The sequence below is a fragment of the Scomber scombrus genome, chromosome 15 (assembly GCF_963691925.1).
Source record: "Scomber scombrus chromosome 15, fScoSco1.1, whole genome shotgun sequence".
NCBI lineage: Eukaryota > Metazoa > Chordata > Actinopteri > Scombriformes > Scombridae > Scomber > Scomber scombrus.
This window is the reverse complement of record NC_084984.1, coordinates 27,725,843-27,847,405: the sequence shown is the minus strand read 5'-3', so window position 1 is coordinate 27,847,405 and position 121,563 is coordinate 27,725,843. Positions and strand designations below refer to the sequence as shown.

At 40.6% G+C, this 121,563-nt stretch overlaps 5 protein-coding genes and 2 pseudogenes across 6 annotated transcripts; 3 read left to right on the top strand and 4 right to left on the bottom strand.

The window, feature by feature from the left end:
• The first annotated feature begins 2,699 nt into the window (after positions 1-2,699).
• nek6 (NIMA-related kinase 6) lies at positions 2,700-26,674 on the top strand. Of its 2 annotated transcripts, XR_009927133.1 has the most exons (11): positions 2,700-2,908; positions 14,919-15,019; positions 16,711-16,851; positions 17,883-17,945; positions 18,073-18,183; positions 18,311-18,419; positions 18,679-18,786; positions 19,077-19,171; positions 23,693-23,806; positions 24,140-25,282; positions 25,456-26,674. XR_009927133.1 is itself a non-coding variant. In XM_062434021.1 (10 exons), exons 2-10 carry the CDS (start codon positions 14,942-14,944, stop codon positions 24,248-24,250), a joined length of 930 nt encoding a protein of 309 aa, XP_062290005.1. In that variant the 5' UTR covers positions 2,700-2,908; positions 14,919-14,941; the 3' UTR covers positions 24,251-26,674. The 2 variants fall into 2 exon arrangements, 1 of the variants encoding a protein (XP_062290005.1); XM_062434021.1 differs by having other exon boundaries at positions 24,140-26,674.
• A 5,889-nt stretch (positions 26,675-32,563) lies between these two features.
• psmb7 (proteasome 20S subunit beta 7) lies at positions 32,564-39,312 on the bottom strand. Its single transcript, XM_062434392.1, has 8 exons — positions 39,237-39,312; positions 37,707-37,800; positions 36,810-36,907; positions 36,481-36,621; positions 36,010-36,125; positions 34,648-34,706; positions 34,407-34,558; positions 32,564-32,786 (listed from the first exon to the last, which is right to left on the bottom strand). The coding sequence occupies exons 1-8, from the start codon at positions 39,296-39,298 to the stop codon at positions 32,675-32,677; spliced, it is 834 nt and encodes a 277-aa protein (XP_062290376.1). The 5' UTR covers positions 39,299-39,312; the 3' UTR covers positions 32,564-32,674.
• Positions 39,313-46,163: 6,851 nt separating this feature from the next.
• LOC133995100 (nuclear receptor subfamily 5 group A member 2-like) lies at positions 46,164-53,015 on the bottom strand. The gene is made up of 6 exons (XM_062434391.1): positions 52,914-53,015; positions 52,592-52,733; positions 50,509-51,149; positions 47,789-47,908; positions 47,041-47,188; positions 46,164-46,502 (listed from the first exon to the last, which is right to left on the bottom strand). The coding sequence occupies exons 1-6, from the start codon at positions 53,013-53,015 to the stop codon at positions 46,249-46,251; spliced, it is 1,407 nt and encodes a 468-aa protein (XP_062290375.1). The 3' UTR covers positions 46,164-46,248.
• A 5,208-nt stretch (positions 53,016-58,223) lies between these two features.
• On the top strand, positions 58,224-71,663 carry LOC133994977 (carnitine O-acetyltransferase-like). The gene is made up of 15 exons (XM_062434216.1): positions 58,224-58,250; positions 58,664-58,960; positions 60,400-60,404; positions 61,132-61,185; positions 61,297-61,456; positions 62,597-62,771; positions 64,095-64,273; positions 67,228-67,328; positions 67,497-67,547; positions 67,885-67,983; positions 68,299-68,421; positions 68,802-68,937; positions 70,498-70,560; positions 71,092-71,229; positions 71,454-71,663. The coding sequence occupies exons 1-15, from the start codon at positions 58,224-58,226 to the stop codon at positions 71,661-71,663; spliced, it is 1,818 nt and encodes a 605-aa protein (XP_062290200.1).
• A 2,793-nt stretch (positions 71,664-74,456) lies between these two features.
• Positions 74,457-78,246, bottom strand: LOC133994975 (uncharacterized; annotated as a pseudogene).
• Positions 78,247-89,849: 11,603 nt separating this feature from the next.
• On the top strand, positions 89,850-113,538 carry LOC133994974 (carnitine O-acetyltransferase-like). The gene is made up of 15 exons (XM_062434215.1): positions 89,850-89,876; positions 91,316-91,612; positions 93,962-93,966; positions 94,694-94,747; positions 95,299-95,458; positions 95,859-96,033; positions 97,877-98,055; positions 105,839-105,936; positions 106,398-106,448; positions 109,736-109,834; positions 110,173-110,295; positions 110,677-110,812; positions 112,373-112,435; positions 112,967-113,104; positions 113,329-113,538. The coding sequence occupies exons 1-15, from the start codon at positions 89,850-89,852 to the stop codon at positions 113,536-113,538; spliced, it is 1,815 nt and encodes a 604-aa protein (XP_062290199.1).
• Positions 113,539-116,991: 3,453 nt separating this feature from the next.
• On the bottom strand, positions 116,992-120,772 carry LOC133994973 (uncharacterized; annotated as a pseudogene).
• Between the last annotated feature and the right edge of the window lie 791 nt (positions 120,773-121,563).

The following is a 121,563-nucleotide window of genomic DNA, read 5'->3' as shown; positions in this document are numbered from 1 at the left end:
TAATGACACCAGCGTTTTATTATTTATTTCTGTTGGTATCTTATTTTTTACGTTGATGCTATAAAAAATGCTCACATGACAGAACTGTATCAGGCCCCTGAAAAACTACTGAAAATGATGGAGAAGATGAAGAATACTTTATTTTCAAACACATGCACAGGTCCATATCAATAAAATAAACATAAGACATAAGAGAAAAAAATGAAATGACAATAAAAGGACAAACAACAGTACAGATATATATATGGCAGTGTTGGTTAACACACATACAGGCATGTGTTCTAGTGCTTCCAAAACCTAGAGGAGTACCTTGTTTCACTTAGTGTAGGTTCAGTTAATGCCATTATGACTTCATTTAACTGAGCCATACATTTGTACATTAAACACCTTAACACATGCATGAAAGGTGTGGATACACAGAAGTGTACGCAAAATGTATTTTTATTAAATGTTGGCATCTGTGTTTGTATTTTTCTGAATCAACAAAAAATGATTCCTGTTGTTTTGATTTCCGTTGGTGATGGAACACAGAACAAGAGATGTTTCAAAATGTAAATCGGTGTAGTCACTGATCAGTGAAAGTTAAACATAATGATGGGGGGGGTGAAAGTAGAAAGAAGTGAGGTCAGCTGCTCCTCATCTCTGCTGGAGGCTCACAGCTCCAGGCTTCATAACACACCCCAATCCAGTTTTATGGATATTAGGTTCGAAGTGCTAAACATGCACACACACAAGAGGCAGATATAAACTTTTTAGATTCAGTGTTCTTAAAGAGTCATTTAACAGGAGCTGAATATGTTGTTTTTGCTGACCTCCAGTGGTGTGGTCTTAACTTGCTGCAGGGTGTGTCAGCACATTGTGACGTCACTTTTGCACATTTTCTGACTAGGCTATACACATCCAAACCACAGTTAGTAGCATGGCTGGATCTAACATAAAGGGGCCCGTAAGCAGAAAGGGGCCCTAAATCATGATGCCTCATCATTTAAAAAAAATTGTCTGCTTTACTGAAATAGGACACAAGGCTTGACCCGTTGTCTTGATGTTGATAGTTATGGCCACTGTCAGAAACCTAGTATGTCCAAAACAAAATATGGAGTAACAAGGTTTCCACCTGACATCAGTGTTATCCAATCAGAATAAAATAAAAGTTGTTTGATGGACATGAGCTTCAGTGTCCAGAGGTCCCTGGAGGTACTTATGCAGCCTTAGTCAGCAGGGTAACTCTCGAACAGAGATGGCCATTTTTCAGCTTGGTTTATGTTACTCTGTAAATAAGTACTAATTATGCGACGAAAAACAAAGAAAGAAATACATAAATGGATGTCTTACTATTAGAAAACACACTTTTAGACTATCAATAAAAAAATGAGATCACGTGTGTAATTTCTCATATCATAGGGTGGATTAGGCTAACGTGGGACACTTTTTGCAATTCTGACTTGTTTACCTTATTTACATATAAATCCAGTACATTATATCAACACCATATATCGTTATGAAATCCCTGAGATGTTTCATTGTTAAATTAAAAGACAATTTTTGGATATTGTACATATTCTTGTGCCAAATTGTTTCAGAATTTGTAGATTTTGTAACGTGGGACATTAGTTTTTACGCTTAGAAATACCAAAACTTTGTGAAATGTGCGTACTCATAGTTTTTAGGTTAAAAAACTAGTAATTTTAAACGATATGACTTACACAGGATGCATATACTAGTTAGCTTTAAAATAACTGAATAGAAAAAGAGATAAATGCACTGGAGCTTAATTGTCCCACAGTAGTCAATGTCCCATATTACCCTAATCCACCCTATATCATCAAACACTGTCACCACCTCACCACCACTGCTTACCTGCTGGAGGCTGGAGGCTGGAGGCTGTCACAACCTGACCACTGCTTACCTGCTGGAGGCTGGAGGCTGTCACCACCTCACCACCACTGCTTACCTGCTGGAGGCTGTCACAACCTGACCACTGCTTACCTGCTGGAGGCTGGAGGCTGTCACCACCTCACCACCACTGCTTACCTGCTGGAGGCTGTCACAACCTGACCACTGCTTACCTGCTGGAGGCTGTCCCCACCTCACCACCACTGCTTACCTGCTGGAGGCTGGAGGCTGGAGGCTGGAGGCTGTCACAACCTGACCACTGCTTACCTGCTGGAGGCTGTCACCACCTCACCACCACTGCTTACCTGCTGGAGGCTGTCACCACCTCACCACCACTGCTTACCTGCTGGAGGCTGGAGGCTGTCACCACCTCACCACCACTGCTTACCTGCTGGAGGCTGGAGGCTGTCACAACCTCACCACTGCTTACCTGCTGGAGGCTGTCACCACCTCACCACCACTGCTTACCTGCTGGAGGCTGTCACCACCTCACCACCACTGCTTACCTGCTGGAGGCTGTCACCACCTCACCACCACTGCTTACCTGCTGGAGGCTGGAGGCTGTCACAACCTCACCACTGCTTACCTGCTGGAGGCTGGAGGCTGTCACCACCTCACCACCACTGCTTACCTGCTGGAGGCTGGAGGCTGTCACAACCTCACCACTGCTTACCTGCTGGAGGCTGTCACCACCTCACCACCACTGCTTACCTGCTGGAGGCAGGGAGGCTGTCCGCTATCCGCTATCAACTCTCCCTCCTCTCAGTCTTGCTGTCAGTTCACTTCGAGCAGCCTGCGTGGCAGCAGCGGCACCAACCGCAGAGACGCAGAGAGGAAGACTCCGGGGACGGAGGAGGGGTCCGTCTGTCTGCCTGCCTGCCTGCCTGCCTGCCTGCCTGTCTGTCTGTCTGCCTGTCTGTCGATACGAGGAGTTGCACAATAACACGGACCAATGTAACTTGTGGAAACCGTTCAAAGCTTTCGAGTAAGCGGGACGTTATTGGCTCCTCTTCAGGTAAGACTCATAATAAACAACGTTCACCGAGCTATCCGCGAACAGCTTGAAAAAAAACATGAAGCATGAAGAGTTTCTACATGTACTTGTGTGTTTGCATGGCACTGAACGCCTCAGCTACCAGGCTACAGTGTGTTTACTCCTGTTAGAAAGCTGCTAAACATACTTTAGTTAGCATAAAGCATACCTTTGCTAGCAGCAGCGTTAGCCGTCTACAGAGAGAGACCATATGGAAATGATATTTACCCGCTGCTGCTTCGGACGGAAACGAAGGCTGCATTGATTCTCTCATTCTGCTTTTTAACATGTTGTTTTCAGTGTTTTAACAAAGAGCTGTACGGTATGATGCCTGAGCTGTTAGGCCAGCACAGAAAAAAAAGTACAATAATAAAACTTCACAAACAACATATTTTCAGATAGAATTAAGATTACAGTTGACTTGGCCACATTTTGCTTTTACAGTACATGTGGCCAAACGCTCGTTTGCCTGTCAGTCAAACTACATGAAGTTATGCTGGTGTTTATCTCAACATAGTAGAACCATTAAGATATTTATTTCTTCTGTTTTGGTTGTTATTTCCATTAAAAAAAAAGCACTGCACCAAAATTACACTTTAATATATATTTGTAAAAGAAACAAATTTAAAGAGAGATAGATTACTAACATTTAATTATAAAGCAATCTTTCCCTGATTAGTTTATCAGCTGTTACAATGTGATCATACACAATATATAGAGAGCAGATTGATTTTGCACTCATGTACACAGACACACTTTTAGTAAGTAAAGCCACATGTTAACATGGTAGCTAGATTTGTACACGCAGCATGAAAGCAGAGCCTTTTGTTTGTGTTTGCGGTTATAAATGAACATTACATGCATTACATGAAATAGTATCGGCAAGGAAGGTGGAGTGGGGTTGGGTGGAGGGGTGGGCGGTGTCGAAGGGGGTGCCTGCTGGTGGTTATGAGGATGCCTGGGCATCCAAGGTCAAATAACTGGCTAAAATTAGTCACGTGCCAGCTGTGACGGGGGAGCCAGTGTCCTGTGTGACTGGGAGGGCTGGTTAGTATCTACCAGGCAGGAAGCCATGTCTTCACACGTCCTTCGCTGAGGATCTGCCAGGGCTGAGCCATTATTCTCTGCTGGGTTTTTTTTTTGACTTGATTGAGATATGGAAGAAGTTGGATAAAAGCTAAATGGAGTTGTGTTTGGGCGGGAAGTTGTAAACCTTAGATTTCAGTTCCCAATTTCTGTGAGAGACTGACACAGGAGGTGAAGCTCAGGAGAACGGTGACAGGACGGTGGCAACTAGGGGTGTGAATCTATGGGAATCTCTGTCCTCATCCACTGATAATATAATATGAAAAATAACTGACAAATAAGATAAATATTCTGCAGCCTTTTTATTGTAAACAGTTAACTGCATTAATTAATGAGTTAATTCATTTGAAGGCACTTTGCAGTCTCCTGCCTGTATGAGAATAACAGTGAGGATAAGGAGGAGGAGTGTCTTCTGCTGTAGAGTTTTTGAGGTGAACCAGTTCTTTTCTTCACCTCAGAGTTGGTTGAAGTAGTTTAATGCTGCAGTGTGTATTGATCAGCTGGTCCTGATTGTTACTGATGGAGTTCACTAAATATCTCAATGATGCACTTATTAAATGTTTTATGTGATTTGTGTAAATCCTGTTTGATTTAAACTGATTATTGATGGATTTATGTTTCATTTGTAATCTCATTTTATAATTTTATTGCCAATTAAAGGACAATATTTGGTCTTTAACTAACAGTCAGGAGTCCAAATGAACATTGAATCATGTTTTTCTTGCTGTAATCATTCCTCCTGTTCATACTGACCATTAGAAGATCTCTTCATAATGTACTTACAATGGAAGTGATGGAGGACTAAATCCACAGTCCTCCTTTAGTTGTCCAAATGAGTCAAATCTTCATCTATGTTTCAACATTACAGTGTTTTTAGTACCAAAGTTCCTCTTTTTGTTACTATACTTCCACCACAGCTCAACAGGGAAACACTAAGAGGGAATTTGATGCTAAAAAGACTGTAAATGTGTCAGATATCACTTGATATGACTAACTCACACTGATGAAGCTCAATAGAAGCTGATCATCTACTTTTAAATGACTGTGTGGACACACTGTGGATTTAGTCCTCCATCACTTCCATTGAAAGCACATTTGAAGGAGATCTTTTAATAGTCAGTATGAACAGGAGGAATGATTACAGAGAGGAAAACCTCTTTTACTGACTGCTGTTTTAAGACTGAAATAAAAAAAAAATGGCGAACTTGTCCTTTAAGTGTTTTAAGGGTTTTTAGCATATGGCAAGCACATAGTACTCTGATCAGTATTTGCCATAGTGCCCCTTAGCTTTATTATGGAAGAGGAGAGTGGTCTTCCACCTCCACACTCAGATCCTCCAAGCCAACACTATCTTCACTTCCACTATCAGAGAACTGTGTGCATGTGTGTGTATGGAGTGTTTCCATTTGAACAACCCAGAAAATAATGCATACTGTATCTACCATTAAGAAAGACTTAGAAAAATTGTACTAATATATCAATTAGTAACATGCATAGTTTAGCTTATTTATGGTTTAATTTATAACATTTAAAAATGCTCATTAATTCAGTTAAATCAGTTCATTCAAGTCTTTTTAACTATTTCTGTGACACTTTTGGTCATCTATAGTTGTTAAAGTCGTGTTGTTTAAAGATCAAACTGATCTGAAAGGAAGTTGACGGAGCGAGAGATGACTAACAAAAGAGATATTTTGGTGCAGAGAACAAGGAACTTAGCTGTGTTTGAATATGATCCGCTTGGCTCTACTATGTAGGAGGACTGAGAGGGTTTGTGAAGCAGAAGGTTCATATGATATGATCAAATCAATCAGCAACTGTTTTGATAATTAAATAATTGTTTGCAGGTAGCTCTGAAATGTGATGATGTCATGTCTTTCTTTTTCACACATGACCGAAATATCAAAATATTTTTTTGTTGCACAAATAGTTATTAAATGTAATTTCTAAGTGTATTATGTTTATTTAATGTTTGCCAAACAACTGGTAAAGTTTTTGCATTGTTTTTCACCATTGTCCGGCAATGTAGAGACCAAACTACTAATCCACCATTTGAGGAAGTAATTCAGATTCATTGATAATGAAAATAATGTTTAGTTGTAGCCCTAGATACATCTGCCAATATTCATTTCCTTTACACAAACCATGACATGAAGAAATACTGTTCCCTCAAATGTGTTTTTCTTTCTTTTTTCTGGCATTTATGCTGTTATCAATATATCTACAATAAACTGATACTGGCCAAATGATCAGCCTGAATGATTGACTAGTCAGACTCTAATGGCTACAACTGAAGACAGGTCAAAAAACCTGGATCATTGTCTACTTCTGAAGTCTCATTCATGGTGGTGTGTGTGTTCTAAACATAAAAAGGGACAGCAGTAGTTGGGTAAGGAATGAAAAGAGCTTTAGAGGGAAGTTACTGACTTTTTTACAGAAGCGCATTGCATTCACTTGAAAAACATGTTTTTTTTTAAAAGCTCTGCTTTTCTGAAGTAATGAGAAATGTTTCCTTTTTGTCAATCTTCTTAATTTTTCATTCATGTTTTACTGAATATTCTTTCCTGTTTTTCTTTCCCTTGTTGAGAGCTTGATTTAATGGAAGCAAACATGGCCCGCTTGTTTAGTTGAATCCAGTTTGACTTTGTTTTGGGTTTGATACACTGGGAGATTCTGCTGTCTTTAAGTCATATAGATGCTATTGACATTAGTTAGTAGACGTTGTGCAGGATGGAAAGCACAGTCAGATCTGCTGGACATTGTGAAAAATGATTCAGAAAAACAGGAAATAATCTTGTTTTAAATGTTTTCAAGTGAATACAATACACAGCGCTCAGAACCCAACACACAATCACTATAGCTATGTGTGTAAAATGGAAAAATAGAGCTGAGGTGTATTTTAATCTTTTTGCAGGTACACAGCCTGTGTAGACAGCTGTACTATGTATATATACATTGATTAAAGCAGAAGTGTGACTATTCCAGCACATATGTGAAGAACACAGCTGTAATGCTCTGAGCAGACAAACCTGAGATGTAGATATGCAGGGAGAACTGTGATCTCTGTGCACAGTGCTGCAGTGATCTGTAAGCTCTGACCTTGTTTGGCCTCCACAATACTGTAACCATGTGACTTGATTTGCTTTGTATCTCCTTTCTGCACACTGGAAGGCACAAACATATTATATGTGAGTCATAGACTCAAGCTGTCAATGCAGTGTTGTTTATGATGTCTTTTCAGTCTCAGCATCTAATTGTTGTCCAGTGTGCAGAGAGTCCAGTCACTGTGTCTGTCATCTGTTTAATGACTTTACTTCCATGTTGTGTTAGTGGAAGTCAGAATGGGAGCATTTCTAAGCTCACTTAACTTTCCTTGTCTAAACAAACTAAGTGCCAAATAACATACATGATGACTGACAACATCCGCTCCACACAGGCAATTTGAATAACAGGATGTATGATCGTTACAGAGCAAAATAAACCAAACTTTATTCACTCTTGATGCCAGTTTTTATGTCTAGGAAGATGTCAGAATAATACCTTTGCAGAGAAAGAGCAGATTGAGGAGTTTTAAACTTGTTGATCATTGTCAGTGCTGCAGCTGGCATCATGAGACAAGCTTAAGAAATGTCAAGTATTCAATGGAAGAGAAGTGGAAACAATTGCCCAAATTGCCCATCAGGTTGTTGAAATAGCTGAAATGAGAAAATGAGAAGTGAGCAACATTCTTAACTCCCTCCTGTAACTTTGAATTGATCTGTCATGATGACTAAGATACATTTATTCTTCTCTTATTTCTAACTTGACTCTCTTGTTTTAAAAGCAGAGGCAGGAGAGAATGACATTTAGTAGTTATGATTATTCAATCTCACAATCTGATTGGCCAAAAGCTGTGAAATGATGTTTAATGTCCTTTAACAGTTCTATGTGTGATTATCACTCCTCAGCTGCTACATTCTAACTTAACATGGAACAACAATCAGTCATAATATTTTATTTAACATGAATCATTTAACATGATTAAAGTGGGTGTGGCTACATAAATATACATTTGTAGATATTGACATTCTAACATTAAAAAAACATCTAAATAAATTCCCTGTACATCCTACAGAGTTCAAATTATTTCAGCACATCCACTAAATTGTGACAGTTTCCTCACTGCAACCTGTGGTCCATCCAAAAAATATGTGAAATAAATGAACATTTATCAATCGATCAATCTTTATTTATATAGAGCCCAGTCACAACTAAAGTCATCTCAAGGCACTTTACACATAGAGCAAGTCTAGACTGTACTTTTTAATCTTTAATTTATATCTCCACAAGTCCTTGGTATGCTACCAAAACTGACACAGACTTCCTGTAGATGGCAGATATAAAGTGTTTCAGATGGTTCTCGGATCAGTCAAATGCTGAGTCAGCAGTGATGTTCAATATTTAGCTGTAATCTGTACTGTTTGTGTAATCAGTCAATCAATCTATTAAACTTATTTGTATAGCAGCTTTCATTCAGGTTCATGTAGTTCAAAGTGCTTCACAGTTGATTGACAGGCTGATAATAAGACAGAACATGTGTAGACAGAGGACAACATAAAGAAAAGGAATGTAATAAAAACAAGATTTAGGATCTATAATAAAATCTAAAATGAAATAAGAAAAAATAAAAAATTACAGTAAATAAGAGAAGAAGTTTATTAAAAGTTAGAGTAAAATGATAATGCCAAGGTCTAGGGTTTAAATATCCTGGTAGCCAGTGTAGCATTTGATGCATGTGTTATGTTTTCAGATGCTGTGTGAGGTGTGATATTAAGATGTTATATTAATGTGTGATGTTGAGGTCATCCAAATGCTCGCCATCTACTCTTGTATTGTACACACAATGAAGAAGAGGAAAAGAATGATGGCTTATAATTGTGAACTGAAGTGTTTGTAAAGTAGCTAGAAGGAGGTTATTGCTCTGGTTTGTCTGTTGATTTGATTGAACAGTGAAACACAAAGAGTCCCGACGTAGCAGAGCAGACAGATTTGAGAGGGCAGGAAACTGAAGTCAAACACCCACTCTGTGTTGTCTGGTGGGTGTGTGGATATGGAAAAAGTGTGTGTAATGAGGTTAACTGGATGACACAGGCTAACCTCGAATATTATGCTTATATATATATTTGATTTGTTTTACTTCTAAACTGACTGTTTTGGTGGTGCTGCTCTCTGTGTGATACAAAGTGTTTCACCTGGGAGCTCTTTGCAGTTCAAATGTGTAGACTACCTACAGTTAATGTGACTTGCTGGAATGCCGTCTGACCCTTTGTAATGTTAAGAATCTCGCTCATTCCTAATCGGCTGGATATGTTTCGAGCATTTTCGAGATGCTCAGGGCTGTTTTTCATAGTGCCAGAGGAAGAGGAAACAGCTGTGTGAGTTCAGGTCGATGTTATGTCTCAAACGAAGGTTATTAAAAAAAGAGCCAGAAGAAATGAAAAGAGGAAAGCACCTCTCTGGTTCCTCAGTCACTGTATTTTCCTGCTATTATTCTGTATGTGGACAGAGGTGGTCAAGATAGGCGTGGAGCATTTGAAGATAGGGCACATATAAAATCCTTAATCAAAACTGTATATAAAACATCTAAAAAGTTAAAAGCTATCAAATAATAAAATAAAGGTACTCTGTGGAGTTTTTGACCACAGTGTTGAGCAGTGTTTTCATGAGGTCATTTTTTGACCTCAGTATTGTCACACTTCACATTAGCAGCTAAGATGCTATTCATGTCACATTAGCTAAACAAGTAGTGTCCTCCATTCCTCACTGTGTACGTCCTGAGTGGAGACTGTAGAAGAATTAAAATGGTCCTCAACCATAATGACAGTCTGTGTAGCACCCACTCTCCAATCATTATTATGTTATTATATGATCATTATATCAGTGGTATAAAATGATCTTCAAATGACAATAATATCGTTTATCACGATTATTTCTGAGACAATATATCGTCCAACAAAAGTAGTTATCGTGACAGGTCTAGATATGAGAGTTTGGTCATATACAGGTGGCAGTAATGCACCAAGAATCTGGGAAGCGGAGGTAACGATGGTTGTAAACAATGCACCATTCAAAATGAAAAAGAAAAATAAGAATTTGGCTTTTCAAATGTTTTCTGAGGAAGGAAATACACACATAGAAAGTTATTAGACCTCAAGGATACACTCAGTATGTTTATATTGAGTCCTCAGCTCACCATTAAAGAAGGCATTCATCATTCCAGACTTTTAACATGACATAATACAGAGGCAGATAAACCCATCACTTAGAGATATCCCGGGATATCAATAAACATCCAACACCACAGCAAACTTTGAATAAGGACTTGAGTGATTTTTCTTCAACAACCCCCACCCTGTAAATTCTCTGGATGACTCAGCAGTTTGTCATTTGACTGTACACATGAAAAGTGACAGCAGCACTGTAGCTGTATTGAGGATGTAAAGTTTCACACCTACACAAATGACAAAACCCTCCAGTCTGCCGTCAGAAAGAGGGTTTCAGATGCGGTTCAGATGATGTGATGGGTACTTTCAATAATACTGAGGCCTTAATTGCAACTTTAGCTTGTTTTCTAAGCAGGATCCTTTCCAGTAGCAACAGAACCATTTTAGGAAGTCAGGAGTTTGTGTTTGGACCAGAAGATCAGGATGTAAAACTGTGATGCTTCATTCCTACAAAAAGAAAGTTCTGACTGCCAGTAGTATATACATTCAGGTTGGGGCACTTGCATTCAGAGGAGCAGGAGTGGTAGCTTAGTCATAACAGTAAGCTAAGGCTTGTTTCTAAAACATGCTTCATTGACTTGAATGACAGAGAAAGAAACACACTCAGTCTTTTCACTAAGTCATTCTAATCCTTTAAACATAGTTTAGTAGCCGTGCATGGTATAAGAACAGAGAAGTGCATGAACCATGGAATCACTGGATTAAAAATGGAGCATTTGTCACAGCAGAGTTCTTTTTAGTGTGTGAGTTAGTTTCTCAGCAGGAGTCATCCCACTGTAGACCTGCTGTAAAGTCAGGTAGGTAGCACACTACAGTACAGTCTCCATTAGCATGCTCAATGTCAGCCTGGTGTGTATGTAGCACAGATGTGTTCCTGTGGTGTAACCTAAGTCATGGCTTGAGGCCCAGTTGGCATTTCTAACATTTTAATGGTTAGTGGAGCTAAGGTGAGCGCAAGTTAGCACATGTATGCTCAGCTAAATACTTAAAGCTGACTCATCAGACATGAAGAATACATCTTATAATGTTTTAAGACAAGGAGCAAGTTTAAACATGAGCCTGCTTAGATACTTTAGCAGCTATTTGTGGTCGCAGCAAGTAATTAATAGTTGAGTACTTGGTAATGGTGATTTCAGGGAATCCAATGAGGTTGTTTCTTCTCTTCAGTGAAGGGATTTTTACTTTGCTTTTATTTGAACAAGGTCGGAGAGAGGAGGCACAATACCATGCTCAGATGAATCAGCTAGCCACAAGAAAAGCTAACAGGACACACTGATTTAACTACTCACCAGCTCACTCATGCAGCCAGCTGAAACTCTTATCAGACGTCCTGCATGGCTGAACACCACAGTACCTTCCTCCCGATACCATTCATCATCTGAAAATGTAACCCTCGGGTGTTTTTCATTACCGACTTTAAAGTGGCGCATTTTATAGACATATTTATCAAGCAAAGATAATATTTTCATGACCAAGTCTAAATATATACAGTAGCTTAAATCTCCAAAAGGACAAGGTTCACTCCAAACGTACACTGTGATAAAGGGAGTTTCCAGTACTGATGTTTGACTATGAGTTAGCAGATAAATTAGGTAGCATAAAACTACTATCATTTTGTTTTCCATTTGTTCTGATAGCAGTCATTTATTGATATATAATTTATATGTATGATTTGCTTTCTGTTTATTATATGTATTTTGGGTATGGCAAACAGGCAAGGGGCCACAGCACATGAATAGATCAGCAAGGCTATTAGCATTGGCCAATTTTAGCAGTAGTTGATATATGTGCTTACCTAGTTTCTCCACCATGTTTATTTATAATCTGTAAAATGTCTTACTCATAGCTTGTATATCAAGATGGGCGTATGTAGATGTGAGATCACCCGTTGGTTTGCATTGGAGCTGGTTTGAAGCTCAGAGTTGCAGCTTGCAGTCGCCGCCATATTTTCCATTTGGAGCCAGAACCTTCCAGGATAGAGTATGTAGTGCAGGGTATTGTGTTTCACGCTCTAGAAACATGCCAACATGCCCCGATACCTCGGACTCAAGCTAATGCTAGTGAAGAAGAAATACACATTTGGGCAGAGATGTGATATTCAAGTGACTTCTGGGAACACTGTCACTGTTGCCCCTGATGATCTCACCGGTAATTGAGTAACATCTGAGAACAGCCCTTTGATCATTCTTACACAACATTGACATCTGACTGTCTAAGAACCACCCTCCCTCTTACTGTAGGGCCATTTCCACTGCAGGGACTGCAGGTAATTTTATGGGGCCGTGACTGCCCCTGAAGGACAATCTTCCTTAACTTGTACAGGGGCAAAATGAGTCCCTGCCTCGGGGTATGTACTTCATGTGTCCCTGAAAAATTATTGAGTGGAGCTTGAGGTTGACTCGGTGCTGATTGGGTACACTCAAAGCAGGATGTGACATAAACAGAAAGCACTTACCATTAAGTGGCGATCGAAACTGTTGCAGAATGATTATGTCACCTCCAGAGTGAAGACACAACGGCTGAGAGGACCGAGTGAGAGGATGTTCCTGTAAAGTAAACTTAGGATGCCCCTGGTTCCTATCTGAATGGAAATGCCCTCCATTCCTGCCCAATTGTTTCTTTTCACTTGATGATTACTGTGTTGACCTTATTGTATAAAATGCTTCCATTTCACTTGCTCTGGGTCAGTCTACTGTCTCAGACCTGCTCTGTGAGAGTCCACTCACTGATAACCGGGGATATCATTAAACACCACCATCACAGCAATGCAGTGATTTTCTTCAACACTAGCTTATTCGGAACACACTTCAGGCTAAAGTGATATGGGGTCCATCTTTCCAAAGACTGGAAGCTCACTACGCTTTCTCTGCTAAGCAATAACTCTGTTGTTAGTGACACAAAGCTTGCATTTGTTGGAGCATTTTACTCTTCAGGGCTTCTCGTAGAACACTTCAGTGGCCCTTTGATATTGGAAGTCCTTGAGAGGAAGCACATTAATCAGCAGCCGCATGCAGGCTGCTAGGTGTTCTCCTTGCAGTCTGTTCCTCAGATCTGTCTTCACCTGCGAGCAGAGAAAGATAATGTGAGAAGGTGGGTGTTATGAATGACTTATTTAGTTGCTTACTCTATTCATGGAGGAAGGCACCCTCGCAGTTCACAGAGAAAAACAGGGGCTGTGAGCACAGTGGCTGCTAGTAACTGAGGTTTGGGTAGAGCTGGCCCCACTCATCATTTTGGGCTGCCAGCTTGCCTATGATTCTTCACTGCTGATTCACGTCGTAAAACACAAGCATGAACAGGAATTGCGGCGCAAGATAAATCCAAATGCTTCCCAACCTTCTTCCTAGACTGACTGAATGTGTTTATAATGTATGTTATGAGTCAGTCAGACTTTGGATGCTTCAATCAGCACATGATGCCTGAAAGTGTCCCATTACTGGCCCATTGCTGTGGTGGGCCGCTAATGTTAGCAGCCTTGTCAGTGGACCTACAGACACACTGTTCCTCATTAACCTCCTCTCTTAATAATCTCTGTCCTCTTAACAACCAAATCTCCTTGTAACCTTCGCCCTAGTCCATGTCTCTCTCAGGTTATCAGAGACAAACAGGGCTGCACTCCTCTCATTCTTCCTTCTGATTGAGGAGGAAGACTTTCGTCCCACTACCAGTTTGTTGGACTCAATACCATCCAACCTCCTACAGACTATTTCCCCCACACTTAATGCGACATTCCCCCAGAGTCAGTTCCAAATGAAAATACGTTAGACATCTCAATAGTTGGTGATCCTTTCCTAGACTAGCCTGTGACTAAATAAAAAAGATACCAAAGCTGTCATGGCACATTATTTTATGTGTTCATGCATAACATGCCAGACAATTGGCATGTTGTTGAGATGTTGAAGTGTCACGTTGTTATGTAATGTTGCATTAATTAGTTTATAGTTTAAGTTTATGCTTTTGATAATAAAATACAATAGAAATACTCACACAGTTATAACTGTTAGATTCAGTGTTTTTGATACTATAAGTTTGGCTTCTCTCTTCCCTTCTTTAATAAGAGTAATTGAGTATAGGACTATCATGCAACATAGAACTAAGGTATTTCCCATTATTTGAATAACTTTCCCTGGAAATGATCCAAAATGCCACAGAAACATATTTCATGTGAGCAAAAGAAAGACAAAAAGTGAATTTCCTCTCCTGGTAGACAGTTCTGCAACCTTAGTGGATGTTAGTGTTCACATCTGTCTGAGAGGATTCTGGTTTGATAGCAAGTCTCATGCTGGATTTCTGAGCAGCTCTGACTGGAATATTATGATCATTGCTGAACAGCCATTTAGCTTTCACTGTTACTAATTTCAGAATTTAATACAAGGATTTGGGGAGATTTTACCGTTAAGCTTATTCCTTAGTTTACACTAATACTTAAAACACACCCAGTTTCCACAATCAGTCATCATGTCAGTTGAAGTTTAAGCATGAAAGCCACATAGCTGTAATCCAGGCACTACAAGCAGCCTGTTGTCACCTTGCTTTCATACATTATCTTTCACCTGCCTTCTTATCACTTCAGCTGTAGATTGTGTTTTTTATACCCTGCAAAGTCAAATGTTCAGATTTTTAACTGTGATCTTATTTTGTTCCAGTTGTGTTCGGGTGTGATGCCACCATGGAGGCGCAGAACAACAACCAGCCCACCTTAGACAACCACAACAATATCTACAAGATACCTGGTCAGGAGGATCAGGTAGGACGTACTGTAGAACATTATCAGACAGCTTGAGAATAGATACCATATATGGAAACACAGCTGCTACTGAAGCTTGCCTCCCACCTCCTCTCTCTTCTGAACTCCGATAGGCTTAAACATGCTTCCCTTATGTGTGATAAAAGCTGAAAAAATGAGCTAAGTTAGCATATAGTGAGATCAGTGCACCATACACTATATAGAAATGCACTTTGCCTTTCGAGATCTTTTACAGCATTGAATCAGAGTCGATGTTATCACAGGTTTTTTTTTTTCCACTGAACAGCAGTAATGACACAAAGACTGGAAACAGCTGGGACTAAACATGTTGTGGCTTTATGTGGGATTATGTGTCACCAGATAGCACCCTGTATAACCACTATGAAATATGAAGTGTTAATTAGTGAGCTTTAGAGGTGCTGACTGGTGGATTTTATTACTTTTAGATGGAATCAGGACAGCTGTTTCCCCGTTTTCCAGTCTGTATGTTAGTATTTCCCATCTGTATTAGGGATGCACAGATACCAATCCGAATAATTTAAGTGAATAGATGGATCAGCCCCATTATCCGATACCCGATCTAGCTATTCAATATCGGCCCCGATATCCAATATTAAAATCGGATTGGTGCATCCCTAATTTTTATCAGACAATGTAATGTCTCTTTTATTCAAAATTCTTTAAAAAATGAATTATTGTTCCTCTAAGTTGTATAATTCCAGCCATATTAATTATGTTAATCACGTTAATTTTACAGATGTCTGGGTAAGCCAAGGTTAGTGTAGCACATTTCAACAACAAGGCAAATGCTTTAAGTAAAATATAAAATGCATCAGGACAGAATATAAAAGCAACACACAGCAAAATAAAAAGACATTTAAACATGATTAAAAGTGTTACATTTGAAATAAACAGACAGATGACAGATGGACAGATAAACAGATGGTGAATAAAAAGGTCAAGGATCACTCAATGTTGAAGTAATTGCTGTTAGAATATATGAACTGGCAGTGTACAAACCTGTCACCACTGTTCGTGTTCCATCCCAGCAGCTGGTCCTGCATATAAGCATCTGTCACCATTTGGATGTGTTCATATTCCTAAATATAAGCTAGTAAGACATTGCTCTGAACACACTCTAGTGCAAACCATTTGATAGCTACGTTCATCAAAAAGTAGCACTAGATTCCACCAAATGTTACGATTGTCAGCAAAAGAAAATGCAAATACAAGTGTGTTGGGTCATGCTGTTGAGGTAAACAGCTGGTGGCGCTAATCCTCCAATCAGTATCATTAAGCTGTTGCAGTAGAAGATCATTAAAGAGAAACAGTCTCAGATCAAACCACGTGGAGAACATGATGGAAATGTGACATTTCTGTTTGTTGCATGTATTAATCTGAGGAGCGTTACAGTCACCTCATCAGTGTTTAAGTCACATGATCAATGTATGTCATCATTCATTTACTGAGTCTGTATTTCCTTTGTCACATATTGCTTTTATCGATGCAACTTATTTTTTGTGAAATGTTGAGATTTTTTCCAAACTTTCAGTGTTTCCACTGAAAATATAAATCAAACAGGAAACACACCTACTAACCACTGTCAGTGTTTTACTGATTTAAAAGCCACAGCTGAGCTCTGTAATGCTGTACAATGTTCAAACTTATTAATACAATGTTTTCTCGTGCAGAAAAACATGCCGAGCTGTAAGTACTGCTGCACTCTGTCGAACTTTCGGATCGAGAAGAAGATCGGTCGGGGGCAGTTCAGCGAGGTCTACAAAGCCACGTACCTGCTGGAGGGACAGCTGGTCGCACTCAAGAAAGTCCAGGTCCATCTTCAAATATTCATACACATCACAGGGCGTAATCAGTTTAATGTCTCACTTGGCCTTTTTAATATTGTATGCATCAGTGACAAATCAGGGTTGGCAAGATGAGCAATTTAGTATTTGTGTTGCTTTTATATCATTTGAAATGACATTTGCACCATTTTTTTTACCAAAAGTAAGACTGAATGCTCCTGAAAATATCAAATATTAAATATTTATCCATCTACAGTGTATTTAAGTGGACTTATACTAATAATTACTTGTAAAATGTAAATGTTTCCTGATCTCCATGATTCCCCAGATTAAATGTAATATTTAGAACAATTGTATTCCATTACATTTATTTAATATAAAATAATTTAGTGTTTTATAAGCAAGTTGAATGATTTGGTACAAAGTTTTTATGGTTACACCACTTAGACATTTTTGCCATCATCCTCTAATATATTCTCTCAAAATGGATTAAAAGCAGAAATTTGATGCTGGGTCCACATAAAAAAGATTGTGTGGAAGTTATTAATACGTTTATTTTCATATTTTAACCTCTTTAAATCACATGGACACAAAAAAACAATTGACCCATATGTATTTTATGCATCAAGTACATTTGACTACTGGTGATAAAACCTAGAAGCTGAATGATTTATTGTTGTGGTTGACAGTATTGATCAATTTTAGCTTGACAAGTTGATTTTTACTTTGTACAGTATTACTATATGTCATTGTTACGGTTTTATTTAACATTTTTTTGAACGTCAAAATTCCAGAGATTCCATAGAAATTCAGTGTCAGAGTACAATTGATGTAGTTCAGATTCCTGATAACAGTAGTAGTAGTAATCATTTTAAAAATGTGTTTTAGCTTAATAGTTCTTTTACATAAACAAAACATAAAACATTTTTATCAACATCCCTTAAATTAGCTTTTTTAAATAATTTTAACTGAGATTTATTGAATGAGACTATATAATGGCAACATTGTTTCTAAATGACCTAAAATACATTGATATTTACTTCCATTTGTCACTGCAGATCTTTGAGATGATGGATGCCAAGGCTCGTCAGGACTGCATCAAAGAGATCGATCTGTTAAAGGTAAAGCTGATCAACCACAGATCCTGGTTTCATTGGCTCAGTGAGGAAATTCAGTCATTTTCCAGAATAGTTTTAGAGGAAAGTCTGAAGAACTGAACGTGTTTCTCCTTTTTTTTGTCCACTGCAGCAGCTGAATCACCCCAACATAATCAAATACCTAGACTCATTTATTGAAGACAATGAGCTCAACATTGTTCTGGAGCTGGCAGATGCTGGAGATCTGTCCCAGATGATAAAGGTGAGGAATGACCACAAAGTCATACTGTATGCAGGAAAGTGGCCAAAACCCACTAGACATTACTTACAGGATGTGACTTAAAAGATGTGTTGACTACTGGTGTGTAAGCATGTTATCTTCTGTTCAGTACTTCAAGAAGAAGAGGCGGCTCATCCCTGAAAGGACTATATGGAAATATTTTGTGCAGCTGTGCAGCGCTCTGGAGCACATGCATTCACGTAGAGTGATGCACCGCGGTAAACAACTCCTCTCATTCATTCATTATTCTCTCAGTCGTCACTGACACACACACATGCACATAGGCCTGTCACAATAATTACATTATCATCTTATCGTACAATAATGTAATTATCAGCATCATCATGTCTATATATGGACTTATCATATGATACATATATATGTCATATATGATGTGTGTGTGTGTGTGTGTGTGTGTGTGTGTGTGTGTGTGTGTGTGTGTGTGTGCGTGTGCGTGTGCGTGTGTGTGTGAACCAGATATCAAGCCAGCCAACATGTTCATAACAGCCACAGGGGAAGTAAAGCTGGGTGACCTGGGATTAGGCCGCTTCTTCAGCTCTAAAACCACTGCAGCGCACTCCTTAGGTAAAGCACACACACAGCATACATACATATACTGTCCATACTGTACATGTTTTTTTTATATTAGCTCTTAATGCAGGTGTGTAGTTACTGTAAAATGCATAGATTATAGCTCAGCTGTGTCATATTTTACTTTGAGTAACTGCTCATTCAACAAATGAAGAAATGTAAAAGTGTATCAATAATATTTCAGAGAAAGTTGATTCAGGGAGGGTATTTATGCACTGACTTACTACACTAAGCCACAATCAGTGTAGTTTAGTTTAACTTTGTATCATCTCTCTGTGTCTCAGTGGGGACACCGTACTACATGTCACCAGAGAGGATCCATGAGAATGGATACAATTTTAAGTCAGATATCTGGTCCCTGGGATGTCTTCTGTATGAGGTGAGTTCAGATCAAATATGAGCTTTAATAGACTGACAGAGAACTATTCACATCATAACTAACTTAACCTAAAAGCTAAAAAAAGATCATTAAAGAAAAGTGTTTTGTGGGAAAACAAACAACAGATGGGAGCATGAATATGTTGGTGGTGTTAGATTAAGGTCAGAGTTTCCACCAGTTGTCACATGTCTAAACTATTAGATATACAGACAGAATATTTTCCTTACTGTACTTGAGTCTTAGATACTTGACTTTTATTCCCTATGGGTCCAGAAACACAGCATCCTGCATTTCCCATAATCCTGATTCTGTGAGAGAATCCTATAAAACTGTAGTATAACCACTATGTATCCTCACAGGTCTCTATGCTCTTGGTGTGTCCGCCCACAAACAAAACAACAGGAGAGTTTAAATACGTTGAGAAGAGTTCATCATTTAATTCCCTTCTTTCAACTTCTAGTTTGAAACTTTGGAATAGTAAAGGCTTTACACAACCTGAAGCAGACATGGCAGCAACAAAAACAACTCACAGAAGCTGGTCGGAGTTAAAGTTTTGAAGAACACTGTGTTATCTTGATTTGATTGTTGGTGGTTGGACAGAAGTCAGTTCCAAAAGTCCAGCCTTATATGTATGTGTCAGATGATAATGATTCTCCTTCTCATAGGTATGAAAATATATAAAATAGAAATAATCCAAACAAACTTGTACATGATGAAGTCCACACCAAAATCAAATCAATCAAATAAAACAACCATATTAACCATGAATGGACTCAAATAGTTTGTTAGTTCATGAATGGACTTCAAGCTCAATAGTTCAGTCAATCAATCAATCTTTATTTATATAGCGCCAAATCACAACAAAAGTCATCTTAAGGCACTTTACACATAGAGCAGGTCTAGACTGAACTCTTTAAGTTTAAATTAAAGAGACCCAACATTCCCACATGAGCAGCACAAAACTCCCCTTTAACAGGTGTTATGCCCCAGTCTAGGGGTGCCTAGGGCATAACGTGAATAAGCCCCATCTTCCCCAAATCCCAAGTAGCCACGAGCAAAATTGGGTTGTGTATAAGGAAGATTTATTTACACAAATAAGTTAATGAACCTATAGATATACATAAAATATATGACATGAGTTATTAATCTTCAGGGTGGACCAAGGCCAAAATAACACATAAAACAATCCTATCTAGTAAAAGTAAGAAAATGCCCACAGAAAAACAAATGACAAAGCTTACCTCCCTACCTAATTAAACAAGAGAAAACAAGATTAACAAAACTGGCAGTCCACCCTTACTTCTCAAAATAAACTATCAAAACTATATCTACTATCCAAACAAGACAGAACAGAAATGTGGCCGGTTGGGAGAGGAGGAGGACGAGGAAATGCCTGCTGCCACCAGACGGCCGCCATCTTGGCTCTTTTTATATCAGGTGGTTCCCAGCTGCAGCCAACCACAGGCCAGGGCACGAACCTCTTCCACCAATCGTAGCCGCGTCATGGCGATTGATATCACACCAATGGAGCAACAAAACATTCTAATGAGTGTGTGATTTAAACAAATGTATCTGTTCATTCTGAGCTGGAGCAAATTTGTAAACTAATTGAACTGTTCAGTTCTACATTAGCAAGAACCTTAACACATTCAGTCCTCATCAGTACAAGAATAAATAATGTGGAAACAGTGGACTGACATAATAGCATTAACAGTACAGGAGAACACATCTCGTCCCCCTAGTGCAGGGGTCAGCAATTACATTAAAACATGGGTCAGTTTTTTCTGGATTTTTCATTGTGGGGCTGTTAACTGTTTACAGTGGAAATGCAGACATATGTTTTATGTCTTTTAAATCATTTAAGAATATAATATCATTTATAACACTGTCAGTGACTGTATCTGAAGGGGAACATGGCATCCACACACCATTTGTATTCAACTGCCAACCAGTGAAGAACAAATCTGTTAAGGTCACATAGGCCAAAGTGTGGAATTACCACATTAATGTAATCTGGTAGATTTATTAGACTTCATTTCAGCACCATTCACTGTTCAGATACTATGCTGCATCCATCCTCCTGGGGTGGCAGTGTGTAACAAGGTTATATTACAATCACTGGGATTTACAGGAATCATGTGTTTATTTTAATCTACAGTGGAGAAAAATAATGTGAACGTTTTGATGTAAACTATGAAAGTCCAAACTTTCAAATATTTTTGCTGCAGTTTCACTTTTTGTGCCCTAGTGCATGCTGGGAGACAGTTTATGTAAGAGTCTGAATAGTGTAAATGTATCCACCATATAAATCCCTCCAAACTGCCACAATGGAGTGAAAAAACGCAGTGTCACATGATTTCTAATAAAAGGGACTGTACAGCTGACAGTGATGATATGAAATGATGATGAGTAAACGAGGGAGTGATTTCAGACACATACCTTTTTAACAAGAACTGTCCATCATGAGTGTGACACTGTTACAGGAATACAAGCTCAATCACTATGTAATGTTATTACTTTCACCAGTCATATATGTCAGTACACCCAGAGAGCAGTAGTTATAATACATCAGCTATGTAATAAACACTACCATACGTGCCTACACTGTAGTAACTCCTGCTCTACAGTCCCATGTGAAAGCTCCACATTACAACACAGTCTAGAAGCTGATTCAGCAGCTATCAGGTGGCTTTTATGGTTTTATTTGCTAAAGTAATCTTCCTGCTATTATAAGTGAAATGTTCAGGATACATACAGGCTGTTATCAAGACTTATCAGCAGGTCTGTTCCTTGTTTTTGGTCTTTAAAACTAACTGAAAAGGGAAATGTGGAGTAGAAACAACATCCTCTGTGTCAGGAAGTAGTCTGCTTTTAATAAAAAAATGTTTTTATGAAAAACATAAGCCCTGTATCACTGTTAAAGTTTAATAGCACTAGTTTTAATACTAATGCGGAGTTGAACAAAAAGTCTCTTTCCCAACATCCCTCCATAATAACTCCATTCTTCCACAAATTTCCATGTATTTCATTGGAATGCTGAGCCATTTTTCTCTTCAAAGACAAAGCTTGCACAGTGCTCTGTGTTGGGGAGATCCTCTGACACATAAAGCTGCTCATTGAGTCTCTGCTGGCCTCTTAAAAACCTCTCACATGCACACACTCACTGATTCTGCGACTGCATCACATCTACCACATGACATAGCAGATACTATTCATACCTTCCTCTCTTCTTTCCTGCCATCTATTTTCTCTCAGCATAGTTTCCCTTCTTTACCTACTGGCTTTTCACAGCTTATTGACCCTCAGTGACCCTGCACAAGTTCATTTAATCATCACACTTTTTTTTCCATTTTGACTTGTCAGTAGGAAAATCACAGGTGTTACTAACAACATCAACGACAGCTCTGTGCTATTCAAGTGTCCCTGTAATGCGTGACATTGTGATAGTGAGCCAGCACAGACAATACCAGCACACCTCAGCCATCACTCATTTTATTATTTACACCTGTGCTTTTCCTGCTGTCACATGTCACAATGTCTGCTGTGAAAATGCCCATTGACACAAATATTCAGAGAACCACTGAGGAGCATTAAAGGACAGGTTCACAATTGTTCATGTCTGTGTTAAAGTAGCAGTCAGGTGTCCATATGAACAGTAAAGAGGTTTTCCTCTCTGTAATCATTCCTCCTGTTCATACTGACTATTAAAAGATCTCCTTCAAATGTGCTTTCAATGGAAGTGATGGAGGACTAAATCCACAGTGTGTCCACACAGTCATTTAAAAGTAGATGTGAAGCTTATATGAGGCTTCAGCAGTTCACCTGACCATATTATTTTCCTTGATTTAGAGACCTGCACCCAATCACACATTACTACTCATTCTCAGTGTATTCTCAGTATGTATGCATAATATCACAGTACCATTGTAGCAGAGTTGCTGCCACAGAGGGTTTTTCCCAGCAGAGACCACAGACAGGCAGGTGTTGTTTAGACCTTTTTATATTAAAACTGTGGTGGAGCTCCTGTGTGCAGCTGTCCGTTGCCCAGTCACAAAAGTTACAAATTTAAAACACACAAACCAAACTTAAACTTTAAGTCCTTGTCTTCAGCTGAACTCTCCATGTGCAGCTCTTCCAAGTCCAGCCACCACTGCAGAGACAGAGAGACTGATTAGTCAACTCACCCCAGCTGAGCTAACCAACTCACCTGGTGCTGCTCCTTCTGAGCCAGCTCTGCATCTCTCTCCTATAGCTGACTGCCCAAACCACGCCCATCTCCACAAACATATTACACTAACCCATAGCACATCTGTCCTTTAAGTCCACTATGCTATTTAACAATTCATCCGCCAAAGTCAACATTCACTCAAAAACAATATTATTTGGGCCCTTGGTGAATAGCAGTCATGGTGTGAGGTTTGAATAAAATACAGTAGCTGAATAGTTTTTGTTTCCAGCGTTCACATTCTGCACCAGTTACACATCCGTTTTCTCGTCCACACGATTTCTCTATTCCTCCAGATGGCGGCGCTGCAGAGTCCATTCTATGGCGACAAGATGAACCTACTCTCCCTCTGTCAGAAGATAGAGCAGTGTGATTACCCTCCCCTCCCACCTGACCACTACTCTGAAAAGGTAAAGCAACAGTCATATCAAGTGGTATCTGACACATTTACAGTCTTTTTAGCATCAAATTCCCTCTTAGTGTTTCCCTGTTGAGCTGTGGTGGAAGTATAGTAACAAAAAGAGGAACTTTGGTACTAAAAACTGTAACGTTGAAACATAGAAGACTTCGATAGACTTCAGATAGACTGTAGTTCATTTTTGCTTTGAGAAATATTCACTAGAGCGTCAAATGTGGATTCATCCACCGCTGAAAATAGTCCCCAACAAATGCACTACTTCCTTCTGTTTCAAATAGTTAGTTTTGGTCCTTTCCTTTTAAATAATGAAGCCCACTTTTCACAGCTGCGGGACCTGGTCAGCATGTGCATCAACCCGGTCCCAGACCAGAGGCCGGACATCGTGTTCGTGCTGCAGATCGCCAAACAGATGCACATGTGGACTTCCAGCACTTGAGCACCAGCCCCTCTGTGCTCAGTCTGAGGACCTTAAACCACTAGATGTGAGCTCCAGCTGGTCTTATTTTGCCTTACTGTCATCTCATCAGGAGGAAAGACTTTACACAAGTGGGCTGTGATGTTTAAACACCCACACATCCATTTTTTTTTTCTTTTTTTCTTTTTAAATCTTTATTTATTCAGGGAAGTTTCACTGAGAGGAAGTTTAACCTTTCAAGGAAGTCCCTGATCACATTCACAAAGTTACACACAGTTACACATCTGGAAGCTGCTCAGTAGAACCACAGTGTGATCTGCAGGCCACTGAGCAGCTCCACTGGAGCACTTTTGGGTTAAGGGCCTTTTCCTCAAGGGCACCTCAGTGGTAGCAATGAGGGGGGGGCAACCCAGATTCATCCTGCCGGTCTGGTGATTGAACCGATGACCTCCTGGTCACAAGTTCACGTCTTTACATTTCCTCTAATGGAGGATGGGAAGAGTTGCGTTAGTGGTGGGGCGCTCATGGGAAGTGGAGTTTATTAAAGCACACTTGTTCATATGAGAGGTGACTGCATTTATTGAGATTTGTGTCTTGGTGACATCACAGGTTTCTTTAAGTTTTTTTTTTTCTTTTTTCTTGTCTATCTCCACAGGGGTTGCATTCCAAGTTCATACCCTGTGTGTTTCAGACAGTGTGTGCAGTCTGAGCTGGGCAATAGAATATTTATCATCTATCATCTATCATAGTAATCATATCATACATTTTCTTTAATATCGCCAGTTAAAGTACAACGTTAAGGGGTGTAAATGGACATGTACTAAATACTTACTCACCATAACTGAGTCATATTTCTCAAAAAGAAAGAATGCAGCTTTGCTTGTCAGCTTGCAGTCATTTATTTCTATCAGAAGAAGCCAGAGAGAGTGTGGTGAAAGCTCCTTATCTCAACATGATCACTTCATATGTCATAGTTCACATTTAGGTTTTTAAGACTTGTTTGCCCCCAAAAATAATGTATTCTATGACAAAATAATCAGCTTTTTCCAGAGCGTTCAACCACATCTCACAGCTTTCAGTAGCAGATGGAGTTTTAGTTGTCAGTTCCAGCTTTGACTAATGACTGTGGGATGTGGTTGAAATGTCTGGAAAAAAGCTAGAAAGGAGACCTTTATCAAATTATCAACAACACAATGTTGTAATGATCTTTAAAGATGATTTTTGAGAGTTTTTTTACCCTGTATCAGAGCCATACTGTTTACAATGGGCAGCCTCTGGCCAATCAGAAACAAGTATTCTGCAGGAGTCTGGAAAAATAACCCTGATGATGTCACAGTGATGTCATCAGGGTTGGAGCAGGCGTGGAGTTTGAAACACAGAGATGTTTACCAGCAAAATAAAGTCTGATAGAAGATACAATTCAGTTGCATTTTGGGAAATGTAGTGTTTCTGGAGCTTGATTCATAAAAACGAAACATCAGCTTATCTCAGCCTCTGCTGCCATTTTTATTTTAATTTCACAATTCAACATTATAGACTTAAAGTGAGAGAAAAGCAGAGATCTTCATCATCTTCATCATCAGGTTTCTGTTTTTCAGGATATTTTAAAAAGACTGGACTCGTGTTTTTTCTTACTGCCCAGTCTCAGCGTGTGAACTCATGACTCACAAACTGTGTCGACCTCTGACGCCTCTGAGTGACTTCTGTTTTAATACGTTTGTGTTATGTTAGATTTTTGCATATCATGTTCAGTGTTGATTGTGGAATTAAGAAGGAAAGAAGAACTTCTATAAAAAGGAATTTAGAGCTGAAATCATCATCATCATCATCATCATCATCATCATCATCATCTCTCCTCGTTGGAAACTGAAGAAATTCCACATTATCCAGCGCTGCAGTGTCTGTTTATTATCAATCTAAATACACAAAGTAACAAAAAAAGAATGGTGGTCATAGTCGTGGTGGAGGGTGTTGTGTTTTTTTTTTTTAATTTTAATTATTTTTTAGTGTTCCAAAGATGTTGGATAAGATTTTAAGTTTTATGGGATGTACAATCCCACAATGGCGTTTGTTCAAAGTGTTTCTATGTGCAAATATAGACCATTGTTACTGTGAACACCATAGAAATGAGATGCTGTGAAAGTCATGTTGATAGATAGTAGTAAACAAGAATATTTTTATAAATGAATATCAAACAGTGCCTTACCACACAATAGTTGAATCCATGTGTTAACGACAGCTTGTATTCTATGCTGTAAGGTAGGAAAGGGGGAGGTTTAGAGTTTGCATCATGTTTCGATGACTTACTGTATATCTTGTACTCATATCTTCTTGTTCCATCTACTGTACTTATTGAATTGTGACTTTTCACTCCAAAGTATTGTGCCATGTTTTTACCAACTGTACTTTTCTGTGCAACGTGATATTAAATTTGCTCTGTGTGGACTCACTTTGAAGTGCTTCCGTCTTTGTGGTGAAAAAAAGAGTTTTTACAATTAAAGATGATAAAATGGTGCATGCACATGATCTTATTTTAATAAGAGTTTTTCAAATGAAGCATCACGCTGCTGCTGCTGCTGTTGCTGCTGCTGCTGCCATGTTTTCTAAAGACAAATAATCATGAAAGGAACAGAGACAAAGATACGAACCTGCTATCTCCATCTTTATCAGGTGCTAACTGGTTTATTATAAGCAGTTTTCTTATTGACCCCATTGTTTCTTGTTAATATGATGATGTCATACTGAAGCAATCTATATCACCAACAATGCATACAACCATCACATCATTAGGATATACACACCTACTGGCCTTTTAATTTTCTTAATAAAGATTATTTATAATAAAATATTAACATTAAGTTGTATCCACTCTATAAAATAGGATGGACCAAAAGTGAAGCGGTTACATTAAATCATTGCATGTACGTCACTGAACTTGGAGCAGCTCCTTATTATGTGGAAAGTAGAGCAGATTAACTATTAGGGTGTAATGATTAGGATCATTATTTGAATGCAGTCTCTACATTCTATCAAGAAAGACATTGATTTTTGTTTTTAATTATTTTCTTTTTTTTCATCAAATGACATTAAATTACATTCTAATAACATAAATCACCTGATTTACAACCAGGAAAGTTACTGCACATGAAGAGGTAGTGTATGGGATGACAAAAGTGCAACTATGCCATCAAAATCCACGCTGTCCACTATAGTCACCACTATGCATGAAAGGGTTTAAAAAAAAAAAAAAAAACAAACTAAAATCAGCATTTAAACATGTTGCATTCTTCGTATTCTATAAAATGTTCACCTGGACAATAAAATAGTGATTATTAATGTATTTTTTGCATAAGATGAATCAAACATTTATTAATAACTGATGGTAAATCTATGAATCTGAATTGATGTAGAAACTAATTATGAGTGAGTGTATGAACAGTATGTAAAGGGTTAAATGTGGGCTCATTGACTGTCCTCCTTCAAACTTTAATAAGGTCTCAATATTAATCAGCATAGAAATCTACTTTGGTGCCAAACAAGAAGCTCATCTATCCTTCCACCCTGACATGGAAATAACGCTTGTCATTAAAACATGGTGCAGGCATGAAATGTACTCATAACCATATATATATATATATACGTATATATACACACAACTGTAATAGGCTACATGGAAGTTTACTGTCACAAATAAATTGGTGACCGTGAATATTTGTGACCATGTGAATCAATGCATTATACTGTGACTGTTTCACTGACTGAGAATGTTTTTTCACATTATTTTGGACAATTACAGTTTTAAAATTGGACTGTGACATGAAAAATATATTTTTTTTAAATAAGACACAGTTAAAACAGGCTTTAAGTGAACAGTGATTTTCTCATCCTGCTACCTTCAGGCTGTCTGCACCGTGAGGACGCTATAGTTCAAATGTTCTCTTTATTTCATCCATACAGGCCTGGTCTTATTATTCAATCAATCTCAATCAATCAATCAATCTTTATTTGTATAGCGCCAAATCACAACAAAGTCATCTCAAGGCACTTTACACATAGAGCAGGATCTAAACCGTACTCTTCAGGTTTTAATTTTAAAGAGACCCAACATTCCCACATGAGCAGCACTTAGCGACAATGGCAAGAAAAAACTCCCTTTTAACAGGAAGAAACCTCAAAGAACCAGGCTCAAAGTGGGAGAACATCTGCCTCGACCGGTTGGGGTAGAGAGGAGAGAGAGGAAGAATAGGAGAGAGAGAAGAACATTGAAAATCAACATTGAAGCTAGAAGGTCCGGGACTGGAATCTGTCATCCGGACGTCTACAGGCCCAGATTACCTGTGAGACGAGAAAGCACAGACAACTCCGGGGAAGAAGTTTAGGTTATTGAAGCATTAATAGTACATGAATGTTATTGGATATAGATGGATGAATAGAGAGAGACAGAGAAAGAGAGAGAGAGAGAGAGAGAGAGAGAGAGAGAGAGAGAGAGAGAGAGAGAGAGAGAGAGAGAGAGAGAGAGAGAGAGAGAGAGAGAGAGAGAGGAGGAGAGAGAAGCTCAGTGCATCATGGGAGTCCCCCAGCAGTCTAAGCCTATAGCAGCATAAACTAGGAGCTGGTCCAGGACAAGCCTGGCCGGCCCTAACTATAAGCTTTATCAAAAAGGAAAGTTTTAAGCATACTTTTAAACGTAGAGAGGGAGTCTGCCCTCCGGGCCGAATCTGGAATGTGTTTCCACAGGAGAGGAGCCTGATAACTGAAGGCTCTGCCTCCCATTCTACTTTTAGAGATACTAGGAACCACAAGTAGGCTCCGATGGTGGGGGAGGATGCCGGTCAGACCTGGCAGACCTAAACGCATTGTGAGGGTCTGCTGGGAACGTCTGGCAGAGTCTCCTGTCAGAGAGAGCTTCAACTCCCACCTCCGGGAGAACTTTGACCATGTACCGGGGGGAGGCGAGGGACATTGAGTCCGAGTAGGCCATGTTCCGTGCCTCCATTGTCAAGGCGGCCGACCGGTCTTGTGGCCGCAAGGTGGTCGGTGCCTGTCGTGGCGGCAATACACGAACCCGCTGGTGGACACCAGCGGCGAAGGATGCCGTCAAGCTGAAGAAGGGGCCTTTTTGGCCTGTGGGACTCTGGAGGCAGCAAGTCCGACGACAGGACTACAAAGTCAATCATCGAACTGCGGCCCAGGGTGTCCTGGTGCCAAGTGCACATATGGACACCCTTATGCTTGAACATGGTGTTAGTTATGGACAATCTGTGACGAGCACAGAAGTCCAATAACAGAACACCACTCGGGTTCAGATCGGGGGGGCCGTTCCTCCCAATCACACCCTTCCAGGTCTCACTGTTGCTGCCAACATGAGCGTTGAAGTCCCCCAGCAGGACGAGGGAATCCCCAGAGGGAGCACTCCCCAGCACCCACTCTAAGGAGTCCAAAAAGGGTGGATACTCTGAACTGCTGTCTGGACCATAGGCACAAACAACAGTCAGGATCCGTCCCCCCACCCGAAGGCGGAGGGAGGCTACCCTCTCGTCCACCGGGGTAAACTCCAACATAGAGGCACCAAGCCGGGGGGCAATAAGTATTGCCACCCCTGCCCGGCGCCTTTCACCCGTGGCAACTCCAGAGTGGAAGAGAGTCCAACCCCTCTCGAGAAGGCTTCTCAACCTCGTGTACCAGTTCAGGCTCCTTCCCCACCAGAGAGGTGACATTCCACGTCCCTAGAGCTAGCTTCTGCAGCCGAGGATCGGACCGCCAAGGTCCCCGCTTTCGGCTGCCGCCCAGCTCACATTGCACCTGACCCCTTTGGCCCCTCCTACGGGTGGTGAGTCCACGGGAAGGGGGTCCCACGTTGCCTCTTCGGGCTATGCCCGGCTGGGCCCCATGAGCGCAGGCCCGGCCACCAAGCGCTCGCCATCGTGCCCCACCCCCAGGCCTGGCTCCAGGGGGGGGAACCCGCGTCCGGACAGGGGAAACGAAGAACCATATATATTACTCGTCATAAGGGGTCTTGTGAGCTACGTTTTGTCTGGTCCCTCCCCCAGGACCTGTTTGCCATGGGAGGCCCTACCAGGGGCATAAAGCCCCCGACAACTGAGCTCCTAGGGTCATTGGGACACGCAAACCCCTCCACCACGATAAGGTAGTAGCTCAGGGAGGGCTAAAAAATAACTGTCTTTTCTTTTCTTTTTTTAAACGAATACATTCAGAACAGAATAAGATTTATATTTTAAACATGATATTGTTTCCATCAGCAAAGTCATTATTATAAATCCAATAATATCTCACTGGAGAGAAATGATGAAATGTTAGTAAAATGAATAATATTCCTGACGTGAAAACAGTGAAATTAAGAAAGAATGAAGAACACAGCCAGTCGTCCTTCCTCTCACCTTCTTCTGCTGCTGCTATAGTAGAGCGGCTCATATGAGCCAGTCGGAAGTATATAAGAATTTGACACATTTTAATAAATATTAAAAACTGAGCTACACACTAATACTGAGACACAGAGCAGAGGAGAGGACAGAGAGGACATAGAGGCCAGAGACTCTGCAGAGTTTCTCTAAAGAGAGCAGAGCACGTTTATCACAGGAGGCGTTCAGGTACAGTGCTGAGTGTAGGTCACCCGCATTCTGAAAGCGCTCACAGCCCAATACTTGACGGTACTTAAGTCGAGAAAAAAAATGACTTGACGGCGCTGTAAAAATATAAGAAAACCCTGAAGTCTAATGATTCAATTGTGAAAATGTGCATTCGATTGTAGACTAAACTGTCATAAAAACAGAAACGAAAAAAAGATCAGTGCCAAGAGAAAGAGGTTGTAGCCTATTTGTATAATCTTTTATTACCAGATATCCGCTGATTTGCTTTTATAAGAAGGATAAACAGGTATTTTGGATTGGCTGGACGACAATCTTGTAAAGGTCAGTAAACTAATTGATTTTTATCATCTTTACTGTGGTATCGTTCTGTTCCACCCACACAGCTAGAAGTTCTCATTGTGTAATAACGATCATAAAATGATAAGTATCCTGTCCATTACCGCCTTCAGAGCTACAGGAAGTCATCAGTCAAACTGTTTGGCAGCAGCACAATTTCACCAATGATAAAGAATCTGAGATTAAGATCCATTATCTCCAGATTTCAGTGATGACTAATTTTGAGACAGATGTTTGTGTTTCAGCCTCTGACTGTCTCAGGTCTGTATAAAATGTTGATTTTAAACGGTTGACTGAGTTCTAACAAGATGTAGTGGTTTATATGTAAATATCAGTTATGAGTCATATGATGGAAAACTTTTATCACTCCTTCCAGGCTTAAAAATATAAACCCAAGCTCCTCTGATCTGTCAGCATGGTTGTGTACATGTGAGTAGTTTGACTGATACACTGTAACCCTTCCATACTGTTCATATTCTACACCATTGCACTATGAAGAATGTTTAGGTTTTACACTAAAAACATCTCCTATCACACAATATCATGTCCTATTTGACCTAAGACATGAAAATATAACATAGCAATAATGATGTAAATGTATTTTATAACTTTATGGAAGTGTGGGGTTTATTGTATAACCATTAGAGCCATCAGTCTTCACTGCTACATCATAAAAAGAAATCCTCATAACTACTATCTTATTAAAACTATCAACTATTCATTTCACTAAAACACATGTCAATAGATACAGAGATAATCTGACCCAGAACATCCTCAATGGACAAACACTTGTAGCACCTATATAAAAGTATAACATTTGAATACATTTTTATTTTGGTGCATTTTGGACCACTTCAGTCATCAAATTTCAGAGTATTTCAGAGGTGTTTTTACAGCTGTTAAATGTCAAAATGGGTCAAATTTGACCTGAACAGTATGTAAGGGTTAAGAGTCAAGAGTCCTTCTGGACACTGTTAAAATCAGTTTCAGTAATAATAAATAGACTTCTCTGCTTGCTGGGTTTAGGGCTGCACAGATAAAGTTAAAAAACACAGGAAACTGCAGGTCTGGATCATGAGGCTGGTTTGAAGATTTGCAAGTCAAAATGTTTCCAAAAGAGAATATGCTTATTGATTATTTAAATCTTGGTATGGAACAAACAGCTGATATGATAATACATTTATAGAATGAACTGGGATCAGGTTTGGAAATGTGAAAAGCTCTATGTGAGATTGTATGTGTGACTTGGTGCAGGTAGAGTGAAGTTAATATCAGGACATTCTCTGCTGGATGTGCAGATTATGGGTATGTTGGTGGTGTAGTGATGAAGATGTGTTCCATGATGTTCCAGATGTGTTGTTGTATCACAAATAAATGTGTTGAGTCAAACTACTTTCATGAACAAAAAGGTGAACTTTTATTGTAAACCATGGAAAAACATGCCTTCTTTGTTAGGAATAGTGAGGGGTGGTCATGTCAACAAATACAATGTACAAGTATTTTAGGAGGTATCCATCGTCTGTACGCTCTCCTCCATCACGTCCAGGTTGAGCGGGGTCACCAGCTTTGTCAGCACACCGGTGGTTCCTCTTTTATATTTGTAGTCACCAGTTCTGGATCAGAGAGAAGAACAATGATTAGATTCACTTTAACTCATCAGTTACATTAAACAAGTCTTTTGCTTGTTTAATGTGGTTAAACACTCCATCAGCACAGCAGCTCACTTCACACTACTATCCAACTGAGACAGCCATGCAACATTAGTGAAGTCAAAATGAGCAAGCCAAGAAAATCCAGACACAAGTTGTTAGTTCTAAATAAGAAAAGAGTGAGAGACGGCGGCTGTGAAACTAACAACACTCTCATCTGTACTCACTGCTGTGATGCTTCAAGCTCATAAACTCTTCATGCAGAACAAGCAACAAGACAACAAGTCAGCCACCAGTTCATCAAGTGATGGGAGTCATTAACAACATGCTCTGTAATGATGCACTGTGCAGGTACATCACATGTCAGCTGATTGTCATAACGTCATATACATGATACAAATATTCCACAAAGTATAAAGATTTGATTTTGTATGTTGGTTGATTTTTGTCCTACAGTGCTTGCTGCAGTTATGTGGGGGCTCTCTTCACATCAACTGTCAGCTGATTCAACCTGAGATGACACTTTTCAGTTCCAGATCAGCTGATCACAAGTTGTATCAGTGTTCAGAACGTACATGGTGAATGAGTTGTAATACTACAGTTCACCATGGCAACAGGTGCTTCCATTAAAATACAATGGAGCTTTATATAAAAGTGTGTGGACTATGCATGTAAAACTTTTTATTTTATTTTATTTTATTTTTTTAAATGTAGCAGTGAAAGAGTGGAGAAAATATCCAGTATAGTTTTCTGTTGTAGTTTTGTTTAGATGAATGGATTAGTTGTTTGGTGTATAACATGACAGAAAATAACAAAAAATAGTCATCACAGTTTCCTAAAGTGACATCTTTGGGATGGGCGTGTTGTTTTGCCCCAAACCCCCAAAACATTCAGCTCACAGTGATTATCAAACTGGAGGAGCTGGACTGTCATTTCTGCTTGAAAAACGAGTAACAATGAATCACTGATCAATACTGATGAGAAAATGCTGGAATTTTAATGCACATTATTATTATTATTATTATACTATTTTGAAAACACTTGTTCAGGTGTAATCAGACAGGAGGCAACAACTGAAGATGAAATACAAAAGATGGTTCAAACAGATCAGACCTGCTATTGTTAACTCAGTCAGACAGGTTTAATGAACTGTGGTTGGAAAGTTGTCCAGATTCAGACTGTGAGTATATTTTACATATTAATATTGGCACAAACTGATTGACAGGACATACAGTCACTGACACGCTGTTAAAACATCAAGACTGTTTTCAAATGTGCATCAGCTTCATGATGAATGAGAGGGTTTAAAGTTCCGGAACATTTCCATCATTATGAATGTGATGTCTCTACACATGAATGATGTTTGAAGCTGCTACAGGAGGGACAAACTGAGCCAGAGTTAAAGTCATGTCTGTTTGTGGAAGTGAAATCTCAAGAGTTCTTACAGTTCTCACTTTCGAACCAGTGATGTTAAGATGAATCCCCAAAATGTCAAATTAAAGCAAGAAAATAAAGGAATGATACAAAGAGAGGAGATATAATGGGGATGAATTGAGACGACAGATAAACTGGTGCAGTTCTCACCTGACCCCCTTCTTGTTGGCCTCATCATGGGGCCTGATGTAGTCCACCTTGCCCTTGGTGATGACACACAGGTCGATGTTGCTGCCGGAGCCCAGGTCGTTGAAGATACCTGCAGCGATGGCATCACGCACCAGCTTCTTGGCGTCATCCTCCTGTCAGAGACACATTAACATCATGATGAACCAGTCAGAGCACAGGTGTGAGCTTTAATGTATTCCATATGAGCAGCAGGTGGACTCACCTCCATGTCAGGCTTGTAGCGGTCCTCAAACACAGCCATGGCAGCCAGAGAGCCAGAGCCTTTTATAGAAGAGACACACAGCTGCATTATTACATCATCACACAAGTTCAAGTTCATTTATTGTCAGTCCACCTATTTATATATACACAAATACATGTAGAGGAACCAAATTGCGTTAAATTGCTATCAGTGCAGGAGCTAAAAATATTACAAAATGATATGAAAATAATTCTAATGATTTAAAATACCATGTTGTATAGGGGTGTTTGTAGGGGGCTGACATTTATCATTCTTATTGCCTGTGGACTTCATGACTGTTCTCTAAGACTATATTCATGTGATTCTATAGGCACAACATCAGAATTATGTTATAACATAAGCATGATTTATGAATTGGTAATGCATAATTCAAATCATGTTGTGTTTCCTTGATAGGAACCTAAAGTTCAATCATAGATTCAATCATTTGTAACAGTGAAAACATGCAGAGGAGGTGAGTGTGGAGTCTGCTGCACCAACAAGGTTGAACAGACTGAATGAAGCCTGAGAGGAGAAGGCCAGCAGTGTGAAAGCACTCACTGCTGCTTGTTGAGCTTATATATGTGAGAGTGCATGTTAATAACTGAACATGGCTCAGATAAGACTCATCACAGGACCCTAACCCTAACCCTGTTTACAGGGACTTTACTGGGAACATCAAACTGACACTGAGGATTATGAAAAAGTGTGGCTGACAAATCCCTCACACATCTGCAGCTTTTATAATAATAACTTATAGAAATGTAAAAAGGAATGTGAACTCGGCTCACTGAAATTAAACTGCTCTGTACTCCATCAAAGATCTTTTGTGAAGAAAGAGTCTCCACTCTGTAACACCACAGTAATCGCCAGTATTTTGTAGTTCAACAACTCCAACATTAGAGTGAGACATCTTCTCTCCAGCTAACTGTATCATGTTCATTTCAGGAGTCACTTTCTCCTCATTAAACTTTAATACATATATCAATATTTTAGCAGTATTGAACCAGGACCTCCACTATTTGGATGAAGTGAAATATGTGTGCTAAATTGTTATTATGCATGTTATTTTAAAGTGGTACATATTTAATCAACAGTGCTGCTTTAATGTAATTATTTCATCATGTTTAGTGAGCATTTTGACTAAATAGGTTCTGTGTGATCTCACTTTCAGGTTAAAGTGTGAAGTGGAGTGTTTCACATAAATAAGATCAAATCAAAGTCTGCACATAGAGCTTGATCTTAATTATAACAGCTATTAACCAATCAGGATGTGCAATAGTGAGTGAAATATGAGAAGTGTGTAGAGGACAGTGGTGTGTGTTTATGTGTATAGAGACTGACCCATGGTGACGTAGGGCAGCTTGTCAGTGGAGCCGTGAGGGTAGATGCTGTACAAGTGGGGTCCGTTACAGTCCACTCCACCCAGGACCAGGGCAGCCCCGATGTAGCCCTGATACCTGAACACACACACACACTCAGTTCATATGTGATACTGTCTGAACACACACACACACGTTCATATGTGATACTGTCTGAACACACACACACGTTCATATGTGATACTGTCTGAACACACACACACACGTCCTTATGTGATACTGTCTGAACACACACACACGTTCATATGTGATACTGTCTGAACACACACACACGTTCATATGTGATACTGTCTGAACACACACACACGTTCATATGTAATACTGTCTGAACACACACACACACACACGTTCATATGTGATACTGTCTAACATTTTCAAACCAGCTATAAGAGGAAGTCTACAGCTCATACAGTGATGTATGTGAGCAGTTTACCTGAACAGCATCTGCTTGAGCATGCGGTTGGCAGTGGCAACGCGTGGCAGTCTGCCTGTAGAGAGGGCGTGCAGCTCCAGGTTGGAGGAGATGATCTGAGTGGTCATCTCTGTGTCTGCAGCTGTTCCTGCTCCACAACAGCTGCACAGAAACAACATGAGACAGCGGTCAACATCTGGAGTGAAACATCACATCAAGCTTGGATGTGATGTGTGTGGGATTAGAATATTCTAATTCAGCCTGTTTAGACTCCTGGAAAAAATGACACACACCATCACCATTCTTTTTTGTTGAGAGTTTGAAACAGTGTAGGAGAAGCTGTCACTTACTAAATGTTGGGGGAGATGTAGTGGATCTTGGAGCAGTTCTTGTCTGCCACCACCATGCCCTCAGTGGCTCTGGTGTCAGCTCCGAGGATCACGCCATCCTTCACAGGACACACAAAACATCAGTCAGATTCAGTAAATGTACATTTTTGATGAGTTCAGTTCAGAGTAAATCACTCTGCTTTTCTGACCACTACAAATGAAGAAGAATAATAAGAGACAGTAGGCACGTTTTGAAAGCTCCTCGTGTGTTTTAAAACAAATATACAGCAGGCAGATTTCCATCCTAAAGTAGCTCAAATTTTAACCAAATTTACAGAAAATTTAAAAAATTTTAAAAAAGCAAATGAGTGTGACTGTTAGGAATTGACCAGCTGCTGGCACTCATTTTCCTGAATGTCCAATTAACCCACCACTAATATGCCACTGCACATGCTGTAGAGCAGTGTTCCTCAAATACAAATCTTAAAGGTCCACAAAAAATGTTTTCAATGAGTCAAAGGTCCGTTTATAAGTTGGTCAAGCCACAACAAATCAATGTATCCACCACTAACCAACTTAATACAGTGGTGTATAGTAAAAAAATTGAATATATGACTCAACTATAAAATGTCCTTAGAGAGAGAGAGAGAGAGAGAGCGAGAAAGAGAGAGAAAGAGAAAGAGAGAGAGAGAGAGAGAAAGAGAGAGACAGAGAGAGAGAATAGTATTTGAGCCTTGATGATGTAATTCATTCTAGCTTGGTATTAATCAGTGTAGTTTATCCTGTCTCTACATGTATGCTTTAACTGACTTTACATTTAAAAAACTAAACAGAATAAAGAACAGTATACAGTGAACAGAGTTTAATACATTTATACAGTGTAGCAGAATATTATATAATATATAATAATCCACTCACCTTGTAGACAACACCACAGATGGTGGTTCCTGTTTTACGAGCAGCAGGCATGGTGCAGCCCACCTTGTTAGCTTCACCCTCCAAATATGCATTTCTACACAAATCAATAAATTACAATTAAAGACACTTTTACAAATATTGTGCAGTCAGACCATAAGTGTTGAAATCATTTTAATTGTTTTTTTTTTACTGACTCTTCTACATCTCTACTCTAATTAAACTCATCTTTGTTTAAACCAGTAGATTGTTTTGTACTATGTGTGATAAACATATGGAATAAATTCAACTAATCAGTCACATTAACAGGATTTTAATAAGCAGATGTATAGATGGTGATATTTCAATGCTTTTAAAGTCATTTAGACTATTAGTATATTTAAATCAATGAGCATATTGTTATTTTACCTATATTTGGCATTTGACCATTTATATAAATATATTAAATATTGTGTTTTTTTTAAACCAGGATTCTACAGCTTTAACAAGTTCAATTCAAGACATTTAAAGATGTTTTTAATAAAACATAGAATGCAGTTTCATCTGTTTCATGATCAAAATATGACAGATATAAATAAAAACAATTAAGAATAATTAAGTTTAAAATTATTTAGCATTAATAAAACAATGAATGAATGGATTCACGATTAACCAATTAAAAAAATAACTAAATCATTGAATGTCAGAGATCTGGAACAAGAACTGTCAATTTTAAAGCCAGATTTAGATTTAAAATCACATTCAAACATTTAATAACCAACATTACAATATATTGCATGTTAGAAAATACGTAAAGAGCTTTGTGAATTTAATTTAAGACGTTTAAATGCCTTCTGAGGCTTGTTTTCTTTTTTTTTTGGAAACCTAAATTAGTTCTTTTATAAAGACTTTTCGTACCTAACTTTAACGTATTTCAATAAGTATAAATAATGTAACAGAAGGAGACACTATCCAGTTATGTTTCATAATATTTAGATATTATATTATATTATATTTGTTGTACATTACTCTAAATAAAAACAAAGACCCTACACACTACAAATAATGACGCGACAAACTATTACATTTATATTCGATTTCTAATGTATAAAGTCTGCTCATACAATGCTTCCATACAGCGTTTTCTATACAGTTTATGGTAACGTTATTTATGAACTGTTCATATTAACGGGGCAGAGTATGACCGCGCCGCCGTGTCGCTTTCCTTACAAAAACTCAGTAAGACATAAAACATAGTGACGTAATGTGTTGTGGTATTAATAAACACAATTTAAACGACTGTTCTAAACATACACAGTCCCTAATGTTGATGAGTGGAAGTTGAGTTAACTTAAAAAGGTAATGCTAGCGTGTTGAAATGCCTGAGTCATTGTATGGAAGCCACTAGTCACTCTGCGTAAGCTAGCATCACTAGCAAAGCGCTAGCAATAGCCTTCATTTAAACACAACGTCTCCACTCGAACCGTAACATCTTATACAACTAAATGATAGAATTATTCTAGTGGAATTATTCACTCATTGGAAAACGCTTACCTCTTACAGTTTTCGAAACTGAAACCCCCGAACGGTGGCCGGCTCACTGTTAACGTCGCCATCTTGCTGAATATGTTTCCGGGAAGTGAAGGAAGCGGCTCAGTAGAGATGTTGCATTTAAGGACTCTTGGTAAAGCCGTACTTTATTGTTTCAAAGCTGAGGCAACGACTCAGCACATCTGCATGTTTTGTACTATAACAATAAAACAGAGCCCGAAAAAGCCTCGATAGACTCAGTTGGTCTGATACATTATACATATCTATACATTATATAATCAAGTTATTGACTTGACGCTTGTTATCTTTATCTTGTTTATCCTCTAAGTGTGAAATCAGTAGACAGTATTACTGTAGCAATGCCCTTTCAAACTGGAGCGCTCTCTGCTGGCTGCCGTGTCCCTACATCTCTATGTATTCTATTATAGGCCCACTCACCTCTAGATTATATCCACATATGACTCATTAATAAGAACATCTGCTGATACTTCAATTTGTGCTACTTTTAAAAGTATGAGGAATGGGAACAATGCTGCACACAGGCTAATATATGGGCCAGAAAGCCTTTTACTTGAAGAAAAAAAACGTTTTAAACATAAACAATTCAATACCTTTTTTATTGAATGTGAAAATAAAAAATAAAAAAGATATTACATAAAACTGTGACAAAAAGATGTCATGTAGCTCTGTTGTAGTGTGACAGATGAATAATAATCAGCAATAGGATATAAATTATATTAAAATGAAACTTTTCTTTACAGAGACACATTTTGTGCCATTTCCATCTCAACCACAGTGAACAGTGCTGTCCTGCACTAGGTTGCTTAGTTTTTAACTATAGTTTCAAATTATTCAAAGAACCTGTTGTCATATTGTTATGACCTGGCTCTTTGGTCACAACAAATAGGAGACATACCATGATGAATTTTAACAAAAGATGAATTAAATCAAATTGAATGAATTAACAAAGCACTGGGTGTGGATGTCAGTAGAGTCAGTGGTGTAAGGTGTGCATGCCAGCAGCCAACAGCCTGGTTCTATAACATGGTGCCAGGTGTTGTATTTGTATTGATGACCCACCTGCTGAACAAAGCAGACAGGTGAGTCACAGAAGCACGGGAAACAGCACATCACAATATACCTTCAATTGTTACTGAACCTGTACTAAGTAACATAACACAGAATAAGAATCACGTTATCATTCATAACTTTTCAGAGCTGTTAGCACCACGAACAAAAAGCCATTCACGTCTGTTATGTCGGGTAGATGTCCCAATATGTCAAAATGTGGACAAATAACACTCTGTGTGGACTGATTGTAAGCTGAACCAACCCTTCAATAGTACTGGATGTCCTTTAAAAGAACGTTTGTACTTATTATGGATGTATTGCTCTAGCCTTGAAGCACTGAGATCAATAAACCTTCTTTAATTAATAAGGACCACACCGACAACAAGATGTACTTAAATGATTTATTAAGAAAAAATGACTGATGAGCATAGTTCTTCCACTTGCTGACTGCGTTGTAGGGGAGGCTTCTAGGAAGTCCTCTGTAGCACCCGGGCAGCTTGGACCCCCTCAGGACGCTATGACAGAGAGGAAGAAACAGGAAGAGAGAAATAGGGTGGGGGGATGGGTGCAGAATACAAGAGCAAAAGGGGAGGAGAGGGCTAGGAAGTATTTATAAGAATGGACAGAGGTGGAGCAGTTGTGGTGTGGTTTTGCTACTGAAACTTCACTGAATGAGCTTCACTACAGTATATAAAGTTTAAAAAAAAAATAAAGCACAAAGAGGATGTCAAAGCAAAATGACGATTCATTTACAGTAAATGTAACAATTGCCAACACACATTTCTGTGTTTCAAAACTCTTCACACAGTTCTTTTTTTTTTCTTTTTTTTTTTTTACCAGATTCAGTTCTGCACAACAATTTTTCAATGTACATTTTACAGTTTTTACAAGATCAAGATAAGATAAACTTTATTGGGAAATTTGGGCTAACCACCCATGCTGCAAAAAAAATAAAATAAAAACAACCATAAAGGCCATAATATGCAATACAAAAGATAGTACATAATAAACACAATGCAAAAATATATTAAATGCAGAATAAATACATTTTTAAAAAATACGCACACACACACACACCATTACACCTACAGTCACAGTGCAAACACGCAGATTCTCAACAATAATTTTCCATGCAGTGTGAATGAGATGAAACTGTTGTTTTAATAGTTGACATACAGGAAATAATGGGAGTGAGAGAGGTGTGTGACCATAGACATATGTATGTCTATAGATGTGGAGGGCATATATATATATATATGTCTATAGACATATATATGGGTGAGCATGCAGTACGGGTCTTCTGGCCGGGATTCAAACCGGGGTCCACTGTGTATGTGGTATGCGCTCTAACCACTCGACCACCTGCGCACCCACAGTTGTTGTTTTGTACTGCACACACATATCAACATGCTTTTTTATGTAAACACCATGACCTCCCAGACGACGTTTAAAAAATGCAGCCGTTGTTGTAGTCGACAGAGGTTATCAATATGTGTGCTCCAGGTAAGTGAGTTATCAATAAAAAACTCCAAGATATTATATAGGAGTGGACCTGAGGCATGACATGGTTGTGGATGAACATAGCCCTGTGGCCATCAACTTCCTGAGGGTCACACCGCCTCTCTACCGTCTTGTTAGCATTCAGAACAAGGTGGTTGCTGTCGCACTAATTCGCAAACTTTGAATTTCCAAAAAGTAGTCTGATGGCTCGCAGCCCTTTTTCAATAAAGATAAAATTGCTGTGTCGTCTGAGAATTTAATGATGTCATTGTTTGGATAAAAAAAGTAGTATGTAAAAAAAAAAAAAAAAAAAAAAAGGGTTCATACATTTAACCCTCCTGTTGTCCTTGAGTCAAGGAAGGAAGGGAGGAAGATGGAAGGAAAGGAGGAAGGAAGGAAGGAAGAGAGGAAGAAGGAAGGAAAGGAGGAAGGAAGGGAGGAAGAAGGAAAGAAAGGAGGGAGGAAAGGAAAGGAGGAAGGAAAGGAAGGAAGGACAGAGGAAAAAAGGAAGGAATGAAGGTAGGAGGGAGGGATAAAAGAAGGAATGAGGGAGGGAGGGAGGAAGAAAGAAAAAGAGGAAGGGAGGAAGGAAGGAAAGAAGGACAGAGGAAAGAAGGAAAGAAGGGAGGAAGGTAGGGGGCTAGGAAGGAAAGGAATCAAGGAAGGAAGGAAGGAAGGAAGGAAGGAAGGAAGGAAGGAAGGAAGGAAGGAAGGAAGGAAGGAGGGAAGGAACGAAGGGAGGAAAGAAGGAACGGTCAAAACAGACAGGGTCAATTTTACCCGGCAGGACGACACAAAGGTTAAAGATGTGGTAAATGATTACATTAGTCTCATCAATGAAAACTGATCCACATTTTAGTCCGTGTTGACTTCTGTTGTGTTGCCCGTGTGAAGAGGTTTGAAACAGTGAACTCCGTATTGGGAAATACATGTCAGCAGTTGTAAAAACCCTGTCAACATTCAAATGTCTGTACGAAAGACATCAAATAATCCTCCAGGCATCTTCCCGTGCTACACGCCCTCCATATTTGTTTCTTCTTTCTTTCATGAGTTGTAACCATCAGTCTCAGTTAATGGTAGTACATATTAAACATCAGTATAGAGTGGATCTTCTGAGTTTTATGCTTATATTACACACTTTTAAATTTGGCAGATTTGTAAAGATATTATAAATACAACCATACAATACTTTGTGAAATAGAAATACTGATGAGATTAGTTTGATGTTACAATACTGTGAGCTGGCAAGCCACTTAGGGTTTTTACTAATACAGTACTTTTCCTCACCTGGCACAAATTCTTCATAAAAGTGATTAATGAATTCAATAAGGTGCTCAGTGATGTATGGCCCAATTAGGAGTTTATGCATTGTTATTTTTCTATTTCTTTTTTGATGTAGCAGAAAATAACACACTGCAAGATCATTTACTGTAATGTGTGTTATGTTGGGATTTTGAATTGTAAATCTAACACTTGACAATAAACAAGCATGTGGGTCAATGACGTATAAGGATTTGGAACAACTCAATTGTAGAATAATAAAAACAAGCATATCTAATGCAGTAGTTCAACCATTCAGAATGTTGTGTACCTGAAAATTCATATTACAATTTGAAATTAAGTGATTTTAGTTGTTTTTCAAGATTAATTGGCACTGGCCTTAAACAAAGTCATGTGGTGCGACCATGATTCATCTTGAAATAAATTAATTTACTTAACACGCTTCACATCTTTTTTTTTTTTACAAGTTTTCAGTAATATAAAGTGTTTGGAAACAAAGTATTTGCTTTTTTTTTTTTTTTTTTGTAAATGATGATCTTTTATTTATATAAGATATTTCAAGATGAATCATGGTCGCACCAAATGTCTTTTTTTTAATGCCAGTGCCAATTAATCTTGAAAAAAAAAACCTAAAATCACTTTCAAATTGTGATATGAATTGTCAGGTACACAACATTCTGAATGTTTGAACTACTACATTAGATATGCTTGTTTTTATTATTCTAAAATTGAGTTGTTGAAAATCCTTATACGTCATTGACCCACGTACAAGAAACAAAGATTAGAATTAAAGAATTAGAATTAAAGATGTGGTGATTGAATGCATTTTGTGTGAAAGCAATAAATAGGGATCCAAATGTCTCTCACATGTTAAGTCTTTCAGTGATTTCTGTTAGTATTGAGAAATGTGTGTTACCATCTGTTACAACTCTAAATTGACAAAACTACCATTGGCATTTTCTTGATGTATTATTGATGTATGAATTTTAAATGAGCTGCATTGATGCAACACACTTTGTAATTCTGAGTGCTATTACTGTATTTTCCAAAACTACTGATGATAAGAAATCTAACACACACAAGTATATTTTAACAGGATCTCTATATTACATTTTTTCAGTGAAGTATAAAACTATATTTTCACTTTCTGTAAAAAATTAACTGCACTGTTTCGTCCCATGCGGTTTGTGGGTCTGTAACATTGTGTTTTTAATCATGCTGCCTTGTTTTGTCCTTTAACAGGACGGATGCCAACTTGATGCCAGCTGGATGTCAAGGTTGAGTAGGAAATGTTCTCCGGTGAGGTGGACGAGATCAGATAGGGCGCCTCCACACAACAAGATGAGTGCATTATGTTGATTAAGCCCTTCATTAAAGCAGAGTGCATAAAACAGGTGGTTTAAGGTGTAATCGGTGGGATCTCAGTGGCTGATAACAAAGATTTAATGTCTGTAATGTCTTTAACCTCCAGGAAGTGTATCTGTTTTTTCATCATCATCGTCCACTACCTTCATGTTCCAATACATTATCTTGGACTAAATAACAACAGCAAGTATGGTGTATTATTATGATGTATTATAGGGATGTGTTGCAAAAGTCTCGTGTTTTGTGGCTAAATATTGCTTAAACTCTTTTATTCTAAACTTAATTCTAACCCACATCTGAAAGTTTAATAAAACACCACATAGGGGAGAGTGGGATAAATTGAGCCATCTTTTACTTACGCTGTCCTCTAGGCAAGGAAAAATGAAGCAGAAGTAAAATGAAAACATTTACCGTAATTTCAGAATGTTTCCTATCAATGGAAATTATAAGAATGCATCTATGAATATAACTGCTCAAAAAAGTGGTCATTTGGCTCAAACTACCCCACTCTCCCCTATGTCAGACTGGGTTATTAGAGGAACTTATACACCAAATATGTGATTTAATTTAATGATGGGTCCCTGACTTGGATTTGAATAATTCAATCATTATAAGCATCATATAATTACAATGAAGGAAGACAGATACAGAGGACACTGTCAATACCATAATGTCACACATTCCATATCTAACTTTTAAGCTACTTAAAGTGGCAACATTTTTATATTTCTGTGCCTTTCCACTTAAAAATATGTTTTTCTTTGTTCCTATAGTTGAATGTTTTAGCTTCACTGTGCAGTTTGACTCTGGGAAGCTAATCTGTTGACAGTGGGAAGTATTAAAAATCTAATTTTTGGTGGGCCTATAAGCATGATTTGTAATATTATAAATTCCAATTCTGCCCTCTGTCTGTATTTTCTGATTGTCTTACTATTTTTCTGTGTTCTGGATGTGTCCGGGTGTCAACCTTTGAGCAGTGGGTGTGTAACCCCCAGCCAGAGTAACGACCAGGTTACATCGCTGTCTCTGTCTCTCTCCTCTGCTGGAGGAGGAGGGGCCAACTTTGAATTCTGTGTGACTACAAACACCAACTAACAAATCCTGTATAGTATACCTTTAAAGCTTTTAACAAGATAATTTAACTTTTTGTGTAGGAAAACCACACATCAGACACACACACTGTTAGCAGTAGCTATATTCAAAGTAGAGTATTTTATGTACATCTTAAAGCGTGTCTGGAGGGGGTCGTTAACAATGCAGCAGCAGCAGCAGTAAGCAGCTGTTTTCAGCTCTGATAAAGCCACATTTAGCAGATAAAGAGCCAGATGTTTTTTTTACAGGAGTTGGTAAAGATAGGATATTAGACTTAAACTCATCAGGCGGACACAAACATGATACTGAATGAACACTAACCTGTCCTCTGTATGCTGGATGTGTAAGTAGGAGTTCCTTCTATGGTGATAATATGACAGTGTTGTGCTTACAACTTGTTTTGTTGCCCCACGTATCCAAAAAAGTCATAGTAACTTAAAAGGAGAATTTTAATGGGAAGCATCCTGCTACTAGTTTACATTTACATTTAACCTTTTCATACATGAGTTGAGTGAATAAAGAGGTGAGTATCTTTGAAGTAAAATTATTAGCTGAGCATCTTTGAAGTAAAATGTTTCTAAAGTCACATTTTAAAAAATGGTATATATTATTGCTAAAATGTGCTCTTAAAGCACAGAAAACACATTCATCACAACTTAATGTTTACATATAGTAACATGCAGACAATCACAGACCTGCCCAGTCTTCATGCCCAGCTGCGCTTGGCGTGGAGCATCTCAATGAGCAGGTTATTGCAGGGCACCTCACCACTCAGGTGTTTGCAGTACAGGTAATCTTCAGCGAGGGTGCTGAGCGAGCGTAATTCTGACAAAAACATCAGCAGATGAGAAAACCGTCCGAGGCTCTGAGAGGAGGTGCACAGTGTGTACTCCAGCAGAGCTCCTTCAGCCTGCTCCTGGACACTCTCTATGAATGGATGGTCTTCAAGCTGTTTCACATCTGCTCAGTGGGGGAAAGAGAAAGTAACAGCAAATGAAGAGTGAAGAACTGATGCTAAACTAAACTGTGGACTGTTGAACTGTAAATATTAGGCAAATGAATCAGATAAACAATGGCAGTGACAAAAGTCCACTGGGTGACACTGGCAATTGGTAATTTTGCCCCAGTAAAAGTTCCGGGAGATTGTCCTTCAGGGGGAGGTTTCTGCTTTGGAGACACGCGCCAACGGTCATGGCCTTAAAGTGACCCTAAAGTTCCTGCAGTGGAAACGGCTCTATGGACTGTTTCAACTCCAGGAACTTCAGCTAAAGAACTACATTTAGACCATGGTTCCTCTGGCTCAAATGCAGGTACAGTTCCATAAATGGTTCCTCTGCCTGAGAAAAGGTTCTTGCAATGGGAACAGGCCATAATTGCCCAGATATTTGCATTGTTAGTTAATGAGGAAGCAGCACACCCATGAAATAATTCAGTGATCAAATGTATGTTTTTAGCAAATATGAAGCTTTATAGATAAAAATCATCAGATGTTACTAACCTGGATTAAAGAGGAGGAGGAATTTAATGCAGGCAAACTCTTCACGGTCCACCTTTAGAATTGTGAGCCTTTCAACTAGCTCCTGTCCTCTCTGGACCAAGCTGGCCAAGGTGGGATTGGCATGAGAAGCTATGGCTGACAGCTCCAACTGAACCCAAGAAAACATGTATAGATATTAACAAATGTGTGGAGCTTACACTTGAGCGTGTAAGGCTTTGTTTGGTAACCTTAGGTGACCTTATCAGGAGCCCCCAGGGGCCTTAAGGCAAAAAGCACGAACCCCTCCAACATGATACATGACTTATACAGTTAACTTTTTATCTTTAATGTTGAGATCAAAGAGAAAAGTTGATTGAGGTACCGGTTTAAGTATATGAATAGACAAATTCAAGGATACATTTGACACTGCTTCATAGCTTATGGATCTATAAGAGTTCTCTGAACATCAAAGTCAATTTGGTTTCAGAGCAAAAAGTATAAATATCATATAGGTGTTGTGTGTAATACATGATATACCTAAAATTCTAGGATATGGCAGGAATTTGTTTAGAAGGATTGTATCATTCCCACCTCCTCTGGAGAGATTTTAGGGTTATGTGTTCCCTGAGGAGAGTAAGGTATTGTATATTGGGGTGTTAACAGAAGAAGTAGCATTAAAAAGATGTATCTCTGCAAAATTCTACCTGTTTCCTTGAAAAAGGCATTGAATAAAAAAAACTGGATTAAAACAGAATCAAAGATGTCTTACTTCCTGTCCAGTGATCAGGAGCACACTGTCCTCTTTGTAGTGTAGGACCTGTCTGGAGATGATGTCTAGGAGCAGCAGTTCACTCCAGCAGCTGTGAAGCAACTTCATCTGGTCGGTCACCTTAGAGAAGAAAGAGAGAAACATATTTATACATTCAAATACAAGTTTTTTTCAAGATCATCAGACTCTTTCACCAAATGTGAACAGTTGTCATTAAATGGAAATGCTTACAGTTTTATTGTAAACACTGCTAACACACATTTTCTCTATACTGAGTTTAATGTTACATTACAATACAATGTTTATTACAATATGTATCACTATATTTATCTATTTCACATTAACCAAGATCCCCTTACAACAAAACGAATGGTACTTCTTTATTGCATGGCTGGTGCTAACTTACAGTATATGTCACAGAAATGATTCAGACATTCGATAAGCTTTTTTTTTTTTCTTTTACATTTTTGCATCAATGATTTCAAGTGCACAAAATGAAATGAGTCATTCCATTAATGCAATACAAAACTATACATATTCACTATACATGCATGTGTATACTATATTATAAAGTGTAGGATATAGGTTATGCAATAACTACATATATAGAATACAACTCTGTCAGTCACAAGTTGTCATCACACCATGCAATACCCCTAGATAGACTCTTTTTTGCAGCAGGTGCCATCTAAAAAAACATTAGACACTAAATTGTAAAAATATAAATCTATACAAATGTAGAGTTGGGGATTTTCATGTGGAAGTCATTCAAAAATAGAAATATAAAATATTTCTATTTTTCACCAGTGATACTTAATATTGATGTTGTTCTGCACAATTCAAAATGATCCTTTTGTATAATATATAGATTTAGCATTGAAGAACTATTATAGTGTAATTATATATTATGTCAAAAATCGTAGTCAGTATTCAGTTGCTCTATTCAGCTGAATGTTGTTTTTTTTTCTGTCAGCAAAGTTTAATAACTGCTGTGTTTCAGTCACTTCAGTCATACTTGGCTGTATGTGTGATTCATCCTGTCAGCATGTGTTCATCACAGCCAGTACATCTCAGGTAGAAAACACAAGACAAACATTAGAGTGGCTGCTTCAGTGTGTGACACGTGGTATAAATGTGTGGGTGTGTGTTTATGTGTGTGTGTGCAAGTTTATGTCTGCTTTTTTATTTGTAGTTTAGAGAAAGTCTGCAGTTCTTGTTTTACACATGCATGTACAACCAAATGTATCATATTCCCCCCACCAGTAAAACTGGATGTGAATGAATGATTTTACCTTCCCTCTGCTTCCACTCATTGCGTTCAACTAGGCTAAACTGGAAAATCAAAATCAAAATTTAAAATAAGTCAGCTTTATAAATGTTTTCTAAAGAAGTGCATTCAATACCTGGTGAGAAACACTGAATATAAACAGAAACTCAAAAGAGTACCTTTAAAAGAGAAATACGGAACACTAACAACAAGCGTTTTAAACAGAGACTTGTCTCCCCTTGTCCCCTCTTCCCCAGACTCAAAGCTCAGGTTTTTTTTTAGGTTGGGTGGAATCTATCTCAGTTGATCTAGTTTGTTTGCTTGCTTCCAGCTGCAGCACACGCTGTGTCAATGTTTCATATCTGGCATGTTGGGGGTGTGGAAATGGCCGTGAACCTGATCTCATAGAAATGCATGAAATAACCACGACCTCTTAACACTGCATTACGTTGTGGTGGTACGTAATGGTTAAAATTACACATCAGCACAATGATCAGATTGAATGGGCAGTGAGCAGAATCACACAGGGCAAAACACTAGAATCCTCCTTTAACTGCATGGGGGGGAGTAACTAGTTCCATGTAACACGTGTTGCGTAATGTAATTACAAAATAAATGTAAATGTAATCTGTTACAGTTACTGAGAAAAAAAAGTGTCATTAAATGACAGTTACTGATGAAAATGTTGATGATTATAAAGGAGGTTACATCTGAAGTCACACCTTTAAGATTGTGCTGATGTTTTCATATTGAACATGTAACTGAATACATATATTGCTGTTTTTAATTCTTTGAAATCAATATTTTTTATATTTAGTAAATACATCATGACGTGGGCTTATTTGGAGCACACATGAGCTTAAATGTCACAGTACCAATTAAGCTCATGTCAGACTTTTGACTTCTTTGATCAAATATCTTTATTTTATATTCCAAAACCTACATGAACTAATGAATACATTTTACAATGAGAGATAAATGTTGCTTTATAAGAAATGATCTCTCTTATAAATCATGTCAGTATCCATGAAAAACAGCTGAACTTAGATTTTGGTGCTTAATGGGAACACTTACCCTAACAGCTGGAAACATTGGTTAGAACATTAGAAAAGTCATCACATGTAATAAGTTACATTACTTTGATTAAGTCACTGAAATAGTTACATTACTTATTACATTTTAAATAGAGTAACTAGTAATCTGTAACCTATTACATTTCCAAAGTAACCTTCACAACCCTGTTTAACTGTAAGCTGGTTGACTGATTCAGAGAAGTTGCAGCAGCTGGCACAGTAGGAGGGAATCAGTGGGAATGCTGAAACATGAACAGTTACATGTTGTATGTGATGTTAACAGGAAGTATGAACTATGAAAGTACATATCATGTGTTGTCAACCTAACTTGACCATGTGGACACAATCAATGAGACTGTTCTCAGTGTTTAGGATCTCACCTTCAGCTGTTTGAAGAAGATGGATCTGCGAGCCCACTCCACGATGGAGAACAGTGTCTGGTCAGCCATGAGGCACATCAAGCTGAAGGTGTTGAGGTTCTTGTGTTTCTCACAGCCGCTCTGCTCCTGCTGTAGGCGAGCACTAATCTTATTCCGCAGCTGTAGCTCATCTGTATCACAGCGCATAAACTCCATCACCAGCTGAGGCATCATGGGACCATGTGGAGAAAAAGGTCTCGAGTACACCTCATCTGAGTCCGTGTAGATTCCCGCGGCGGAGTCTGGTGAACTTGTACAGATGTTGGTGTGCTCTGACTTGACGGTCCAGTTTGAAAAGGTGGAGGAGGTGCACTGGTACTGGGTGGCGCCAGGTGAGTTGGAGGGCAGGAGTGTAAACAGTGATGGTATTTGGTAGCTGATGCAGTCATTCTGTGCTGTGGGTAGTGGGGTGGTGCTGAGGATGGGAAGAGGGTGGAGGCCGGCAGTATAGGTAGAGTCTCTCTGGTGGGCTGAGGAGACCAGAGGTGGACTGCTCTCCATTCTGAATCCGCCGGCTTGTATCAAAGCCTTTCTCTGCTGCTTGAGAGCTCGATCACGTTTGTACATGGGGCCAAACTTGTTTCGGCCTCCTCGCATGCGATCTGCACGGACAGCTGAAGAAAAATGTTTATTTGGAGGCCTCAAGCTGATGTATATACACAACACACACACACACACACACACACACACACACACACACACACACACACACAGACACACACACTTTTTTCTAGGTCTCTTGTAAATGCAATCTTGATCCCCCCAAAATCTGTGTATTCCTTCCCTTTTACCTGCCAGTACGACTCCAGCAAGTATTTTAATGGTACCCAGCGTATGAAACATGTCCACACTGTCATTTATAGGCTGAAATCTAAACCGACAGGGATCTTTACAGTGACTCTGAATTGACCTTGTTGGTGTGTTCATGTAGGAGAGACCAAGTAAAACATTATCTTTAAAGCTCCCTTTATTCAAGCATCTTTTAACTGAAGGAAACATGAAAATGAACCAGCCCTGACCTTTAAAACTCTATTTTTTGTCAACAAATATATTCTGATTGTAAAGCCAATACACTATCAATTTTCTTTCCTTTGAGAACATGAATTAACACTTAAAATCTAGCTTAAATTTAGTTAAGAGGCCAATTATTTCTGTTCATATGTTTCAACATTACAGTGTTTTTAGTACCAAAGTTCCTCTTTTTGTTACTATACTTCCACCACAGATCAACAGGGAAACACTAAGAGGGAATTTGATGGTAAAAAGACTGTAAATGTGTCAGATATCACTTGATATGACTAACTCACACTGATGAAGCTCAATAGAAGCTGATCATCTACTCTTAATGCTTTTTTTAAATGCATTTATGTATTTAGGCACTTGACTGTTGTATTAAGGCACACTTGGAAAATTGTGAACCCATCCTTTAAAGTTGTGGTTCTATCACACTGCATCTCAAAGCATGTCAGTCTTAGAGGTGTTTTCTCTATTTTCTCCCAAACCTTTCGTTTGACAACTAAATCTTGCAGCCTAAGTGAAACTTTGTTTTTTAAAGGTGCTATATAAATAAAGTTTATTATTATGATTGGACATGCAGTATGTTGAAATCAAATTAACTGACTTTAAGCGCGTTCACTTCTTCTTCTTCTTCTTCTTCTTCTTCTTCTTCTTCTTCTTCTTCTTCTTATTATTATTATTGTTATTATTATTATTATTATTATCATCATCATCATCATCATCATCATTATCGTTATCATTATTATTATTAGTAGTATATAAGAATTTAATGGAAAAACGTTAAACAGCGGGAAACCATCGAGGTCACCTCACCTCCATTAAACAGGCTCATTAGGATTATTATTACACACCTTTTCCTAATATTCAAATGTACAATTTTACAAAAAGCTAGTTACATCATAAGTTGGCAGCAAGCTTTAAAACATAACCATATTATAAGCAGCCAGAAGCAAGTTACAGTTATAGCCTATATATTTGTATGAGGTTGACTATAACCGGCAGTTGAACTCTTTATTTCCCTCCTTACCTTCCAGTCGCATGCCAACATGAAGACACTTTTGGAACCTGCAGAAGGGACACCGTTTCCTCTGAGTTTGATCAATTCTGCACTCCTGGTTTTCTGCACAGATATACTTCTTGTTGTTTTGAACCGTTCTTTTGAAAAAGCCCTGCGAGTGTTGAAAGAGAAGAAATAGGACTAGACACGTACGAGCTAATGCAGAAGTTCATAATAATAATAATAATAATAATAATAATAATAATAATAATAATAATAATAATAATAATAATATACGATCTTAGTGGGCAAAAGCAAGAGTCATTTAAGGGAAAACACAGTGTAGGCCTACCTTGCAGCTTTCGCAGGTCAGCAGACCGTAGTGATATCCAGAGACTTTATCTCCACAGACTGGACACAGCTCCTCCACATCAACATCATGTCTGTACTCCATTCTGGAAAAGGCAACATTACACGAGTTCTCTTCTCCAATCAACTAAAGGAAAAAATGAAAACTGAGGAATCCTTTAAAGTAAAGAAGTTGCACCAGACGCTGTGGAGCATCGGGACGTTTGCGTCAGTCTGAAAAGCAAAATCAAATCTGCTGGCGGGAAGTTCATCAAAAATCTATAATTAAATACGTGATGTCATTATAATAAACTGAATAATAAGAATCCGAAGAAGAAAAACAGAATTGTAGACTAGGTGACAAATAGAAAAGAAGCATATCATATGTCCTACCTGTTGAATCAGTGTTCAGCTTTTGTTGAATTCTGTAAATGTTGAGTATTCACTGAACTGAAATCACAGTTAGGATATGAGCTGAGGATTCGTGCAGCCACCTGTAGATGTGACGGGGAGCATCACTGCTCTCAGGTCATCATCCTGTGGAGGAGGGACAATCTGATCCTGCAGCTGTCCGAGGTCCTGATCATGGCCTCGTTTCCCAAAAAGACTAAGATGATGGTCAAATTCATAAAAGCAATGTGACTGAAGGCGCATTGAAACACGCGGGGGAGGCTGAGAACATACAGGATGAACCAAACACATCATGCTTTATTTAAGGATAAGAAAACAGAACTACACTTAAATGAATTCAACTAATGATTCATCAGCAACTTTACTTCCTTCAGCTGACTTCCATCGATGGACATGAATTGTAAAGACTAATCCACTCCTACATTAAGCTTTATTTACAACATGTACACTTGGTATTTGTCGTTTACATACTAACACTGAACACTCTCCTGCCTGTAGATGAGATGTCATTCAATCATTATTCAGTGTTAAAGTTTCATATCCATGTGAACAAACATCATGTATCGTATTTCAAGAAATAACAGGATTCAGACGGTAGGATATTGTCTTAAAGCCTAGTATTATAACATGTCTGATTGTATTTAAATAGAATCTAATGTTAGAGTACAGCATTCAATTAGCATATTAATCTAATACTCAGTTGGCTTAACTTCATTAGGCTACATTTTGAGTTTTATATTAGTTTAGTTTATATTATTATATATAAGTCTATGTTATTTAGATAGATACAACTCATTTCAGAGTTTAGAGTTCAGAGTTTTTCCAACAGAACACAGAAACAAGAAAACGACTGGAAACCCTCTTTTTTGGATTTTTATTGACTAAAACAAAATACAACTCATTAATTTGATTTTTAAGTATAGTTGATTTTTTTTTTCCCCCTCTCATTTTTGTCAATGCTGCATTAGTACCACCAGGGGGCCCTAAGCACTGAAGCGCATGTCCCCAAATAACTGTTATTTTAGTCTGATTGAATAAGTTGCTGCTGTTGGGTTAAAACCTTATGACTCTATCATTTAAGATACGGTAAAATAAGATAAGATAAGATATTCCTTTATTAGTCCCACAGTGGAGAAATGTACATGATTGCAACAGCAAATGGATCGCAAAAAATAGGAAGAGCATCAATAAAAAGAATAAAGCTGTAAAAAGACAATGGTGGTAAAAAAAATAAAATAAAAAAGGTGAAAAAAATATGACAGTACAATACTTAATACTTGTAAGATTTTGCTGCATGTACATGAGGTTCCCCTAAAATGTTCAAAGCTTTTAAGCTTGAACACAAGTGTCAGAAATGGCTCCAGAAGAGATGTTGGATCAGACCACACTCAGACTGTGATGCTCTGCAAACAGAAGCAAAGACATCATCAGGGGCGGACTGCACATCTGGAGCACCGGGACAATTCCTGGTGGCCTGATATTCATTCTGGCCTGACTTGAACAGTCAACTTCACCAGCAAGAATCTAGTGAGCAAGAATCAGTTGGATGCCCGGACCAATCAAATCCACGTAGCTATGTGGTGATGACGGGCAAACAGTACACTACAGTGGAAAGCGGTCGAGTGAGGTAGAGAGTGAATGAAGAGAGGGAGCGCTGACAGTAAGAAAGCCGGTGAATCAGATCAATAAAACGTTATTTTCTGATTGTTTCACGTTCAACAGCACAAACTCCTCCACACACCTCCACTCAACCCTGCAGCTCAGCCTCAAACCTCTGAATCTGAAACACCAGAGTGCTGTTTAAAAGCACAGCAGCAGCTTTATGCTGGTTTAGTTGGTTCAGTTTAAAAAGTCTTAATGAGAGATCTTCTTTATTTCCATCTGTACAATAAATCAACTCTGATCCTGATCCACTTCTAAGACATCTGGAAGTCTTTTATTGATCAGCAAAGACAGTTAGTTTAGTTATTTAAAGAAACACAATGTAGAAAAAGATATTTACTGAAAAATGTCAAAATCTAACAATGTTTTATATGTTCCTCAATAATAAACTAGTTGAACTTAGATATTCACTTCTGCTTTCTTTGTTTCAGAGCTAAAATATGGAAATTCGTTTTTTTAAATGATTTGTTTGCAACATTTATTAACTGGTAACATTTATTTCCTATGGATTCTTATTTCTCACTGGATTTGTAATATCAAATTAGAAGTGTGTTGTTCTATTTGTGTGATGTAGGATTCTTGCAATTTACTTTTATTTTATCGGCAATATGTTATAAATCATAATAATCTTTATCATAATATATATGATATCTGCATGAAAAGAGTGGCCTAGAATGGAGTCAAATTCCCGGCCTGAATTATTGTCCCAGTCCACCCCCGGACATCATCAATAAAGATTTATGGAAATAATTCTCTTTAGTATTGAATTGAAACTTGTCATGTTCATTTTTGTTAGTTTATACTAACTAACCAATACCACAGTGACACACCTTCATTTTCAGCCTATCATATTGCAGCTGTCTCTTTAAATATGTTTTCTCCCTCTCTGCTTCAGTTCACTGCTTCATTCATATATTCATACATTCATAAGCACGTTATCAAGCAGCTGAAGCTTGTTAAGGGCTTGATAACGAGTTAATTATTACAATCAGGTGTTTTAGAGTGAGGAGATACAGAATGCAGGGCAGTAGGGTTGGAGAACACTGCTCTACAGGGAGGACAAACAATGAGACACAGGTGGGAAACACATGAAAATAAAACAGGAAACATAAGACAAGGAACACTAGGAGAAACAAAATCTAACAGCCTGAGGCTTCTGGAGCCTAAAGCAGGATTTAATCTTTCACTCATCTGTATTTGTGCACAAACAAACTTAACGTTAGCTTGTCAAATATTGTGTAAAAAAGAAACTTTTACTGGATGTTGTTAAAACACAACGTGGAGGGCACAACATAAATACCTGTCCTCTACAAAGGCCTAAAAAAATATGCCTATAGTTTTGTTATTTTTAATAAAAACTAACAAAAATGTCTCAATGCAAGTGAGGACACACTGCTTTTATCCAACTACATCAAATGTTACTTTTATTAATAATAATAATAATAATAATAATAATAACAACAACACCACAACTTTTGAGTCTTTGCAAAAATAGGCTTTACTAAAAACACTTTTGATAAGCATCCAAACAAAACAAAAACATACTATTTTCTCTTGATTAATAATAATGAACCTTTACAATAGACTTGCAATGACATGTTGGCGTTTTACTGCTACTGTGTTAAATCCATATGTATTTTAATAAAAGACATTCGTTTTCTGAAGTTTAAAAAAAGAAGAAGCTGTTAAGACACCTCTAATGGGAGAGAAGAGGAACTCACAGCAGTTTTGGGAAGGTGCTGACCATGATGGAAGTTCCAACGTGATGGAAGGTAGTCACATATAACTAGTGTTATGAGAGGTGTAATCACATTGCATTTATCTGTAACGCAGTAACGTAAATGGTAAATGGGCTGTACTCATATATCAATCAATCAATCTTTATTTACATAGCACCAAACCACAACAAAATTCATCTCAAGGCACTTTACACATAGAGCAGGTCTAGACTGTACTCTTTAAATTAAATTAAAGAGACCCAACATTCCCACATGAGCAGCACTTGGCGACAGTGGCAAGAAAAAACTCCCTTTTAACAGGAAGAAACCTCAGGCAGAACCAGGCTCAAAGTGGGCCGTCATCTGCCTCGGCCGGTTTGATAGGGAGGGAGAGAGTAAGGGGGGGGTAAAGAGGGGAGAGAGAAATTAGAGGAGAGAGGCAAATTGTAAAATCACACAGGGTACCAACCTGCTCATCAGGAGGGGGACTATAGTCACACATTCTGATACACCGTTGGCACAGCCATTGAGAACAATTTGGTGTTCAGTATCTTGCCCACGGACACATGTGGACTGGAGGAGCCGGGAATCCAACCCTCTATCATCCGATTGCTGGATGACCCGCTCTAACGCTCTAACACGAGTAACGTGTAATACATTACATTTTTTCAACACCAACACTGCTCTTAACCATGATGTGAGATTAGTTTACTAAGGTACCAACATGTATAAAGGGACATAACATCTTAGCAAACATTATATAGTGGATAGGACACAGGTATTATACATACTTTAGGAGGAGCAACTGATTCAAATGATAGGAATCACATTAGAAAGGCACGATACCTTCATATAAATACAAAAAATAGCTAGAATACAGCCTTTTCAAACACATAATATTAGGAGGGACATAGCAAATACTATTTCTAAGGAAAAAACAAACAGTCCTGGCTATGACTGGGTTCCTAAAGAGGAGACCACAAGAGATAGACATTAAAGCTCATATTCTTTCAAGACACCTTGTATTAACAGAAGCTACTGTAACACCACAAAATCATGAAGCCTCTCAGCAGTTTCAGAGGAAAGTAAATTCATTCATTCGTTCATTTTCCATACGCTTATCCCAGAAGGTCACAAGAGGAGCCAATCCCACCTGACATTGGACAAGATGCAGGGTACATCCTGTCCATCCCTAACATATAGTGGACAAACAACCATTTACAAATAAAGGCAATTTAGATTGACCAATTAACCTAAGCTGCATGTTTTTGGGAGTAAGTTGGAAACTGCCTGAGGAAAGTATTGAAACTTTTAATTGCACAACTAATTAGACAAACGATGCAGAAAAAACTGTTGGTTAGTCAAACAATGTAGACAAACAAAATGTTGAAAAACAAACATAGAAAGAACACAATAAGTACAATACAAAAAGCCTCCACGACTCTTTTTCCTCAGTTGACATCAGATAGCCTCATTTACAGCCATTTCAGTCGCAGTCTGTGAGTTTCTTCTTTGGATGCACAATGTTGGGAATTTGCACCAGAACTGTGGTAAGTACTCCGTTATCTTCTGGTTACTGTAAAAATGCTAGCTAGAAAACATTATTTGGATACAAATATTTTATTATCCTTGCATAAAGTTGCTGTTTCTTACCTTGCAGTCTTAAATAAGTTTTATTAAACTTTTGTTTTATTTAAATGTTAATTCTTGCATTGACTCTTCACCACCTTTACTCTTATCTTTAACTGTATTACTGAATCTATTGTGTTGTACTCATTCATTTATTTCCTCTTTATCTTCTTCTTGCATAATTAACTGTAATACTTTTTTATAGTCATTTCAACTTAAGACATCAGAGCCGGTCTGTCTGTTTGATGGTCAACATGCAACAGCTGTCATTATTTCAGAGTAACTACTTACTTACACGCAAACATGTAACTGAGCACATTGTTGTATCTCTCAGGTAAAGGTGGGGATGGTGAGACCCATTGGTTTGGTGAAATCTTGTCACTTGGTGAAGCCTGTATCAGCGACTCTGGTCACTGGCAGGTACCTGACCCAGCAGGAGGGACTGCCCCGTCAGCTTCTCCCCACTCTACAGCAGACCTGTGAGCGCTACGTCACCACCCTGGAGGCCATCTTGGAGGGGGACGAGCTAAAGCGAGCGAAACAGCTGGTGGAAGACTTTCAGAAACCAGGAGGGGTCGGAGAGAGACTGCAGGGAAGCCTGGAGAAGAAAGCGAGCAACACTGAGAACTGGGTGAGCTGAACAACCACACCAACAACTGTGGACACTTTAGGTCAGATTTACTGAGAAGTGGCTGCTGCATAAATATGGGCTGTGGTTCACAACAATAATAATAATAATAGGTGTGATTTATATAGCACCTTTCACAAACCTAAGGACGATTCAAGGACAATGAATTTGCAGCCAACCCTAACCCTAACCTACTTACCCCTTAACCCTAACCTACTTACCCCTTAACCCTAACCCTAATCTACTTACCCCTTAACCCTAACCTACTTACCCCTTAACCCTAACCCTAACCTACTTACCCCTTAACCCTAACCTACTTACCCCTTAACCCTAACCCTAATCTAATTACCCCTTAACCCTAACCTACTTACCCCTTAACCCTAACCTACTGACCCCTTAACCCTAACCTACTTACCCCTTAACCCTAACCCTAATCTACTTACCCCTTAACCCTAACCTACTTACCCCTTAACCCTAACCTACTTACCCCTTAACCCTAACCTTAACCTACTAACCCACTAACCCTAACCTACTTACCCCTTAACCCTAACCTTAACCTACTAACCCCTTAACCCTAACCTACTAACCCCTTAACCCTAACCTTACTTTCTAACCCCTTAACCAACTTTAAGCTGCTCCTGGTTATTTTTTACCCAACAATGCGCAATAAAGGCCAAAAAGCATAAGCTGAGTCATCAACCAATCAATCAAACTTTATTTATATAGCAGCTTCCATACAGGTTAATGTAGTTCAAAGTAGCAGGGATGATAATCATGTACTGTAAGAGTCTTAAACTTGATCAGTCAACATTTCTTTGCCTGTTCATTAGTGCAATCTTGAACCCTTATAAATAAAATGCATTATTATTATAATTATTGTTAAATCTATAAACTTCATGTAATGATTATGCAATGAGAATTATTATAGTATATGAAGTCCTGAGAAGTAACATATTCATGACTTGACTTTTCCTAAAATAATGTTGTGTTCAATCCCACTATTGTTAAAGTTAGTTAAGATTTGTATTTTAAGAATTTATGTCTATAGCTGCCACCAGGTCAAATGTACCCATAATCACCCATATATGAAATACACGTATTTCTGCTTAATTTATGTTTAAACTGTATCTATATCTGTCACTTCTGCTTGTATTTATTTGTAGTTAACAGATTTCAATATAAACGAACATTTTAAACACCGGAGACCATTGCCGGTTTTTTCAAATGTTTCACATTTTCGGAGGATCGACTTCAGTACAGACAAGGAACGACTAAGGTGAAAACACACACACACACACACACACTGACATTGGGGAATTTCAAATAATAAAAGGGTTAGGGTTACATTGTCCATGTCCATGTTACATTTATTTAACTTCCAATCATTGAAAGTCAATTCTCAATGTGTACAGAGATAATTGACCCTCTCTTCCTCCTTAAAGCTAGGGTATGTAATGTTGTAAAGCTAGCAAGAGAGCTAGCAAGATTTGAAAATATCACCTCCTCCTGCCTCCTCTAAGTTCCACCCCGCTGCTCCCCCTCCCGTCAGTGAGTCCGTCCAAGCCACGCCCCCACAAACCGGTAAGAGACGACAACCGGGAGAGAGGGGGGCGGATGCAGAACTAAACATGAAGGCACCTGATTGGTTTTTGCTTTTCGGTGCGAAGAGCATGTGACTCTCATAGAGGTCTGATTTTTTCCGTTCCTTTTTCTAAAGTCATAATGTATTGATACCTATGATAATAGAAGGACCATTTCACCCAGTATAACAAAAAGTGCTTTTGAACAACATAACATACCCTACCTTTAAGTTCTTCTTGACTGTCCTTTATAGAGGTTGGTCTGGGACTGATGGTTTTCCCACAGCCTCGTGCTACCAAACAATGTCAAGTTACTATTCAAGTTAAATGGCTCTTCATGAATCAGTTTACTTTTTAAGAGGATTACTTCACAGCTTGTGAAAACAGTTTTAGAATATCTTCAGTGGCTCTGGAGGTAACTTCCTGAAGTCTGAGAAAATAACCTGTCGTCAGTGTTATCTTGGAATTGGGCTGGAAACCTCAAATTTGACCCTTACCAGGAACCAAAAATTGAAGTTCTTGACCCTCCTTTTTAATTCTTATTAAGTTTCCCTTTACCATCAAAATGAATAACAATGTTGTTTTTCTGCTTAGGTGTGCTGCCAAAACAATAGAAGATGTTTTGGATCTTAATGAAAAGATGAACACGTGAGTGCTGAGCTTCACATGTTTGAATGTATCATACTGCCAGTTTTAGTGCTTTATTACTCAAAATAGTCCTGCAACAGAAGTTAGTGTTTAATGACAGAACTTTTGCAGTGGTACACTACCAGTTGAATATGTCAGAGGGATTCCCTTGTGTATGAAACAGTACTACCGGGTGCTGTCATCCTGCCGCATCCCTGGTCCAGAGAGGGACTCGCTGGTTTTCTATTCCAAGACCGACCCAAAATACATCACTGTAGCACACAACTGTGAGGTGAGGAGCAACATCACTGACCCAAGTCACACATAGTCCTCCTATTTATTCAACTTCTAAAAATTACATGTAGGAATTCTCTTTAGAGCCAACCTAAGGGGCGGCTTTGGTGGTCAAGGAGTTAAGGTGCCGACCAGGAACCACATGATAAATTATATGTATTATGTATATACAGATGTGGGAAAAATTAAAGAAAAAGTCAAGTGTGTTAGTAAGGTGTTGGGCCACCACGTGCTGCCAGAACAGCTTCATTTCACCTTGTCATTGATTCTACAATCTTTGAACTCAACTGGAGGGATGAACACCATTCTTCTAAAATATATTCTCTCATCTTGTGTTTTGATGATGGTGTTGGAAAGTACTGTCTGAAACTTCAGTTCAAAATCTCCCATAGGTGGTCAGTTGGGTTGAGATCTGGTGACTGTGAAGGCCATTTTGGTTTGACCCCAAAGACCAAATCAAACTGCCCTCCACAGCATAACAGAGCCACTGGATCCCCTCACTGTAGGGGTCAAGCATTCAAGTCTGTACTGTTGTATTGTTGAAAGACACACATGCCCTCACGCACTTGAAAGAATATAGTGAATCACTTTTTTCCACATCTCTGTAGACCAGTGCTCATGGATCCATCAAATATGCATTCATCTTTGTAATGAGGGGTTCATGCACTGCAGCTCTATTACAATATCTCTTTCTGTGTAATTATGGATAAACCGTTCTTGCAAACGTGCGTTGTCGAGAACCATTTCTGACCCAATTTACTGATGTCTTTTCCATAGATCTAAATGTCGATGTCACTTAAGTCATTGTTCTTATAGAAACAGCAGCCAGTTGAACAGTTTTTTGTGTCTTTGCCATTCAACAGTCAACCCTCTTTCAAAGTCAGTCAGATCTTTTCCTCTTGACATCTTGATACAAAATCTGAATCAACTGGACCTGCTCAGCATTTTTGTACATGCCACAGAGCATGATTGGATAACTGCTTGATTTTATGAAAGCGTCTGCATTCGTTGTGTTTCTCCACACATTTATTCAGGTTTTGTCTTCAATTTGTTCCCTATCTGGGTGTCTACAGCCCCAGTGGAGTTACCTGCTTCTATAATCAAGTCTTGCTTTCATGTGTCCTCCCATTGGAATCAGTTCTTTGTGCTGGACGTGTACAACAGTGATGGTACTCAACTGACAACCGATCAGCTCTGTGTTCAACTGGACAGGATCTGCAAAGCTTCACCACAGCCCAGCATGGATCCTGTTGGCATCCTGACCACCCAATATCGCAAGACCTGGAACAAGGCCTACATTAACTTAATGAAGGGTGAGTTCAACTAAAGGAGCACTCACTTACCTAACACTTTAAGATCCCTTCAGACATGATATAAGACGTATAAAATACTTCACTGTATAATGATTTGTGTATGATATTGTTTTCCACACTAGCGTTGAACTACCTAGTTAAAAAACTCAACATGTGCTCCTTCTCCCTCTTTGAAAAAATCCAGAACCTGTAGGAAAATACCTTTAATTTCAAAATATGAACTGCTGCACACAAGATGTCTCATACTTTAATGTATTATCGGTGTAGGAGCCCATCATACTTGTTTAAGTTGCATGTTAGACCACTATTGGCTTCGAAACTTGTTGTGATATCACAAAATCATCTTATATAATTAGATTTAAAAGTGTGCACAAATAACCTTTCCCTTTTGAGCAGATGAATCTGAAACCATGCTCTGTGCATACATCATTCTGCACAGTGAAGGCAGAACATTTTCAATAAAGAAGCAATAAGCAAGGCACATTTTTTATTTGATTTTTGATTTTATGGACTTTGATGAGAATGGGTCAAATGAACTTGTAGGAAATGGTGTGCAGTAAGAAAAGAAAACTGCAGAAAACAGAAAAACTAAATATTTGCAGACAGCATGTTTCATACAATGTATCTCTATGTGATCAAGCAACACTGTTGGGAATAAATAAAAAAAGCATAAGCATCTGACTATGCTAAAATAGTTTTAAAAAATGAGGCTAAATAAGCTGTCTGCATTAGAATAATGCAGACAGCTTATCTGCATTGTCTAAACATACACAAATCTATTTCATTAAGTATTTCAAGAAAATTTAACTTAATGTAAATAAAACATGAAGTGCATCCCTGATTAGGAAAGTGTTAGTAGATAAATAAGTAGACAGCACACTGTCTGAACAGCAGAAAAATACACTACACAATTAAAAACAATGAATTAAAAAAGTGATTAAAATGATTCAGGCCAAGAGTCACTGTCCACCAGCACCTATTAAAAGATAACTAGAAGCCACACCTCTCAGACAATGCACCAATCACCTCTTTGCCCTCCCAAGTGGACAGGTGTCACCTATTAAATGTGCAGCTAATCAGTAGGCACATTCTCACAGGCAAAAGGGGCAGGAAAGCAGACCAAACACACATACGCACAAGCCTGTGCTCTCTGCTACTTTTTCTGTAATGGTTTTGTTATTGACCTGACTCAAATTCCTTATATGTATACACATACTTGGCCATTAAAGCTGATTCTGATATTAATAATGTAAAAAATAAACTATTGCAGTCTGGTTAGATAATGACATCATATTTCTGTGTGCGTGTCCTTGATGTGTCCAGATGAGACCAACAGAGAATCAGTGTCAGCCATTCAAAGGAGCATCTTCACACTGTGTTTGGATAGAGCGATGCTTCAGGTGTCTGATGAGTCGAGTGACATCACTGGTACCAAACAGATGGTGCACGGAGGAGGCAGCCAGTGTAACAGTGGCAACCGTTGGTTTGACAAATCACTACAGGTAAAAATTATCTTTTTACCTTGCCTGAAGACACATTTTTAACATCAAAGATAAGATAAAACACACACACACTACATACATGCTCTCATGGACAATCAGTCTAAAAGCTTCCTCAGTGCACTGCCGTATCAGTCAATCCATGATAGTTAAGTAACAATTCCTACAGTGTAGGTTAAACCTGAATGGTTAACAGCACTATGAGGGCTAGCTTGCTTTTATTACTAAATTTGATGAATAAGTCACTTCTCACCACAATGCACTACTTTGTCAGTACAACTAGGTATCTTCTCTTGTGGCAGGCTAGTTGTGTTGAAAATAAAAACTTTAGGTATTATGAATAATTGCCAATAATGATGTGCCTCACATGGGGCACCATTATGTCAGAACCCGTTTACAGGTTTGGCTATCAGCAATAATTAATGATTATATCAAAGATAATTATTAACCGATTTACTAAACAGTCATGTGCTTTATCCATGTGTTGTTCTATGCTATGCCCAGTATGTTACCAAGTCCATGGAAGGAGAGGGACGTTTTGTGGAGTGCTGCTATTTAGCTCGTGAATTCGTAGTTGAGTCAGGCTGAGAAGAGTGTGGCTCCAAGACTGAATGATGCTAACTTTTTTGGTGTTCAGACAGAGGATTCAGGTTTCTGAGGAGGCCGCTGATTGTTCCTTTTTTGAGAGTTAGCAGCCCAATGCTAACTTGCCTTCACGTTGCTGCTTGTTCAGGAGAGTTCTGTATGGGTCTGCTTTGAGCAGGCCACACATGAAACTGAGAGCTGAAGGGCTGAGAAGCTCCTGCAGCAGCAGATGGAGAAGAAAAAGCAATTCCTGCTCCCAGCACCAGTAATGGAGAAAGAGGGAAAGGAGCGGGTTAACTCCTGTTTTGTTGTCCTGTGTTCATGGGTGGAGTTCATACCTGAATGCAAACAACCAAGGACTGCAGAAAGGACTCCCTTTGTTAGAGTCTTGAAACATGTGGTCATTTGGTTAAAGCTAACGCCCATTTTCCCCATCTTTCTTCAAATTAAATTATCTTTTGAAGTAGTTGCTGTCAATTGATGTCCTCAGATACTCGTACTGTCGGACAACTTAAACAGCCTTCAACAGCCATGAACTAAAGCCTCATAATCGATTGTCTTATTGTGGGGTTTGTTCCCAATGAGAAATAACTTTTTAAAGAGTTAGTTTTTAAGTCATTTGCATTTGTCATTTGTATATTTTGCTTATATATTGTATACTTGTTTTCTTTATTTTTTTTAACTTTTGACAAGTGTGAAAGTTACGGACTGATTATGATCCTTTATTTGGGATAAGACAGAGCTTTTCTCAACTTTCCTAGTGGTTAACCTCCTCTTGCCTCCCTTCCTTCTAATAGGAAATTTAACAGTGATAAGGACTGTCTTATGAAAGACAACTTTAAATTGTAATTGGGAGGAACAAAGGAGAAAAATAAAAAAGACGTGATATGCTGGCAAGAATCACTCTATGGAAACTAGTACAGTAGCAGGTTTCTTCTATTTATGATTCAGTGTTTTCAGGCTCTGCAACTATATACAGGTGTTATACACTCACCGGCCACTTTATTAGCTACACCTTGCTAGTACCGGGTTGGACCCCCTTTTGCCTTCAGAACTGCCTTAATCCTTCGTGGCATAGATTCAACAAGGTACTGGAAACATTCTTCAGAGAGTTTGGTCCATATTGACATGATAGCATCACGCAGTTGCTGCAGATTTGTCGGCTGCACATCCATGATGCGAATCTCCCGTTCCACCACATCCCAAAAATGCTCTATTGGATTGAGATCTGGTGACTGTGGAGGCCATTTGAGTACAGTGAACTCATTGTCATGTTCAAGAAACCACTCTGAGATGATTCGCACTTTATGACATGGCGAGTTATCCTGCTGGAAGTAGCCATCAGAAGATGGGTACACTGTGGTCATAAAGGGATGGACATGGTCAGCAACAATACTCAGGTAGGCTGTGGCGTTGACACGATGCTCAATTGGTACTAAGGGGCCCAAAGTGTGCCAAGAAAATATCCCCCACACCATTGCACCATCACCACCAGCCTGAACCGTTGATACAAGGCAGGATGGATCCATGCTTTCATGTTGTTTACGCCAAATTCTGACCCTACCATCCGAATGTCGCAGCAGAAATCGAGACTCATCAGACCAGGCAACCTTTTTCCAATCTTCTATTGTCCAATTTTGGTGAGCCTGTGCGAATTGTAGCCTCAGTTTCCTGTTCTTAGCTGACAGGAGTGGCACCCGGTGTGGTCTTCTGCTGCTGTAGCCCATCCGCCTCAAAGTTTGACGTGTTGTGCGTTCAGAGATCTGCATATCTTCTGCATACCTCGGTTGTAACGAGTGGTTATTTGAGTTACTGTTGCCTTTCTATCAGCTCGAACCAGTCTGGCCATTCTCCTCTGACCTCTGGCATCAACAAGGCATTTGCGCCCACAGAACTGCCGCTCACTGGATATTTTTTTTCTTTTTCGGACCATTCTCTGTAAACCCTAGAGATGGTTGTGCGTGAAAATCCCAGTAGATCAGCAGTTTCTGAAATACTCAGACCAGCCCGTCTGGCACCAACAACCATGCTACGTTCAAAGTCACTTAAATCAACTTTCTTCCCCATTCTGATGCTCGGTTTGAACTGCAGCAGATCGTCTTGACCAAGTCTACATGCCTAAATGCATTGAGTTGCTGCCATGTGATTGGCTGATTAGAAATTTGCGTTAACGAGCAGTTGGACAGGTGTACCTAATAAAGTGGCCGGTGAGTGTAGGTCTCTGTGCGTTTTAGAGAATACCCAACATTTGCTAACAGACATTCACACATCAGTATAACTTGTCTTAAATTACACATACATGAAAAATCAGACTCATAAAGAGTTGGGATTTGGTGTTAAGGCTTGATTTATGTTTCTTATCTTTCTTTCAGCTTATTATTGGAGAAGACGGGTCATGTGGTGGGAATGCCTTGCATGTCGCTGCTGATGGTACAGTCATAAGAGTCTTTGGGGATGCTGTGGCAGCATGCCTGTAAGTAGCCAAAAATAAGATTCTGTTGGTGCATTAGTAAAAGGTCAGAATTGATGCAAAGATGTAAGATATGTGGGTAGTGTTTCTATGTATTTCTATTAAACACACTTTAGTTTTTCACTAATTCCCTCCCATGTATCATTTTTTTCCTCTTGTTTGTATAAACAGGAAGGACCCAGAGACGATACGGTCTGCCATGGAGCCTTCACCCACAGACATGTGAGGACAGCTTTCAATTGTGTCACAGTTGCATAGATACTCAATGAACTGAAAAACCCACCCAGAGGAGGATGAATGGAGTCATAATTGAATTTACAGAAAATGTGATATGTAATGATATGTATTAACATATTGGGATGTGTATCGTTATCGGGATATGAGATCACTTATATAAGGAGATTTTGGTGATATCCCACCAGCCCTACAGACAATACATAATTAGCTTAAAATGTGACTAAAGAGACTATCTGGAAAACAACACAACCCTATCCTAATCTACTTTAGTTTTTCACTAATCTCCTCCCATGTATCATTTTTTCTCTCTTTGTGGAAACAGAAAGGAGGCAGAGTCTTTGCCGATGCCACAGAAACTACACTTCAGCATCACACCTGAGATCAAGAAGGACATTGAGGAGGCCAAGCAGAACATGGACATGTGAGGGCAGAGTTTAATTGCATTACAGTTATAGTTACAGTTATAAGCTAACACTGGGCTGTTGCTCCATGTGGGATGGTGTGTGGGTGTAGCTTTCTGTCCTAAGAAAAAAGAGGAGTAGAGAGAGTGAAGATGCCCTCATCATGATTTGATATATATATCTTTGATATATATCTTAGTATCAAAATGTATATTGCATACATAATACATTTATACTTGTCATTAGGCATAGAGCTATGCTAAGACAAACACTACAAACATCTGTCGAGTTCACTGTCCAAAGATTTCTTACATCTCTCATCTCCATCACCACAGATTGGCCCAAGACGTGGATCTGATAATTCAGGTATTTGACCACTTTGGAAAAGATGTCCCAAAGGCCTACAAACTGAGCCCCGATGCTTTCATACAGATGGCAATACAGCTGGGCTACTACAGGTGAGACGCTAAAAAATCATGTGGACATGGATTGTTTTTGTATTCTCTGTTTTTACTCTTAACATTCTAAACCAAAACTAACTAAAGAGCAAAGGTTCCATGTACAAAAAAAACAACTTGATTACACAGATTGTAACAGAGATTTTTATGCCCATAATCTGAGAGGAAATGAATTCACCCAGCTTTCACTTTACAAAATCAGGGCATTAATAATATAAAAACACAATGTAGTACATTTTCTTCAGTCACAAAGTAAATTAATGCTGAAAAAAAATTGTACTTGCTGTGTTTGAGGAGCTACATGTGTATGTTTGACTGGTTAACAGGTTTGTTGTTGTAACAAAGTTTGTTGAGAACAGTTTTCTGCTTTCCTCTGGCAGGATGTACCAGCGGTGTGGTACAGTGTATGAAGCTAACTCCATGCGTATGTTCAGAGGGGGCCGGATAGATGGAATCTGTGCGACCTCAAGTGCCTCAGCTGCCTTTGTCAAGGGCTTTGATGATCCTACAAAACAGGTTACTCTACAGCTAACTACTATAAAATGACATTATTACATCATATATCCTATACAATACGTACCTCAGGTCTGACAAGCCTGCACCCAAAGTCAATGTCTGCACACTGGAATGAAAGTGTGCCTGTATCCTGTTAACTTTTATCTTGAGTACATTCTGTCCTCACATTCTATTGCCACAGAATACACGTAGAACTACCATTGATGTATTATAAGAGGTCACTCATGGTATTGCAGCGAAAAATCCCCCTGCGGCCCAAAAAGCATTTTCCCCAAAGACCACCATTGTAAAAGAGACATCTGTATAACTATTGTCAGGACACCTCAAACTGCAGACAAGGTCAATTATGACTCTATTATGAATTTTTGATGCATGGAGGTTTTATAATAAAACTTTCCTCAAGCTGAGAAAAGTGATCCCATGGACTGGCAGACTGGGATGGTGGTCCCCATTTTTTAAAAAGGGTGACGGGAGGGTGTGACCCAACTATCATGGGATCACACTAATCAGCCTCCCAGGAAAAGCTTATGCCAAGGTACTGGAAAGGAGGTTCCGGCCGACTGACGAACCTCTGATTCAGGAGAAGCAATACGGATTCCATCCTGGCCGTGGAACAGTGGACCCTGCAGGGGTCATGGGAGTTTGCACATCCAGTCTACATGTGTTTTGTGGACTTGGAGATGACTTACAACTGTGTCCCTAGGGGGACCTTGTGGGAGGTGTTGCAGGAGTATAGGGTACCTAGGCTGCTGCTGCAAGCCATTCGGCAGTGATGTGGGTATTGCACCAGACGTCCTGGTGAAGAAAGAGCTGAACCCGAAAGTGAAGCTCTCAATTTACCAGTCAATCTACGCCCCAACCCTCACCTATGGTTACAAGCTTTGGGTAGTGACCAAAATAATGGAATTGTGGATACAAACAGTTGAAATGAGTTTCCTCCAGAGAGTGTCTGGGCTCAGCCTTAAAGATAGGTTAAGGAGTTCAGACATCCGGGCGAGGCTAGGAGTAGAGCCACTGCTCCTTCGCATCGAAAGGAGCCAACTAGGATGGTACGTGCACCTGGTGAGGATGCCTCCTGGACGCCTCCCTTTTGAGATGTTCTTGGCAAGTCCAACTAGGAGGAGATCCTCGGGCAGGCCCAGAACATGCTGGGGGGATTACATATCTCTCCTGGCCTGGAAACACCTTGGGATCTCCTAAGAGGAGCTGATGAGCGTGGCTGGGGAGAGGGATGTCTAGGTTTCGTTGCTCACCCTAATGCTACCACGATTTGACCCCAGATAAGTGGCAGGATGGATGGATGAGAAAAGTGATTTAAAAATCTGTGACATCATCACAATGTAAAGTGTATAGGGTGAGCAGGAACTTGCAGGGGAAACACTACTGTACTGTACTTATTATAGTAATAAGATCCAGGTGCAATGTTACTGGATCAGATTGAAAATGGGGTTGGCTAATGGGATGCTACTTTAGATACTATTGTGCTGCACAGCACTCACACTACTAAACACCAACCTGCTCCAAGCTGTAACATTGTTGTCTTCTTCCTGCATTTCACAGGTCACAGAGAAGATGGATTTATTGGTGAAATCTATAAAAGCACACAATGCATTAACTAAAATGGTGAGTATTATCTACAGCACTCCTCAGTACTTAACTGCAGTGAAGATACAGTTTACTTTCAGTGTAAACAGTTGTCCTTTTATACTATCCCACATTACATGATCACTATTGTCCAAACAGGGACCTCATATAGAGCGTGTTTTTGCTGTTTGTACAATACATTTACTTATCATCATATCCAGTTAAGGATAAGCAGAAAGTTGAAGATACCCTGTGTGGGTTTTCACCACTTGTGGGATTATGGAGCAGTGTTGTTTGGTCTCGTTCTCATGCACGAGGCCGCACATGCATTTCTATCAATAGTGTCTGATCTCCAGGTTGTGGTAACATAGCAAGAAATGCAGCAATGTATCAGCAAAAGCAAGTAATAAGACGAATGCCTAGACTTTAAGGACACAATGCATTTTGGTGAATAACGCTGAATGTAAACTCAAACCTTTGTCTACAATAGAACTCCACAGATAACAGAATTACTACATATAATGATCAACCGGGAAGAACAAATCAATTGAATTGTCTCCATCTTTCAAGGCAATGAGTGGACACAGCATAGATGGACACATGTTTACTCTTAAAGATCTGGCTGTTGAGGAGAACATCACCATACCAGAAATCTTCAAAGACACCTCCTTCAATAAAGCCTTTGACTACAACGTCTATACAAGTCAGGTAAGGGTCTCATGTCGCTCCCTCCATGCTTGCTCTTTACCTCCCCAGAGGAAGATCAGGCTGATCTAAGCGACAGTGTCTCCAGGCATTGCCACATCTTTTTCTCATTATAACAACTAAACCAATTTTATCATGTTAAAACTCATTTTATAACATATATCAGAATTTTCAGTACTACAAAAATAACTAACCTCTGCATATCCCCTTCTATCCCTGTTCACAAGGTAACGCTAGAGAATGAATCTCTGCCAGTTACTAACCTTGATGACCCCAATGGATACTGTGTGTGCTACAGTGTTACGAGCAATTACGTCGGCTTTGTGGTGACAGCTCTCAACAGCTGCAAAGAAACAAGTGCCACACAACTGATCCAGTCAATAGAAAATGCACTGCTGGACATTAGGACCCTGCTGGAACAATCTCAAAGTGTCTAACTGTGAAGCTATACAAAACTAATAGTTCGATATTGGGGGATTTTTTTTGTATGATTGAGACAAGTGAGTGAGCATATTTTCCAAAATGTCAAACTTTAACTTTAACTAACCTGATCCAAGATGAAGTAGATACATCAGAGCTAGTCTCTGTTACAAAAACCTCACAGTAGTTTGGGCATGTATGGAAAACAGTCATATGTTAAGTATACCCTCCAATAATATACAGCTATGACATATCTGTAATAACTCAGTGGTTCATATGAACTGAATCTTTCTGCATACACAACTTGCTGCTTGCAGCCAATTTTACTCTCTGACTCCTGGATTAGCATTTTTTATATGTTATGTTGTTTTTTATTTCAATGATCATCCATGTTCCTTCTGAAGTTGTATATCCAAAGCTCAACTCAGGGATAGTGTGTCACATGTGTGTTTTGTCACTATGGTTAAAACTTTGACATGAGAATCCTAACTAAAGACTCAGATAAGACTTGATATTATACATAGGAATTATATAAATGATAGAAATACCACTGCACATATATAATAATACAAAAGACTGATCCAATAAACAGTTTGTCATTAAATCTACTGAGCATATTCATGTGTCCAGTATGCTGAACTCACAAACCATACATGTATAGCTTTGTGAACATACATAACACACACACACACACACACACACACACACACACACACACACACACACACACACACACACACACACACACACAAACAAACAAACATGTTAAACATCCTAAAACCTGTTTTACTACTTGGACTATCCTTTTTATTCTATTTTTATTTCTTGATTGTTTTGCTCTTCATAGCACATCTTCTGTGTCTGGTTTTACTTCATCACATTTCCTCTTAATTGTTTTTATATTATTTTATTTCATTCTTATCTTTGTTTGCCTTTTAATGTCCCACCTCATATTTCTTTTTTTACCCTGTTATGCCCAGATCGCAATCGTAACAACCCCCTTTATTTTATAGTGACTTTATTTTATTATTTATTCATTATATTTTCTTTATTTTATTTTATTTGGGTATTCTGAACTTTTTACATTTTTATCCTGCCTCTGGTGTTTCCTCACTGCAGATTCATGTTTTTATTGAGCCATTATTTATAATATAATTTATTGTTTTGTTTTTCATTTTTTGTTTTGTTCTTTAGTATGTAAAACACTTTGTGTTACATGTGTGTACATCTATATATGGAAAGTGCTATACAAATAAAGTCTTATTGATTGAAAACCAAAGGTGTGATTGTTTTTTATTTTCTACCTATCTGACAAAGTACTGCTAAGGAAATTAATTCATGCACTATTGCACAGTTGTACAATCATTTTAATTACCTGTTCATCTCAGTAAATAGAATTTAAAGGTTAACATTTTGTTTAAAGGAGGTTACTGCTCAATTAGGGGCAACCCTTTAACGGTGCAGTGGGATATATAAGTAGTAAACACCTCACTCTGAAGTAGAAAACAGTTTGGTTTTTTGCAGTGCAATTCAGTGCAGTCCAACAACAGTTGTGTATCAGAGTAATTCTGAAAAACAAGTCTTCACCTCTCCCACAGACATCCAGATGCCCACAGCTCCAACAGTACAGTGTACTGAAGGTTTCATAATCTAAGACTTCCAGGCCCCCATTATCTTTGCTGTTATACAACATATTGTGTTTTAGTTAGTGAGGTTTATTTCTCCAGATGAAATTCAATAATTGGGAATTATGCAATTTATTAGTGTCAGTTGGTATATCTTGTATGTGAGTGGCAGGACACAGACCCCAAAACAGGAGTATATGGGCTGAGCAAAGCTGAAGAAAAACACTGAAACTGAATGCAGAGCTGAGCTGAGCTGAGCGAAGCAGACTCAACATACAGAACAAAGGATCCAACAAAGACTAAACAGGACTAAAATACAGACAGAACTAATGAGGGTATAGAGAACAGGTGACTTGACAGTGGACTGGCTGGAGAAAAAACAGAGCAAACCAAAAAACCAAAAACCCAGAAAACACAAGTCGCTCAAAAAAGACTGATTCACCACTAAGAGCCCTATTTTAATGATCTATAGCGTATGGTCTGAAACGTGTGGTGTAAATGCATTTAGGGTGTGTCCAAATCCACTTTTGCTATTTTAATGGCAGAAAAAGTCAGGCTAGGTTCAATAGGGTTGTACTTAAGTCTCTTAATGAATCATGGGTGTGTTTTGGGTGTAACATGCTGTAAACCAATCAGAGTGTCATCTCCCATTCCCTTTAAAAGCCAGGAGCGCTTACACTTTGTAATGCTATAGAACAAGAAACCATGAGATAGTAGGGATGAACCAATAGTACTGCAGATATTCCTAATAAAAATGTGAAATTCATTATATTTTAGCTGAATTTATTTAAGCAAGTACAAATAGTTAATTACATTAATAGAAAACGTTGGGTTACTTAACGTAATCCCTGGTTCTTTGATAACAGAGTGAGGTGTTTCACTATGGGAATCGCCTTGGCGTGACCTACTAGGGAAGCTCCAATGACACAACGTCTGTCTGTGACAGACAGGTCGAGCTGTGCTGGAGCCCCGCCCCCTCATACTCTTACAGCCGACCCGCCCCTAACTCCTCATTCTGGAACGGTTTCTTTCCGTGTCTATGCGAGGAGGGACGTGATGGTGAAACACCTCACTCTGTTATCAAAGAACCAGGGATTACGTTAAGTAACCCAACGTTCTTTTTCTAACTTCGTTCGGTGTTTCACTATGGGTGATATAGCCCACTCCCGGATTGCCCTGGACAATTCAAAGCCCGGTAACGACAGATCCCGGTCTGTTTGCCTCTAGCACCGCCTGCGCTACAGACGGCCCTGAGACATCCAGCCTGTAGAACCTTACAAAAGTGTGGGGCGTAGCCCAGCTTGCCGCCGCACAAATGTCATGCACTGACACCCCCCTGAACAGAGCCCAGGATGTGGCTATGCCCCTGGTGGAATGAGCCCTCAAACCCTGGGGGGGCTGCAAACCCCTACAGCCATAAGCCAGAGATATAGCCTCCACAATCCAGTGGGACAACCTCTGGCGGGACAACGGCTTGCCCTTATGGGGAGTGGCACAGGACACAAACAGCTGGTCACTTTTCCTGAACCTGTCAGGTCTTGTAGAAAGTTCGGACCCAAATGCAGAAAGTTCAAATTCAAGTTTTTAATTGAACAGAAAAAGTCAAAAAACAACTCCAACAAAGAATGTCCCGTCAAACGGTGAAAAAACTCAACAAAAATGCAGGCCCTTGGACACAAAACTGAAACAGGAGAAGAGCGGACAAACCAGAGGGCAGTCCAAAGAGTGGTCTAGAGGCAGGCAAGGGTCAGGTCCAAATAAGCAGTCCAAACAGGCAGATAATCCAAATCGGCAGGCAAAATCCAAAAACCAGGTTCACAGGCAGAGTTCAAACAAGCAGGTTGGCAGACAGGCAAAGCAGGTAACAACGGTTTGATGTGCTCAGAACAAAAGACTGGGACAATCTGACAAACTGGGGCTGACAGAGCACAGAATAAGTAGGCCTAATCATTAAGACTTAACAGAGAACAGGTGAGCACAAAATGGCCGACAATGACCACATGGAAGCATGACAGGTGAGGGCGGAGTCATTACCCAAAATAAACAAAAGCACATGGTTGCAACACACAAAATGTCCAGCAGGTGTCAATGAACATGCAAGGATACTGACAGAACCCTGCTGTCCTGCTCAGATACACATGAAGCGCCCTGACCGGGCATAATGTGTTAAGCTTCTTCTACTCAGCTGAGGAGAATGGAGGCGGGTGAAAAGCCAACAGCTCCACTGTGGGACACCTGTAACCTGACTCCACCACCTTAGGCACAAAAGTTGGGTTGGGCCTGAAACAAACCTTGGTGAGCCCTTGTGAAAACTGCAAACAGGAAGGCCGTATGGATAAAGCCTGTAGGTCGCTCACCCGATTTGCTGTAGTTAAAGTCAAGAGTAAAGCTGTCTTCAGAGAAACAAACTTCATCTCTGCCACCTCCATCGGCTCAAATGGGTGGAGAGAGAGGGCATCCAGCACCACGGATAGCTCCCACAGGGGCGCCTTGCACCTTTCATAAAACGACAGACTAAGGGATGTTGCCCGGCGGGCTTATCCCCAAAGCCCACGTGGCACGCAGAAATGGCAGCTAAATACACCTTAACAGTGGAAAAAGCCTTGCCTTTGTCCACCAAATCCTGCAGGAAACACAGTAGGTCCGCTACTGAACACTGGAAAGGGATGATGTGCTTCAAGTCAAACCACTCCTCAAAGACCCGCCACTTGCCACTATACAGAGAGCGAGTGGAGGAAGCTCTTGCGTTCTGGATGGTGTCAATGACCTGCTCTGGCAGGCCTGCTGCACTCAGACTCCACCTCTCACGGGCCAAGCCCAGACTGCCATGCGGTCTGGGTGCGGGTGGTAGATCTCCCCGTTCGCCTGGGACAGAAGATCCCTGCGTATGGGGAGTGGCCACGGTTCGCCCGCCAGCAGCTGTATTATTTCCGCCATCCAGTGTTTGGATGTCCATCGAGGCGCTATCATGATTAGTGACAGGCTCTGCTCCCTCACTCTGATTAGAGTCGGAGAGATCAGGCTGAGCGGGGGAAACGCATAAAGCAGCACGTCTGGCCACGGGTGTGCTAGAGCGTCCACACCCAGAGGTGCATTTACGTCCGACAGGGAGAAAAACAGCGGACATTGCGCGCTTTCTCGCGAGGCGAATAGATCTCCGGCTGCCCGGCCGAATCTCCGCCAAATCTGCTCCACCACCTGTGGGTGGAGCTTCCACTCTCCGTACAGGGGATTGCCCCGGGACAGGAGATCCGCTCCTCTGTTCAAAACGCCCGGTACGTGTGTCGCTCGAAGAGACAGGAGCCGAGTGCTGCACCATAAGATTACCCTCCGAGCTAAACTGTGCAGCTGCAGTGATCGCGTACCGCCCTGGCGGTTTATGTAGGCCACCACAGTGGAATTGTCTGTCTTTACCATGACATGGCGACCCTGGAGAAAAGGCAGGAAATGCTTCAATGCTAGAAACACTGCCCAAAGCTCCAGAACAGTTATGTGAGAATGAGCCAGGCTCTGATCCCACTTTCCATTCACTGATCTGCCCAACAGCGCCGCTCCCCATCCTGACAGGGGACGCGTCCGTTGTCATGGTTACACGTGACGTCACTGCACCCAGCGGAACCCCCTCCGCGAGCGCCGCGGTGTCTCCCCACGGTCGGAGAGCCGCCACACACGTTGACGTTATTCTCAGCCTGCGGCTGAGATGACAGTGTGGACACAAGCACAGAGACGCGACCCAACGCTGAAAGTCCCTCATCATCAGCAGCCCCAAATGCACGACAGAAATCACTGACGCCATGAGGCCCAGCAGGCGTAGGCATAATCTGAATGACACGACTTTCCCCAGCTTGAAGAGGGAAAGACACTGTGTTAATGATGTTAACCTCCCCTCTGATAGCGTGACGCGATAAGAGAGAGAGTTTATGTTGAGACCCAGGTATTCTGTGCACTGAGCTGGCTCGGCTCTTTGCCCAGTTTATATTGAACCCGAGATCCCTGATATGATTGATCACTGTAGCGGAATCCCTGACCGCTTGTTCCCGCGATCGAGCGCATATCAGATAATCGTCTATGTACGAAAATATTCTGATACCTCTGCTCCTCAACGGAGACAGTGCTGCTTCCACACATTTGCTGAACACTCTGGGAGCTAATGATAGCCCGAAGGGAATGGCTTGATACTCGTAGGCTTTGCCCTGAAAAGCAAACCTGAGAAACTTCCTGTGTGCGGGATAAATGGCGATGTGAAAATATGCGTCCTTGAGGTCGATTGTAACAAACCAATCGCCCGGACGGATTGACTGACAGAGTACTTTGTGTGTCAACATCCTGAATGTGTACTTTCGTAGGTGTCTGTTTAACACACAGCTCCCCTTCTTGGGAATGAGGAAGTAACGGGAGTAGAAACCCTGTTGAGCTTCCTCGCGCGGCACAGCTCTGATCGCCCGTTTCTTTAACAGCGACGCTATTTCGTCCTGTAAAACAAGGGCCGCCTCCCCCTTTGCTACTGAAACCACCACGCCATTGAACCTGGGTGGTTTCATAGTGAATTGAAGTCTGTTCCCCCGACAAACTGTTGACAAAACCCACGGGTGAACTGCGCATGCGCGCCAGCTTGCCGCTCGGGCAGGTAACGTGCTCACGTAGTAGCCCTGTAGTGACGTCACTCGGCGCGACTGGGGGGACCTGTCTCCCAACAGAGGAGCGTGAGCGCCCTCTGTGGGAGTTTTGAGGGCATGACCATGTTTTGTCTTTATTTTGTTTTGGGGGACACACTCGCCCTTGGCACACTGCCTGGTTGCGAGGTTTTGAATTTTATTTCTGTTAGAAAAGGTGAAAGTGCTTGGTGACACTGAATTACCCCCTGACCCCGGATCTCCTCCTCCAGAACGTGGGGGGAGAGAAGCAGAGAGGCCTCTGGACCACTGAAAACTGCCAGAGTCTCTGAACCATGAACTGCGGGGATTCTCTTCTTCATGGGAGGCGGGGAGGGAGAAGCTGGATCGTCAGGACGACTGCTTCCTCTTAGCGCCTCTGGGGTGTTGCGGCCGGCTTCTTGCTGTGACTGCAGCAAAGGAGTGTTTGCCCCATGGCCCTTGGTTCTGCTGAGGCTGCCGCTGAGGCTGCTGGTGCGGCTGCTGCCCGGTTGCCTGCCTCTGCGGCCTGCCTCCCCATTGTCTGCCCCTCACTGCTGCGGCCGCCGCAGCGAAGCCAGTCCTTGGACCCTGGGGAGGACGAGGGGTGGGCTTCCTAGGAAGACAGAGGTTGAAGGCCTCACCCTCCTGCTTCCTCAGGTTGCTGGTCTCCCTCATCTTCTAAAGCGCGGGGCCGAACAGACCTTTGGTTGGGTCGTACGGTGCATCCATGACCTCAGCTTTCTGGCCGTCGCTGAGGCCAGAGAGGTTGAGCCACAAGGCCCTCTCCCCTGACACCGCAAGCCCCATCACTCTGCCGCAGCCCTGAACTGCACCTCTTGAGGAGCGCAGGATGAGGTCGTTGACGACGCAGATCTCATCCCAGAGGGCTGGGTTGGGCGCCCCAGAGTCGAGCTGTTGCCCCATCTCCTCCAATGTGGTCGCATTGAGGGAACATACTGACTGTGCTCCATACATGTACATCCGCTGGAAAACGGAGGCGGTGAGGTGCTCCGCTTTGTTGGGCAGAGAAGTGGTGGAGGAGGCTGAGAGAGAGCGCTGGTTGGGGTGGAGGTGTAGAGCCACTGAAGGCTCCACTGCTGGGGGTACGGCCAACCCCAGTTCTCCCATCCCGTGGATTTCCAGCTTAGAGTAGCCCCTTGGTTGGAAGCTTACTGTTAAATGGGCTGGACCAGAACCGGCTCATTTCCTTCATGCAAGCTGGTACTGGTGGCAGGAGTTGCTTTGACGGTGGCTGGGCTGGTGGGAGCCTTTTGCCGTCATACAGATCTCTCTCTGTCCCCTCAGCGTCCTGGGCTGCCGGCCACTGTATTCCTAGCTTAGCTGCAGCCCGTTTGCAGACTTCATACAGATTACTGTCCACTGGTGGAGCAGTATCTGATGCGCTGGGGGGTCTGGACTGTTTGATGGGAAAGGTGGTATCATCCTCCTCTTCATCCATCTCGTCCATATCGAGGAGGTCAGAGTTGGCATCGCCCTCTGCGTCCTCAGTGCCCCCCTCGAGGAGGTCCTCAAATAGGGGAGGCATTTCTGAGGGCTCATCTGCCATCAGGTCAGACCACTCTCTGGTAGCCGGTGGCTGATGGGTGATGGTTGCTGTCTGTGGGGTGGCTGCTGTCAGGCATGGGTCCTGTCTGTTAGCCACCGCCACTCTCAGCCTCCTTTCCAGCAACTTTTCTGGGATCGACGCTGTTTGGACTTGGGCTAATTCTACTTGCTAAATCTTACGCTATGTGTTAGCTCAGTCCGTGTGTTCGTTAAATGAAAGGATAGGAGAAGATGAGCGGTCTCACAGGCTATTTTATTTAGCAGTAAATGAATAAAACATACAGAGCTCTGGGTCGAGATCTTCCTTTCCCTGATGAACAACAGTGGTTTGTCAGTTCATGAAGTCTGACTCCTATGCTTTCCCTGACCCATTTTATACACAAATACAGAATGTTTATGCAATGTGTGAGGTGTTGTCTCCTCCTGATTGGCTGTTGATCTGACTCCATCCTCCATCTTCTCACAGTACAGGATATGTGACTTTCCTGTGACCTCCTTAAACAGGCGTAATAGTGACTTCCATGTGACCCCCTTCCTCTGAAACTCCACAATCACCAGACATCCTGTGGGGGTTTTATGGTTAGTTCTGCATCGTTTAACAAAGGATGGTCAGGGCTATGACTGACTGTTTGACCCCGATCTCCTGTTAATAATAAACCTTTAACCTATACGAGTGGGACGTGTCAACATCAAGAATCTACCTATTTAATTACACTTCAGGGTAAACTGTCTTCCAGCTGGGATGCATTCTTATTACACAACAAGCTTACTGCTTTCAAATTGTTACACATAGGACCACATATTTATATGAAACAAACAATAAAGTAATTAATCCCCTTATCTGATATTTTAGCAGTGGCCAATTCATAGCATATATCTACAATTCCCCCTTTTGGTCTCATAAACATGAGACCAACGAAACATATTCATATTTCATCCTCATCCTCAAACAGATACCTTTCCCCCGCCACCAACGCCATCACTTCCATCTCCAACTGTGGCATCTGGTAAGGAGGAGGAACCTTTCCTTCAATTGCGGTGACAATCAATCTGTTACACAAAGATCTTAGACAGGGAATACAACAACATCCACATAAAATCAACATTCCCATTACACTTACTAGGGATACTAATACAGACACAATCAATCCCCTCCATTTACCAAACCATGATTCCAAGATGCTTTCCAAAGGGTTATCGATGCCTGAGTGTTCATGCATTTCTGAGGATAGGGTTCTCAATCCTTCCAGAGCTCTGGTTACAAAGCCATCCGGTGCAGTGTTGTTGGGAATGAAAGTACAGCACTGATCTCCAAACATGGAGCAGACTCCTCCCTTTTCTGCTAATAACATGTCCAATGCCATTCTATTCTGTACTGTCATCAATGAGGTGGCTGCCAGCTGTTCTGAGAGACCTGCTACTGAATCCCGGGTCTTGTTTGCCAAGCGAAGTACATTGTAATGGATGTAATTTATACGATCAACGTTCTTGTTTGGGGTAACTGGAAATAAAGCACTAATCAGGGGGAGATTCTCGAACCCTGCTGCTATTTGACTAGCCAATTTATATTCATTCGGTACTCCCCTGGGCACGCCAATGGCATCCATGTAGGTGGTTGAGCCTGAGGTGATGTCAAATGCATCTCTACTCCTACGTTTTTTGGTGAAATCACTACGACGTGGTCCCAGGAGGACTAGTGGTAACCCTAAGCGGACCATTGCACAGGTTCCTGACCAGTCTGGTGGCAGGTATGTGTGCAAGGTCCTATCTCCACAATACCAAAACAAGTCTGCCCTGGCCCAAACCATTGTACTCGCATTCTGCCAGCCCGTCATGTTAATCATGGTTTTACACCAATCAGTAGAAATGTCTCCCATCCTGGCGGCATTATTCCTGGTGAAACAAGTATAGTTGTTAAGTTGTGGGGTGAATGTGGGTGGGATGGTAGAGTTCTTTACAGGTGGAAAGATAGCACTCAAAGTGCTAATCTGGTCTGTCTTAGTGATGTCATTGTGAAGGCTGTTGAATTCACAAATGCCACTATACTATGTGTTGTTAATACTGTGAGTGGGTATCCCATGACTATGTGTGCTACTTTTTGGAGAATCTTTGCTACCCCTACTGCATGTCGTGTGCATGGCGGGTGTCTGTCCTCTGTTGGATCAAGAGTAACACTTATATACATCAGTACCTGCCTACATCCCCCTTTTTTCTGAAAAAGAACACCATTTACTGTGTGCGATTTTTCAGAAACATCCAAGAAGAATGGATCTGTATAGTCAGGAACGGCCAGATCAGCAGCATACGTTAGGGATTGTTTAAGAGAGATAAAACTCTGTTCTGCTGCTGTCGTCCAGTGTAATTTGGCTGACAAATTCCTCATTCCCTGTTCGTTAACCATTGCCCTTAAAGGGGAGGTGAGTTCCCCATAAGAGGCAATGAAGTGTCTACTGTAACCTGTCAAACCCAGGAATGATAGCATGTCCTTTACTGTACTAGGTTTAACATGATGTAAGATGGAGGATCTATGAGACGGGGACACACCTGTTCCTTTGATGGATATGACTCTACCCAAGAAAGAAACCGTTTGCCGATAGCATTGCAATTTAGCTCTTGAAACTTTGAAACCAATGTGGTATAGTCGCATAAGTAAAGATTTTGTGGCCTCAAGACACAACACATGGTCTGGAGCAGCCAAGAGAATGTCATCCATATACTGGATCGACACCACCCCTTTTGGAAGTGTAAAGTCAGCCAATTGTTGTTTCGGTAATTTTTTGAGATGAAACCCTGAGGAACCCTTGTATAACGAAGTTTTCTACCTTTTTTATAAGAAGGAAAAAATATCTCTGAGGTGGTCTGCTAATGGCAGACAGAAAAATGCGTTGGCCAGATCTATGCAGGAGAACCATTTGTGGTCCGGGGTCAGTACAGACATAGCAGTGTATGGATTTGGAACTGGGACTGTTGGGGTGGAAACAATGATGTTAATGCGTCTAAGGTCATGTGCCATCCTATACTTGCCTGTATTTTGTTTCTCTATTGGCAAAATTGGAGTGTTCCAGGTTGACTGGGAGGGCTCTAACACCCCTGCTGCTAACAATCCTTCGATTGTGTCAGCAATACCAGTTTCAGCCTCTGGTTTGTGTGGATACTGTTTTTGCCAAATAGAAGTGTGATCAGTTATCTCAAATGTGATTGGTGCAATGTGTGAACAATGTCCAACATCTGTAGGTCCTGTTGACCACAGAGAAGTTGGGAGGGCATCAAGTATAGCGGCTGCCTGGGGATGGTCTGTCTTTTCCCTGCCATGACACCTTTCAATTTGCCTATGCTCTAGTAACACCTTATCAGTGGTATTATGCACAATTCGATAAGCCCCTTCAGATGGTGAATACTGCAGACTGGGGAGTTGAGTCCACCCCCAGTCTGTTAGCGCCATTAGGCGTTTGGTCATCGGGCCTAAGTCTTTGGCCTGATGTTTAGCATGCACAGCCAAGGTAATATGAGGCACCGCTTCACTGTGCATCTCATACCATTCCATCTGTTCTTTTGTAAGTTCAACCACAGCAGCCACGCCTTCTTTCCCCACAACAATACTGCTAGAGGAAATGCTCCAGTGTGTCCCTTCTAGCTCTTGATAATATGCTTGTTGATAAAGCTCATTACCTTCTCTATCATAATACAGGGTTGCGTGGAGGGGGTCTGCGGGGGAAGAGTAGGGTTGTAGCATCTGAACCCAGGGCTTCCATTGACTGTATAATGATTGTATGCCCGTTCCTTGCCTTCCTTCAGGTTACAGGAGTCCCCAGTATATGTCGGCCCACTGTCCTTCTGCTGATGGAGATGCGTCTGCTGATAACATCATCTGTGTTCCAGACTGAATCATTGTCATTTAACAATTCACAGAGTACCCATTTGGAAAAGTCACAACTAGTCCATCTGGCCCACACAGGACCGATGCTCCACATTTTACTAATAGGTCACGACCCATTAGGTTGACAGGACATGTGGGGGAAGAGATATACGGGGTGGTGAAATGTTTGCCCTGCTACTGCCGTTTTCAGGGGTGTTGTTAATGGCAGGTTTTCTGTTTTACCCGAGAACCCAACTAGCTGGATACTGGAAGAAGATAAGTTTGACCGGGGCATGCTGCAAGTGATGGTAGAGAATCTGGCTCCCGTGTCTACCAGAAAAGGCAGATTTTTGTCCATTACCTTCATTTGCATGTAGGGGTCTGCCAATCCTACATGTTCCTGAGTCCTCGGGTCCCGTCAGTAGTCATTTTCTTGTTCATTTATCATAGTCTGGGGATACTGCCCTTGTGCAGGGGCTACTGGTGCATACGGGGCCTGGAAGGGTGGTCCTGCTTGCTGAGGTGGGGGTATGGCTGGTTGAGGATGCGGCCCCCCCCACAGCAGGCATTCCCGTCGCCAGTGCCAGCTGTATGTGAACTGACTCAGTATTCTGTTTATCTTCATCTAATTTTACCCTATGTCTTTTCATATGGTGTGTCAAGTGTTTTTCCCACTGTTCAGTGGAACAACCTGGGATGTCAGGGTTGCCTTCCATGGCTTCTTTAACGGCCTCTGGCATTCCTGTCATGATGGCTTTCCTAAACAATGTTGTCTGTAATGGGCCTGACCCTGGATGACTCCCTGCTGTGTCAGTCCATGCACTTTTACACCTCATCAGAAAAGCAGACTTGTCCTCACCCTCTTTAAAATGGAAAGTGAGTGAGTGCATCGCCCCTTGTGGAATTGGAAATCGTTCCCTCATAGCACCCCCGATGTCTGTGGCATGTGGTGCAAACGCCTCTGAGTCGGGTAGAGTATTTGTCCCAGCAGTACTTTCAATCTGTTTAATTTCCCACAAACTCAATTGTTTCCCCAATAATGCTCTCCAGTCTCCCAGTGGTAGTTTATGGCCTAACGTGTATTGACAAAACTTTGTCATCCATGTCCCCCCCCCCCCCTCAGTGGGGGGAGGCATCTTATCCAGGATGCAATTCATGTCAGTGAAGGAGAAGGGTTGATAAACATGTAAAACTTGTATATTAACGGCATCTGCATTTTATGTGGTGCTCGCAACTTATCTCTCGAGCGCAGCGCGTATGGGGAATCTGATTGTGCAGCGTGTGGAAAAGTGTGCTCTGTATGAACTGTAAGTGTCCCTATGAAGGAGGCGGGATAGTCCTGGTCCCCCTCCCTACGTTCGTCTTCCTCCTCTTCCTCATCACTTTCCCTCACCACTTGTCCCCTGTTCAATTCCTCTGTCAACTGTCTATGATGTCTGTCTGCGAACCCCTCCTCTCCGTGCTGACTAGATGGGTGTGGTTCTTTTGTTCCCCATCCTGGTCCCTCAACTGGGGTGGATTGGGCTTTTGGCTGTTCCATAAGTAACGGTCTCCCCTGTCTCTCAATATGTTCCCCTATTACCCTGCTTGTCTCTTCCTTTGCTTCCACTATGCTCTCCTCAATTTGCCTAGTCAGTTCCTTCATGGTGGCAATACCGTCCTGTCCTACTGCTCTCAATCTGTGTCTCACTGCTCTATATTCTTCACCTCCTACCTCAGACATGTCCATTACTCCTTTGTGGACGTACATAAGAGGCATCTGTGTTTGTACTGTCGGATATGGGGGAGGTGTGACGTCCAATTTAGGGTATATTGGAGAATAAGGTCTTGCCTCTATTTTCTCTTTGGGGGGGTCTGCTTTACTGGGGCCGCTTGGTTCCCTCTGTGACATTTCTACGGCTGCACAGGCTAAGGTCATATTATGTATGTGGATTCTTCTCTGTTCCTTTTCTTCTTTTTCCTTTCTCCATTTCCTGTTTATCAATATTGAACCTTTCCCCCCCTTTGCCTGCCCTTCTACATCTAACTTTGCTTGCTCTTCTAGTCTCATTAAATACGGTAATAACTTCTTTCTTTCCTCATCCTGGGGTATCTTGCCCTGCTGTTGCAACTCCTGCCACACTTTGTCATACTTCTCCATCATTAATTTTTGTTTCCTGGCTGTAATTCCACTACTCAATTGACTCCTCACCTTCCCCCACTGGGTGTCTATTGTTAACGTCAGGCTTGGAGGACACCCTCCGTGCTCTGCACCCTCCCTCTCCATCTTAGATCCTTTTACTCTGAATAATTTTAAGAATTCCTAAATCCATATAATTTGAACACTATGGCAAAAAGTATCTACCTAAAGTTAACCACCACTTGTATTGTGTACTCTGTATTGTTCTACTTCACACATACAACAGAGTATTCCAAAAATCAAAAAATGTTTCAGCTCTTCCCATCAAAAGACACTCACTGTTCAAAACATTCAATTCTTTAAACAACAAAAAACTTCATAAACAAACAACAAGGAACTTTCAAACACCACTGGTTTTCAACATATTTTGTCTCAAGAACAAAAAACAATAAGAACAACAAGTGGTCTCTTTCTTCCACATACAACCCCTAAAACTCAGGATGATCAGTACACACACCCAGATCAGAAAAAAGAGGGGGGCACAAGCACTCAGCTGCATCACACCCACGTGTGAACTGCCTTATCTTACACACACTTCCAGCAGCACAAAAACTTTTAACAACAACACACAACCCACAAGAAACAAAAAGAGTGAGTTCTCCACTCCCTAAGCGCTTTTATCGGTCTATACCAAACGGACCCAGAATTAATCTTTTCTCCCTTTTAGAACTTGATCAGAGTTAACCCTCAGTGGCCAGTCAGTTTGTATGGAGTTCACCCGAGCAACTGACCTTTCAGCAAGTTTTTCAGCCACTGCTGGCTTATCTGCTCACTGAGACACCACGGAGTGTCCTCTCTGAGACACTACTCAATTTCTATCTCCCTATGCTGAACAATTATTGTACAACACAGTACCAATCCTTATTTCGTCAGTTTAAACACATATAACAGTCATTTTCATACAACTGAAAATGATAAATAGAGAGCGCTGCTTTTGTGAGGGAATACCCCCCAATGGTCTTTAAACCCCTCTCTTTAATTTTGTACGTGTATGCCCTGCTTTTGTTTAGGATATTTCGCCTAAACGGGTGTTAAAACCCACACGTGGCCAATGTGTTAGAATTTATGGACTCTAAGTCCAAGGGACTCAAACCCATCAACGCACCCCTGCTTTGATGGGGACTAAAAAACCCCAAAGGTGTTTAAACCTGTGCGTTGTATACCTATTAACCTACACTTTTTATTCTATGTTTTATCATTCACTTTTACTAAGACACTTGCAGTATAATGACAACACTCAATTTGGTATATCCAATTGCAGAACTTTTGATAAAACAGGCATCTGCTTACCTTATTATTTGCGGCCGCTGATTGATGTCACCACACGTCAGTTGTCTGTTGTCGTTCAATTCTTTGCTGTGGTCCGTCACTTTCTCCTTCAAATCATCACGTCAGGGTCACCATTTGTTTGGACTTGGGCTAATTCTACTTGCTAAATCTTACGCTATGTGTTAGCTCAGTCCGTGTGTTCGTTAAATGAAAGGATAGGAGAAGATGAGCGGTCTCACAGGCTATTTTATTTAGCAGTAAATGTTAACTTCAAGAATCTACCTATTTAATTACACTTCAGGGTAAACTGTCTTCCAGCTGGGATGCATTCTTATTACACAACAAGCTTACTGCTTTCAAATTGTCACACATAGGACCACATATTTATATGAAACAAACAATAAAGTAATTAATCCCCTTATCTGATATTTTAGCAGTGGCCAATTCATAGCATATATCTACAACGCACAGTGGGAACATGACTGGGGGTCGGCCAGAGATGCTTGGGCGTATTTAGCACCCATACATACAATGCACATGGGGTGAGGGTCCCGTCCCGAGATGGTGGCACCGCATGACGCGGGGCACGGGCGGGATGCAGCCTCTTTCCCCTTCGGCTCCGACCCTTTGGCGGGGGTCGTGGCCATGGCCATGGTGTCTGGAAAGGGAGATAAAGATGTGAAAATACAGCCGTATGATGCTCGCCGTAACGCGTTAGCCCGACCGTATTAGCGTTAGCACCTGGGGTTTAGCCCAAGCTAACCGCGAACCGTGAGAGTCCGCCCGCCGTGACGAGATAGCAGGACTCCCGGTACTCGGTACAGCTAACGGAAACGGTGCTAGAAGAAAAAACGGTTGACTCGCCGTAACGCGTTAGTCAGCGGGTAAAAGCTGCACAGTTACCGGCTATACCAGTGAGCTAACCCGGTGTAGCCAGGTAAAAAGGCTCGCCTCGACGCGTTAGCCTGATGCTAAATAAACACAGTTGTCGGCTGCCTCGGTAACTTAATACTGGGCAGCCGAGCGAGCAGCTCACCACGACGCGGACACTGCCCAAAACACCGTGTGTTGGTACTTACTTGGCCAATCCAAACCGAAACCGGAGCCGCGTTCGGCGACGTGAGCCTTTACGGTTCGTCTGTGAACAGTTGAGCGGGTATCCAGGCTAGCTCGGCTAGATTAGCTGAGGGAGCTTCTCCTTCCTCACGGGAAGAAAGCGAGAATGAGGAGTTAGGGGCGGGTCGGCTGTAAGAGTATGAGGGGGCGGGGCCCCAGCACAGCTCGACCTGTCTGTCACAGACAGACGTTGTGTCATTGGAGCTTCCCTAGTAGGTCACGCCAAGGCGATTCCCATAGTGAAACACCGAACGAAGTTAGAAAAATAACCTAGCTTGCTGTTTAATTTCTCATGGCATTTGTATCAATATCATCATTCCACCAATATTGTGAAAAATATGGTGATATAATATATTTGCATATTGTCACAACCCTACCTACAATATGTAATCTTGTAAGTTAAAATGCATACATAAAGCTTTCTGTAAGCATCCTACAAACCCCATATTTCCTCTCAGACCCATCCATTTACCCTTTTGTATGGCTGTGTACTGAAAACTTGAAAACTCACATTTTAACTAGATTAAATCCCATAATAAGCTCTGCATGATGTAGCAGTGTGTCTCACATTCAAAGACTTAGAGTAAACATGAAACTTTGTTAATGTTTACTGTACAGCTTCGTCTTTATAAATACATGGCCTGGCCTGAGGCTTCTGGAGCCTTAAACAGGATTTAGTCTTTTACTCACTTGTATTTGTGCACAAACATTAAGTTTTCTTGTGAGTTCACTAATGTGTCTGTATATGTTTGATGTAGGAGTAACACCAGAAATGTTGCATTTAAGTTAACAGCTGTGCTTGTCTCTCAAAACAAGTCATTTTTAGTTTTTAAGTTAGACTTTTTTTTTTAAAAGTATGTTTGTGAATAAATATGAGAACGTAAGACATTTTCTAATCATTACACAAATGTACTGAAGTGGCATAAAAAAATCTGCTCTTTAAATGATCAGTGAGTGATGGATGTTATTAAGAACACAATGTGGAGAACACAACATAAATACATGTAAACTAGTAGCGCAGTGCAGACACTGTATTCTACAAAGGCCTATAAAATTAAATAAAATGAAAAAATAGGCCTATAGTTTTGTTCTTTTTAACAAAGAACAACAAAACACCCATTGTCTTCATGCAAACAATGATAGCTATATGATAATAAGCTACTGTTGAAGGACACACTGCTTTTATGCAACTACATAAAATGTTACTATTCTTGTGAAAGAATGTGAAGGGTGTTGGGAAGGTGCTGACCATCATTAAAGTACAAGTGTGATGGAAGGTAGTCACACATTAACCCTAACTCTAACTAGTAACCCTAACCCTATAACCTAAGTTGTTTATGAAGTTACCAACATGTACAGAGGGACATAACATCTCATCAAACATTATACAGTGGACACAGATGTGCTATATAGATTCATTCGTTTTCCTGACGTATCTCAGCTGACGTTGGACAAGAGGCGGGGTACATCCTTAACAGGTCACCAGTCCATCGCAGGGCTAATGTTTAGTATAGCCAAACAACCGTTCACACCTAAGGGCAATTTAGAGTAACCAATTAAGCTCTATGCTTTTGGTCGAAAGTGTTTGTGTGTGTGTGTGGGAGGAAGGTGGAGTACCTGGAGAGAACTCACTTAAGCACAGAGAAAACATGACAGTGCTAACCACCACACTTCCATGCTGCCCACAGGGAAAGTATAGAAACTTTGAATTGGCTAAACAGTGCATACAAATTGTTTGTTAGTCAAACAATGTAGACAAACTCTTGGTTAATAGTCAAACAATGTAGACAAATAAAGTGTAGAGAAACAAATATAGAAAGAGCACAATCAGTCCAATATAACAAGCCACCACTCTTTATTTTCATTTGATGTCAGATAGTCTCTGAGTGTTGGGAGAGGAACATAGCCATTTACAGTCATTTCAACCTCAGTCTGTGAGTTTCTTCTTTGGATGCACAATGTTGGGAATTTGCACCAGAACTGTGGTAAGTACTCCGTTATCTTCTGGTTACTGTAATTATACCAGCTAGAAAGTTTCTGTTTCTTACCTTGCAGTCTTGAAAACATTGTGTATTTTATTAAACTTTTGTTTTATTTAAATGTTAATTCTTGCATTGACTCTTCACCACCTCTTATCTTTAACTGTATTACTGAATCTATTGTGTTGTACTCTTTCATTTATTTCCTCTTTATCTTCTTCTTCCTCTTGCATAATTTGCTGGAATACCTTTTTATGGTCATTCCCAGCCAGAATGTCAATGTGGCCCGATATGGGTTAAATTCAGAGGTGGGTAGTAACGAGTTACATTTACTCCGTTACATTTACTTGAGTAAGTTTGTGAAAAAATCATACTTCTAGGAGTAGTTTTAAATCACTATACTTTTTACTTTTACTTTAGTAGATTTGTGAAGAAGAAACGGTACTCTTACTCCGCTACATTAGGCTACATTAAGCTTGTTACTTTTCTTTTTACCTCTTTTGTATTCTACGCGTCATTATTCTTTATCTACCCCGCGTACGCCTCATTTTAATGTTTTATTTTGTCAGAGAGAGAGACTTACTTGAATTTACCTGGATTATTTGAATTTAAGCTATTTTGTAATTAATTAATTTTATTATGTTATTGATTGGATGATCTTTAATTTGCCTGAAGATGATTATTTTGTATTTGTGTCTGTCTGATTGGATGCTTGTGTTAACAAACAAGTCAGACGTTACTCAGTACTTGAGTAGTTTTTTCACCAAGCACTTTTTTACTCTTACTCAAGTAATTATTTGGATGACTACTTTTTTCTTTCACTTGAGTCATATTAGTATGAAGTAACAGCACTTTTACTTGAGTACAATTTTTGGCTACTCTACCCACATCTGGTTAAATTTGGGCTGCAATATGGGTCCCAAGTGGGTTTGTCTGCAGTTTCCATGTTTTCCATGTTTCCTGTGTTTGCCCATATGGGCTTCAAGTTGGTTCTGACTGGGTTTCAGGTGGGGCCCAACTGTGTGAGACCCATGTAGGCCACATATGTTTGCCCATATGGGGTCAAATTTGGATCAGAATGGACCTTAAACGGGGCCTATTTAGGGCTTCACATGTGGGGCCCATGTTTCTGAAACAATATGGGGGCCATACAGTTTGCCCTGCCCATGCCTGCTTAGCCCACTTACATCCCTTATGGGGCTCATACAGTCAGCCCATGTGGGACCAGCTAAATTTGCTTAGTTTAAGTCCATGCCCACTCAGTACCCACGTAGCCCGCATTTAACCCATGTGGGGCCCACATGGACATGCTGGCTGGGTTTCAACTTAAGACATCAGAGACGGTCTGTCTGTTTGATGGTCAACATGCAACAGCTGTCATTATTTCAGAGTAACTACTTACTTACACGCAAACATGTAACTGAGCACATTGTTGTATCTCTCAGGTAAAGGTGGGGATGGTGAGACCCATTGGTTTGGTGAAATCTTGTCACTTGGTGAAGCCTGTATCAGCAACTCTGGTCACTGGCAGGTACCTGACCCAGCAGGAGGGACTGCCCCGTCAGCTTCTCCCCACTCTACAGCAGACCTGTGAGCGCTACGTCACCACCCTGGAGGCCATCTTGGAGGGGGACGAGCTAAAGCGAGCGAAACAGCTGGTGGAAGACTTTCAGAAACCAGGAGGGGTCGGAGAGAGACTGCAGGGAAGCCTGGAGAAGAAAGCAAGCAACACTGAGAACTGGGTGAGCTGAACAACCACACCAACAACTGTGGACACTTTAGGTCAGATTTACTGAGAAGTGGGTGCTGTATAAATATGGGCTGTGGTTCACAACAATAATAATAATAATACATGTGATTTATATAGCACCTTTCACAAACCTAAGGACAATTCAAGGACAATGAATTTGCAGCCAACCCTAAACCTAACCTACTTACCCCTTGACCCTAACCTACTTACCCCTTAACCCTAACCTACTTACCCCTTAACCCTAATCTACTTACCCCTCAACCCTAACCTACTTACCCCTTAACCCTAACCCTAACCTACTTACCCCTTAACCCTAACCTACTTACCCCTTAACCCTAACCCTAATCTACTTACCCCTTAACCCTAACCTACTTACCCCTTAACCCTAACATACTTACCCCTTAACCCTAACCTACTGACCCCTTAACCCTAACCTACTTACCCCTTGACCCTAACCTACTTACCCCTTAACCCTAACCTACTTACCCCTAATCTACTTACCCCTCAACCCTAACCTACTTACCCCTTAACCCTAACCTACTTACCCCTTAACCCTGACCTACTTACCCCCTAACCCTAATCTACTTACCCCTTAACCCTAACCTACTTACCCATTAACCCTAACATACTTACCCCTTAACCCTAACCTACTGACCCCTTAACCCTAACCTACTTACCCCTTAACCCTAACCTACTGACCCCTTAACCCTAACCTACTTACCCCTTAACCCTAACCCTAATCTACTTACCCCTTAACCCTAACCTACTTACCCCTTAACCCTAACCTACTGACCCCTTAACCCTAACCTACTTACCCCTTAACCCTAACCTTAACCTACTAACCCACTAACCCTAACCTACTTACCCCTTAACCCTAACCTACTGACCCCTTAACCCTAACCTACTGACCCCTTAACCCTAACCTACTTACCCCTTAACCCGAATCTACTTACCCCTTAACCCTAACCTACTTACCCCTTAACCCTAACCTACTGACCCCTTAACCCTAACCTACTTACCCCTTAACCCTAACCCTAACCTACTTACCCCTTAACCCTAACCTACTGACCCCTTAACCCTAACCTACTTACCCCTTAACCCTAACCTTAACCTACTAACCCACTAACCCTAACCTACTTACCCCTTAACCCTAACCCTAACCTACTGACCCCTTAACCCTAACCTACTTACCCCTTAACCCTAACCTTAACCTACTAACCCACTAACCCTAACCTACTAACCCCTTAACCCTAACCTTAACCTACTAACCCACTAACCCTAACCTACTAACCCCTTAACCCTAACCTTAACCTACTAACCCCTTAACCAACTTTAACCTGCTTATTTTTTACCCAACAATGCGCAATAAAGGCCAAATGGCATAAGCTGAGTCATCAACCAATCAATCAAACTTTATTTATATAGCAGCTTCCATACAGGTTAATGTAGTTCAAAGTATTTCACAGTTGATTGAAAAGCTGATAATAACACAGAACATGTGTAAACCAAGAACAACATAAAGAAGAGGAATAAAATCAACTAAGGAACAAAATAATGAACAAGTTACAAAAAAAAAAAAACTAAACTGAGACCAATGCACACAAAAGAAATAATAATGATAAAATGTGTGAAGGGTCAAGGTGAATAAAACACTACATTCACAAAACATACCTGCTGCTGTGAGAGAGCAGGGATGATAATCTTGAATCCTTATAAATAAAATGCATTATTATTATAATTATTGTTAAATCTATAAACTTCATGTAATGATTATGCAATGAGAACTATTATAGTATATGAAGTCCTGAGAAGTAACATATTCATGACTTGACTTTTCCTAAAATAATGTTGTGTTCAATCCCACTATTGTTAAAGTTAGTTAAGATTTGTATTTTAAGAATTTATGTCTATAGCTGCCACCAGGTCAAATGTACCCATAATCACCCATATATGAAATACACGTATTTCTGCTTAATTTATGTTTAAACTGTATCTATATCTGTCACTTCTGCTTGTATTTATTTGTAGTTAACAGATTTCAATATAAACGGACATTTTAAACACCGGAGACCATTGCCGGTTTTTTCAAATGTTTCACATTTTCGGAGGATCGACTTCAGTACAGACAAGGAACGACTAAGGTGAAAACACAGACACACACACACACACACACACACACACACACACACACACACACACTGACATTGGGGAATTTCAAAAAGTAAAAGGGTTAGGGTTACATTGTCCATGTCCATTTTACATTTATTTAACTTCCAATCATTGAAAGTCAATTCTCAATGTGTACAGAGATAATTGACTGTCCCTCTCTTCCTCCTTAAAGCTAGGGTATGTAATGTTGTAAAGCTAGCAAGAGAGCTAGCAAGATTTGAAAATAGCACCTTCTCCTGCCTCCTCTAAGTTCCACCCCGCTGCTCCCCCTCCCGTCAGTGAGTCTGTCCAAGCCACGCCCCCACAAACCGGTAAGAGACGACAACCGGGAGAGAGGGGGGCGGATGCAGAACTAAACATGAAGGCACCTGATTGGTTTTTGCTTTTCGGTGCGAAGAGCATGTGACTGTCATAGAGGTCTGATTTTTTCCGTTCCATTTTCTAAAGTCATAATGTATTGATACCTATGATAATAGAAGGACCATTTGACCCAGTATAACAAAAAGTGCTTTTGAACAACATAACATACCCTACCTTTAAGTTCCTCTTGACTGTCCTTTATAGAGGTTGGTCTGGGACTGATGGTTTTCCCACAGCCTCGTGCTACCAAACAATGTCAAGTTACTATTCAAGTTAAATGGCTCTTCATGAATCAGTTTACTTTTTAAGAGGATTACTTCACAGCTTGTGAAAACAGTTTTAGAATATCTTCAGTGGCTCTGGAGGTAACTTCCTGAAGTATGAGAAAATAACCTGTCGTCAGTGTTATCTTGGAATTGGGCTGGAAACCTCAAATTTGACCCTTACCAGGAACCAAAAATTGAAGTTCTTGACCCTCCTTTTTAATTCTTATTAAGTTTCCCTTTACCATCAAAATGAATAACAATGTTGTTTTTCTGCTTAGGTGTGCTGCCCAAACAATAGAAGATGTTTTGGATCTTAATGAAAAGATGAACACGTGAGTGCTGAGCTTCACATGTTTGAATGTATCATACTGCCAGTTTTATTATTTGTCTTTTTGTAGTATCATAATTTATTGCATGACAAAATGTCATATATTTTTAAATATAGTGATTATATATATATTTTTGAAATGTTCTTGTCTTAAGTCAAATATGTCAAATACATTTTCCTGAGGAGTTTTCAACTAAGGTGTTCACACATTTGCTCCTTTTCTTTATGAGAACACTTATATGCAAAACTATTGTAAAATCTAAAAAGTAAATTATATTTAAAACTATTTTTTCACTTTATGGAAAGACAATGATATCCTCAACAGATTGTCTTCATTCTGACTTTCTTAATAATATTTAGTGTGTATCAAACCCTGTATCATGGGTCATGAATTGTATCAGTACACCTCTGCTACCTTTTAACAGGCGTAAGTGTAATTTCTCTTATTATGTAGATGAAGAGACTAAACTATAGTCAAAAATGGAGGCAGTGCTTTATTACTCAAAATAGTCCTGCAACAGAAGTTAGTGTTTAATGACAGAACTTGTTTTGCAGTGGTACACTACCAGTTGATTATATCAGAGGGATTCCCTTGTGTATGAAGCAGTACTACCGGATGCTGTCATCCTGCCGCATCCCTGGTCCAGAGAGGGACTCGCTGGTTTTATATTCCAAGACCGACCCAAAATACATCACTGTAGCACACAACTGTGAGGTGAGGAGCAACATCACTGACCCAAGTCACACATAGTCCTCTACGACCAGAGTCTGTATTTATTGAACTTCTAAAAATTACATGTACCCAGCCAGCATGTCCATGTGGGCCCCACATGGGTTAAATGTGGGCTACGTGGGTACTTAGTGGGCACGGGCAAAGTTTGCCTGTCCCACATGGTTTCAGTAACATGGGCCCCACATGTGAAGCCCACTTGGGCTGACTGTATGATCCCCATATGGGATGTACGAGGAAGAGTTGCTCTCCTGTTTTTCTTACATATCACACTAATGCACAAGCAATGGTAAAGTAATGGCTACATAGACTTCCTGGGGACCCAGTGGAGTTACTTGCTTCAATAATCAAGTCTTGCTTTCATGTGTCCTCTCATTGGAATCAGTTCTTTGTGCTGGATGTGTACAACAGTGATGGGACTCAACTGACAACCGATCAGCTCTGTGTTCAACTGGACAGGATCTGCAAAGCTTCACCACAGCCCAGCACGGATCCTGTTGGCATCCTGACCAGCCAATATCGCAAAACCTGGAACAAGTCCTACATTAACTTAATGAAAGGTGAGTTCAACTAAAGGAGCACTCACTTACCTAACACTTTAAGATCCCTTCAGACATGATATAAGATGTATAAAATACTTCACTGTATAATGATTTGTGTATGATACTGTTTTCCACACTCAAAATTCTGTATGTACCATAAAAACCGGTAAATAAGACACAACTTTGATACAATTTTTTTATTTTCTAAAAGTGGGGTGCGTCTTATACACCAGTAGAATGCAAAGAGAAGTTGGATCTTGATATGGTCTATATAGGATATAGGCCTGTAGTTCTCCGAACTAAGAACGATAACTATAACAATAACTATAATAACGATGTGACAATCCACACTATAACATCCTGTAAACAGCTGGACGTTCCAGCTGCACGTTCCAGCTGTGTAGCAACTAATGAAAATAGATAGTCTATTGATGACCTGCTACTTGTGTATGTTGTACAGAGAAATAAAAAAAACCCCAGAAGGGTTCACAGTGCTGATTCAGTGTGTTGTTCAGAAGGATTTCAGAAAGTAGTTGCTGTGATGTTTCAGTATGCACAGACCAAACTGATGGTGAAGCAACTGTACAGATGAGCACCTTTAATTGCACACTGGCAGGGAGCACAGATCTGAAGCCTAAAAGAGTCACTAACTGTGTTGTTTTTCCACTGGATGGAACAGAGGATGATGCTTTGTTTGACTCTGGGACTGACACAGAGTCTGAGGACAGTGAGCTTGGTGAGACTTACTGCGCACAGTCACAGCTCTGATGAAGAGTTTTTGGGACTCGATTTAGCACACAGGTACACACTGTATCAATTATGTAAACTGTGTTCTTTTAAAAGCTTTAATTGAAACTCAGCCTAACCTGAACCCGGTCTCAGTTAATATACTGGTCCAGTTCAGTTGAGCAAATCATTACCGGACCATTAACCATTAACCTGACACACTGTTTCAGGTGTAATATGTGTGTTTGATTGTGTTTCAAATAAAAGTAAATTGAGAAAGTTTTGGAGTATAAACATATGTGTTTATAAATGATAAGCTACTGGTAATAAACCAGTCTTTAATAAAAAGGCATTTTTCCCCACATGACACTCTCCAGAATAGACTGCGTCTTATACACTGGTTTGACTTATTTGCTGTTTTGTATGGTAAATAGAGGAAGCAATAAGCAAGCTGCATGTTTGAGTGGAAGGGGACTTTTTATTAGATTAGAATGGGTAAAATTAACTTGTGGGAAGTTGTGCACAGTAAAGGAAGTGAATGTGACTGGAAGGGTAAACTGTCTTTGAGACACCAGAAAACTGCAGCTATAGAGGTATAATGTATCTCTATGTGATTAACAACAAGGTGGATGTGGACAAGAGTGTGTCACTTAATTCACTGGGCTAACATAAATGAACACAATAGGGAATAAATAAAAAGACTTACATCTGACTATGCCAAAATCAAAACAAATCAAAATAAGTATATAGCACTCTGTGTGAATAGCAGAAAAATACACTACACAATCAAAAACAATGAATTAAAAAAAATAATTAAAATGATTGAGGCCAAGAGTCACTGTCCACCACTGTCTTTGAGCCCTATACACCTGTGTTAAAAGATAACTATCCCAAGAAAGAAGCCACACCTCCCTGGCAATGTGCCAATCACCTCTGTACCCAGGTGTCACCAATTAAATGGCATTACATTGAGAGCTACTAGAAACCGGACAATTCTTTATATGTAGAAACATACTTGACCAGCTGATTCTGATATTGATAATGCAAAAAATATCCAGGAGGGATCTGTTAAACTATTGCAGTCTGGTTACATACTGACATCATGTTTCTGTGTGCGTGTCCTTGATGTGTCCAGATGAGACCAACAGAGAATCAGTGTCAGCCATTCAAAGGAGCATCTTCACACTGTGTTTGGATAGAGCGATGCCTCAGGTGTCTGATGAGTCGAGTGACATCACTGGTACCAAACAGATGGTGCACGGAGGAGGCAGCCAGTGTAACGGTGGCAACCGCTGGTTTGACAAATCACTACAGGTAAAAATTATACATGTGTCTGTAATGCAAAAATAAAATACATACACAATGAGAAAAACACAGCCTGAAGACATATTTTAACATCAAAGATAGGATAACACACACACACACACACACACACACACACACACACACACACACACACACTACATAAATGTTCTCATGGACAATCAGTCTAAAAATGCATTGTCTTATCAGCCAATCCATGACAGTTAAGTAAAACTTATTGATTTATCCAGGGATGATGTTCTTAGAAAAGTGAAGAGAGAATTATAATTTTCTAGATGATATGAAAAAACCATGACTCATCTTGCGGTCGGCACACAGCGGGTGGTGGGCGCAATGCATGTCTCTTTGTTAGTTTCCCCGAAGCAATTGTCATTTGCGTTGTCTAAATAGCAAATGCACTTGCACCGGTCTGTTTGACCATAGGCGTGTTGATCTCAAAATCAAGTGTGGTCATGTGCATTGGTGGTAAGTTGCTGTTTTGAGGCAGAGAAAAGCGATTGCGCTACTGACAAAAAAAACCCCGGTCTGAAGTCACTGGTGCATATTTCACTGTTATTTTAAGGGCGCATTATCAAGATTTAAATAGGCGGGACAGGCAGCTGCACACAAACATAGCCTACAACAAAAATAAAATAAAATTATTACATCAACATATTAAAAAAATACATGTAATATTGGTTAGTCATTATATTTATCAGATTTAATTAATTGTAAAAATAACAGATTAAATGAGAATGAGCCTTCAGTGTTTGTTAGTGGGGGGTTCAGCACTTTGGAGAGTGCCGCTGCGGACATTCCTAACAACTGTATGAAAGGTTAACATGATTAAAACAGTTTCTGAACAATAATTAACACATATTATTGAGATGACATGGATCAAGTTTATACTTTCAACAATTAAAATCCTGCTGAGTTTACCTGTTACTACATGACTGACAGCATGAATGTTAGAGGCAAGTTGTTGTCTTTTTTTTTTTTTTCATTTTTAAAAAATGATATCACAAAATTATTCTGAAGTGACATACAGTGCCTATAAAAAGTATTTATCCCCTTGGATGTTTTCCTCTTTTAAAGACCGTGTAAAGTGAATTCAGACATTTTCTTCTAAACACATTAAATAGGTCATAAATGTATTTCTAAAAAAGGTGTAAAAAGCATTTTAACCATTTAGATTTGAATTGTGGAGCTAGGCTTCACAAACTGTGTTTCAAGATTTCTGTGTCTGGATTTAATGAGTGGGTCTGAAAATCCGTCCCTGCTGCTGTAGAGGTATAAATACATTCATACACTGCTACTAGAGTCTACAGGGACAGTGTTGCCAACTCCTCAGTAAGGAAAGTAGCTATTGGCTGTCCTAAAAGTCGCTAGAAGTCGCTAAATGACGTCATCACCTAATTTGCATAATTTTCGATTTGCGTGTAATTATAATGGACGCTGTAGGAGAGAGGAATAACATCAAAAAAAACCTAAATATGTTTAGAACTACTAATTAACTTTCTTATGTTGATTATTGGTTTGTTTTTTTAAATTTAAATCAATTTTGTTCTGTATTGTTAAATGTTAGAATATTACATTTAATCAAAAGACTGTTATGCAGTGTGGAATTGCGCAATTTATTTGCAGTCTGGACGCGGAGTGGTGTAGGTCTCCTCTCTGCGAGGCTACTGTGAACCTGACCGCCTATGAGTGCTTTGGGACGGGGGAGGGGCTAAAGGCAGCACCCGCAGCTCGTTGAAGACAGTAACTGCAGAGCTATACGTCCTTTCACTTCAGTCTCAAAAACACCAGAAAAGTCTTCAATAACACCAGAAAAAGTCGCTAGATTTGTCGCTAGTCGCTTTTGAGGAAAAAAGTCGCTAAGAGGGTTTGGAAAGTCGCCAGATTTAGCGAGAAAGTCGCCAAGTTGGCAACACTGTACAGGGAGCCAGTTAGCTGAGTTAGCCGCCGAGTTAAGCTTGATTTATGCTTTTGCGTTGGATTGACGCCTTGGCTACGTTGTCGTTCCGACGCCGTCGTTGAACTTTCGAAGTTCTGTGTCGAGGGAGCACGTTGCTCTGCAATTCACCGCCATGCCGCTAGGGGGTGTGTGTGGTTTCAGAGGAGTCCTATCCGTATCCTTGTTTATCTTCCGGTCACAGCAGCATGTTTTTTTTTTGTTTTTTTTTGTTGGTCACAGTAGCATGTAGCATTGCGCTATGTGCGCTGATAACCGAAAACACATACCTTTTGTTCATTATTAATAATAATGGCGGTGTTGCAGGAAGAAAGACCGGAAAAAGCAACTGCCGGAGGAACTGACGTTTTGAGTGGACCAATCACAGCCCTTGTGGTCCGCGTTGCTGTGACGCGTAGTTAGGATTTTTTGGAGGTGCGCGTCAGGTTACGGCGGGTTTTGCTCTCCAAGATGACGGAGTGAGCACACACAAGATCAAGAGCTGCATACCAAAGGAAAATTATTCAAGTGGAACAGCGAAGGTTAGATGACATATTAAATGGTGGTTACTAACGACATGGTCACGAAAGCAAGGAAATAAAAACTTTATTCTTTAATACTTTGCTATTGAGCCAAAGTCGACTACTAACTAATTATCAGCTAACTACTGGCTACCTGCTAGCTACCTTTCGTACAGCCACATGGATGAAATACCACCGAAAGAGAACCCTCTACAGCACAACCTTCATAACTACTGCATGTCAGGCACACCGCTGGTGTCCCTCGCCGAAACGTTTAGATTTGGACTGCGGGGACATTGTTCAGAAAATATCGCTCGTCCTTAACACCAGACTGGATAGTTTGGAAACCAAAATGGAAAAACTGATATCTGACAACGCGCTTAAGTTTGAGGATTTGAAGAAAAGCATTGACTTTGCTTTTGGAGAGATACGTGAAATTAAAGGAAACATGAAACGCGTGGATGTTAGAGTCAGTGAAGCCGAGAAGAAAGTGAATAGTTTGGAGCAACTAGCGGACGATCTTGAAAACTATGGACGGCGCTGGAACCTACGCCTGTACGGGGTGGCTGAAAACAAGGAGCAGGACGTCCGTAAAGAGGTGACCACAATCTGCCAGGCTATCCTACCTAACCTTAAAGCCAAACTGCCTGATGTTATTGACACAATTCATCGGCTTGGTCAACTAAAGAAAGATGCCACAGGGCCTCGAGGGATCATCATTCAGTTTACTGCCCGTACATACCGTGACGCTGTGTGGAAAGCGGCTAAGAAGAATTCCTCCAGGACTGGGAGCTGCGCTTCTCTGAGGACCTGTCGCCGGCGGTTAGGGAGAGACGGAGGCTGTTGTGGCTCCTGGTGGTGAAGGCGCGGCAAGAAGCCAAGGCAGCATACTTCGCTGGGGGGCGAGCCTTTTCCAACAGGACTGAGATGTTTCCTCCTACCGGGTGATCAAACGGATCGACATCCAGCATCGCTTATTGTGGCCTTAAATTAAGAAGACTGATGGTACTTTGCTGCTCAATGACTTAAAATAGTTACTTGAAATACCTGATGTTGACTCTCTCAGGGTTGATAAACAATTTCCCTCTCAGGTTCGTTCTGTTACCAAAGATATTTTATTTTATTTACCGCTACATTGGTTAAATAATATTTAACTTAGTTTGGCTTAAACATGGCGTTATGTCATGCACTCTGTTTTAAAATTGCCTGAGGAGCAATCACATGTACTAGCTTTGTATGTCTAGTACATGTGATTGAATTGACAATAAAGCTGACTTTGACTTTGACTTTGACTTTGAACTGATAATCCAAGAAGAATAGCTGAGTTCTGTTCTAACTTTTACAGTAACTTACATAAAACCAAATACTGCCAGTATTCGACAAATGCTTTTTTTTAACTCTCTATCTAACATTAATCAAATTACTGTTGAGGACAAAGATATTTGTGACAAGACAATAACACTTCAAGAAGTAGTTTTTTCTATTGAACATTTAAGGAAAAAACGTTCACCTGGGGTAGACAAGTTTTATCATGCTTTCACTGAAGAACTGGCCCCTTTTCTTCTTGAAGTTATATGTGAAAGTGTTGAAAAAGTTACCTTACCTCCTATATTGACGCAAGGACTTATTACATTAATTCCTAAATCCAAAAAAGACCACCTTCTTTTTGATAATTGGCGCCCTATCTCATTATTAAATTGTGACTACAAAATTTTTGTATCTATAATTGCCAAACGACTTAAAAATGTCTTAGATGAGATCATAAAGGAAACTCAGTCAGGATTCATGTGGAAGAGACACATTTCTAATAATATTCGATTAGTTCTTGATTTAATTAATTACACATTTTGTGTCCTGACGATAGTTTGATTCTCTTTTTAGACTTTTATAAGGCATTCGACACTGTAGAACATAACTTTATATTTAGAACGATTGAAATGTTTGGTTTTGGTGAATTTTTCTCTAAAGCTGTCAAAACATTGTATTATAATGGTAATAGCTCCATCAGATTAAAAAGTGGGACATCACCAAGATTTGAGTTACAAAGGGGTATTCGGCAGGGCTGCCCTGCTTCACCTTATTTATTTATTTTATGTACTCAACTTCTTTCCACCCATATTAAAAATAGTCCATTGAAAGGGATTTGTATAGCAGATAGAGAGGTTATTATTAGCCAACTGGCAGACGACACCACACTTTTCTTAAAAAATGCCAGCCAAGTTCACACTGCTATCAAAATAATAGGTATATTCTCAGCAGCATCGGGTCTTTACCTTAATTTGAAAAAATGTGAACTGTTCTCACTTAAAGAATGCAACACTCCCCAAATCTGTAACATACCTATTAAAGAAAAGATAACATACCTTGGGATAACTGTCATGAGAAATGAAGAAAATAGATGTACTGAAAACTTTAATATTATTATTGATAAGACCAAAAAGAAACTTAACCAGTGGCTTCAGAGGGATTTATCCCTAAAAGGTCGAGCTCTGTTAACAAAAGCTGAAGGCTTATCTCGTATTACATATGCAGCCATTCTGTTATATGTTAGTAAGCAGCTCTGCACGTCCATCGATAAAATACTTTTTAATTTTCTGTGGAAAAATAAGACGCATTATGTCAAAAAATCTGTAATTATGAATACATATGATTCTGGTGGATTAAATTTTCTTGATTTTTTTTACTCTTAATAATACATTCAAAATTAATTGGATTAAACAGTTTCTAAATAACCCTACGTCAATATGGAACTTCATACCGAACTATATTTTCTCAATGCTTGGAGGGATATGCTCTTCTGTGTGATTACAAAATAGATAGGCTTCCACAAAATATATCTAAATTCCATAAGCAGATGCTTTTAGCATGGTCACTAATATATCAACATAACTTTTCACCACACAGATGTTATATCTGGAATAATGGTCACATTACATTTAAAAACAAATCATTTTTCTTTAAAACATGGTTTTGAAAATGCCATAACCCCAGTGACCCAGTTACTCAATGGTAATGGACATTTACTTAATTATTCAGAATTCCTTCAGACCTTCCATATTCCTGTGACTCCTAGAGAATTCAGTATAGTAATGGATGCCATTCCCTCTGCCCTTTTAACGCTATTAAAAGGGACTACACTGCCCACTTGTTTACTTCTGGACCCAAAAACCACCGCAGTGGGAGAAATGTGCTTCTCTAATAAGGTGAAGAACAACAACTGTGTTATTCGATCTCTCTTTCAGAAAGACATAACTACTGTTCCTGCTGCTGTTCATTACTGGGCGGGGTTTGTCCCTGACTTGCAATGGCGTAACAGCTGGAGTTTACCTTATAAATATCTCCTCACTAATAAAGTGAGAGAGGTGACTTTTAAGCTGATACACAGATACTATCCTGCTAAACAGTATCTGCTCAAATTTAAAAAGGACCTGTGTGTTGACTGCTCGTTGTGTGATCTGTTTCCTGAAACTATTTTTTGGCAATGTCTCCACTCTAGTAAGTTCTGGAAAGAACTAACCCGTTTTATTCTTGTTAAAATAGACTCTGACTTCTGTTTGGTATCCATAGCAATGATAAGGAAAAACATACAAAATTATTTATTATTAATTTATTAATTATTTTAGGAAAATACCACATTCATAAGGCTAAATTTAGTAACACAAAGCCTTCATTTATTGCATTTGAAAAGGAAACCAAACAATATATAAAAACTATTAGTGATTCAAATAATAAGAAAGGTGCTAAAACTCATGAGTTATGTACTTTGCTTTGTATTTTTTAAGTGAAACCTTCACTGGCTAATATGTTGTTATATATTAACGCCTGTGTGTTTGTATTGATCTATTGTTTCTTTGTAATATTTCCTATACTTAAAAAAAAAAGAAAAGCTTTAGCCCCCGAGCTAGCAGCCGAGCTAGCAGCAGAAAGCTCTCAGACCTAGCATCCATGTTTCTGGTAGAGGTGGTGACTTTGATTGACAGGTGACACTTGGTAGGGGGCGGGGTTTCAGCGGACTCGGCGGGCACTCCCACAGCGTTTGGGAGAAGAGAAATAGGTTGACTTTTACACAACTTTGAAGCCTAATTTCATATATTTGGCGATTTTTTTAATCATTCAAATTTGGCAGAGTGGTTAACAACACACTTTTCTGTTGTATGTCAAACTCAGAACACATATTTATTCTTACTTTACACGGACTTTAATTGATTTTATAAATTGAACCATGGTCAATATAATCTGGCTTTTAAAAAAGATAATTTACAAAAAACAGCTTTTTAATGTCAAATGAAAACAGATTTGTACAAAGTTATATCAATTAATTAAAAATATTTAATGTAAAATGAGTCTCAATCAGTCTTACACATCTGGATTGTGGACACTTTTCTCCATTCTTCTTTGAAAAACTGCTCAAGCTCTGTCATGTTGCAAAAGGATCAGACTTGAACAGCCCTTTTCAAGTCCAGCTACAAATTCTCTATTGGATTGAGGTCTGGCTCTGTCTCGGCCACTCCAGAACATTCACCTTTAACCCATTTCAGTGTAGGTTTCGCTATATGCTTCGTGTCATTGCCTCTAGGATTTCTCTATATTTCGCTATTCATTTTACTCCCTACCTTTACAGGCCTTCCAGGGCCTGCGTCTGTGAAGCATCCCCACAATATGATGCTGCCACCACCATGCTTCACGGTGGGGATGGTGTGTTTGTGGTGATGTGCAGTGTCTGGTGTCTACCAAACATAGCATCTAGTCTGATGGCCAAAAAACTCCATTAGAGTTTACACATGTGCCATATTTACACATGTGCCATATAGATTTACACATGTGCCATATTCCTTCCATTTCTTAACGATGGATTTAACTGAAATCCAGGGGATGTTCAGTGACCTGGAATTATTTTGTACCCATCCGCTCACTTAAACTTATCAATAACCTTTTCTTAGAGTTCCTTGGAGTGTTCTTTTGTCTTCATGGACATCTATTGAATTAGGTCAGTCACTTTAAAGGGGGTGAATATTTATGCAATTGCCTATTTTACATTATATATTTCTAATTAAATGACATTACTTTGTGGAAATCTGTTTTCACTTTGACATTAAAAAGTAGTTTTTTGTAAATTCTGCTTTTTTCAAAGAGCCAAATTATATTGACCATGATTCAATTTATAAAAGCAATAAAAGGGGAAAACATTCAAGGGGGTGAATACTTTTTATAGGAACTGTAGCATCGAAAAGCAATTGACAACAACAAAAAATAAAACATGAAAATAAAGAGTTGAAATGTGATGTTAAGGCTTGATTTGTGTTTCTTATTTTTCTTTCAGTTAATTATTGGAAAAGACGGGTCATGTGGTTCAAACATTTCACATGCCGCTGCTGATGGTACAGTCGCACAAGTCTTTGCAGATGCTGTGGCATACCAGTAAGTAGCCAAAAATAAGAGATTCTGTGAGTGCATGAGTGAAAGTTCAGAACTGAGGCAAAGTGTACACATTAACTAAAATCTAAACACACTGTTAGTGGCATGGACAGATGAAGTCAATCCTGCATACCAGTTGATTCTTACAATATATGATGTCCACAGCTGCTTTATACTGTATGAGAAGCTTCTCTCTCACTTCTTTAAATCTCTGCAGCATCTGAAGGCAGCAGGACTGATATGTTGATAGATCTACAGTCTCTGATTAGAGAAGTGCTGCTCCAGAGTACCAGAACTATTACACACAATCATACACTGTGTTTAAATTAAATCACCTATCTAGGATCACTGATCAAAGAACCTGGTATTGCTGCAAGATATGTGGGTAGTGTTTCTATGTATTTTCATTGTACTCACTAATTCCCTCCCATGTATCATTTTTTTCCTCTTGTTTGTATAAACAGGAAGGACCCAGAGATGATACGGACTGCCATGGAGCCTTCACCCACGGACATGTGAGGACAGCTTTCAATTGTGTCACAGTTGCATAGATACTCAATGAACTGAAAAAACCCACCCAGAGGAGGATGAATGGAGTCATTGCCATTTTCATATGTTGCTATTCCCATATTCACACGGACCAGACACTATTTAGGGACCGAGCCGAAAGGCAAGGACCCTATTGTATTTGTGTCGTTTATTATTCTACCGCCTCTTTGAGCCTTAATTTGACCCCCTAAACCAAAAGCTAAACCAAATCAAAAACTCACCAAATTTGGTCTGGGGAAAAATTCGATAAAATGGAAAAACAAACAACATCAAACTCTCTAGCGCCACCTAGAAACACTAAAACGGCCACTGCACCTGATAGGAATGTCGTAGAAAGATCAAACCAAAACTCAATTTGTCTTATCAAGACCTACAAATCACGCACTTGACACCCCTTACCTAAATCCAACAGGAAGTGCACAATTTGCTGTTACATGTGGGATTTTCGACGATTCTTGGCCTCCTACAAACGTTATCTTGTCCGAGGGCGTTCATCGTGGCGGCTTCAAACTTAAATAGCTGACTTAGCACACCCTGCTGCAAAAAAGTTCTGAACAACTTTTTTCATTACTCGTCCGGTTTGGATTTTAGAAGCCCTCAAAGGTCAAGTGCCCAAAAACCCTCGCCATAACGCTCCCATAGACAATGAATGGGAGCAGAGTCTAATGCCACTTTGACCCTAAATTTGACCACCTAAACATGCTCCAGGACAGACTAAATTCACCACGCACATCAGATCTGGCCATAAATGTCATAAAATGGAAAAATTAACGTGCCACAATGCGCTCTCTAGTGCCACCTAGAAACAGTAAAACAGCCACTACGCCTGATAGGATTGGCGTGGAAAGATCAAACCAAAACTCAATTGTTTTTCTTATCAAGACCTACAAATCACGCACTGACTCCACTGACCTAAATACAACAGGAAGTACACAATTTTTTGTACATTTGTACGATTTTTCAGGCTTTTCAAAATATATATGTTATTCCTGCATACTTTCAGTTACAGACTCCTTTCAAACGTCAACATGTAGCCACAAGTCTCATCTATAGATGTGTGTAATTTGGTCTGGCTATGTTGCATACTTTTTGATCTGCAGACACACATGTGCAACCTGTTCCTCTCCCATTCAATCCGGACTCTGCCTGCTGTCTGTGCATGCTCTGTTGTTATGCTCTGCAGTTAACTACCATGGTAACAACTGTGTGTGGGTGCAGCTGGCTCATTTGTACTCTGCAGTCATCCACCCAGTGGAGAAAACTTGTATTGATTCATGATACCTGATAAGGAAAAGGTGCCTCAGTTTTCTGTTTCTAGTTCAAGTTTATTGACTGTATCATTATGTTTTTATATATCTGTGCAGTCTGTCAACCATTTCACTGACATTGCTGTCAAAGTCTAGATCAAACCAAAGTACAAGAGCATGAACTTCAAACATATCTACAGGTTTCACTGGAAATAAGTTCCTCTCTTGTTTGACTCATCAAAGTGTTGGTGGTAAAATAAGGGCACTTTGTGCAGCATGTGGAACTGCCGGCTGCCTTATTATAGCAGTGTGAGACACAAAAAAACATTACAGGCACATGTTGAATGTAATTGCATATTTATTTATGTCAATATGTTAATATCAATTGGACTATAGCACTGATCAGTCAATCACTGTTGTCTTATTTCTCTGGAATATACACACATGGACAGGTTTTTAGAAGGGTTAGGCAGCTACAATGATAGATCAGTGTACTGGTTGCAAAATAAGAAATATATGTTTTTCCTGTCAGAACAAAAGAAATGTACAAAGTGTCATTTTGAAGTGAGGAGTGAAGAGTGAGCATTACCATTCTCTAAAGCAGCATCCTCCTCAGTGGTCATCACGTCATATCTATTATTGATTTGGGCTAGCGTCGCTATAGCTTGACAACTGAGGCTTAGGGGGCAAACAATACACTCGACTCGATTCATTTAAGTGTTAACTGGCTGGTGGGGCAGGGGAGGAGCTGTGTGTGGACTGCAGCTGTGCACTGCTGCTGCAACGCGCCTCTGTTTGTGTCCGCTCTGCGCGTTCACGTTGACAAAGGAAGAGAGGTGTGTGCGGAGGAGGAGGAAGAGGAGGGAGGGGAGGGGAGTTGGGGGGGGGCGCCACATATTGGGGCATTATTATCACACGCTTTTAATCGTTGAGCATTTATTATCACGTCAACATGGGCCACATACAGTACACTGTAAAAAAAAAAAAAAACGAACTTTCAAAAGGGCACTTGCTTGGTCCAGAGGGCAAAGGGCTGGTGCTATAGCACCACCTAGTGTCTATCTGTGCACGCCACTGTGTATATGTGTGAGTGTTTGTGTGAGTGTGAGTGTGTGTGTGTGTAACATATATCTCATTATTGCAGTGTCCGATAAATGCCCGGGTCTGAATGCATCTTAATGCCCCTGACAGAAACCTTTCCGCTTCGCCGCGGCCCGACGTGCGCACGGGTGCGAGGTCCCGCCCAGCGCTGCTTGCAGCTTTAATTTATAATTAAATTTACAAAAAAAGGGGTATGTATTGATATGTATTATCCCACAGCCCTACAGACAATACATAAAGAACTTAAAGTCCGTTTAAAGTAAGAATAAATATGTGTTCTGAGTTTGACATACAACAGAAAAGTGTGTTGTTAACCACCCTGCCAAATTTGAATGATTAAAAAAATCGCCAAATATATGAAATTACGCTTCAAAGTTGTGTAAAAATCAGCCTGTGTCTCTGCTTCCAAACGCTGTGGGAGTGCCTGCTGAGTTCGCTGAAACCCCGCCCCCTACCAAGTGTCACCTGTCAATCAAAGTCACCACCTCTACCAGAAACATGGACGCTATGTCTGAAGGCTGTCTGCTGCTAGCTCGGCAGCTAACTCAGCGGCTTACTCAGCTAACTGTAGACTGTAGTAGTAGTAGTGTGCTCTTAATGTATTTATACCGCTACAGCAGCAGGGGCGGGTTTATGCCAATCACGTGATTTTCAGACCCGCCCACTAAATCCTGAACACAGAAATCTTGAAACACAGTTTTTGAAGCTTAGCTCCACAGTTCAAATCTAAATGGTTGAAATGCTTTTACACCTTTTTTATAAATACATGTATGACCAAATTCACTTTACATGGTCTTTAAAATGTGACCAAAGAGACAAGAAGACAAAACAACTCTATCCTAATCTACTTTAGTTTTTCACTAATCTCCTCCCATGTATCATTTTTTCTCTCTTTGTGGAAACAGAAAGGAGGCAGAGTCTTTGCCCATGCCACAGAAACTACACTTCAGCATCACACCTGAGATCAAGAAGGACATTGAGGAGGCCAAGCAGAACATGGACATGTGAGGGCAGCGTTTAACTGCATTACAGTTATAGTTACAGTTATAAGCTAACACTGAGCTGTTGCTCCATGTGGGATGGTGTGTGGGTGTAGCTTTCTGTCCTAAGAAAAGAGGAGTAGAGAGAGTGAAGATGCCCTCATCATGATTTGATATGACATACTGCAAAAAAAGTGTAAGGGCCTTATATTTCTCAGAATCTTAGTATTAAAATGTATATTACATACATAATACATTTATACTTGTCATTAGGCATAGAGCTATGCTTAGACAAACACTACAAACTTCTGTCGAGTTCACTGTCCAAAGATTTCTTACATCTCTCATCTCCGTCACCACAGACTGGCCCAAGACTTGGATCTAGGAATGAAGGTATTTGACCATTTTGGAAAAGATGTCCCAAAGGCCTACAAGCTGAGCCCCGATGCTTTCATACAGATGGCAATACAGCTGGGCTACTACAGGTGAGACGCTAAAAAATCATGTAGAGATAGAATGTTTTTATATACTCAGTTTTTACTCTTAAACCAAAACTAACTAAAGAGCAGCAAAGATTTCATGTAAACCTTTTCAAAAAAACCTTGATTACACAGATTCTAACATAGATTGTTATGCCCATAATCTGAGAGGAAATGAATTCACCCAGCTTTCACTTTACAAAATCAGGGCATTAATAATATAAAAGCACAATGTAGTACATTTTCTTTTCAGCCACAAAGTAAAGTAATGCTGAAACAAACTGTACTTGCTGTGTTTGAGGAGCTACATGTGTATGGTTGACTGGTTAACAGGTTTGTTGTTGTAACACAGTTTGTTGAGAACAGTTTTCTGCTTTCCTCTGGCAGGATGTACCAGCGGTGTGGTACAGTGTATGAAGCTAACTCCATGCGTATGTTCAGAGGGGGCCGGATAGATGGAATCTGTGCGACCTCAAGTGCCTCAGCTGCCTTTGTCAAGGGCTTTAATGATCCTACAAAACAGGTTACTCTACAGCTAACTACTATAAAATGACATTATTACATCATATATCCTATACAATACGTACTTCAGGTCTGACAAGCCTGCACCCAAAGTCAATGTCTGCACACTGGAATGAAAGTGTGCCTGTATCCTGTTAACTTTTATCTTGAGTACATTCTGTCCTCACATTCTATTGCCACAGAATACACGTAGAACTACCATTGATTTATTATAAGAGGTCACTCATGGTATTGCAGTGAAAAATCCCCCTGCGGCCCAAAAAGCATTTTCCCCAAAGACCACCATTGTAAAAGAGACATCTGTATAACTATTGTCAGGACACCTCAAACTGCAGACAAGGTCAATTATGACTCTATTATGAATTTTTGATGCATGGAGGTTTTATAATAAAACTTTCCTCAAGCTGAGAAAAGTGATCCCATGGACTGGCAGACTGGGATGGTGGTCCCCATTTTTTAAAAAGGGTGACGGGAGGGTGTGACCCAACTATCATGGGATCACACTAATCAGCCTCCCAGGAAAAGCTTATGCCAAGGTACTGGAAAGGAGGTTCCGGCCGACTGACGAACCTCTGATTCAGGAGAAGCGATACGGATTCCATCCTGGCCGTGGAACAGTGGACCCTGCAGGGGTCATGGGAGTTTGCACATCCAGTCTACATGTGTTTTGTGGACTTGGAGATGACTTACAACTGTGTCCCTAGGGGGACCTTGTGGGAGGTGTTGCAGGAGTATAGGGTACCTAGGCTGCTGCTGCAAGCCATTCGGCAGTGATGTGGGTATTGCACCAGACGTCCTGGTGAAGAAAGAGCTGAACCCGAAAGTGAAGCTCTCAATTTACCAGTCAATCTACGCCCCAACCCTCACCTATGGTTACAAGCTTTGGGTAGTGACCAAAATAATGGAATTGTGGATACAAACAGTTGAAATGAGTTTCCTCCAGAGAGTGTCTGGGCTCAGCCTTAAAGATAGGTTAAGGAGTTCAGACATCCGGGCGAGGCTAGGAGTAGAGCCACTGCTCCTTCGCATCGAAAGGAGCCAACTAGGATGGTACGTGCACCTGGTGAGGATGCCTCCTGGACGCCTCCCTTTTGAGATGTTCTTGGCAAGTCCAACTAGGAGGAGATCCTCGGGCAGGCCCAGAACATGCTGGGGGGATTACATATCTCTCCTGGCCTGGAAACACCTTGGGATCTCCTAAGAGGAGCTGATGAGCGTGGCTGGGGAAAGGGATGTCTAGGTTTCGTTGCTCACCCTAATGCTACCACGATTTGGCCCCGGATAAGTGGCAGGATGGATGGATGAGAAAAGTGATTTAAAAATCTGTGACATCATCACAATGTAAAGTGTATGGGGTGAGCAGGAACTTGCAGGGGAAACACTACTGTACTGTACTTATTATAGTAATAAGATCCAGGTGCAATGTTACTGGATCAGATTGAAAATGGGGTTGGCTAATGGGATGCTACTTTAGATACTATTGTGCTGCACAGCACTCACACTACTAAACACCAACCTGCTCCAAGCTGTAACATTGTTGTCTTCTTCCTGCATTTCACAGGTCACAGAGAAGATGGATTTATTGGTGAAATCTATAAAAGCACACAATGCATTAACTAAAATGGTGAGTATTATCTACAGCACTCCTCAGTACTTAACTGCAGTGAAGATACAGTTTACTTTCAGTGTAAACAGTTGTCCTTTTATACTATCCCACATTACATGATCACTATTGTCCAAACAGGGACCTCATATAGAGCGTGTTTTTGCTGTTTGTACAATACATTTACTTATCATCATATCCAGTTAAGGATAAGCAGAAAGTTGAAGATACCCTGTGTGGGTTTTCACCACTTGTGGGATTATGGAGCAGTGTTGTTTGGTCTCGTTCTCGTGCACGAGGCCGCACATGCATTTCTATCAATAGTGTCTGATCTCCAGGTTGTGGTAACATAGCAAGAAATGCAGCAATGTATCAGCAAAAGCAAGTAATAAGACGAATGCCTAGACTTTAAGGACACAATGCATTTTGGTGAATAACGCTGAATGTAAACTCAAACCTTTGTCTACAATAGAACTCCACAGATAACAGAATTACTACATATAATGATCAACCGGGAAGAACAAATCAATTGAATTGTCTCCATCTTTCAAGGCAATGAGTGGACACAGCATAGATGGACACATGATGACTCTTAAAGATCTGGCTGTTGAGGAGAACATCACCATACCAGAAATCTTCAAAGACACCTCCTTTGATAAAGCCCTTGACTACAACGTCTATACAAGTCAGGTAAGGGTCTCATGTCGCTCCCTCCATGCTTGCTCTTTACCTCCCCAGAGGAAGATCAGGCTGATCTAAGCGACAGTGTCTCCAGGCATTGCCACATCTTTTTCTCATTATAACAACTAAACCAATTTTATCATGTTAAAAGTCATTTTATAACATATATCAGAATTTTCAGTACTACAAAAATAACTAACCTCTGCATATCCCCTTCTATCCCTGTTCACAAGGTAACGCTAGAGAGTGAATCTCTGGCAGTTACTAACCTTGATGACCCCAATGGATACTCTGTGTGCTACAGTGTTACGAGCAATTACGTCGGCTTTGTGGTGACAGCTCTCAACAGCTGCAAAGAAACAAGTGCCACACAACTGATCCAGTCAATAGAAAATGCACTGCTGGACATGAGGACCCTGCTGGAACAATCTCAAAGAGTCTAACTGTGAAGCTATACAAAACTAATAGTTCGATATTGGGGGATTTTTTTTGTATGATTGAGACAAGTGAGTGAGCATATTTTCCAAAATGTCAAACTTTAACTTTAACTAACCTGATCCAAGATGAAGTAGATACATCAGAGCTAGTCTCTGTTACAAAAACATCACAGTAGTTTGGGCATGTATGGAAAACAGTCATATGTTAAGTATACCCTCCAATAATATACAGCTATGACATATCTGTAATAACTCAGTGGTTCATATGAACTGAATCTTTCTGCATACACAACTTGCTGCTTGCAGCCAGTTTTACTCTCTGACTCCTGGATCAGCATTTTTTATATGTTATGTTGTTTTTTATTTCAATGATCATCCATGTTCCTTCTGAAGTTGTATATGGGTCAATGACGTATAAGGATTTATTTAAAAATAATAAATATGGGAATATCTATTGCAGTAATTCAAACATTAAGAAAGGTTGAGTACACATAAATACATATTAAAATAGTAAATTAGGTGTTTTATGTGTTTTTCCATCTCGATGAATTAGAACTGACCTTAAAAAAGTCATGTGGTGCGACCGTGATCTATCTTAAAATAAATGAATTTAAGTGTTTCGAAACAAATTATTTGCATGTCCTTTAAGTTTTTGTAAATAATAATCTCATATTTATGTTCTATTATGTCACAGTTGCCTTCTTAAATGTATGTAAGACTTATTTTTCCTGTAAATTGCTTAAAAATGATTGAAAAAATTTAAAAATACAATTCAGTTAAGCGTACTGTATCAGTGATTAATATTAAAAGTGATATTTTACTCTGAATTTAATACAGTTATTGGTTTTATTGGTCGCACCACATGATGTTTTGTCACTTTAAATAACAGAAAAATTACTAATAACTTGTGGTTTTTGAAAAGTTAAAGTGATTTCATATAAATGAAAGGTACTACATATATATGGTATTTTTTAAAATCAATTTAAACCTTTTTCTAACTGAAACAAATGCAGTTAGACTGAACATGTCATAGGCACGTCATTGACCCATATCCAAAGCTCAACTCAGGGATAGTGTGTCACATGTGTGTTTAGTCACTATGGTTAAAACTTTGACATGAGAATCCTAACTAAAGACTCAGATAAGACTTGATATTATACATAGGAATTATATAAATGATAGAAATACCACTGCACATATATAATAATACAAAAGACTGATCCAATAAACAGTTTGTCATTAAATCTACTGAGCATATTCATGTGTCCAGTATGCTGAACTCTTGATTTTAGTGCACCACTCGTGCACCACCCTCAGGACAAACCATACATGTATAGCTTTGTGAACATACATAACACACACACACACACACACACACACACACACACACACACACACACACACAACAAACATGTTAAACATCCTAAAACCTGTTTTACTACTTGGACTATCCTTTTTATTCTATTTTTATTTCTTGATTGTTTTGCTCTTCATAGCACATCTTCTGTGTCTGGTTTTACTTCATCACATTTCCTCTTAATTGTTTTTATATTATTTTATTTCATTCTTATCTTTGTTTGCCTTTTAATGTCCCACCTCATATTTCTTTTTTTACCCTGTTATGCCCAGATCGCAATCGTAACAACCCCCTTTATTTTGTAGTGACTTTATTTTATTATTTATTCATTATATTTTCTTTCTTTTATTTTATTTGGGTATTCTGAACTTTTTACATTTGTATCCTGCCTCTGGTGTTTCCTCACTGCAGATTCATGTTTTTATTGAGCCATTATTTATAATATAATTTATTGTTTTGTTTTTCATTTTTCGTTTTGTTCTTTAGTATGTAAAACACTTTGTGTTACATGTGTGTACATCTATATATGGAAAGTGCTATACAAATAAAGTCTTATTGATTGAAAACCAAAGGTGTGATTTTTTTTTATTATCTACCTATCTGACAAAGTACTGCTAAGGAAATTAATTCATGCACTATTGCACAGTTGTACAATCATTTTAATTACCTGTTCATCGCAGTAAATAGAATTTAAAGGTTAACATTTTTTTAAAAGGAGGTTACTGCTCCATTAGGGGCAACCCTTTAACAGTGCAGTGGGATATATAAGTAGTAAACACCTCACTCTGAAGTAGAAAACAGTTTGGTTTTTTGCAGTGCAATTCAGTGCAGTCCAACAACAGTTGTGTATCAGAGTAATTCTGAAAAACAAGTCTTCACCTCTCCCACAGACATCCAGATGCCCACAGCTCCAACAGTACAGTGTACTGAAGGTTTCATAATCTAAGACTTCCAGGCCCCCATTATCTTTGCTGTTATACAACATATTGTGTTTTAGTTAGTGAGGTTTATTTCTCCAGATGAAATTCAATAATTGGGAATTATGCAATTTATTAGTGTCAGTTGGTATATCTTGTATGTGAGTGGCAGGACACAGACCCCAAAACAGGAGTATATGGGCTGAGCAAAGCTGAAGAAAAACACTGAAACTGAATGCAGAGCTGAGCTGAGCTGAGCGAAGCAGACTCAACATACAGAACAAAGGATCCAACAAAGACTAAACAGGACTAAAATACAGACAGAACTAATGAGGGTATAGAGAACAGGTGACTTGACAGTGGACTGGCTGGAGAAAACACAGAGCAAACCAAAAAACCAAAAACCCAGAAAACACAAGTCGCTCAAAAAAGACTGATTCACCACTAAGAGCCCTATTTTAATGATCTATAGCGTATGGTCTGAAACGTGTGGTGTAAATGCATTTAGGGTGTGTCCAAATCCACTTTTGCTATTTTAATGGCAGAAAAAGTCAGGCTAGGTTCAATAGGGTTGTACTTAAGTCTCTTAATGAATCATGGGTGTGTTTTGGGTGTAACATGCTGTAAACCAATCAGAGTGTCATCTCCCATTCCCTTTAAAAGCCAGGAGCGCTTACACTTTGTAATGCTATAGAACAAGAAACCATGAGATAGTAGGGATGAACCAATAGTACTGCAGATATTCCTAATAAAAATGTGAAATTCATTATATTTTAGCTGAATTTATTTAAGCAAGTACAAATAGTTAATTACATTAATAGAAAACGTTGGGTTACTTAACGTAATCCCTGGTTCTTTGATAACAGAGTGAGGTGTTTCACTATGGGAATCGCCTTGGCGTGACCTACTAGGGAAGCTCCAATGACACAACGTCTGTCTGTGACAGACAGGTCGAGCTGTGCTGGAGCCCCGCCCCCTCATACTCTTACAGCCGACCCGCCCCTAACTCTTCATTCTGGAACGGTTTCTTCCCGTGTCTATGCGAGGAGGGACGTGATGGTGAAACACCTCACTCTGTTATCAAAGAACCAGGGATTACGTTAAGTAACCCAACGTTCTTTTTCTAACTTCGTTCGGTGTTTCACTATGGGTGATATAGCCCACTCCCGGATTGCCCTGGACAATTCAAAGCCCGGTAACGACAGATCCCGGTCTGTTTGCCTCTAGCACCGCCTGCGCTACAGACGGCCCTGAGACATCCAGCCTGTAGAACCTTACAAAAGTGTGGGGCGTAGCCCAGCTTGCCGCCACACAAATGTCATGCACTGACACCCCCCTGAACAGAGCCCAGGATGTGGCTATGCCCCTGGTGGAATGAGCCCTCAAACCCTGGGGGGGCTGCAAACCCCTACAGCCATAAGCCAGAGATATAGCCTCCACAATCCAGTGGGACAACCTCTGGCGGGACAACGGCTTGCCCTTATGGGGAGTGGCACAGGACACAAACAGCTGGTCACTTTTCCTGAACCTGTCAGGTCTTGTAGAAAGTTCGGACCCAAATGCAGAAAGTTCAAATTCAAGTTTTTAATTGAACAGAAAAAGTCAAAAAACAACTCCAACAAAGAATGTCCCGTCAAACGGTGAAAAAACTCAACAAAAATGCAGGCCCTTGGACACAAAACTGAAACAGGAGAAGAGCGGACAAACCAGAGGGCAGTCCAAAGAGTGGTCTAGAGGCAGGCAAGGGTCAGGTCCAAATAAGCAGTCCAAACAGGCAGATAATCCAAATCGGCAGGCAAAATCCAAAAACCAGGTTCACAGGCAGAGTTCAAACAAGCAGGTTGGCAGACAGGCAAAGCAGGTAACAACGGTTTGATGTGCTCAGAACAAAAGACTGGGACAATCTGACAAACTGGGGCTGACAGAGCACAGAATAAGTAGGCCTAATCATTAAGACTTAACAGAGAACAGGTGAGCACAAAATGGCCGACAATGACCACATGGAAGCATGACAGGTGAGGGCGGAGTCATTACCCAAAATAAACAAAAGCACATGGTTGCAACACACAAAATGTCCAGCAGGTGTCAATGAACATGCAAGGATACTGACAGAACCCTGCTGTCCTGCTCAGATACACATGAAGCGCCCTGACCGGGCATAATGTGTTAAGCTTCTTCTACTCAGCTGAGGAGAATGGAGGCGGGTGAAAAGCCAACAGCTCCACTGTGGGACACCTGTAACCTGACTCCACCACCTTAGGCACAAAAGTTGGGTTGGGCCTGAAACAAACCTTGGTGAGCCCTTGTGAAAACTGCAAACAGGAAGGCCGTATGGATAAAGCCTGTAGGTCGCTCACCCGATTTGCTGTAGTTAAAGCCAAGAGTAAAGCTGTCTTCAGAGAAACAAACTTCATCTCTCCCACCTCCATCGGCTCAAATGGGTGGAGAGAGAGGGCATCCAGCACCACGGATAGCTCCCACAGGGGCGCCTTGCACCTTTCATAAAACGACAGACTAAGGGATGTTGCCCGGCGGGCTTATCCCCAAAGCCCACGTGGCACGCAGAAATGGCAGCTAAATACACCTTAACAGTGGAAAAAGCCTTGCCTTTGTCCACCAAATCCTGCAGGAAACACAGCAGGTCCGCTACTGAACACTGGAAAGGGATGATGTGCTTCAAGTCACACCACTCCTCAAAGACCCGCCACTTGCCACTATACAGAGAGCGAGTGGAGGAAGCTATGCGTTCTGGATGGTGTCAATGACCTGCTCTGGCAGGCCTGCTGCACTCAGACTCCACCTCTCACGGGCCAAGCCCAGACTGTCTGGGTGCGGGTGGTAGATCTCCCCGTTCGCCTGGGACAGAAGATCCCTGCGTATGGGGAGTGGCCACGGTTCGCCCGCCAGCAGCTGTATTATTTCCGCCATCCAGTGTTTGGATGTCCATCGAGGCGCTATCATGATTAGTGACAGGCTCTGCTTCCTCACTCTGATTAGAGTCGGGGAGATCAGGCTGAGCGGGGGAAACGCATAAAGCAGCACGTCTGGCCACGGGTGTGCTAGAGCGTCCACACCCAGAGGTGCATTTACGTCCGACAGGGAGAAAAACAGCGGACATTGCGCGCTTTCTCGCGAGGCGAATAGATCTACGGCTGCCCGGCCGAATCTCCGCCTAATCTGCTCCACCACCTGTGGGTGGAGCTTCCACTCTCCGTACAGGGGATTGCCCCGGGACAGGAGATCCGCTCCTCTGTTCAAAACGCCCGGTACGTGTGTCGCTCGAAGAGACAGGAGCCGAGTGCTGCACCATAAGATTACCCTCCGAGCTAAACTGTGCAGCTGCAGTGATCGCGTACCGCCCTGGCGGTTTATGTAGGCCACCACAGTGGAATTGTCTGTCTTTACCATGACATGGCGACCCTGGAGAAAAGGCAGGAAATGCTTCAATGCTAGAAACACTGCCCAAAGCTCCAGAACAGTTATGTGAGAATGAGCCAGGCTCTGATCCCACTTTCCATTCACTGATCTGCCCAACAGCGCCGCTCCCCATCCTGACAGGGGACGCGTCCGTTGTCATGGTTACACGTGACGTCACTGCACCCAGCGGAACCCCCTCCGCGAGCGCCGCGGTGTCTCCCCACGGTCGGAGAGCCGCCACACACGTTGACGTTATTCTCAGCCTGCGGCTGAGATGACAGTGTGGACACAAGCGCAGAGACGCGACCCAACGCTGAAAGTCCCTCATCATCAGCAGCCCCAAATGCACGACAGAAATCACTGACGCCATGAGGCCCAGCAGGCGTAGGCATAATCTGAATGACACGACTTTCCCCAGCTTGAAGAGGGAAAGACACTGTGTTAATGATGTTAACCTCCCCTCTGATAGCGTGACGCGATAAGAGAGAGAGTTTATGTTGAGACCCAGGTATTCTGTGCACTGAGCTGGCTCGGCTCTTTGCCCAGTTTATATTGAACCCGAGATCCCTGATATGATTGATCACCGTAGCGGAATCCCTGACCGCTTGTTCCCGCGATCGAGCGCATATCAGATAATCGTCTATGTACGAAAATATTCTGATACCTCTGCTCCTCAACGGAGACAGTGCTGCTTCCACACATTTGCTGAACACTCTGGGAGCTAATGATAGCCCGAAGGGAATGGCTTGATACTCGTAGGCTTTGCCCTGAAAAGCAAACCTGAGAAACTTCCTGTGTGCGGGATAAATGGCGATGTGAAAATATGCGTCCTTGAGGTCGATTGTAACAAACCAATCGCCCGGACGGATTGACTGACAGAGTACTTTGTGTGTCAACATCCTGAATGTGTACTTTCGTAGGTGTCTGTTTAACACACAGCTCCCCTTCTTGGGAATGAGGAAGTAACGGGAGTAGAAACCCTGTTGAGCTTCCTCGCGCGGCACAGCTCTGATCGCCCGTTTCTTTAACAGCGACGCTATTTCGTCCTGTAAAACAAGGGCCGCCTCCCCCTTTGCTACTGAAACCACCACGCCGTTGAACCTGGGTGGTTTCATAGTGAATTGAAGTCTGTTCCCCCGACAAACTGTTGACAAAACCCACGGGTGAACTGCGCATGCGCGCCAGCTTGCCGCTCGGGCAGGTAACGTGCTCACGTAGTAGCCCTGTAGTGACGTCACTCGGCGCGACTGGGGGGACCTGTCTCCCAACAGAGGAGCGTGAGCGCCCTCTGTGGGAGTTTTGAGGGCATGACCATGTTTTGTCTTTATTTTGTTTTGGGGGACACACTCGCCCTTGGCACACTGCCTGGTTGCGAGGTTTTGAATTTTATTTCTGTTAGAAAAGGTGAAAGTGCTTGGTGACACTGAATTACCCCCTGACCCCGGATCTCCTCCTCCAGAACGTGGGGGGAGAGAAGCAGAGAGGCCTCTGGACCACTGAAAACTGCCAGAGTCTCTGAACCATGAACTGCGGGGATTCTCTTCTTCATGGGAGGCGGGGAGGGAGAAGCTGGATCGTCAGGACGACTGCTTCCTCTTAGCGCCTCTGGGGTGTTGCGGCCGGCTTCTTGCTGTGACTGCAGCAAAGGAGTGTTTGCCCCATGGCCCTTGGTTCTGCTGAGGCTGCCGCTGAGGCTGCTGGTGCGGCTGCTGCCCGGTTGCCTGCCTCTGCGGCCTGCCTCCCCATTGTCTGCCCCTCACTGCTGCGGCCGCCGCAGCGAAGCCAGTCCTTGGACCCTGGGGAGGACGAGGGGTGGGCTTCCTAGGAAGACAGAGGTTGAAGGCCTCACCCTCCTGCTTCCTCAGGTTGCTGGTCTCCCTCATCTTCTCAAGCGCGGGGCCGAACAGACCTTTGGTTGGGTCGTACGGTGCATCCATGACCTCAGCTTTCTGGCCGTCGCTGAGGCCAGAGAGGTTGAGCCACAAGGCCCTCTCCCCTGACACCGCAAGCCCCATCACTCTGCCGCAGCCCTGAACTGCACCTCTTGAGGAGCGCAGGATGAGGTCGTTGACGACGCAGATCTCATCCCAGAGGGCTGGGTTGGGCGCCCCAGAGTCGAGCTGTTGCCCCATCTCCTCCAATGTGGTCGCATTGAGGGAACATACTGACTGTGCTCCATACATGTACATCCGCTGGAAAACGGAGGCGGTGAGGTGCTCCGCTTTGTTGGGCAGAGAAGTGGTGGAGGAGGCTGAGAGAGAGCGCTGGTTGGGGTGGAGGTGTAGAGCCACTGAAGGCTCCACTGCTGGGGGTACGGCCAACCCCAGTTCTCCCATCCCG

Coding starts and splice junctions, on each gene's coding strand:
- LOC133994977 (XM_062434216.1), top strand. CDS start 58,224: ATGTTGGGAATTTGCACCAGAACTGTG. Junction 67,329..67,496: donor GATGCTGTGGCAGCATGCCT/GTAAGTAGCCAA, acceptor TTGTATAAACAG/GAAGGACCCAGAGACGATAC. Junction 71,230..71,453: donor ACAACGTCTATACAAGTCAG/GTAAGGGTCTCA, acceptor CCTGTTCACAAG/GTAACGCTAGAGAATGAATC.
- LOC133995100 (XM_062434391.1), bottom strand. CDS start 53,015: ATGGAGTACAGACATGATGTTGATGTGGAGGAGCTGTGTCCAGTCTGT. Junction 52,734..52,913: donor TGACCTGCGAAAGCTGCAAG/GTAGGCCTACAC, acceptor CAACACTCGCAG/GGCTTTTTCAAAAGAACGGT. Junction 51,150..52,591: donor TGTTGGCATGCGACTGGAAG/GTAAGGAGGGAA, acceptor CTGTCCGTGCAG/ATCGCATGCGAGGAGGCCGA.
- nek6 (XM_062434021.1), top strand. CDS start 14,942: ATGGAGGCGCAGAACAACAACCAGCCCACCTTAGACAACCACAACAAT. Junction 15,020..16,710: donor TACCTGGTCAGGAGGATCAG/GTAGGACGTACT, acceptor TTTCTCGTGCAG/AAAAACATGCCGAGCTGTAA. Junction 18,184..18,310: donor ATCTGTCCCAGATGATAAAG/GTGAGGAATGAC, acceptor TCTTCTGTTCAG/TACTTCAAGAAGAAGAGGCG.
- psmb7 (XM_062434392.1), bottom strand. CDS start 39,298: ATGGCGACGTTAACAGTGAGCCGGCCACCGTTCGGGGGTTTCAGTTTC. Junction 37,801..39,236: donor AGTTTCGAAAACTGTAAGAG/GTAAGCGTTTTC, acceptor TGATTTGTGTAG/AAATGCATATTTGGAGGGTG. Junction 36,126..36,480: donor CTCAAGCAGATGCTGTTCAG/GTAAACTGCTCA, acceptor GTGTGTGTTCAG/GTATCAGGGCTACATCGGGG.
- LOC133994974 (XM_062434215.1), top strand. CDS start 89,850: ATGTTGGGAATTTGCACCAGAACTGTG. Junction 89,877..91,315: donor GAATTTGCACCAGAACTGTG/GTAAGTACTCCG, acceptor TGTATCTCTCAG/GTAAAGGTGGGGATGGTGAG. Junction 98,056..105,838: donor GGTTTGACAAATCACTACAG/GTAAAAATTATA, acceptor TTTTTCTTTCAG/TTAATTATTGGAAAAGACGG.